Genomic DNA, 135,771 nt, shown 5'->3' with positions numbered 1-135,771 from the left:
CCCCGGCGCCCCCAGAGCCCCCGAAGGTGCTCCCGGTGCCCCCGGCCCAGCCCCGGAGCCCCCCCGGGATTCCCCGGTGCTCCCCGAGCCCCGGTGCCCTGGAGGTCCCGGAGCCCCTCGAGCCCCCAAAGATGCTCCCGGTGCCCCCCGGAGCCCCCCCGGTGCCCCCCGGTACCCCCAGCCCAGCCCTCGATGCCCCCCGAGCCCCCGGCCCAACCCCGGTGCCCCGGAGCCCCGCGGGGCTGGGCCGGGGGCTCGCGGGGGGGGGGGTTGGTTTGGGGGGCGTTGTTTTGGGGGGGTGGGCTCGGGGGAGGTTGGTCCGGGGAGTTGATTTTGGGGGTGGGGTGTTTTTGGGGCGGTTGATCCGGAGGGGTTGTTTTGGGGGGTTGTTTTTGGGGGTTGTTTTGGGGGGTTGTTTTTGGGGGTTGTTTTTGGGGCGGTGGGCTCGGTGGAGGATGGTCCGGGGGGGGGTGTTTTTTGGGGGGTTGTTTTTTGGGGGTTGTTTTGGGGGGGTGGGCTCGGTGGAGGTTGGTGCGGGGGGTTGTTTTTTGGGGGGGTTGTTTTGGGGGTTGTTTTTGGGGGTTGTTTTGGGGCGGTGGGCTCGGTGGAGGTTGGTCCGGGGGGGTTGTTTTTTTGGGGGGTTGTTTTGGGGCGGTGGGCTCGGTGGAGGTTAGTCCGGGGGTTGTTTTTTGGTGGGATTGTTTTTGGGGCGGTGGGCTCGGGGTGGGGTGGGGGTCATGTGCTCGCTGCTCTTTTCAACCCAGCCCCGACCTAAAAATAAAAAGCGTCCCGAAAAGGCGGCGGGGGGGGGCCGGGGGGGTCTCGCCCCCTTTGTGCCCCCTGCCCCGGGCACTGCCCCCCCCCACCCCAGAGCCAGCGCGGGGGTCCCGGGCGAGCCGGGCGCGACCCCTCCCCACGGCGAGCGCTGGCGCCGGGGCCCTCCCGGCGCCTTTGATGCCGAAGTTTTTTACACCCAGAAAATCCCATTGAGGCTCCGGGGGGAGGGGAGGGGGCGCGGTGGGGGAGGGGCGCGGTGGGGGGAGGGGCGCAGCAGATGGGACCGAGCCCCCCCCCCCCCCCCAAATGGGGGGCGGGGTGGGGGGGGGGTCCCGGTTTTGGGATGGGGGGGGGGTGGGGGAGGGACGCGCTCCCCCATCCCGCGGGAGGGACGGGATGGAATTGGAATAAATAAATAAATAAGTGAATAAATAAGTGAATAAATGAATAAATAATTAAATGAGCGAACGAAGCGGCGGCCGGCCCCTCCCCCCGGCCCTCCCCCCTCCCTCCCGCATCACCACGTGGCTTCCTCCCGCAAACATTCCCACATTTCGCTCTCCTTTTCCCAGCTCGGGGTTTATCCAACGCCGCTGTCCCCCCCCCCCCCCCGCCCCCGTCCCCTCCTTCCCCACCGGCCCCGTTCCCCCCAGCCCCGTCCCGGTGTCCGGTGCCGCTCCAGGACCGGCTCGGGGGCCCCGCAGCCACCGGCGCCACCGCCCTGCCCGCCGGGGCCGCCCCCTCCCCTCCTCTCCTTCCTCCTCCTCCTCCTCCTCCTCCTCCTCCTCCTCCAGCGGCCGCCGCCCCCCTCCCCAACGGCACAAAAATCCGCTCGGCAGAAGGGGGGGAAAAGAAAAAAAAAAAAAAAAACAAAAAAAACCCCAAAACCCCTTAAAAAAAAAAAAAAAAACAACAAAAAGGCACCAAAAAAAAAAAAAAAAAAGAGAGGGAAAGAAAAAAAAAAAAAAAAAAAAAAAAAAAAAAAAGCCGGGGCGAAGCTCGGGGGGCGAAGCGGAGCCGCCCCGCGCCGGCAGCGGAGCGCCCCGGAGCCCCCCGGAGCCCCCCGAGCCCCCCGGAGCCCCCCGAGCCCACCATGAACAAGCTGTACATCGGGAACCTGCCCGAGGGCGTCACCGCGGCCGAGCTGGAGAAAGTGTTCGCCGAGCACCAGATCTCCTTCAGCGGGCACTTCCTCGTCAAGTCCGGCTATGCCTTTGTGGACTGCCCCGACGAGCAGTGGGCCATGAAAGCCATCGAAACTTTCTCGGGTGAGGCGCCCGAGCCCTTCCCCGCATCCCCCCCACCCCCAATCACCCCCAAATCACCCCCGAACCCCGGCGCTCCCATCCCCTCCGAGCCCCCTCGGGCTCCTCCCGGCCCCGGAATCGCGAGCCTCGATGGATCCCGACCCGGCCGGTCCCTCCCGGCCCCTCAGTCCCGGCCCCAGAATCAATCCCGAGCCCCGAAATCCCCTCCTGCCCCTCGAAATCCCCTCCTGCCCCCCCGAAATCCCTCCTGCCCCTCGAAATCCCTCCTGCCCCTCGAAATCCCCTCCTGCCCCCCCGAAATCCCCTCCTGCCCCCCCGAAATCCCTCCTGCCCCTCGAAATCCCCTCCTGCCCCCCCGAAATCCCTCCTGCCCCTCGAAATCCCCTCCTGCCCCTCGAAATCCCCTCCTGCCCCCCCGAAATCCCTCCTGCCCCTCGAAACCCCCTCCTGCCCCCCCTAAATCCCGACCCCCGCAATCCCTCCTGCCCCCCGAAATCCCGACCCCCGACATCCCGACCCCTCCATCCCTCCCGATCCCCTCAGATCCCGAAATCTCTCCCGAATCCCGCGCCCCGCAATCCCTCTCCACCCCTAAATCCCGACCCCCCCCCCCCCCAAATCTCTCCGGACCCCCCAAAATCCCTCCTGACCCCCCCTCCAATCCCAGCCCCTCCCCCCTCCAATCCATGGGATCCCCGTTTTTTGTCCCTTCCCCAAAATCCCGGGACGGGGGCACGGAGCGAGCCCGGCGCCTGGCGGGGGTCCCCAAGAGCCGCCCCCCGCCCGGGGCTCGGCCCCCCGGACTTTTCCCGTTCGGGTCCGGGCCGCGCTCCGGGGGCGAGGTCGCCATGCTGGGAAGAGCTCGGGAAGAGGGAAAATTTGGGAGCAAATCGGCGATTTGGGGGCTTTTAAATTTTTTTTTTTTTTTTTTTTTTTTTTTTCCCCGTCCTCTCCATCTCCTTCCGCCCGGGCTCTTCCCCCGTCTGATTCTTTTTCTTCACTATTCCCCCACTCTAGAACAAAAAAAAATAATAATAAATTAAAAATCATGGAGTGACCCAGCAGCGAGGGAACCCCGCTCCGTTTTCCGGGAGAAATCCATTCCTGTGGAATCCCGAAACCGGAGCCTTTCGCTGGGAAAAAAAGGGAGGGAATTTTCTCCAAAGACTTTTCCTGGAGGGCTGAAAGAAAAGGGGGGAAATTCTCCAAATCCACCAAAAATAAAAAACCCCCAAATCTCATCCCTCGAATCCTGCCGGGCTGGAGCGAGGGATGAAATATTCCCAAGGAACAATTCCCGAGGCAGCACTCCCCCCTGGAAGCTCGAATTCCATAAAAATCCCACTTGTGAGGAGCCGAGGGCTGGATTTGGGTGGAATTCGGGAGAATTTGGGATGAATTTCGCGCGGGAATTCCCCTTTATCCCGAGTTTTTCCTCCCAGATTTTCCAACCCGGGTTCTGTTTTTAGGGAAAGTGGAGCTCCATGGGAAGCAGCTGGAGATCGAGCACTCGGTGCCCAAAAAGCAAAGGTAAAGGCGGAGTTTTAATCGAATTTTAATTGGGTTTTAATTGGGTTTTAATCCTTATCATCGGAATTATTCATTAGCGCTGGGAGAGGGGAGATAGGAGGGAAAAAAGGCAAAAAATTCCACCGAAAATTGTGAAAAATGAAGAAGTGTCCGAGATTTTAGGCTGGGATTTGCCCCCAGCGAGCTGAGTTTAATTAATTCATTAAACATTTCATGAATTAATTGATTTTATTTTTCCCGAAGAAAACTCAATCTGCGAGTTTTTCATTAGAATAAAAAGGGGAGAAAAGGTGAAATAAATAATTCCCCACGTGCTGCCCGAGGTGATGGGTGGGTTTGGGCTGGGATTTCCAAACTTGTGGAAGAATTTCCCGGCTCCTTTTGGCGCCTGGGCTGGGAAATGAGGAGAAATCCTTTGTTTTTTTAGGAGAAGGGGGAAAAAAAATTTAAAAAATTAATATTTTTTTTTAAAAAAATCTGATTTTAAAAAGTGAATTTTGCTGCGATCAAAAGAACAAAACGGGCACGCGGCCGCTGAGGGCGGGCAGGGATGAAATCCTGGCTGAATTCCGGGGATTTTTGGGGGGAAAAGCGGCGCTTTTGGGGTTTCCCAGGATCTGCCTCTCCCGCCCAGCCCATCCCTCTCCATCTTCCCTGGCCTTTGTTGTTCCCGGCTGGAGCCGGGAGCGCTCGGGAAAATCCTCCCCGCGCTCCGAATTCCCGGAAAATCCGTCCAATCCCGCCCGCATTTGGGGTTTTTTTCCCAGAATTTCCCCTTTCCCCCCCCCCCCCCCCCCCCCCCGTTTTTTCACCCCCCGAACTCGCGGAATTCCCGGAATTCCCGGAATTCCCGATCCCAAAGATTCCACGTTGGACCCGAATCCATCGCCACGTGACGGAGGCGCCTTTTCCAAAAGGGAAAAAAGAGGGGAGGGAACGACCGCCGGCTCTTCCCGGCCCCAAATTCCCTAAATCCCGGCCACAAATTCCCAAAATTCCAGCCCCAAATCCCGGCCCCAAATTCCCAAAATCCTGGCCCCAAATTCCCCCAAATCCCAGCCCCAAATTCCCAAAATGCCAGTCCCAAATTCCCAGAATTCCAGCTCCAAATCCCGGCCCCAAATTCCCAAAATCCCAGCTCCAAATTCCCAAAATCCCGGCCCCAAATTCCCAGAATCCTGTCCCCAAATGCCCAGAATTCCAGCCCTAAATCCCAGCCCTAAACTCCCCAAAATCCCAGCCCCAAAGTCCCCAAAATCCTGGCCCCAAATTCCCAAAATTCCAGCCCCAAATCCTGACCCCAAATTCCCAAAATCCTGTCCCCAAATTCCCAGAATTCCAGCCCCAAATCTCAGCCCTAAAGTCCCCAAAATCCCGGCCCCAAATTCCCAAAAATCCCGGTCCCAAACGCCCCCAAATCCCCAAATCCCAGCCCCAAAATCCCCAAATTCCTCCTTTTCCCTTCCCTGCCCCGTTCTGGGATCGCCCCCTTCGGCCTCACCTCAAAATTCCCAAAAGATGGGGAGGGGGATGATCCCAGAAAGGGCGATCCCAAATCCAGCCGGGAATTCCCCAGCCCCGTTTTCCCGGCCCCAATTCCCGGATTTAGGGGGATAATTTTAATTTTTATTAATTTTTTTTCCCCCTCCCCAACGATTTTTCTCACTCTGGCTTTGGTGTCCAAGGGAATATTGGGATGGAATTCCATGAAAAGTTAAAAACATCCCATAAAAAAAAACCTGGAAAATCCCATTTTCCCCCTCCCACTTTGGATCATCAATAATCCGGGAAGGGAGGAGCAGATTTCCCCCTTTTTTACCCCCAAAAAATTCCCTAAAAATGAGAATATTCCTTTGGCATCTGGGATTTGAAACGCTGCGGGGGGGGGGAAAAAAAAACTTTAAAATATTTTGGGATTTGTTTTCCTCCTGGGTATCCCTAAAAATGCTTGGATTGGCTGGAAAATCCCATTTTTGGGGTTTTTTTTGGTTTTTTTTGGGGGTTAAAATCCGCGTCCCCCACTCCGGGGCTGCTCTTAAAGGGCCAGCGCCGCTTTTTCCCTTTTTCCCACTTTTCCCTCCTGGAATATTTGTAGGGAATTTTGGGGAATTTTGGGGAAGGATTTGGTGCTTTTGGGGGTGGAAAAAAGCGATTTTGGGGCATTTCCCTTCAACTGGGGAGGGCTGGGAGCCGAAAATGGGAATTTTTGGGGGAAATTTGGGGGGATTTTGGCCGCTCCAATCCCCGGGGAAAAAGAGGGAGACGCTGCCTTAAAAAAGGAATTTTTGATTTTTTTTCTTTTTTTTTTTTTTTTTTTGAATCCTCCTCTCATTTTCCCGGACTGGAATTTCCAGTTTGGAGCAGGAAATGGTTAATGAGGGGAGGAATTTCGGGATCCAAAGTGAAATTCCTCCCCTTTCCCCTCCCCCAAAACCTGAGATTAATTCCTTTTTTTTTTTTTTCTTCTTTTTTGATCCCTTTAAAAATGTGGGAAAACGAGTCAGGAGCCAGCTTGCCCTTCCCAGTTAATTTATTTAAAAAAAAAACAAAAAAAAACCCCAAAATTGGGTTTTTTCTTTAGGTTAAAGTGGAAATAATGATGTAAAAAACCTTAATTTGGGTGGTTTTTAATTCATTAGTGCCTAAAAAATCCCAAGGAATTCCTCAAAAATCCCAAGGAATTCCTAAAAAATCCCGAGGAATTCCTAAAAAATCCCAAGGAATTCTTTCCTCTCCGTTTATTCCCGATTTTTCAAACCTCTCCTGAACAAAACATTCAAAAAATCATTTTTAAAACCCCAAAATGGATTAAAATAGCACCAAAAAAAAAAAAAAAAAAACCAAAAAAAAAAGGGATTTGGGGTGCGAGGCTCCAAGAGGAATAAATTGATTTTTTTGGGATTAATTCCTGGGATCCTCCCAGTTATTTTCATTATTTGGGGAATTATTGCAGCAGAATTCCTTCAAAGCCTTAAATTGTGAAGAGATATTGATAAAAAAAAATGGGATTTTAATCAAGAAAAAAAGAGATTTTGGGTTAATTTGGGGTCGTTTGTTGGGTTTTTGGGAGTTGTTTTTCCTCGGGTTTTGTTGATGGGAAAATTGGGGAGAAAGTCGGAATTTTCAAGCCCAAAATCTCCAAAAAAATTCTCCAGTTTGGAGCCCCCGGGGAAGTTTTAAGGGAAATTATTTTTTTTAAAGGAATAAAAATTCCAAATTCAGGTTCTTGGGTGGGGATTTGGGGGAAGGGGATGGGTTTGGGATGGATTTTAACCCCAAAAAAATGGGAATTAAAATCCCTTTTAATTCCCTGGGGTCGTGCTCAGGGAATTAATTTTAATTATCATTATAAAAATTAATATTTTAAATGATTGCGGTGGCATCAAAGTTCAGTGCAGGGCAGAGAAATGCTGGAAAAAAAAAAAATCCTAAAATTCCCTTGGATTTTCCTTCAAATCTTGGGATTCCCATCAGAAAAAAATCCTCATTTTCCACAGGGAAAATCCTGGAATTAATTGTTCCTAATGAAAACCATTCAATTGCAGATTGAGGTTCCTTTTTTTGTCATTTTTCACCCCAAAATTTGCTTTTTTTCCTCCCTTTTGGGGTTGGATTTGCTGGAAATGGAACCAAAAATGAACCAAAAAAAAAAAAAAAAAAAAATTGGGATTTTTTTTTTCCCATGGAAAATGAAAATCCCGGTGGATTTTGGGGCTAAAATTCTGCTTTTAATCCAAGTTTCAAAAATCTCCATTTTATTAAAAAAATATAACAACAAAAAATTTCAAAAATGGAAATTTTGAGGAGCAAAAAAAGGGAATAAATTAAAAAAAAAAAAAATTAAAATTCTTTTATTCCTTTGAGCTCCCAATTCCCGGCTGCTCCCGGATTTCCACTTCTGGCAACTGAAAAAAATTGGGAATTTTGAGGTTTTTGGGGATTTTTAACCCAAAAAAGTAAAAAAAATCAACGAATTTTCGAGGATTTTATCCCTAAATCCATCCCTGAAGTTGGAAAATCTGGGAATTCCATCAAATTCCGGATCTCAGGGAGAGAAAATTCAATTTGGGAATGGCCAAAAGTGAGGAAAATTCCTTTCTTTCCTTCTTTCTCCCTGGGAAATGTGGGAAAAACCTCCCCAAAAATTTTGGGATTTCAGGGAAAATTGGGAATTTGGAGGGCACGGGGGAGGGATTTGGGAGAGAAAAGGAGAATTTCTGGAATTCCAGCGGGGATTTCCGGGATTGATCCCGGTTTCCCAAGGGGATTTCTGTCGGAATTTGGGTTCAAGCTCAGGCAAACGAATCCAGGGAGGGAATGGGGGGAAATTCCTCCTTTGGAAATCGGGAATTTTGGGGATTTAAATGAAAAATTCCCCAAAAAAAAAGGGAATTTCTGCCCCTTCCAGCCCCAATTCCCGACGGTGCTGAAGTTTCCAGGGATTTTTCCAGGAATTCTGGGGAGAATTCCCGTTGGATGAGGGATCCCTGCTCCTTTTCCAGCTTTTTTTTTGGGGGGGGTTTTCCCTGATTTTTTCCGGGGGTTTTCCGCCTCTTTTCCAGGTTTGCTGGATTTGGGAGCGGGAGGTGCCTCTGATCCAGGTGGGATTTGGGAATTTTCCGCCTTTTTTTTTTTTTAGGGATTCCACTGATTTCAAGGAGTTCTTTTCATGGAGAAAGGGAGAAATTCCCGGGGTCCCATTTCTGCTGGGAACAGGGAATTCCTGGGGTCCTGTCCCATTCCCACAGGGAATTCCTGGTGTTCCATTCCCGTCAGGAATTCTTCATGTCCCATTCCCACAGGGAATTCCTGGTGTCCCATTCCCATGGGGAATTCCTGGTGTTCCATTCTCATTCCCATTGGGAATTCCTGGTGTCCCGTTCCTGTCAGGAATTTTTCGTGTCCTGTTCCCATTGGGAATTCCTGGCGTCCCATTCCCACAGGGAATTCCTGCTGTCCTGTTCCCATCAGGAATTCCTGGTGTCCCATTCCTGTTGGGAAGAGGAAATTCCTGGTGTCCTGTCCCATTCCCACAGGGAATTCCTGGTGTCCCGTTCCTGTCAGGAATTCCTGGTGTCTCATTCCCACAGGGAATTCCTGGTGTTCCATTCTCATTCCCACAGGGAATTCCTGGTGTCCCGTTCCTGTCAGGAATTTTTCGTGTCCTGTTCCCATTGGGAATTCCTGGTGTCCCATTCCCACAGGGAATTCCTGGTGTCCTGTTCCCACAGGGAATTCCTGGGGTCCCATTTCTGCTGGGAACAGGGAATTCCTGGTGTCCTGTCCCATTCCCACAGGGAATTCCTGGTGTCCCGTTCCCATCAGGAATTCCTGGGGTCCCATTCCTGTTGGGAAGAGGAAATTCCTGGTGTCCTGTCCCATTCCCACGGGAAATTCCTGGTGTCCTGTTCCTGTCAGGAATTCCTGGTGTCCCATTTCTGCTGGGAACAGGGAATTCCTGGTGTCTCATTCTCATTCCCACGGGGAATTCCTGCTGTCCCATTCCCTCAGGAATTCTTCATGTCCCATTCCCACAGGGAATTCCTGCTGTCCTGTTCCCATCAGGAATTCCTGGTGTCCCATTCCTGTTGGGAAGAGGAAATTCCTGGTGTCCTGTCCCATTCCCACAGGGAATTCCTGGTGTTCCATTCTCATTCCCATTGGGAATTCCTGGTGTCCTGTTCCCATCAGGAATTCCTGGTGTCCCATTCCCACAGGGAATTCCTGGTGTCCTGTTCCCATCAGGAATTCCTGGTGTCCCATTCCCACAGGGAATTCCTGGTGTCCCATTCCCATCAGGAATTCCTGGTGTCCCATTCCCACAGGGAATTCCTGGTGTCCCATTCCCATCAGGAATTCCTGGTGTCCCATTCCCAAAGAGGCTCCCAGGTTTCCTCCCGCAGTCGGAGCCGGGATCGGAGCGGGATCAAAGCTCCGCGTTCCCATCAGCGCCCGGCCCCGACCTCCTGGAAATCCCAGACTCCAGAATTCCCGGGAATCCCGGGGGATTTGGGATCCACCTGTCCCCACAGGTTCTGAGCATTCCAGAAATCCCAGACTCCAGAATTCCCGGGAATCCTAGGGGATTTGGGATCCACCTGTCCCCGCAGGGAAATTCCGGCTCTTCCCGGCTCCTGCTCCCTCCACGCCGAGGGGATCCGGAGGAATTCCCGATTTTCCTCCTTGCTGCCTCGGGAAATGTTGCTTTTAGTGCTCCAGACTTTGGGAATTCCGGGTTTTTTCTGGATGAGGGGCACGGGGAGGCTCCGATCTCCAGCCCAGCTCCACGCTTTTCCTGGAATTTCGCCAGCTGAGCTCCGGCTCTGCCTCGATTCCCGCAGAATTCCGGAGCCGTGGGATCAGCCCTGGCTGTGCAGGGAGCTCCCTGCGGTTCAAGAATCCTAATTAATCAATCCTAATTAATCAATCCTAATTAATCGATCCTAATTAATTGATCCTAATTAATCGATCCTAATAATTCCCAGCTCGAGGGATCCCAAACTCCTGGAGCCTTCACCTGCCGGGGGTTGGGAAAAGGAGCTGGAATTTGGGATTTCCCCTTTCCTCCAGGGCTGTCCATCCTTATCCCAAACATTCCTTGGAATTCCTGGCTCCCACCCAGCTGGGATCTCCCAAGGGGGGATTTGGGATTTCTATTCCAGAAATATTTCTGTGGGAATTTCTGGGATTTTGTGTTTTCTTTCCCAGGAGCGCATCCAGGGGAATTTTGGGATCCTCCTGTGGCTCCTCTTCCCATAAAAATCTCCCCAAAATCGACCAAAGGAGCCCCAAATCCCCCGAGCAGGAAAATCCCAAGGGACTGGAGGGGATTTGGATGGAATTGTCCCGGCTGTGCAGGGGCTGGAAATCCGGGAATGGAGGGAATTCCCCGGGGCAGGCGGAATGCCAGGAACCGTAAATCTGAGCGAGGTGTGAGTGACAGCTGTCAATCACCCGCATAATGAGGCTCAATTAGCCGGGAATTCCAGGATTTTGGGATCGTTCCCAGAGGGAGGCGCGGGCGGGATCCGCATTTGGGATTTTCCTGCTCCAGCTCAGCCCAGCTGCTCCCAAATGGGCGGAATTCCCCAAAATCCGGAATATTCCTGCTGGGGCCGGCTTTAATCCCGGTTTTATCCAGGGATGGGGTGGAGGGGGAAATCCAGGGATTTGGGGACATTGGGAATTGTTTTGGGATCTGTGCCGGGATGAGGAACCGCTCTGGAAGAAACTTTGCCGTGAAACCTCGGGATTAAACCGGGAGCTGCTGGTTTGGGAAAAGGGAGCCGGGAAGAGCCGGATTCAGGAGCAGCGAGCCCAGCGGGGTCAGGAGGAATTCTGGAATTCTGCTCCCAAAGGGATTCTGGAATTCTGCTCCCAAAGGGAATCTGGAATTCTGCTTTTGGAGGGATTCTGGAATTCTGTTCCCAGAGGAATTCAGGAATTCCACTCCCGAAGGGATTCTGGAATTCTGCTCCCAAAGGGATTCTGGAATTTCACACCCAGAGGAATTCAGGAATTCTGTTCCCAGAGGGATTCTGGAATTCTGCTTTTGGAGGGATTCTGGAATTCTGTTCCCAGAGGGATTCTGGAATTCCACTCCCAGCAGGATTCTGGAACTCTGTTCCCAGAGGGATTCTGGAATTCTACTTTTGGAGGGATTCTGGAATTCCACTCCCAGCAGGATTCTGGAATTCTGCTTTCGGGGGAATTCTGCAATTCTGTTCCTGATGGGATTATGAAATTTCACTCCCAAAGGGATTCTGGAATTCTGTTCCTGGAGGAATTCTGGAATTCTGCTCCCAAAGGGATTCTGGAATTCCGCTTCCTGAAGGATTCTGGAGCTCTGTTCCCGGAGGGATTCTGGAATTCCGCTCCCGGTGCAACTCCAGCCCCACAAGGAACTGGGATCCACCAGGGATTTTAGGGCTCGCTCAGATCCAGGGATGTGCCCCAGCCCAAATTCCGCTTTTCCCATCCTTGCAGGAGCCGGAAAATCCAGATCCGGAACATTCCGCCGCAGCTGCGATGGGAGGTAAGGGCAGGGATCGCGCCGGGATTCCACCCTCGGCATCAGAGCCGGATTTCCCTCCTCCCTGTCGTTAATTGGCTCTTAATTACCCCGGACCATGCCTGGAAATCCCGGGAAAGCGACACCGCCCCAATTCCCGTGAATTCCCGTGAATTTGTGATTCCTCCCTTGCACAGGGAATACAACGGATCCTCGCTTCCCGCTGGGAATTCCCTGCCTCTGCTTCGCCCTCCCACTGGAGCTTCCCGGCCTCAATTGCTCGGGAATTCCTAATGATCCTGAGGGAATTCCTAATGATCCTGAGGGAATTCTTAATTATCCTGAGGGAATTCCTAACGATCCTGAGGGAATTCCTAACGATCCTGAGGGAATTCTTAATTATCCTGAGGGAATTCTTAATTATCCTGAGGGAATTCTTAATGATCCTGAGGGAATTCCTAACGATCCTGAGGAATTCTTAATGATCCTGAGGGAATTCCTAAGGATCCTGAGGGAATTCCTAATGATCCTGAGGGAATTCTTAATTATCCTGAAGGAATTCCTAACGATCCTGAGGGAATTCCTAACGATGCCGATGACCCCGAGGTGTGGATGGGTTTTCCCGGGATTGATTTTCCCCTTTTTCCCAGGTTTTGGACGGGCTGCTGGCCCAGTACGGCACCGTGGAGAGCTGCGAGCAAGGTAGGAGGGGAGGAAACCTGGATTTCGGGAATTTCACCTGGATTTCGGGAATTTCACCCGGATTTCAGGAATTTCTGCCCTGTTTCAGAGGGAGAAGGGAGCAAACCCTGGATTTCTGGAATTTCTGCCCCGTTTCAGCAGGAAGAGGGAATAAAACCCAGATTTTGGGAATTTAATCTGGATTTTGGGGATTCTGCCCCGTTTCAGGGAAAGGAAGGAATAAAACCTGGATTTTGGGGATTTCTGCAGGGAATAAAACCTGGATTTTGGGAATTCCTGCCCCTTTTCAGGCAGGAATAAAAACCTGACCCCTCTCTCTTTTCCTGAATTCCAGATTCCTTTTCCAAAATTCCCAGCTCCTTTTCCCTAATCCCTGCCTCTTTTCCCGAATTCTTGATTCCTTTTCCCAAATTCTTGATTCCTTTTCCCGAATTCCCAGCTCCTTTTCCCAAATTCCCAGCTCCTTTTCCCTAATCCCTGCCTCTTTTCCCAAATTCCCGGCTCCTTTTCCCAAATTCCCAGCTCCTTTTCCCGAATTCCAGGCTCCTTTTCCCAAATTCCCAGCCCCTTTTCCCTAATCCCTGCCTCTTTTCCCGAATTCTTGATTCCTTTTCCCAAATTCCCAGCTCCTTTTCCCTAATCCCTGCCTCTTTTCCCGAATTCTTGATTCCTTTTCCTGAATTCCCAGCTCCTTCTCCCAAATTCTTGATTCCTTTTCCCAAATTCCCAGCTCCTTTTCCCGAATACCCAGCTCCTTTTCCCAAATTCCCGGCTCCTTTTCCCAAATTCCCAGCTCCTTTTCCCGAATTCCCAGCTCCTTTTCCCAAATTCCCGGCTCCTTTTCCCAAATTCCCAGCTCCTTTTCCCTAATCCCTGCCTCTTTTCCCAAATTCTTGATTCCTTTCCCCAAATTCCCGGCTCCTTTTCCCGAATTCCCAGCTCCTTTTCCCAAATTCCCAGCTCCTTTTCCCGAATTCTTGATTCCTTTTCCCAGATTCCCAGCTCCTTTTCCCTAATCCCTGCCTCTTTTCCCGAATTCCCAGCTCCTTTTCCCAAATTCCCAGCTCCTTTTCCCTAATCCCTGCCTCTTTTCCCGAATTCTTGATTCCTTTTCCTGAATTCCCAGCTCCTTCTCCCAAATTCTTGATTCCTTTTCCCAGATTCCCAGCTCCTTTTCCCGAATTCCCAGCTCCTTTTCCCAAATTCCCAGCTCCTTTTCCCAAATTCCCAGCTCCTTTTCCCGAATTCCCAGCTCCTTTTCCCAGATTCCCAGCTCCTTTTCCCTAATCCCTGCCTCTTTTCCCGAATTCCCGCAGTGAACACGGACAGCGAGACCGCCGTGGTGAACGTCACCTACGCCAACCGGGAGCAGACCCGGCAGTGAGTGCCCTGGGAATCCGGGAATTATTCGGGAATTCGGGAATTCCCTCCCTTCCCCACCTGCAGGAGAAAGGATTTCCCATTTCCCCAGATCCCAAGATTCCACCAAAACCAGCAAATCCTTGAGGACACCCCTTAAATCTGATCGATTTTCCTCCGCCTTTGGGCAGAATTCCACATTTTTGGGGTTTTCTCGGCAGCTCAGGGAGTAAAACTCGAACTTTTTGCTGGAGCAAAAGTTGGGATTTCCTGGTGCTTCCATGACTTTGGGAATTCTGCCCCCCGAAAAATGGGGAGAAATGTCCCGGAGCTGTCAGGGGATCATTCCCAGCTTTTCCTCCCAGCAGGACAATCCTCGGCTCTGTCAGTTTTGGGGTTTTTGGGGGTTTTGGGGGTTTTGGGGGTTTTGGGGGAGTTTAGGGAGTTTTCTTTGCTGGAAGGAATCGGTGCCCGATTCCTGGAGCCGGGAATGTCGGCGGGAATGCGGGAAGGGAGCGGAGCCCAAATCCCTGCTCCGGCTGCCAGCCCCATCTATCGACAGCTGCCAGCGCCGGGAGCGCCGCGGGGATTTGGGAACCTGCGGGGATTTGGGAATTAATGGGGATTTGGGAACTCGTGGGGATTTGGGAATTCATGGGGATTTGGGAACCTGCGGGGATTTGGCACCCCGCGGGGATTTGGGAATTCATGGGGATTTGGGAACTTGCAGGGATTTAGGGACCTGCGGGGATTTGGGAATTCATGGAGATTTGGGAACTCGCGGGGATTTGGGAATTCATGGGGATTTGGGAACTCACAGGATTTGGGAACCCATGGAGATTTGGGAGCCTGTGGAGATTTGGGAACCCGCGGGGATTTGGGATCGCCCGCTCCATCCCGCAGGAGGGAGGGGAGAGTTGGGAATCAGTCCCTGTGTGGGAGCTTTGGGACAGGGATTTGGGATCTCACTCCATCCCTCAGAAGGGATTTGGGAATCTTTCCCTACACGGGATTCCTGCTGGGAGAGGGATTTGGGATTCCACTCAAACCCTCAGAAGGGATTTGGGAATCTCTCCCTCTGTGGGAACTTTGAGACAGGGATTTGGGATCTCACTCCATCCCTCAGAAGGATTTGGGAATCTCTCCCTCTGTGGGAACTTTGAGACAGGGATTTGGGATCTCACTCCATCCCTCAGAAGGGATTTGGGAATCTTTCCCTACACGGGATTCCTGCTGAGACAGGGATTTGGGATCTCACTCCATCCCTCAGAAGGGATTTGGGAATCTCTCTCTGTGAGGGGATTTTGGGACAGGGATTTGGGATCTCACTCCATCCCTCAGAAGGGATTTGGGAATCTCTCTCTGTGAGGGGATTTTGGGACAGGGATTTGGGATCTCACTCCATCCCTCAGAAGGGATTTGGGAATCTTTCCCTACACGGGATTCCTGCTGGGAGAGGGATTTGGGATCTCACTCCATCCCTCAGAAGGGATTTTGGAATCTCTCCCTCCCCGGGAACGCCGGGGCAGTTTCCCCATGAAACCCTGCGGGCGATTTCCCCTCCTCGAGCCCGGCCCGGCCCTTTCGGGGCCGCGCGGCTCCCGGGCAGCGCGGCGCGGCCCCGATCCCGGCGTCTCCCCCCAGAGCCATCCTGAAGCTCAACGGGCACCAGCTGGAGAGCCACGCGCTCAAGGTCTCCTACATCCCGGACGAGCAGCCCGAGAACGGGCGCCGGGGCGGCGCCGGGGCGCGCGCCGGGGCCCGGCCGGGATCCCCGCCGCCCGCGGGGGCGCCCCCGAAGCCGCCGCCGCCCCCGGACGTGCCCCTGCGGCTCCTGGTGCCCACCCAGTTCGTGGGGGCCATCATCGGCAAGGAGGGGGCCACCATCCGCAACATCACCAAGCAGACCCAGTCCAAGTGAGCCGCTGCGGGGGGATCCGGGGGGATCCGGGGGGATCCAGGGGGATCCAGAGGTTCTTCAGTTCTCCAAGGCTTTTCCAGGAGTTCTCCAGGGGTTCTCCAGAGGTTCTTCAGGAGTTCTCCAAGGCTTTTCCAGGGGTGATCCAGAGGTTCTTCAGGAGTTCTCCAAGGCTTTTCCAGGGGTTCTCCAGAGGTTGTCCAGAGGTTCTCCAGGGGTTCTACAGAATTCTCCAGGGGTGATCCAGAGGTTGCCCAGGGGTTCCCCAGAAGTTCTCCAGGGGTGATCCAGGGGTTCTCCAGAGGTTCCCCAGGGGTTCTACAGAATTCTCCAGGGGTTCTACAGAATTCTCCAGGCGTTCTCCGGAGGTTGTCCAGGGTTTCTCCACGGGTTCTCCTGGGGTGATCCAGGGGTTCTCCAGAGGTTCTCCAGGGGTTCTCCAGAGGTTCTCCAGAAGTTCTCCAGGGATTCTCCAGAAATGTTTCTTTGGGATTTGAGGTGCTGGACACCCCAATCCAGGATTTCTTTGGGATTTGAGGTGCTGGCCACCCCAATCCAGGATTTCTTTGGGATTTGAGGTGCTGGACACCCCATCCCACCCCGCAGCCAGTGCTGCTCCCTCACCCCCCCTCCCACTGCTTCAAATCCCTTTGGGATTTTGGGGATTTCCGCCAACCCCTGCATGCATGCGGAACACCCCGCCTCGGTTTCCCTCCTCGTGCTGGGATGTGACTTTTGGGGAGGCCGGGAGCTCCGGGGCCTCTCCCAGCGCCCTTCCCGCGGTTTTTAGGATCGACGTGCACCGGAAGGAGAACGCGGGCGCGGCCGAGAAGGCCATCAGCATCCACTCCACGCCCGAGGGCTGCTCGGCCGCCTGCAGGATGATCCTGGACATCATGCACAAGGAGGCCAAGGACACCAAGACGTGAGAACCCCGCAGATCCCACCCCAGATCCTCCCGGCCCTGTGCCCCAGGAATTCCCAGTTTGGCGATTCCAAATCCTGGGGTTTGGGCTTCCCCCGGCCGGCCCTCTGTGCCAGCCCCTCCTTTCCCAGGTTCCACCTTCTGGGTTTTCCCTCCTTTCCCAGTTCCCACAATCCCTCCTTTTGGGTTTTCCCTCCTTTTGGGTTTTCCCTCCTTTTGGGTTTTCCTTCCTTTTGGGTTTTCCTTCCTTTTGGGTTTTCCCTCCTTTTGGGTTTTTCCCTCCTTTTGGGTTTTCCCTCCTTTTGGGTTTTCCCCCCTTTCCCAGGTTCCACTATCCCTCCTTTTGGGTTTTTCTCCCTGTTTCCAGCTGCCATATTTCCTCCTGTGGGGTTTTTCCCTTTTCCCATCTGCCCTAATCCCTCCTGTGGGGTTTTCCTCCCATTCCCATTCCATTCCCATTCCCATTCCCATTCCCATTCCCTTCTCCATTCCCATTCCCCTTCCTGTTCCCGTTCCCGTTCCCATTCCCATTCCCATTCCCATTCCCATTCCCATTCCCATTCCCGTTCCCGTTCCCATTCCCATCCCCATCCCATTTCCATTCCCGTTCCCATTCCCATTCCCATCCTGTTCCCATTCCCGTTCCCATTCCCTTCTCCGCTCCCATTCCCCTTCCTGTTCCCGTTCCCATTCCCGTTCTCATTCCTGTTCCCATTCCCATTCCCATTCCCATTCCCATTCCCGTTCCCATTCCCATCCCCATCCCATTTCCATTCCCGTTCCCATTCCCATTCCCATCCTGCTCTCATTCCCGTTCCCGTTCCCATTCCCATTCCCGTTCCTGTTCCCAGGGCTGACGAGGTGCCCCTGAAGATCCTGGCCCACAACAACTTTGTGGGGCGCCTGATCGGCAAAGAGGGCCGGAACCTCAAGAAGGTGGAGCAGGACACGGAGACCAAGATCACCATTTCCTCGTAAGGACGGGCCCGGAGCTCCTCACGCCGGGGGAGGAGGAGGAGGAGGAGGAGGAGGAGGAGGAGGAGGAGGCAGGAGGAGGCAGGAGGAGGAGGAGGAGGAGGAGGAGGAGGAGGCAGGAGGAGGAGCAGGAGGAGGAGGAGGATGAGGAGGAGGAGGAGGAGGAGGAGGCAGGAGGAGGCAGGAGGAGGAGGAGGAGGAGGAGGAGGAGGAGGAGGAGGAGAAGGAGGAAGAGGAGGCAGGAGGAAGAGGAGGAGGAGGAGGAGGAGGAGGAGGCAGGACGGGGATGGGGGCAGAGGTTTCCGTCCCCAAAGTTCTCCAGGGAATGCTGGGTGTTGGATTTTCTGGGCTCCCCTTTCCCATCCCCTTTGGCACCTTCCCACCACTTTGGGGTGTCCTGGGCATGTCCCCATCCCCTGGGCGTGTCCCCAGGCCATGTCCTTGTCCCTTAGGTGTGTCCCTGGGTGTGTCCCCGTCCCCTGGGCGTGTCCCTGGGCGTGTGCCCATCCCCCTGGCCATGTCCCTGTCACCCAGGTGTGTCCCTGGGTGTGTCCCTGTCCCCCTGGATGTGTCCATGTCCCCCTGGACGTGTCCCCAAACCCCCCCGGATGTGTCCCCATGCCCGGTGTCCCCATGCCCTGATGTCCCCATGAGCAGTGTCCCCATGGCCGGTGTCCCCATGCCCGGTGTCCCCATGGCCGGTGTCCCCATGCCCCAGTGTCCCCATGCCCTGGTGTCTCCATTCCCAATGTCCCCATTCCCGGTGTCCCCACGCCCGGTGTCCCCACTCCCGGTGTCCCCACTCCCGGTGTCCCCATTCCCGGTGTCCCCATTCCCGGTGTCCCCACGCCCGGTGTCCCCATGCTCGGTGTCCCCATTCCCGGTGTCCCCACTCCCGCTGTCCCCAGGCTGCAGGAGCTGACCCTGTACAACCCCGAGCGCACCATCACGGTGAAGGGCTGCCCCGAGAGCTGCTGCCGCGCCGAGCAGGAGATCATGAAGAAAGTGCGCGAGGCCTACGAGAACGACGTGGCCGCCATGAGCGTGAGTGGGGCCGGCCGGCGGGGACCCCATAAACCTGCGCCCGCTCCTCCCCGGCACCATCCCCCCATCCCCGATCCCATTTCTACCCTCACTCCAGTCCCCCCCATCCCCGATCCCATTTCTACCCTCAGGTCAGTCCCCCTTCATCCCTGATCCCATTTCTACCCTCACTTCAATCCCTGACCCCATATTTTGGTTCCCTTTATTCAATCCCAATCCCTGACTCCATATTTTGGTTCCCTGAGTTATAATCCCAAACCCTGACCCCATATTTTGGTTCTCTCAATCCAATCCCAATCCCTGACCCCATACTTTGGTCCCCTCAATTCAATCCCAATCCCTGACCCCATATTTTGGTTCCCTTTGTTCAATCCCAAACCCTGACCCCATATTTTGGTTCCCTGAGTTACAATCCCAAACCCTGACCCCATATTTTGGTTCCTCTGTTCACTCCCAAGCCCTGACCCCACACTTTGGTCCCCCCAGCTGCAGTCCCACCTCATTCCCGGCTTGAACCTGGCCGCTGTCGGGCTCTTCCCGGCCTCCTCCACGGCGGTGCCGCCGCCCCCGAGCGGCGTCTCCGGGGCCGCTCCCTACAGCTCCTTCCTGGTGAGTGAATTCCAGCGGGGACGTTCCCCATGGAACCCCCGGGATGGGCAGTGACCCCAATTCCAGCGGGGACGTTCCCCATGGAACCCCCGGGATGGGCAGTGACCCCAATTCCAGTGGGGACGCTCCCCATGGAACCCCCGGGATGGGCAGTGACCCCAATTCCAGTGGGGACGTTCCCCATGGAACCCCCGGGATGGGCAGTGACCCCAATTCCAGTGGGGACGTTCCCCATGGAATCCTCGGGATGGGCAGTGACCCCAAACAGTGACCCTGTCCCCAAACGGTGACCCTGACCCCAAACAGTGACCCTGACCCCAAACAGTGACCCTGACCCCAAACCGTGACCCTGTACCCAAATGGTGACCCTTACCCCAAATGGTGACCCTGACCCCAAACAGTGACCCTGACCCCAAACCGTGACCCTGTACCCAAATGGTGACCCTTACCCCAAATGGTGACCCTGACCCCAAACAGTGACCCTGACCCCAAACGGTGACAATGACCCAAACGGTGACAATGACCCAAATGGTGGCAGTGACCCCAAACGGTGACCCTGTCCCCAAACGGTGACCCTGACCCCAAACAGTGACCCCGGCCCCAAACGGTGACCCTGTCCCCAAACGGTGACAATGACCCCAAACGGTGACCCTGTCCCCAAACGGTGACAATGACCCCAAATGGTGACCCTGACCCCAAACGGTGACCCCGGCCCCAAACGGTGACCCTGTCCCCAAACGGTGACAATGACCCCAAACGGTGACCCTGTCCCCAAACGGTGACCCTGTCCCCAAACGGTGACAATGACCCCAAACGGTGACCCTGTCCCCAAACGGTGACCCTGTCCCCAAATGGTGACCCCGGCCCCAAACGGTGACCCTGGCCCCAAACGGTGACCCCGGCCCCAAACGGTGACCCTGTCCCCAAACGGTGACCCCGGCCCCGGTCCGTCCCGCAGCCCCCCGAGCAGGAGACCGTGCACGTGTTCATCCCGGCGCAGGCGGTCGGGGCCATCATCGGCAAGAAGGGCCAGCACATCAAGCAGCTCTCGCGCTTCGCCAGCGCCTCCATCAAGGTGGGCATGGCCTCGGTGGCCCTTGGTGTCCCTCAGTGTCCCTCTGGTGGCTCTCTGGTGTCACTCTGGTGTTCCTCGGTGTCCCTTGGTGGCCCTCTGTGTCCCTCAGTGTCCCTCTGGTGTCCCTCGGTGTCCCTCGGTGTCCCTCTGTCCCCAGCTGTCCCATTTTTCCCAGGAAAAGCCCCAGGAAGCCCGGGCAGGGCTGCAGCGCCATGTCCATCCCGTGTCTGTCCTGTGTCCATCCATGTCCATCCCGTGTCTGTCCTGTGTCCATCCATGTCCATTCCGTGTCTGTCCTGTGTCCATCCGTGTCCATCCCGTGTCTGTCCTGTGTCCATCCATGTTTATCCCGTGTCCATCCCGTGTCCATCCTGTGTCCATCCCATGTCCGTCCTGTGTCCATCCATGTTTATCCCGTGTCCATCCCGTGTCCATCCTGTGTCCATCCCATGTCCGTCCCGTGTCCATCCCGTGTCCGTCCCGTGTCCATCCCATGTCCATCCCGTGTCCATCCATGTCCATCCATGTCCATCCGTGTCCATCCCGTGTCTGTCCCGTGTCCATCCCGTGTCCATCCATGTCCATCCATGTCCATCCGTGTCCGTCCCGTGTCCATCCCGTGTCCATCCCGTGTCCATCCGTGTCCGTGCCGTGTCCATCCGTGTCCGTCCCGTGTCCATCCCGTGTCCGTCCCGTGTCCATCCATGTCCATCCATGTCCATCCGTGTCCATCCCATGTCCATCCCGTGTCCATCCATGTCCATCCGTGTCCGTCCCGTGTCCATCCGTGTCCGTCCCATGTCCATCCGTGTCCGTGCCGTGTCCGTGCCGTTGCAGATCGCGCCCCCGGAGACGCCGGACTCCAAGGTGCGCATGGTGGTGATCACCGGCCCGCCCGAGGCGCAGTTCAAGGTTGTCACCGCTGTCACCTCCTTGGGGACGTGGGAGGGCAGGGGGTGACCCCAGCTGAACCCCAATCCACAGCCGGGCAATCCCAGGATCGGCTTTCCCAGGGACCAAACGGGTTTGGAATTCCAAAGAAGCGGGATCTTACGGGATCCCAAATCCAGGGGTGGGGTTTGGGGTGGGATATTCCCAACTCCCTGCTCCCAGGGGGCAAATGGGAATAACAAAGAAGCGGGATTTTATGGGATCCCAAATCCAGGAGTGGAGCTCGGGGTGGGACATTCCCAATTCCATCCCTCTCCAGGCCCAGGGCAGGATTTATGGGAAGCCCCATCCCAAATCCAGGGATGGGGTTTGGGGTGGGACATTCCCGACTCCCTGCTCCCAGGGGCCAAACGGGTTTGGAACTCCAAAGAACCGGGATTTTACAGGATCCCAAATCCCGGGATGGAGCTCAGGGTGGGACATTCCCGACTCCCTGCTCCCAGGGGCCAAACGGGTTTGGAATTCCAAAGAACCGGGATCTTACGGGATCCCAAATCCCGGGATGGAGCTCAGGGTGGGACATTCCCGACTCCCTGCTCCCAGGGGCCAAACGGGTTTGGAATTCCAAAGAAGCGGGATCTTACGGGATCCCAAATCCAGGAGTGGAGCTCGGGGTGGGACATTCCCGACTCCGTCCCTCTCCAGGCGCAGGGCAGGATTTACGGGAAGCTGAAGGAGGAGAACTTCTTCGGGCCCAAGGAGGAGGTGAAGCTGGAGACGCACATCCGCGTGCCGGCCTCGGCCGCCGGCCGCGTCATCGGCAAGGGCGGCAAGACCGTGAGTGGGAACGGGGCCGGGATTGCCGGGATCACGGCCGGGGTTCCCCGCGGGGCTCATCCCGCCGCGTGTCCCGGCAGGTGAACGAGCTGCAGAACCTGACGGCGGCCGAGGTGGTGGTGCCGCGGGAGCAGACGCCGGACGAGAACGAGCAGGTCATCGTCAAGATCATCGGGCACTTCTACGCCAGCCAGGTACGGCCTGGGGCGATCCCGGGTGATCCGGGGTGATCCAGGGTGATCCGGGGTGATCCTGGGTGATCCTACGGTGATCCCGGGGTGATCCGGGGCGATCCGGGGTGATCCATGGTGTGATCCTGGTGCGATCCCAGGTGATCCTGCAGAGATTCTGGGGTGATCCGGGGTGATCCCGGGTGATCCTGCAGAGATTCTGGGGTGATCCGGGGTGATCCTGCGATGATCCGGGGTGATCCATGGTGTGATCCTGGGGCGATCCCAGGTGATCCTGCAGAGATTCTGGGGTGATCCCGGGTGATCCATGGGGTGATCCATGGGGTGATCAATGGCGTGTTCCAGAGGTGATCCTGGGGTGATCCAGGGGTGATCCAGGGGTGATCCATGGGGTGATCCAAGGGTGATCTTGGGGTGATCCCAGTGTGATCCATGGGGTGATCCATGGGGTGATCTTGGGTGATCCACGGGGTGATCCCGGGTGATCCATGGGGTGATCCTGGTGTGATCCAGGGGCAATCCATGGCGTGATCCTGAGGTGATCCCAGGTGATCCCGGGACGATCCTGGGGTGATCCCAGCGTGATCCAGGGTGATCCATGGGGTGATCTTGGGTCATCCCAGGTGATCCAGGGGTGATCCCAGAGTGATCCCGGGGTGATCCTGGCGTGATCCAGGGTGATCCAGGGCTTCCCCAGGGGTTCTCCAAGGCTTTTCCGGGGGTTCCCCAGGGATTGCTCACACCGCACATTTTTGGTCGTTATCCCACGAATCCCACCCGTTACTCCCAGAAAAACCCACGGGAGAGCCTCGGGGCAGGAGCGGGATTTGGGAGCGGGATTTGGGAGCGGGATTTGGAGTGGGATTTGGAATGAAGGGGGTTTGACAGGGGAGCTGGGCGGGGCGGGAGCAGCCTGGGGGCGATTACGGCGTTCCACGAATCCCCGGCTGTCATTCCCAGATGGCCCAGCGCAAGATCCGCGACATCCTGGCGCAGGTGAAGCAGCAGCACCAGAAGGGCCAGGGCGGCCAGAGCCAATCCCGGAGGAAATAGGGAACGCCCGGAGCCCAAATCCCGGGAGAACGAGGACACGGCACGGCCAGGCCGGGCTCCGAGGGCCTGGGAGTCAGCAACCGCAGGGAGACAGGGATCGGGAATCCGCAGGGATCGGGAATCCGCAGGGATCGGGAATGTGCAGGGATCGGGAATGGACAGGGATCGGGAATGTGCAGGGATTGGGAATGGACAGGGATCGGGAATGGACAGGGATCGGGAATCCGCAGGGATCAGGAATGTGCAGGGATTGGGAATCTGCAGGGATCGGGAATGTGCAGGGATTGGGAATCCGCAGGGATTGGGAATGGACAGGGATCGGGAATGTGCAGGGATTGGGAATGTGCAGGGATCAGGAATCAGCAGGGATCGGGAATGGACAGGGATCGGGAATCCGCAGGGATCAGGAATGTGCAGGGATTGGGAATCTGCAGGGATCGGGAATTCGCAGGGGTCGGGAATGGAGAGGGATCAGGAATCTGCAGAGATTTGGAATCTGCAGGGATCGGGAATGTGCAGGGATTGGGAATCCGCAGGGATCGGGAATGTGCAGGGATCAGGAATCCACAGGGATCAGGAATCCACAGGGACTGGGAATCTGCAGGGATTGGGAATGGAGAGGGATCAGGAATCCGCAGGGATCGGGAATCCGCAGGGACTGGGAATCACTTCCCCAGGGATTGGGATTTCAACCCCCAGCAGGATTGGGAATTCCATTGGGAATGGGACACGAGACATTTCCCCTCATTTTTTCCCCTCATTTTTCCCAATTTCCCCTCTTTTTTTTTCCCGTGAAAATTCCCGCTGCGGCGGTGCCGACCTTTCCTCGGGATGAGGAAAATTTATCCTGGGAACAGCAATAAAACCACCCAAAAATGACCAGGAAAAACGGGGGGAAAAGGGCAAAAAATCCCCGTTTTTTTGGTAAGAAGCCACGGAATTCCTCATCTCCATCATCAGAATCTGGGAATTCCATGCAGGAGGGATTGGGGGGAAATGGAAAGAGCAGGAAAATCCCCCGGGAATTCTGAATCCACTTAAATCTGAGGCTCCTCATTCCCAAACCCCTCCAGCGGGGAAAAAAAAATCCCAAAAAATTTGAGATCGGGGCTAAAAATTTTGGGTTTTTTTTCTGATTTAAGGAAGAAAAAAAAAAAATCCCCAAATTCCGCATTTCTGCGGGAAAATCCCAGTTCCCAAGAGAGCAAAAAGCGGATTTCGGGAACGTCAGCGGGCGTTGATTCCTGGCATTCCGGGTTGGAAGGATTTGGGATTTTGGGAATATTTTGGGAAGGGCCCGAAGCGGCCGCTTCCCGCCAAGGGCTGCGCCCCAAAACCGGGGATTTTCCAGGGTTTTCCCCCAAAATGGGAAGGGGAGGACGGGAAAGGAAAATTGGGATGGAATTGGAGGAAAAGCTGGGAATGACCCCCAAGGGAACGAGGGGAAAAAAGGGGAAATTTGGGGAGAAAAAAGGGAAATTTGGGGGAAAAAAGGGAAATTTGGGGAGAAAAAAGGGAAATTTGGGGAAAAAAAAGGGAAATTTGGGGAAAAAAAAGGGAAATTTGGGGAAAAAAAGGGAAATTTGGGGAAAAAAAAGGGAAATTTGGGGAGAAAAAAGGGAAATTTGGGGAAAAAAAAGGGAAATTTGGGGAGAAAAAAGGGAAATTTGGGGGAAAAAAAGGGAAATTTGGGGGAAAAAAAGGGAAATTTGGGATGAGTTTGGAGGGAAAGGAATGGTGGAAGGAAAGCTGGGATGTGAAAAGTGGGAATTTGGGACAAAATGTGAAAAATGGGGAAAAAAAAAGGGAAACTGGGATGAATTCTGAGGAAGAGGGAGGGATGGGAGGTTAAAAAGTGGGAATTTGGGAGAGAAAAAGTGAAATTGGGATGAGCTTGGGAGGAAAATCGGGATGAGATTGAAATTTGGGAATTCGGGACGGAGGCGGCGCTTTTGCCGTGGATTGAACGGAGCCCAACCTTTCCCAGCCGGGAATTTTGGGGGAAAATCCTCCCCAAAAAAACGGATTTAGGGGGAAAAAATGGGATTTAGGGAAGGGAAGGCGGCAGCGGGAATTCCCTGGAATTCCGCCAATCCAGGGCAACAAAAAAAACCCCGGGAATGACAAAAAAAATCACCAAAAAAATCAGAAAAAAAGCTCAAAAAAAGCTCAAAAAATCACAAAAAAAAGCACAAAAAAACCACAAAAAAAGCTCCAAAAAAATCACAAAAAAGCTCAAAAAAAGCTCAAAAAAATCACAAAAAAATCACAAAAAAAGCTCAAAAAATCACAAAAAAATCTCAAAAAAATCTCAAAAAAATCACAAAAAAGCTCAAAAAAGCTCAAAAAAATCACAAAAAAATCACAAAAAAAGCTCAAAAAAAGCTCAAAAAAATCACAAAAAAATCACAAAAAAAAGCTCAAAAAAAGCTCAAAAAATCACAAAAAAATCACAAAAAAAAGCTCAAAAAAAGCACAAAAAAATCACAAAAAATCACAAAAAAATCACAAAAAAAGCTCAAAAAAAGCTCAAAAAAGCTACCTCAGGTGTGATTACCTCAGCTATGGAATATTCTGATTTTTTTGGGTTGTTTTCACTTTATTTTGGGTTTATTTTTTTTATTTTCCGGGGTTTTTCGCTGATATTTTCTATAAGAGGTGCTAAAGGGGGAGATTTTTATTTTTTTAATGAAAAAAAAGAGAGAGAAGGAAAAAAAAAAAGAGAATTTTTTGGGAATTTTTTGGTTTTTTAAACGGAGAACGTCGGGAAATTCTGGACCAAGTGGAAAAGATGGCAGCAGCTTCCTTTTTTCTTTTTTTTTTGATATTTTTATGGAATTTTTTAATTTTTTTGGTGCCCTTTCCCAGAGGAATTTCAGCTCTCAGGCATCGTCGCTCTCCCAAAAAAAAAAAAATCCGGGAAAATTCCAAATTTGATTTTCCCAGCGGGAAAAACTTGAATTTTTTTTTTTTCTTTTTTAAAAAAAATATTCGATTTTTAAATTTTTTTTTTATTAAAAATATATTTTTTTTTAAATTTTTTTTCTTTCTTAAAAAAATATTTGATTTTTAAAATTTTTTTTATTAAAAATATAATTTTTAAAAATTTTTTTTCCTTTTTTTTTTTTTCTTTTTTTAAATATTTGATTTTTAAAATTTTTTTAATTAAAAATATAATTTTTTTCCTTTTTTTTTCTTTTTTTAATAAATATTTGATTTTTAATTTTTTTTATTAAAAATATAAATTTTTTTTGAATTTCTTTTCCTTCTTTTTTTTCTTTTTTTAAAAAAATATTTGATTTTTAAAATTTTTTTTTATTAAAAATATAATTTTTTAAAATTTTTTTTCCTTCTTTTTTTTTTTCTTTTTTTAAAAAATATTTGATCTTTAAATTTTTTTTATTAAAAATATAAATTTTTTTTGAATTTTTTTTCCTTCTTTTTTTTTTCTTTTTTAAAAATATTTTATTTTTAATTTTTTTTATTAAAAATATAATTTTTAAAATTTTTTTTCCTTCTTTTTTTTTAAAAAATATTTGATTTTTTAAAATTTTTTTTTTATTAAAAATATAAATTTTTAAAATTTTTTTTTCCTTCTTTTTTTTTTTTTTTTAATGTTTGATTTTAAATTTTTTTTTCTTATTAAAAATCTAATTTTTTTTAATTTTTTTTTTTTTTTCCGGAGTAAAAACCAAACCCGACCCCGGCGCTGGCTGAAAGGATTTTCCCAATTTTGAATTTTTTGGGAATTTTTCCACTCCTGGGCAGCGTTTTCTATGCAAAGTGGGGTAAAAAAAGGTTTTTTTTGTGCTCTCAGAAGCCATAAAGAGATTTTTTTTTCTATATTTTAGAAAATTCCTAAAAATCCCAGAATCCCAAGGCGAATTCCAGGGGTTGGTGTCCATCCATCTTCTCCACTATGGTGCTGTGAAATTTAAAATAAAAAATAAATAATAATAATAATAATAAAAAAAAACACCAAAAAAAAAAAAAAACTAAAAAAAAATTATTTTAAAAGAGATTTTTTTTTTTTTTGCCTCCGTTTTATCGAGGAGGGGAAAAAAAAAATTTAATTAAAGGAAGAAATGAATTCAGGAAAATGAATTAAAAATGTTAAAAAAAAAAAAAAGGAAAAAAATGCTTTGTTAAAAAAAGGGAAAATAATTTTTAAATAGGAAAATTAATTTTTAAAAGGAAAAAAAAAATCTAGAAAAAAAGGAAAAAAAGTAATTAAAAAAATAAAAATTTATTGAAAAAAAAAGGAAAAAATAATTTTTTAAAAAAGTGGGGGGAAAAAAAAGCTTAAAAATAATTTTTAAAAAAAGGGGGGAAAAAGCTTAAAAATATTAAAAATAATTTTTAAAAAAAGGGGGAAAAAAGCTTAAAAATATTAAAAATAATTTTTTAAAAAGGGGGGAAAATCTTAAAAAATATTAAAAATAATTTTTAAAAAAAGGGGGGAAAAAAGCTTAAAAATATTAAAAATAATTTTTTAAAAATGGGAGAAAAATCTTAAAAATATTAAAAATAATTTTTAAAAAAGGGGGAAAAAATCTTAAAAAATATTAAAAATAATTTTAAAGAATTCAGAGGAGGGAGAGTCATTAATGAGTGAATTCCTTCGTTAAGTGGGAGCCGATTTTTATTCCCTGCAAACGCACAGGGAGGGGGGAGGAGAATTCCTGCCCCGGAACCGTCGCAGCTGATCGCTCCTGGTGCAATCCCTTTTTTTGGGGTGAAATCCCAATTTTTCCTGGTAAAATCCCATTTGTTCTTGGTAAAATCCCATTTGTTCTTGATGAAATCCCAATTTTTCCCGGTAAAATCCCATTTTTTTCTTGATGAAATCCCATCTTTTTGAGATGAAATCCCAATTTTTCTTGGTAAAATCCCATTTGTTCTTGGTAAAATCCCATTTGTTCTTGATGAAATCCCTTTTTTTGGGGGATGAAATCCCATTTTTTCTTGATGAAATCCCATCTTTTTGAGATGAAATCCCAATTTTTCCTGGTAAAATCCCATTTGTTCTTGATGAAATCCCTTTTTTGGGGGGATGAAATCCCAATTTTTCTTGGCAAAATCCCATTTTTTCTTGATGAAATCCCATATTTTTGGGGTGAAATCCCAATTTTTCCTAGTGAAATCCCATTTGTTCTTGATGAAATCCCATCTTTTTGAGATGAAATCCCAATTTTTCCTGGTAAAATCCCTTTTTTTTCTTGCCAAAATCCACTTTTTTTTTTTCTGGTTAAAATCCCGATTTTTCTCGGTAAAATCCTTTTTTTTTTTTTCCCTTTTTTTTTTTTTTTTTTTGGCCCTGCAGGAAAATCCAATTTTTGGATGAAACGTTGGGCAAAAACAAAAATCCCCAAATATCCCAAACGAGCCAATGTCGGTGCTGTTTCCCCATCCCGAACATTTGGGATTGGGGAATGTGGGATCCTCGGGGGGGGGGGAGCGCTGAACTTTTATTCCCAAAAAATTTTGGGGTGAAAGGAGCCGGATTTGGGCTCGGCAGCTCCCGGCCCTCGGGGGCGTTTTCCTGCTTTTCCTTGGAATTTTTTCCCTTGGAAAAAGATTTTGGAATACTTGAAACTCCCGTTCCCGGCCAATCCCGACCTCGGGGATCCCAAACTTTTCCCGCCCCATTCCAAGGCAGCGCTAAAAACCGGGAACAGCCGTTCCCAAATCCCATCTCTGGGATCTCTGGGAAGATCTCGACCTAAAATCCCAAAAAATTCAGGGAATCTTTTCCCGCCCTTTTCCCATTCCCGGCTCCCGTCGGCGCTGTCGGAATTCCGAGGGGGAATTCCCAGAGGGGGATTTAATTTATATCCGAGAGATGCGTGGGAAGGAAGAGACCTTGGAGCATCTCCCGCTCTTCTCTGGAAAAAGCTGGAAAATTGGGAAAAGCAGGAAAATGGGAATGAGGCTGGAATGGAAAAAAAACAGAGAAATTCCCAAAAAACAGCTGGAAAAGGGGAATGAGACTGGAATGGAAAAAAAACAGAGAAATTCCCAAAAAACAGCTGGAAAAGGGAATGAGATGGATCCAAACTGGAATGGAAATAAGAGGGAAAATTCCCCAAAAACAACAGGAAAATGGGAATCAGAAGGATCCGGACTGGAATGGAAATAAGAGGGAAAATTCCCAAAAAACAGCTGGAAAAGGGAATGAGATGGATCCAGACTGGAATGGAAAACGGGAAAAATTCCCAAAAAACAGCTGGAAAATGGGAATCAGATGGATCCAGATTGGAATGGAAAAAATCAGGAGAAATTCCCAAAAAACAGCTGGAAAAGGGGAATGAGATGGATCCGGATTGGAATGGAAAAAAGGAGGGAAAATTCCCCAAGAACGGGAATGAGACTGATCCAGACTGGAATGGAAATAAGAGGGAAAATTCCCCAAAAATAGCAGAAAAATGGGAATGAGATGGATCCGGACTGGAATGGAAAACGGGAAAAATTCCCAAAAACAGCAGGAAAATGGGAATGAGATGAACCCAGAGTGAAATGGAAAAAAACAGGAGAAATTCCCAAAAAACAGCAGGAAATGGGAATGAGATGGATCTGGACTGGAATGGAAAAAAAGAGGGAAAATTCCCCAAGAACGGGAATGAGACTGATCCAGACTGGAATGGAAATAAGAGGGAAAATTCCCCAAAAACAACAGGAAAATGGGAATGAGACTGATCCGGCTTTGAATGGAAAAACCAGGAGAAATTCCCAAAACCAGCAGGAAAATGGGAATGAGACGGATCCGGTTTGGAATTCAGGGAAAAGCGAAATTCGGGGACGAGCGGCGCCGGCAGCTCCGGGGGCTTTTCATTCCGGCTGGAATAATTTGGGATTGTTTTATCCCATGGGATTTTTTTCCCCTTTCCAGGAAAGTGGGATCCTGGAATTGCCTCGTCCATGGAATTCGGAAGGGTTGGGAAGAAGGCAAAGGAATTTTGGGATGGAAAAGGAATTTGGGGGCGCTGGGAGGAGCAAAACTCTTCCGCCGTGCCGGGAATGGCCGGATTCCCAGGGCTGGGATCAGCAGGAAGGAATTCCCACCTTGGAACCGCTGGAAAAATCGCCGGGATGAGCCTTGGGAAAACTCGGATTTAACGGGATCGGCGCCTCCTTCCGCCGGAAAAACGGGAAAAAAGGGATCCCCAATCCCAAATCCCAGCGGATTTTTCTTCTCGTCCGACTTTCTGGAATTGCCTGGATGGGGATGAAGGGCACGGGATGGATTCTTGGGATCCCACCGGAGGGAAAATCCCGAAGAAATATCGGAACAGGAATTCCCTTCCCGCTGGATTTTCCGTTTCCTGGGAATTCCCGGGGATTTGGGGTCGGGTTTTTTTTTTTAGGGCTGAAAAAAAGGAAAAGTTCTAAAAAAAAAAGGAGGAAAAGGGAAAGCAGGGAACGCTCAGCGGTGCCAGGAAAAAAAAAAAAAGGGATTTTTTTTGAATTCCCAGCTCCAAGTTTTTGGGGATTTTGGGGTTTTCAGATTCCGAGGAAATCGCTCCGGGATGGGATTTACTCCAAGACTTTTCCTTAATTTAATTCCTTCGGTTTTCCCTCCCTGTCCTTGCCGCTCCACCCGACATTTTTTGGGATACTGTGGGAATCTCCCCAGAAAATTATGGAATTTTTTTTTTTTTTCCTTTATTTTGGATTTATTTCCTTGCCTCATTCCCAATTCCTTTTTTTTTTTCCTCCTGTCACCATTTGTTTCGTCCGGATGGAATCTCCTGGATCCCGGGAAATCCCTTCGCTCCCGGGAGGACACGGCTGGATCCCGACAGCCCTGGGAGCCTTTTCCCGGGATTCTGGCCAGGATTTGGCTCTGGATTCGCTCCGGGAACGGCGGCGCCGGAGCTCGGTCGGATTTTTCCACGCGGATCAACCTCGGAATGGTTCGGAAAAGCCAATCCAGGCTGGAATTCCCTTGGGAATTCCCAGAGGGAGGAGAGCCCCCATTCCCTAACCCAGCTTTTCTCCCAGCTTTATTTGGATTTTTCCCACATTTTTCCGGAACCTTCCGGAGAATTTTCCATCCTGGATTTTTTTCCTGGTTTTTTTTTTTTTTTTCTTGGTGGGGGGAAGCGCTTCCAGCTGGGATCACACACCTGGAACTACCTCAGAGCCGCAGGGATCTTCCCGCTGGAGGCGGAATTTTGGGATCGCTCCGAGGAGGAGGAGGAGCCGTGGGGAAGGCTCTGGAACATTCCAGGAGGGCGGCGGGGTGGGAGAATTCCTGAGAATCCCCTGGAGAAGTCTCCAGAAGCTGCTCGATCCCGGCTTTTCATCCACAGGCCGGAATTCCCGGGGTTTTTTTTTTGGTGGGAGAAGAATTCCCAGGAGCTCTTGGATGTTCCGCCAAAATCACGGAATGAGATGGGAAAAAAAATCACGGGATGAGCCGGGCTGGGACGTTCTGCCGGATTTTGGGAATGCTCTGATGGACCCCAGGGGGTCTGGGAAGTTCTCCCGGACCGTGAGGATTTTGGGATGCGCCGGCAGAACGTGTGGAGGATTTCTGGGATGGTTTCCTGGATCCCGGCTTTGGGATGGCTTTGGATCCCGGGAGCGGGATGAATTCCTGGATCCTGGGAATGGGATGAATTCCTGGATCCCGGGAATGGGATGAATTCCTGGATCCCTGGAGCGGGATGAATTTTTGGGATCCCAGCATTGGGATGTTTTCTGGGATCCTGGGAATGGGATGAATTTTTGGGATCCCAGCATTGGGATGTTTTTTGGGATCCTGGGAATGGGATGAATTTTTGGGATCCCAGCATTGGGATGTTTTTGGGGATCCTGGGAATGGGATGAATTTTTGGGGGAGGGAATTTTCAGGGCGGGAAGAGCTGATCCCAAGCAGGGAACGCCTCCTCTCCCACAGCTGATCCCGGGAAATCCACGGGATCGACCGGAACCAGGGCGGGAATTCATCCTCAGGAATCCGCGATCGGCCCCGAATTCCATCGGCTCCTCGGACGCGCATCCGGCTTCACTTGGGATGGAGAATTCCACGGAATTCCTGGAGGAAATCCAACCTTGACCTGCACCAGAGGCGCCTCTCGGGGTGAATTAAATCCCGGGAAATCCGCGGGATCGACCGGAACCAGGGCGGGAATTCATCCTCAGGGATCCGCGATCGGCTCCTCGGACGCGCATCCGGCCTCACTCAGGATCCAGAATTCCTTGGAATTCCAGGAGGAAACTCGGCCTTAACCCAGGACCCCACTGCTCCAGATCTGGGATCCGTGAAATCCCGGGAAACGGGAGGGGAGCGGGAGATGATTCCAAGAGTCTGGAACGCGCAGCAGCGCCCACGGAGCCGGGAATGATCTCAGGAGTGATCCGGGAATGATCCCGGGAGTGATCCCGGAATGATCCCGGGAACGATCCTGGAATGATCCGGGAATGATCCAGGAATGATCTCAGGAACGATCCGGGAATGATCCCGGGAGTGATCCTGGAATGATCCCGGGAACGATCCCGGAATGATCCGGGAATGATCCAGGAATGATCTCAGGAACAATCCTGGAATGATCCCGGGAATGATCCGAAAATAATCCAGGAATGATCTCAGGAACGATCCTGGAATGATCCTGGGAGCGATCCTGGAATGATCCTGGGAACAACCCCAGGAATGATCCTGGGAATGATCCCAGGAATGATCCAAGAATAATCCGGGAATGATCCCTGGAATGATCCCAGGAACAATCCTGGAATGATCCCGGGAATGATCCGAAAATAATCTGGGAATGATCCCAGGAACGATCCTGGAATGATCCCAGGAATGATCCCAGGAATGATCCCAGGAACGATCCTGGGAATGATCCCAGGAATGATCCTGGAATGATCCCAGGAATGATCCCAGGAATGATTCCTGGAATGATCCCAGGAACGATCCTGGAATGATCCCAGGAATGATCCCAGGAATGATTCCTGGAATGATCCCAGGAACGATCCTGGAATGATCCTGGAATGATCCCAGGAATGATCCCAGGAATGATTCCTGGAATGATCCCAGGAATGATCCCAGGAATGATTCCTGGAATGATCCCAGGAATGATCCTGGAATGATCCTGGAATGATCCCAGGAGTGATCCCGGGAACGATCCTGGGAATGATCCCAGGAGTGATCCCGGGAACGATCCTGGAATGATCCCAGGAATGATCCTGGGAATGATCCCAGGAATGATCCCTGGAATGATCCCGGGAATGATCCCAGGAATGATCCTGGGAACAACCCCGGGAATGATCCCTGGAACGATCCTGGAATGATCCCAGGAATGATCCCAGGAATGATCCTGGAATGATCCCTGGAATGATCCCAGGAATGATCCCAGGAATGATCCTGGGAATGATCCCAGGAATGATCCTGGGAACAACCCTGGGAATGATCCCTGGACCGATCCCGGGACCGACCGCAGGAATCCTCGAATCCTCACCCAGGGCCCATCCCGATTTTTTATCTACCTCTTAGCCATAGGTGACTCTAGGTAGGGGCGACTCCCCGGGCGTAGTTTTAGGGAGGAAAAAGGAAAATTAAATTTAAAAAAAAAAAAACAAAAAAAAAAGTTTTTAAAATAGTTTTAAAAAAAAAAGTTTTAAAAAAAGTAAAAAAAAAAAAAATTAAAAAAAAAAAAAAGAATAAAAATTTACACTTTTTCCAAAGAAAACGTTCTTTAAAAAAAAAAAAAAAAGATTAAAAAAAATAGGATTTAAACAAAAAAAAAAAGGATTTATGGGATTGCTTTCCCTCGAGGAAAGTGGTTTTTGAGTCCTTGGAAGCTCCAGACCTCAGCAGTCCCAGATTGGGGCTGCAACTGATTTTATTTTTATTTTTATTTTTGTCTTTATTTTTATTTTTAATACTCGATTTCTTTTATTATTTTTATTTTTATTTTTATTTTTATTTTTCCTTGGATTTTTCCTCCTTCCCGCTCACCCCTCCGGCCTCCCCGCAGGGCTGGGGGAATCGAGTCAATAATTTGGGGTTTTTTTTCTATTTTCCCAATGGTTTGGGTTTGGTTTTTTTGGGTTTTTTTGGGTGCTGTGGAGCTGAATTTTGGGAGCATCCAAAGGTGCCGCTTTTCCCAGGAAATTTCAGTCTTTAGGTAAAAATTGTGATTTCTGGAATGTTGTTTTGCCTTTTTTTGAGTTATTTTCACCTTTTTTTTTGCCCCTCTTACCTCTCCTGATCCACGTCCTTCCTTTTCCCGGGATTTGGGATGGGTGTGGGCTCCATTCCTTTTCCAGGGAGGAGGGTTTTCCTTATTTTTTTAAATTTTTTTTGGCCACAAATCGTTTTATTTCCACTGTTTCGCTGCAAAAAAAAAATAAAAGAGCAAAAACAGAGAAAGAAGCAAAAAAAAAAAAATTTTCCAAGTGTTTGTGTGGATTTGTGGGATCAGGGAGGGAAAAAAAAAAGGGGAAATTGAGGAATTAGGAAAGAGGGATGGGAAAAATAAAAATATTTAAAATTAAAAGGGAGAAAATAGAGGGGAAATAGGAAAATAAATGGGAAAAATGGGAAAGTTAAAGGGGAAATGGGGAGGAAGAAATAAAGGGAAGAGAGGAAAAAACGGGAGGCAGAAAAATAAGGGGAGAAATTTAAAAAAAAAAAAGAAATTGAGGGGGAAATAAAGGGAAAAAAATAGAGGGGAAAGAGAAATAATGGAGGTAATAAAGGGGAAAGGGAATAAAAAGGGGAAATTTGGGAATAGAGGGGAAAATGGAAGAGAAATAAAGGAAATAGAGGGAAAAAACTTTGGAAAATGGGAAATAGAGGGGGAAAAAAAAGGGGAAGGCAAGAAGAGAAGGGGATAAATAGGAAAAGAAATAAGAACTAGAGGAGAAAAAGGAATAAAAAAGAGGAAAATGGAGGGAAATTATGGGGAAAACAGGGAGTGCAGAGGAAAAAATAAATGGGGAAAAGTTAAAGGAGAAATAGAAAATTAAATGAAGGGAAATGGAGCGGGGGAGAGGGAAAAAAAGGGAAAAGAGATAAATAAAATAGGGAAAGAAAGGGAAATAGAGTGGGATAATAAATAAATAAAATAGGGAAAGAAAGGGAAATAGAGTGGGATAATAAATAAATAAAATAGGGAAAGAAGGGGAAATAGAGTGGGATAATAAATAAATAAAATAGGGAAAGAGAGGGAAATAGAGTGGGATAAATAAAATAGGGAAAGAAGGGGAAATAGAGTGGGATAAATAAATAAATAAAATAGGGAAAGAAGGGGAAATAGAGTGGGATAATAAATAAATAAAATAGGGAAAGAAAGGGAAATAGAGTGGGATAAATAAAATAGGGAAAGAAAGGGAAATAGAGTGGGATAATAAATAAATAAAATAGGGAAAGAAGGGGAAATAGAGTGGGATAAATAAAATAGGGAAAGAAAGAGAAATAGAGTGGGATAAATACATAAATAAAATAGGGAAAAGGAGAAATAAAAGGGGAATAAAGGAAGGGGGAAGAGAGGAAAAAAGAGATGAATAAATGGGAAACGGAGTGGGAAATGAATAAAGCGGGAAATAATGAAAAACAGAGAAAGAAAAGGGGAGAAATAAGGGGAAAACCCCAGAGGAATAAAGGCAGAAATATGTTAAAAAATCCCAAAAATTCCTAAAAAAAAAATCCAAAAATAAAGGTGGAAATGAGCGTGGCGCCAACGGCGGAGCTCGGGGCTGGCCGGGGCGGTGGAAGGGCGCCGCTCGCGGGGTCTCAGGAGGTTTTGAGGGCCGGGAATGTCCCGAATTCCCGGGATTCCCGAATTCCCGGCGCTCCCGGGGCCGGCGGGGAGCGCGGGCGCGTTCCCGCGGGCACAGGGATAGGGAGGGCGCGCGGCGCCTCCCGCTACACCCAGCGGTCCCATGGTGTAATGGTTAGCACTCTGGACTTTGAATCCAGCGATCCGAGTTCAAATCTCGGTGGGACCTCGCGTTTCTTTTTGCCCGCCGCCGCCGCGGGGCCGAGGAGGGGAGAGGGAAGGAGCGGAGGACGGTGAGAGGCCGCGGGGGCCGCACCGGGAGCGCCGGGCCCGCACCGGAGCCCGCCGAGCTCCATTTTGTGAGGGGCCGGCCGCGCTTGGCGGCGCAGGCGCGGGAGAAAGGCGGCTGATGGAAGCCGGAGGGCACTCTCCCGTGTTCCGCCGCTGATTGGCTGAGCAGGATGTCACTCCGGTAAGCCCGTGTTTCTATTGGCTGGCCGCGCGCTTCGCCCCGCCTTCCACCGGCGAGGCCCGGAGCCCTCCGGGGAGAATCGCCGTCTCCGTTTTCCATCGCTGATTGGCTGATCGGTCTGTCACTCTCACAAGCTATTATTTTTACTGGCTGAGAGCGCTCTTTGCTCCGCCTCCTTCTTCCGCTATCCGTGTCCCCCAGAGGGGTTTCGCGCTCTCCGTTCCCCATCGCTGATTGGCTACATCTACTGTCACTCTCGCAACATCGCATTTCTATTGGCCGAGACCTTGCTTTGTACCGCCTCCCACTTCAGCGAGCCCCCAGGAGCGGGTTCGCGCCCTCCGTTCTCCACCTCTGATTGGCTGAGCGGACGTCACTCAGGCAATCCCGCGTTGCTATTGGTTGGGAGCGCACTTTGGCCCGCCTCCCCCCTCAGCAGCCCGGAGCCCTCATGGCGGGTTCGAGCCCTCACGACGCTGCCCTGAGGGCCGGCATTGTCCCGAATCCCCTCAGAGACGGCTTAGCCGGCTCTGACGCACGTTCCCAGCCGTTTAACGTCGATTAACGGGTCAATCCCCTCCGGCCGCGGCCCGGTTATCCCCCCGGATTAGGGGCAGCTCAGGCCCTGGTGGGTCTGATCACCTCAAGGCCATGACAAAAATATACGACTTTTAATTTTTTTTTTTTTAAACCTAAATAGCCTGAAATTGTCTTGGAGCAGTGGCCAGGAGAAGGAGCAGCACCTTTGGGTGCGCCCCTAATTAATTACGGAGCATCTCACATTGGGCTCCATCACCCCCCAAAAAAATAGGATTTTACACTCTCCAAAAAAAAAAACCACAACAGATCCAGCCCCACTAAGGTTATAAAGACAAAAAACCAAAGGTGGAGGATTAAAAGAATAATGTTAGTCACAAGCTGGATCTTGGGACCGTGATGTCTGCAGCTGTAGCGAATAAAATCCACCTCGGGGAGGGAATAAAACCCACAAATTCTGTTTTTTGGAGGGCATTTTTTTCCTGCAAGAAACAGAGGCCGTGGCGGTGCTGGCGGGTTTATTGAGCATCTGCGAGAAAGAACAAAACCACCTCGATTTTGGGGGATTTTGGGGGATTTTTGAGGGATTTTGGGGGCCCGGGAGCGCAGGGAGGGGGTTCTGGCAGCGCTGGGGACTCCGTGCACGAGGAAAATCCATTTTTTTTCTGTTTTTAGGGTGTCGGGAGCGCCTTTGCCCCATGGTGAGGCTGAGCAGGGATCCAGAGGCAGAAAAACACCGCTCCAAGGTGGGATCCAGAGGGATTTCCTTGGGATTTAACCGGGCTGGGAGGAGAGCAGGAGTGGGACTCCAAAATCTCTTTTGGGGTCGATGGTCTTGGGGCAGTTCTGGGAGAGTTTTTCCCACCAAGATTAAATGGAGGAAAAAAAAAAAAAAAATCCTGGGAAGGGATTATTTTTTTGGAAAAAAAAAAAAGCAAAACGGCTGCGGACAGCAAACCTACCCCCACGGAATTCGGGAGCTGGCTGTGCCTCGGGGTTTTCTCTGTCAAGCAGGGGATTAAGTTTATCCCCCCAAAAAAATTTAAAAAAAAAACAAAAAAAAATCCTGTTTGCAGCAGCCCTGCGGTGCTGGGGGATGGCTCCAGGTGACACCACGGCCGATTTTCCAGGGGTTTTCCAGGGGGGGAAGGAGCTGAGGCGGTGCTGGTGGCACCTCCCTCCTTCCCAGCCCATCCCAGCCGGAATCCCGGGGGTGGGCAGCGGCTCTTTGGGATCTTTGGGATAGAGGACAAAGCTGGCATCCCCCTGCTGAAAATGCAGAAGTTCTGCTTTTTTTGGGTTTTTTGTTTTTTTGTTTTTTTTTTTTTTTGCTCGTGGGAAACCAAAGCTCAGCTGCAGCGCCCCAGCAGGGTGGGGCTTTGAGGGTTTTTAATTCTTTTTTTTTTCTTTTTTTTTTTTAATGGTTCGTTTTTCCTTCTTTTTTTCTCCTTTTGCTGCGCTAGGGTTCCGGGCTGCCCGGGGCCGAGGTCAGACTGGAGGGGAAGCGGGACAGGGCCGGGGTGGCCTCGGGGCTCAGCTGATGGTGCAGCCCCCCTTCTCCTTGAAGGGGTTCTTGTCCTCGGGCACGCCCTTGAGCAGCGGGTCCTCGCCCGCCATGGACTCGATGTACTCCTTGATCTCCTTGCCCGTCTTGGACACCTGCCCGGGGGAGACGCTGCCAGTGCGGGGGGATCGGCCCGGGGATCTGCCCCGGGATCGGCCCTGGGATCGGCCCCGGGATCTGCCCCGGGATCGGCCCCGGGATCGGCCCTGGGATCGGCCCCAGGGATCTGCCCTGGGATCAGCCCCGGGATAGGCCCTGGGATCGGCCCCGGGATCGGCCCTGGGATCTGCCCCGGGATCGGCCCCGGGATCGGCCCTGGGATCGGCCCCAGGGATCTGCCCTGGGATCAGCCCCGGGATAGGCCCTGGGATCGGCCCCGGGATCGGCCCTGGGATCTGCCCCGGGATCGGCCCCGGGATCGGCCCTGGGATCTGCCCCGGGATAGGCCCTGGGATCAGCCCTGGGATCGGCCCTGGGATCTGCCCCGGGATCGGCCCCGGGGATCGGCCCGGGGATCTGCCCCGGGATCTGCCCCAGGATCAGCCCCGGGATCAGCCCTGGGATCAGCCCCGGGATCTGCCCCGGGATCAGCCCCGGGATCTGCCCTGGGATCGGCCCTGGGATCGGCCCCGGGATCTGCCCTGGGATCGGCCCCGGGATCTGCCCCGGGATCGGCCCTGGGATCTGCCCCGGGATCGGCCCTGGGATCTGCCCCGGGATCGGCCCCGGGATCGGCCCCGGGATCTGCCCCAGGATCGGCCCCGGGATCAGCCCCGGGATCTGCCCTGGGATCGGCCCTGGGATCGGCCCCGGGATCAGCCCCGGGATCGGCCCCAGGGATCTGCCCTGGGATCTGCCCCGGGATCAGCCCCGGGATCGGCCCCGGGATCAGCCCCGGGATCGGCCCCGGGATCTGCCCTGGGATCGGCCCCGGGATCTGCCCCAGGATCGGCCCCGGGATCTGCCCCGGGATCAGCCCCAGGATCTGCCCCGGGGATTGGCCCTGGGATCGGCCCGGGGATCGGCCCCGGGATCTGCCCTGGGATCGGCCCCGGGGATCGGCCCCAGGGATCTGCCTGGGGATCGGCCCTGGGATCTGCCCCGGGATCCACCTGGGATCGGCCCTGGGATTGGCCCCAGGATCCACCCCGGGATCGGCCCCGGGCCGCGATGGGCGAGCGGGGCACCAGCACGGGGTGGGGCGTGCCAGAACCGCCCCTGGGGTGTCCCAAATAATCCCTGGGCTGTCCTAAAACCACCCCTGGGGCATCCCAAAACCACCCCTGGTGGGTTCCAGAGCATCCCAAGGCATCCCTGGGGCATCCCAAAAACAGAGCATCCCAAATCCCCCCCCCCCGGGGCATCCCAAATAATCCCTGGGGTGTCCCAGAGCATCCCAAATAATCCCTGGCGTGTCCCAGGGCATCCCAAATAATCCCTGGCATGTCCTAGAGCATCCTAGAGCTTTAGGGGCACTGTGGGTGCTCCTGCCTGGCTTTGGGGGTGGATTTCAGGGCCTGGGGTCCCTTTCCTTCCCCCCAGTGGATTTCAGGGCCTGGGGTCCTTTTCTTTCCCCCCAGTGGATTTCAGGGCCTGGGGTTCTTTTCCTTCCCCCCAGTGGATTTCAGGGCCTGGGGTTCTTTTCCTTCCCTCCTTTTCCCTCCCTCCCTGCCGCGGGTGCAGCGAGGCACTCACCATCTGCCTCTCGTTCTTCACCTCCTTCTTCAGCTGGTCCAGCTCCATCTTCAGCAGCTCCTTCTCGGTCATGTCCTGAGCCATTGTGCCCTGGAACTGATTTTTGGGATTATTGCTGGGGCCCTGTAGGATTGTAACCCCCCCCCTCAGCGTCCCTGACCACTGCCCAGGAACATCTTCCCAGCTTTCCCGAGGAATTAAACACATCTCAGCTTCCATTTCCCCCAGCTGTTCACAGCACGGCTCCTCCTTCGCCCTGAGCTGCGTTATTTGCACTCCCCTGCACGTTTTTGGGACCGTGGAGGTTGAGGAATCCCATCTCTTTTTCCCAAAAAAAAAAAACCCTCATGGCACGCAGGCATCCCTGGGGACGCCGCCGGCCCCGGGAGCTCCCAAAAACCGAGGGGAAAGCAACTGCAGGTGCCTAAATCCCCCTGGAGGCAGCAGAGGAACTCACCTGGGGGGCCGGGGGCCTCCCCTGTGCGCGCTGGGGCCGCTCAGAGCCCCATGGAGGGGAGAGGAGAGGCTGCTCCGGCGGCTCTGCGCTCCCGGCGCCGGCGGCAGATGTCTTGGCTCCTAAGCTGATAATGGACTCAGGAGCCTAAGCCGGTCAGGTGTTGGGAATTAGCCCCAAAGCCCGGCCTAATCGGGCCGGGGAGGGGCCGGGCCACGAGGGTGCCTGGGGTCCGGCCCGGACAGACCGGGAGCCCCCCGGGCCCTGCCCCGCGCGGCCGAGCCTGCAGCGTGTCCGGATCCTGTCCGGAGCGGTGGGAGTGACCCCGGGAGTGACCGCTGGGAGTAACCCCGGGAGTGACCCCAGGAGTGACCCCGGGAATGATCGCTGGGAGTGACCCCCGGGAGTGACCCCCAGGAGTGACCCCGGGAGTGACCCCGGGAGTGACCCCAGGAATGATCGCTGGGAGTGACCCCCGGGAGTGACCCCCAGGAGTGACCCCGGGAGTGACCCCGGGAGTGACCCCAGGAATGATCGCTGGGAGTGACCCCCGGGAGTGACCCCCAGGAGTGACCCCGGGAGTGATTGCTGAGAGTGACCCCTGGGAGTGACCCCCAGGAGTGACCCCGGGAGTGATTGCTGAGAGTGACCCCACGAGTGACCCCTGGGAGTGACCCCGGGAGTGACCGCTGGGAGTGACCCCACGAGTGACCCCTGGGAGTGAGCCCGGGAGTGACCCCTGGGAGTGACCGCTGGGAGTGACCCTGGGAGTGACCCCTGGGACTGACCCCTGGGACTGACCCCCCGGGAATGACCCCGGACTGACCCCCCCCGGGAATGACCCCAGGACTGACCCCGGGACTGACCCCGGGGGTCACGGCTGCTTCCCCCGGTTTGGGAGGGTTTGGGCCCAGGGGGGTCCGGGGGCAGCTCCGTGCCGGTGCCGGGGCTGCGAGGAGCCGGACCGCAGGAAATCCATCATTTCCCTCGGGATGGGCTCAGGAAGGGCCCGGCCCCAGGGCTGGGGACAGAGCCCGGGAGGCCCCAAGGAAGCACCTGCGGGTGGAGGAGGAGCGGAGGAGAGGCTGCAGGGGCTTTCCAAGCACCGGGGAAGTGGGAATTTCCTGCGGGGATGTGAAACGTCGCCAGCGAGCGGGGCCGGGCACCTCGGGGGTCGCCGGGCACGTCCCGCTGTGCCCGGCGCGCTGCCAGCTCCGGGAGAGGCTGCACGGGGCTGCTCCGGGAGGGGCGCCTGGCACCGGCGGCATCCCGGCATCCAAGAACATTCCCTTCCCTCTGCCTTCACCGGGCGGGCGAGGCGCGCAGCCAAGGGCAGCGAGAGTTCCGAGGATTCCTGGACGTGCCCGAGCCTGGCCCCGGGAGGGCGGCGCTGGCTCGTGGGTGGTGGGCACAGGTGGCAGGGACGGGGGTCAGGATGATGTTGGGGTCGGGATCCTTCTGGGGTCGGGATCCTTTTGGAGTCGGGATCTTTCTGGGGTCGGGATCCTTCTGGGGTCGGGATCTTTCTGGGGTCGGGATCCTTTTGGAGTCAGGATCCTCTCGGGGTCACTCCCCGAGCTGCAGCCCCGCTTCCCCGTGACTCACATCCTTCCCCGCTGCCATCCCCCGGCCCGGGGCTGCTGTCCCCACGGCCGGGGCCCCGTGGCTTCCTCCCCGCCGGCCCCCCACTTGTCCCCGGCAGGGCGGGGTGTCCCTCTGGGGGGGACGGGGACACCGCGGCGCCCGCGGGCCCTGCGTCAGCACCGGCAGCGGCTTCAAAACGCGGCAGCGGGGAGGAAGTGGGAGCGGAGCCCGGCGCGATGTCGGAGCTGGAGCGGCTGCGGCAGAGCGACATCCCCGCGGGCCGGCAGCGGCTGCGGGAGCAGCACGGCAACCTGCTGCGGGTGGCCGAGTACTGCCACAGCAACTACCTGCAGGTCAGCGCCGGGCCGGGCCGGGCCGGGGGCGATGCCAGCCCCGCGGGGTGGCTGCTGGAGTCGTGCCCCGGGAGGCCGAGCATCCCCGCTGGCTCCCGGCCCGGCTGCCCCTGCCGCTCCGTGCTGCGTTTTGCCCCTGCCTTGGGTTCTCCGCTGCTCCCCAGCAGCTCTCGCGGCGGTTTGGGGTGGAGGGAGGTTTTTCCAGGGGGTCGGTGCCGCTGGAGAAGCCTTGGGAGAGGGCTGGGGCCAGCAGCGTGTCACAGGGGCTGGGAGGTGGCACCTGGCAGGGCCTGCACACGCAGGGCGAGCGCGAAGCTCTGCTGGTGCATCCCTTCTCCTCCTCCTCCTCCTCCTCCCTGCCTGGCTCACTGAGGGCCGGGGGCAGGAGCTTAGCAGATGAGGGCAGAAGGGAAATGCCCGCTCTGGCCCTCCCTGCCGGGCAGGGGTGCCCGTGCCCCCACCAGGGCCGCGGCCACCGCCGGCCCCGAGGCGGCTCCGAAGGGCCCGGAGCCAGCGGGGCAGAACCGAAGGGAAATGAGCTGAGCTATTCCGAGAGCTGAGAGCCCCAGCTCGGCTGGGAGCCCCAGCTCGGCTGCTGCCACCACCAGCTGTCCCACACGTGGCTCCTCTGGCTGTCCCCAGGGGTGGCCGGAGGCTGAGCCGGGCACTCCGTGACCTCCGGACCTGCCGGGACATCATTCCCGGCAGGAATCCCGGGGAATCATTCCCGGCAGGAATCCCTGGATCCTCCCGCCCGCCCGCCGGCGCGGCGAAGACGGGGGAACTCTGAGGCATTTGGAAAGCAGAAGGAAACACCTCCGGTGGCGGTGGCAGGCGGGGGAGGGCTCGTCCCACGGCTGGCTCTGTCCCCTGCAGGCCGGCGACAAGAGGAAGGCGCTGGAGGAGACGATGGCTCTGAGCACGCAGTCCCTGGCCAGTGTCACCTACCAGGTCAGCAGCCTGGCCACCGCCTTCCTGCGCCTGCTGGACCTGCAGGCGGCCCAGCTGCGCCAGGTGGAGGCTGACATCACCTGCGTGGCACAGGTGGGACCGTCCTGGGGGGTGGCCTTGGGCTTTGGGCGGCCCCGAGGGGCTGGAGACCCTCCCTGGTGACCCTCGCAGTGCAGAGCCACCTCCGGGCTGGGCAGGAATTGGTCTCGGGGGTGTTTTCCCGTCACAACTGCAAATCCCAAAGTGCCCCCGAATCTCCGAGCGGGAGCTCAGAGCGTTGGCCTGGCCACCACACCGTCCCCGTGCCGGAGCCTGGCCTCGTCCTCGCGGAGCTTGGGGACACTGCTGCAGGGCCCGTGGCCACCCGGCCTCTTCCTGGCACCTGGGAGCCACCTGGAGCCTGTCCAGCCGCGGGAGGGGACAGGACCCTGTGGCCTCGGGGGGGGGGTGGCTGAGCCCCTCACGTCCCCCTCCCAGGGCCACGTCCCCCACTCCCTGCTTTGGGACGGATCCGCTGCGGTGACATCGGGGCCGTGGTGGGGCACGGCAGGAGCTGCCCCGTAGCAACCCTGATCCCCCATCCCCTCCCTCCCGGGCAGGGATGCGGGGCTGGCAGGGACGGTGGCCCCCGGGGGAGGGGGGAGAGCCAGGGACGGGACTTTGGGGACAGTGTCACCTCGGCAGAGCGTGGACGTGCACAAGGAGAAGGTGGCGCGCCGCGAGATCGGCGCGCTGACCGTCACCAAGAGGTTCCTGAGCTACCAGAAGATCGTGGCCCCCCCGAGCCCCCCCGTGCTGGAGCCCTATTACAGGAAACCCCTCAGCTTCAGCGTGCTGGACGACATCGGCCACGGGGTCAAGGTCAGCACCAGGGGTCCCACGGGGGGGCTTGGGTGGCGCTTCTCAGTCCCCAGTGTCCCCAGTGTCCCCAGCGCTGCCCCGAGGCGTGCACGGGTGGCTCAGACCCCTCCTCCATGGAGCACTGGGGTCTGTCCGTGCCCACTCAGCTCTGGGGGTCTGGCGCCCCACAGAGCTCCGGAAAACCCCACAGGACGGGTTTGGATGCCTCAGAGCCCCATGGAGCCTTTCCCTGCTCTGAAAAGTTGCCTGCAAAAGGGTTTTGGAGGCCTCACAGCCCCACAGATCCTTCCCCACTGCAGAAAACCCCCACAGGAGGGCCTTGAAGCCTTGCAATTCCTCTGAACCTTTCCCACCCCAGAAGGCACCCACGGGATGTGTTTTTGGAGCCCCAAATGCAGAAATCCCCCATGGGAGGGTTCAGAGGCCTCTCAGCCCCACAGAACCTCCCCCAGTCCGGAAAACCTCCACGGGAGGGGTTCAGAGGCCTCCCAGCCCCAGCAGGGCTGGGGAAGCGGCGCCGGGGTGGCCGCGGTTCCCACGGCGCCGCTGCCTCGTGGCCGCCCCCGCAGCCCCGGCGGCCCCGGCTCCTTCCGCTCGCCCCCTCGAGCCCCAGGGGCTGCTTCCCTTGGGGGGGGAATGTCACAGCCCTGGGGTGCCCGGAGGTCACGGGGCTGGGACGTCACCTGCACGTGTCCCCGTGTCCGTGTGTCCCATGTCCCCGTGTCCGTGTGTCCCCATATCCCCGTGTCCGTGTGTCCCCATGTCCCTGTGTTTGTGTGTCCCCATGTCCCCGTGTCCGTGTGTCCCCATATCCCCGTGTCCGTGTGTCCCATATCCCTGTGTTTGTGTGTCCCCATGTCCCCGTGTCCGTGTGTCCCCATGTCCCTGTGTTTGTGTGTCCCCATGTCCCTGTGTTTGTGTGTCCCATGTCCCTGTGTCCGTGTGTCCCCATGTCCCCGTGTCCGTGTGTCCCCATGTCCCCGTGTCCGTGTGTCCCATGTCCCCATGTCCGTGTGTCCCCATGTCCCTGTGTCCGTGTGTCCCCATGACCCTGTGTTCGTGTGTCCCATGTCCCTGTGTCCGTGTGTCCCGTGTCCCCGTGTCCGTGTGTCCCCATGTCCCCGTGTCCGTGTGTCCCATGTCCCCGTGTCCGTGTGTCCCCATGTCCCTGTGTTTGTGTGTCCCATGTCCCTGTGTCCGTGTGTCCCGTGTCCCCGTGCCGCAGGACACCAGCACGCAGCTGTCCCGCACCGGCACCCTGGCTCGGAAAAGCACCAAATCCTCCTCGGCACAGGCTGCGGGAACGCTGGGGTGAGACGGGCCGGGGCGTGCCCGGTGGCCCTGCTGTGTCACCGAGGGGTGGTGGCACGTGATGTGGGCTCTGTCAGGGGCCCATCCCATCCTGTCCCACTGATCCCAACCAATCTCATCCCATCCCATTGATCCCATTGATCTAATTGATCCCATCCCATGGATCCCATGGATCCCATCCCATCCTATCCCATCCTATTGATCCCAGCCTATCCCATCCCATCCCGTCCCATCCAGCCCCATTGATCCCATTCCCACTGATCCCAACCCATCCCAACCCACTGATCCCACTGATCTCATTGATCCCATCCCAACCCATGGATCCCATGGATCCCATGGATCCCGTCCCATTGATCCCATTAATCCCATCCCATCCAATCCCATTGATCCTGTTGATCCCATGCCATTCCATTGATCCCATCCCATCGATCCCATCCTGTCCGATTGATCCCATCGATCCCATCCTGTCCCATCGATCCCATCGATCCCACTGATCCCATTGGTCCCATTGATCCCACTGATCCCATTGATCCCATCAATCCCATTGATCCCATTGATCCCATTGATCCCATCAATCCCATTGATCCCATTGATCCCATCCCATTGATCCCATCGATCCCATCGATCCCATCGCGTCCCATTGATCCCATCCCATTGATCCCATTGATCCCATCAATCCCATTGATCCCATCCCACTGATCCCATTGATCCCATCGATCCCATCTCATCCCATCGATCCCACTGATCCCATCCCACTGATCCCACCCCACGCCATCCCGTCGATCCCGTCCCATCCGGCAGGAGGAGCAGCCGTGTCCCCGAGCCGGTGCAGCCGCCCGTGGTTCCCGCGGGGAAGCTCCCGAGCAGCTCCTGCAGCTCCTCCCCGCTGCCCCCAAGGTACCGGCGCAGCTCCCGCGCCTCGGCCTTCGGGGGCAAACCCGGGGGTTTGGGGGATTCGCTGCCCCGGCAGGGCTCGTGTCCCGAGCAACGGGCTCCTTTAGGGACCGGGAATGGTGGGGGGGAAACGGGGGGGGAGAAACGGTGGGGGAGAAATCATGGGGAATAAATGGTGGGGGAGAAACGGTGGGGAATAAACGGTGGGAGAGAAATGGTGGGGAAGGAATGGTGGGAGAGAAATGGTGGGGAATAAACGGTGGGGGAGAAACGGTGGGGAATAAATGGTGGGAAATGGTGGGGGATAAATGGAGAGGGAGAAATGGTGGGGGAGAAACGGTGGAAAATGGTGGGGAATAAATGGTGGGGAATAAATGGTGGGGAATAAACGGTGGGGAATAAACGGTGGGGAATAAATGGTGGGAAATGGTGAGGGATAAATGGAGGGGAAGAAATGGTGGGAGAGAAATGGTGAAAATGGTGGGGAATAAATGGTGGGGAATAAACGGTGGGAGAGAAATGGTGGAAAATGGTGGGGGATAAATGGAGGGGAAGAAATGGTGGGGAATAAACGGTGGGGGATAAATGGTGGGGAATAAATGGTGGGAAATAAATGGTGGGAAAGGGTGGGAAATAAATGGTGGGAAATGGTTGGAAATGGTGGGAAAGGGTGGGAAATAAATGGCGGGAAATAAATGGTGGGAAATAAATTGTGGGAAATAAATGGTGGGAAATGGGGCACGGGGTGGGCAAGGGTTCGCACAGCTGCAGAGTCTCGTGCCACACGGTGCCACCTTGTCCTGGCACGGGACAGTGTCTGCGCTCAGGGTGGGGACGGAGCCAGCCCCCGCTGCGACACTGCTGCTCCTCCCCCCCAGCTCCAGCGGGGCCCCGGCAGCTCCTGGGGACGGGATTCCTGCCCCGCCACCTCTGCCAGCGCCACCCCTGCTGGCACCGTCCCCTCCGGGGCCACCCCCGCCTGCCGCTGCCATCCCACCTCCGCCACCCCTCCCTGGGGACCTGCTGCCACCCCCGGACCTGCCGCCCCCAGGTGAGCGCTCAGTGCCCCGGGGGGGTGACAGGGACACGGGGGGGGGGGGCAGCGTGTGACCCGTCCCCGTCCGTTCTGGGGGGAGGCGAGCCCCTTCATGCCTCCCCCCTTCCGGGGCTTCCGCAGCCCCCGATGACCTCAAGCCGCTGCCGCCGCCCTCGGCTGTGCCCGACTTTGGGGACCTGGAGCTGCCACCGCCACCAGCCGCAGAGGACCCCCCGTGGGCCCCGGAGAGCTACCTGGAGAAAGGTACAGAGGGTCCCAAACCCCCTGGGGAGAGGTATAGGGGGTCCCAAACCCCCTGGGGAGAGGTATAGGGGGTCCCAAACCCCCTCACAGCGGGTCCCAAACCCCATGGGGAGAGGCACAGGGTACCCCAAGCCGCTCACAGAGGGTCCCAAACCCCCTGGGGAGAGGCACAGGGGGTCCCAAACTCCCTCACAGTGGGTCCCAAACCCCCTGGACAAAGGCACAGGGCTCCCAAACGCCCTGGACAGAGACACAGGGCTCCCAAACCCCCTCACCGCGGGTCCCAAACCCCATGGGGAGAGGCAAGAGGGTCCCAAACCCCCTGGACAGAGGCACAGGGCTCCGAAACCCGCTCACAGAGGGTCCCAAACCCCCTGGGGAGAGGCACAGGGTACCCAAACCCCCTGGACAGAGGCACAGGGTACCCAAACTCCCTCACCGCGGGTCCCAAACCCCCTGGACAGAAGCACAGGGCTTCGAAACCCGCTCACAGAGGGTCCCAAACCCCCTGGACAGAGGCACAGGGCTCCCAAAACCCCCTCACGGCGGGTCCCAAACCCCCTGGCTGCCCCGGCCCAGCCCCTGCCCGCCACGCCCGGCGGTGCCGCGGCGGCTCCACGCGCGTGTCGCCGTCCCGCAGTGGTGGCCCTGTTCCCGTACGCGCGGCAGAGGGACACGGAGCTGTCGCTGGAGCCGGGCGCGCTGCTCTTCGTCACCCGGCGCCGCCCGGACGGCTGGTGCGAGGGCGTGCGGGGCCAGCAGCGCGGGCTCTTCCCCGGCGCGTACGTGCAGCCCCTGTGAGCCCCGCCTCGCCTTTCCTCGGGATTTCGGCTTCGGCACGGCCGGGAATGCCCGGGGATGGCACTGCTGGCACTGCTGGCACTGCTGGCGCAGCTTCCAGAATGTTCCCCCTCTTGCCCCGGGCCTCCTCGGGAGGGTTTGGGGCTGGGACACGGAGCTGGGAATGTGGCGGGGCGGGAGCTGATCCTGGGGGACAGCCCTGGATGACAGCCCTGGATCCCATTCCTGGATCCCATTCCTGGATCCCAGCCCTGGATCCCATTCCTGGATCCCAGCCCTGGATCCCAGCCCTGGATCCCAGCCCTGGATCCCAGCTCTCGATCCCATTCCTGGATCCTATTCCTGGATCCCATTCCTGGATCCCAGCTCTCGATCCCAGCCCTGGATCCCAGCTCTCAATCCCATTCCTGGATCCCAGTTCTTGATCCCATTCCTGGATCCCAGCTCTGGATCCCAGCCCTGGATCCCAGCCCAGAACAGGACCCTGGGCACGGAGCAGACCCTGCTGTCCCCGTGGGCTCCAGGGATGCCCCAGCCCCAAAACCCCACCCCAAGGTGTCCCCTGCTCGTCCCCATCTTGTCCCCTGCTCGTCCCCTGCCCCCCCCGCCGCTCCAGCGCCGTCCCCCGCGGCCGCAGCGGCCCCAGGAGCAGAAGCCGCGCTCGGAGCCGCTCCCCAGCCAGGCCCATGCCCTGCGCTCTGCTCCCTGCAATACAGGAGCTCCGTCTTGACAGATTTTGTATCTTTAATTCCATGGCTTTGAGTTCCACACAGTCGAACAGGAGGAGGAGGGACGAGGGCGAGGGGGTGCGGCAGAGGAGGAACAACTCAGGGCTGCTTTGGTTATTTCCTGCCGGGGTTCGGGGTTCCGGGGCTTTGGGGGGGGTCAGGGCCACCCTTAAGGCTGTGGATAAACCCAGGAGAAACCCAGGATAAATCCAGGAGGAGCCAACCCCAGAGAGCAGCGGGTCCTGGAGGTGGCCCCTGCAGAGTGCAATTAGAAGGGGTAATTAATACTGCGGCGGGGAGGGGGACACGGCCGGGGGGGGGGGGGTTTGGCCTCTGGGGACCCGGTGCCAGAAATGTCCCCGGGGGGGGGATTGTGGCACCTCGCGGGTGCCCAGGTCAGGGGGAATTGACCTTCCCTGGGGAAAGAGGGGCCCCGCACGATCCAGGAAACGGCTCGGGCAGGGAGGGGACGCGGGGACACCGCGGGGACACCGCGGGGACACCGCGGGAGAGGAGCGGGGCTGGGAGGGGCGAGGCCGGGCCCTGCTCCCACGGGGGATGCGGCTCCTGTGCCCGGCGGGACGGGGCCGGAGAGGCTCTGCCCCCTTCCCAAAGCTCTCCTGGTGCTCCCGGCACGGTTTATCCCGAGAATGAACCCCCAGGGACAGCGAGCCCCAGAGCAAGTGGGGTGAGGGGGGGCCAGGGAGCAGGGATTTCCCAGCCGGAATTCCCGGTGGGATCAGGAGCCCAGGGAGCAGGGATTTCCCAGCTGGAATTCCCGGTGGGACCGGGAGCCCAGGGAGCAGGGATTTCCCAGCCAGAATTCCCGGTGGGATCAGGAGCCCAGGGAGCAGGGATTTCCCAGCCGGAATTCCCGGTGGGATCGGGAGCCCAGGGAGCAGGGATTTCCCAGCTGGAATTCCCGGTGGGATCGGGAGTCCGGGGCCAGGCAGGCCAGGGGGAGGACGGCAGGAGCAGGGACGTGCCCAGCCCACGGGGAGCCGGCTGCTGGATTTTTAGGAATTCTCTTTTCGAGCTCAAAAGGGAAAGGAAGCAACAACTGCACCAAAAATCCCCGTCAGGGCGCAGGGGCCGGCCGTGGCCGTGGCTCCGTGGCCGGGCAGGGCCAGGGGCCCGCAGAAAGTGCTTCACTGGCCAGGAACGGATCTGGGCAAGGCAGGAGAACACGCCGGGAGCGGGGCCGAGCCAGCGGAGCCCAGCTGGGGCCGCCAGCCCGGCGCCGCGTCCCTCAGCATTTCCTGCGGAGCAGCTCCTGCAGGTACCGCGCCACCTCCGCCGCCGACTCCCACGGCACCACGGCGGCCTGGAAAGCCCCGGGCTGCTTCTCCTGGCTCTCCTGGATCAGCCTGTGCATGGGGTAGCCCTTCCTGGGGAAAGCCACGTCCGCCGCCGTCAGAGTCCCGGCCGGGCAGAAGTCGTTGGCGCCGTCCCCCACGTAGAGGACGCGCTGGAACTCCACGTCCTCGCGCGCGCGCTCCGCCAGGTACTCGCCCAGAACCTTCCTCTTGCACATGTTGGCCGGGCACTCGAGGCACTTGTGGCTGTGGTAGGGCCCCAGCGTGAGGACGCCGCGGCGGTCGAAGCTGGCCGGGTTGCTGAAGATCTTGCGGAAGAGCGAGCGCACGCCGGCCGCCCGCAGCTTGGCCTCGATGCCGAAGGTGTTGGCGTCGGAGATGAGCACCAGCTCGAAGAGCTCCTGGTGCTTGGAGAGGAACTGGAAGAGCTCGGCCATGCCGGGCGACAGCGGGATGTTCTCGTAGGTGGCCCTGAGGTCGGCGGGGCGCACGCCCTGCTCGCCCAGGAAGGCCAGCACGCGCTGCATGTGCTCGTTGTAGGAGCCGCCGCGCGGGCTCTGCCGCAGCGCCTCGGGCAGCGCCCGGCCCCGCACCACCGAGTCGTCGCTGTTCTCGTCCACGATGGTCTCGTCGAAGTCGAACACCAGCAGGAACCGGGGCGGCCGCGCGCCGGCCATGCCCGCGCCCTGCGGGGGACGGACGGACAGACAGACCCGCTGTCACTGGGGTGTGGGATGGACAGACAGACCCCGCTGTCATTGGGGTGCGGGACAGACAGACAGACCCTGCTGTCATTGGGGTGCGGGACAGACAGACAGACCCTGCTGTCATTGGGGTGCGGGACAGACAGACAGACCCCGCTGTCATTGGGGTGTGGGATGGACAGACAGACCCCGCTGTCATTGGGGTGCGGGACAGACAGACAGACCCTGCTGTCATTGGGGTGTGGGATGGACAGACAGACCCCGCTGTCATTGGGGTGCGGGACAGACAGACAGACCCTGCTGTCATTGGGGTGTGGGACAGACAGACAGACCCGCTGTCATTGGGGTGCGGGACAGACAGACAGACCCCGCTGTCATTGGGGTGTGGGACAGACAGACAGACCCGCTGTCATTGGGGTGTGGGACAGACAGACAGACCCGCTGTCATTGGGGTGTGGGACAGACAGACAGACCCGCTGTCATTGGGGTGTGGGACAGACAGACAGACCCGCTGTCATTGGGGTGTGGGACAGACAGACAGACCCCGCTGTCATTGGGGTGCGGGACAGACAGACAGACCCTGCTGTCACTGGGATGTGGGACAGACAGACAGACAGACCCCGGTGTCATTGGGGTGTGGGACAGACAGACAGACCCGCTGTCATTGGGGTGTGGGACAAACAGACAGACCCGCTGTCATTGGGGTGTGGGACAGACAGACAGACCCGCTGTCACTGGGGTGTGGGATGGACAGACAGACCCTGCTGTCATTGGGGTGCGGGACAGACAGACAGACCCTGCTGTCATTGGGGTGCGGGACAGACAGACAGACCCTGCTGTCATTGGGGTGTGGGACGGACAGACAGACCCTGCTGTCACTGGGGTGCGGGACAGACAGACAGACCCCGCTGTCATTGGGGTGTGGGACGGACAGACAGACCCTGCTGTCATTGGGGTGCAGGACAGACAGACAGACCCGCTGTCACTGGGGTGCGGGACAGACAGACAGACCCTGCTGTCATTGGGGTGCAGGACAGACAGACAGACCCCGCTGTCACTGGGGTGTGGGACGGACAGACAGACCCTGCTGTCATTGGGACAGACCCCGCTGTCACTGGTGTGCAGGACAGACAGACAGACCCCGCTGTCACTGGGCTGTGGGACAGACAGACAGACCCGCTGTCACTGGGCTGTGGTGGCACCAGCCGTTCCCAGTCCGTGCCAGGGAGGACAAACCCCGCTGGCACCGGGACCTGGTGGCCACCGGGCCGGCCCCACCCGGGGCTGCCGAGCCCAGCCGGGCCGGAAGGGGTTAATCCCCGCGGCCGGGCCCGGCCTAAACCCTCATCCTGCCCGTAAAGGGATCGCCCTGCCGGGCTAATCCGGGCCGCAGGTCACTGTGCCACCCCCGGGAGCGGGGCCAGCGGGGACAGCGGGGACAGCGGGGCCAGCGGGGACAGCGGGGCCAGCGGGGCCAGCGGGGACAGTGGGGACAGCGGGGACAGCGGGGACAGTGGGGACAGTGGGGACAGCGGGGACAGCGGGGACAGTGGAGACAGCGGGGACAGCGGGGACAGTGGGGCCAGCGGGGACAGTGGGGACAGTGGGGCCAGCGGGGACAGTGGGGACAGCGGGGACAGTGGGGACAGTGGGGACAGCGGGGACAGCGGGGACAGCGGGGACAGTGGGGACAGTGGGGACAGCGGGGACAGCGGGGCCAGCGGGGACAGTGGGGCCAGCGGGGCCAGCGGGGCCAGCGGGGACAGCGGGGACAGCGAGGACAGCGGGGCCAGCGCGTCCATGGGATCAGGGAATTTCCGGCCTTGGGAAAGAGCTCCGGGATCAGCGAGGCCGACCTTGGACCCGGCACACCTGGGCTGGGACAGGGGGGACAACTGGGACGGGGGGGGGACAGCCCAGCCTTGTCCTCCTGTGCCACCTCTGGGACAGGGGGCACAGCCCGGGGGGTCAGGCGGGATTTTAGGGGCGAGTTCCTCCCCCGGAGGGCAGAACAGGCACCGGCACGGCTCCCCAGGGAATGGCCCCATTCCCGAGGCCCCAGGGTGGGATTTTGGGGTGTCCTGCGGGGCCGGGAGCTGGGCTGGGTGATCCTGGGGGGGATCCCTCCCAGCTCAGGACATTCCCTGAACCCAAAATCGGCCCGGCCTGGCACCCCCCGCTCCCCTCAGCCCTTCCCGGCCGCTCCGGGGTGGAATTCTGCACTTTGGGGAGCCGAGGTCCCCTGGGGCCGGGCGGGGACAGTGGCACTGACCTTAAAGAGGCATGGCAGCCCCACGGCCTGGCAGCACCTCCTCATGCTGGCACCATCCCCGGGCCGAGGGCTGCAAGGCACAGAAAAGAGGGAATTCCGTGAATCCCGGGGCTTTTCCCTGGATATTCCCGAGCCCCGGAGCTTCTGTTCCACGGTGGGGGAAATGAAGGAGAGCAGAGCCCGTGTAAAGCCTCGGATCCCTCCTCATTCCCCGTCAGGGCAGCGAGGGAACAGCAAAAGAATTAAAAACAAAAAACAAAAAAAAAAAGGGAAGAGTGAAAAACCCTGGGAAGAGCAAAAAAAAAAAAAAAAAAAAACGGGAACAGCAACAACAACAAAAAACCGGGAACAACAACAAAAAAAAAAAAAAAAAAAAAAAAACAAAAAACACGGGAACAGCAAAAATAAAAAAATGGGAATAGCAAAAACCTGGGAACAGAAAAAAATGGGAATAGCAAAAAACCCCGGGAGCAGCGGCCCTGCTCCAAACCCCCTCGATTTTCTTCCAGCATAATTAATTTGGGGTTTTCCTTTGGATGGAGACATTCCCCTGGGATGAGACCAAGGCGGGATTCTGCCGACCTCTGGTGGTCCATGGCGAGGAGAAACCTCCCCAAAAATCACTGAGCCGGCTGGAAATTCGGGAATTCCCGCTGGGAATTGGAGCCGGGGCCGGGAGGATCCCGGGGATTTGGCGGCACAAAGGAGGGTTCTGCGGCTGAAGGTGATTTGTGGGGGATTTGGCTGGACCGGAGCCCGGCTCCCGACTATTTTGGGCACGAACACGACCCATGACTCGGCTGGAATAAAAAACCCGCGGCTGCGGCGGCACCTGGCGCAGGGAAACGGAGCCCGGGTTGGAAATGTTGGAAAAAATCCCTTTTTTGTGAGGCCTGGAACCGCACGCTGGGTGTTTCTCTGCTAAAAAAAGCCCATCAGAACTTGAGGGTTTATTTACAGACAGAATCCGGAGCCAAACAACGCCGCAGTCAGGCTGGGAGCGGCTTCCAAAGCGGGAGAGACGGAAAAAATTAGGGATTAAACAGGAAAGAGGAGCTGGAATTTTGGTGGCTCCTTGGTCACTGCCAGAAGCGAGGAAATAATTTGGGATGAAGCCCCGGGGAGAGTCTGTGGTGCTGGGAGGCAGGGAAAGAGCCCTGGGGACACTGGGGACACCGGGCCGGGAGCTGTGGGGGCAGCGTGGGCACCGGCAGTGAAACTGCCCCAAAAAAACTCCTCTGGGGCCGAGGGTTTGGGGGTTGTGGGGTGGGAAAAGTTCCAGGGGCAGAGCTCGAGGTTTTGGGGCAGGTGAGGTCGGACAGAGCCCCTGGGGAGCCTCCCACGGAGCCGGGGAGATTTGTCCTGGGCATCAAAACCCGGCCCGAGCTGGGCCAGAGCCCCCCGGGCCCCTTTGGGCTCATCCCGAGCTCCGGGAGCCGCCCGGGACCAGCCCGGGTTTCAGCACCGATCCCGCACCGATCCCGGCTCTCCCGCTGCTCCAAACCCCTGGAAAACTCCAGCCGAGCCTCCCGGTCCCGGCGTCCCCGCCGCGGGCAGGGCAGAGCCCAGCGGGACGGATCCCATGGGATTTCCGGGGAAAACGCCGATCCAGGGAGCAGCGGGACAATCCCGGCCACGTCTCCCCGCAGGAGCTGGGAGCATCCCCGAGATGCGGCTGCAGGAGCTACTCACCCAAAAAACGGCCCCAAACCCATCCCAAAACTGTCCCAAACCCGCCCCAAAAACGGCCCCAAACCGTCCCAAAACTGTCCCAAACCCGCCCCAAAAACGGCCCCAAACCGTCCCAAAACTGTCCCAAACCCGCCCCAAAAACGGCCCCAAACCTGTCCTAAAACCGGCCCCAAACCCGCCCCAAAAACGGCCCCAAACCCGCCCCAAAACTGTCCCAAACCCATCCCAAAACTGTCCCAAACTTGCCCCCAAACCGGCCCCAAACCTGTCCTAAAAACGGCCCCAAACCTATCCCAAAAACGGCCCCAAACCCACCCCAAAACCGGCCCCAAACCCGCCCCAAAAACGGCCCCAAACCCATCCCAAAACTGTCCCAAACCCACGATGAATGGGATCAAAATAGGCCCCAAAACCGGAGGCAGCGTTATTTGGGGATTGAGTCCCAGGCCGGTTATTTCGGGATTGAAATCCTCTGAGGGCTGTGGGGGCTCCTGGCATCCCACAAAACCCCACACCCTTGGGATATGGAAAAGGAAATGCCACCCCAATAAACCAGAGCTCAGCCAGCCCGGGCTCTGCAATTCCCAGCTCCACCCCTGATCCCGCTCCCACGGGAGGGGAAAAAACAATTTAGGAAATCTGCCGGAGCTCAATGAATCCACGGACACAGCCAGCCGGCCCCTGCGGGGCAGCGGGAGGGGAAATCCCGGCCGGAGCGGATCCCGAATTTTGGTCTGGGATGGGGCAGAGAGAAGGGAAATCCCGGCCGGAGCGGATCCCGAATTTTGGTCCGGGATGGGGCAGAGAGAAGGGAAATCCCGGCCGGAGCGGATCCCGAATTTTGGTCTGGGATGGGGCAGAGAGAAGGGAAATCCCGGCCGGAGCGGATCCCGAATTTTGGTCCGGGATGGAGCAGCCGGGAGAGCATTCCCGTAAATAAAAGGGGCTCCCTCGGGAAGCGAAGCAGCCGCATTTCCCCCCCAGAAAAGCGCAGCCGGAGGGACGGAAAAAAACCGGGATCATTGCTCCGGAACAAAGGTTTCAACTCGCCGAGTTTGGGCTGAGGTCGGAAAACGCCTGGGAAATGCTGGGAATCCCTTCCCGGCGCCGTTCGCGGCCCGGATTTCGGGGTTTTGGGGATCTCCGTCCCCAGAGCCGAGGGAGGAAGGGCCGGAGCCGCCCGCGCCCTCCTGGTCCCCGCGGCTTCCCCGAAATCGGCCCCGCCGCGCTCGGTCCCGCCCCGGCACCGGAGAGGAGCGGCCGCGGGGAGCCGGGACCGGGATCCGCTCCCGGAGCCGGGAAGTGCCGGGATACCGGGAGGATTCCCGGGGCAGCGGCGCCCTGGCCCCGGCGCTCTCTGAGCGTGCCCGGTTCGGAGGTTTTTAACCCCAAAGCCGATTTTGGTGCGTTCAATATTCGGGATTTTAACGAACTCAAACCCAGCTCCGGGGCAGAATTCCCGGGAAACCGAGCGGGGAGAACCCCGCTGCCCCAAAAACCGCGAGGGGAGAACCGGGACCGGGGCACGATCCCGCCGCCGCTGGAATCAAACCCGACCCGCTGCGAACCCCGGCTCCCGAAAGAGGAGAAAACGCGGGAATTAACGGGAATCCCCGGAAAGGAGCGCTCGGAGCGGGTCCCGCCAGCCCCGGGGTCCCCTCGTCCCTTCCCGGGCTCCGCTGTCCCCGTGAATTCCCGGCACGGGCACGGGCACGGGCAGAGCCTTCCAGGTCACCTCGGGTGACGGGGCTGCTCCGGCTTTTCCCGGTGTTTGTTTTTCCTGCCGGGAATCCGCGGCGTTACCGCAGCCCCGGGTTCGGCCCCGGAGCGCGGCGGTTCGGGGGATCCAGCCCCGGATCCCGGAGCCCGCCGCGGCCGTGGCCTCTCGCCCGGTGCCACCGGGCCCGGCAGCGGCTGCGGCTGCGGCTCCGGTACCGGCACGGCCCCTCCCCGAGCTCCGCGGCTCCCCCCGGTACCGGCGGGGCTGAATCGCGGCCGCTCCGTGCCCGGGTGACACCTCCTGGTACCGGAAGCAGCCGCAGCGGTACCGGCAGGGTCCAACCGGGTGGGGACCGCCCCGGTACCGGCACTATCCGCCCCAGTCCCGGCAGGGTCCAACCGAATCAGGACCCACCCTGTACCGGCAGCAGCCGCCCCGGTACCGGCAGGGTCCAACCGTATCGGCACCCCCGGTACCGGCACCATCCGCTCGGCTCCCGGCAGGATCGCGCCGGGTGGAGACCCCCGGTACCGGCACCATCCGATCCCGGCAGGGTCCAGCTAGGGAGAAACCCGCCGGTACCGGCAGCAGCCGTGGCGGATCCGGCATCTCCCGGTACCGCCGCGGTGCCGCCTCTCGTCTCCTTACCGGGTCGGAACCTGCCGGGAGCGCCCGGTCCGCCCCGGTGCCGGAGTGCGCGGGGGCGGCGCGGGGGCAGCCCGGGCTCGGGGCCGCTCCGGGGCCGCTCCGGGGCCGCTCCGGGGCCGCTCCGGGGCCGGTTCGGGGCCGGTGCCGCCGCTGCCGCGAGCGCGGCCCCTTTAAAGCGACGCCACCGGGGCCGCGCGGAGCCGCCGCAGTGCGCCGACGTCATCGCCCGCGCAGCCAATGGCGGCGCAGCTTCCCCGCCGCGGAGGGGCGGGGCCAGCCCGGGCCGCGCCCCCTTTCGGAGGGGCGGGGGGAGCGCCCCGCGCGGGTCCCGCCGCCGCCCCCGCCCCGCTGCCAAAAGTTGCCAAATCGGGAAAAACCAACAAAAACCCGGGTTCCCCCGCCCCCCGGGACCCGCTCCGCTGCTGTGTAACCGGAGCCGTTTGGGGGGGAGAGTTCTGCCCCCGAAGCCAAGCGCGGCGCCGAGGCTCTGAGTGAGAAAAACGCCCGAATTGTCCCCAAAATAACGGCGGGGACGGGCGGGCGGGGGGCGGGGGGGGGGTCCGGCCCCGCCGCGCTCCGTGCCCGGCCCGGCCCCGGCCGCAGCGGGCGGGGCGCGGGGCCCCCGCGCTAATTTTGGGAGCCGGGACCGGCAATTGCAGGGTGGCGGTGCCAGGGCAGCGCCCGCCGGCCCCGCGCCCCGCCCGGGCTCCGCCGCTATCGCGGGGGCCGCAGGAGCCGCCGAGATAAAAATACCCGGGCAGCGCCCTCGGAGCCACCGGGCCGGGCTGGGCAACGCGGCGGGGAGAGCCAAATCCCGGCAGAGCTCGGTTTTTTTTTTTTTTTGTTTTTTTTTTTGTTTTTTTTTTTTTTTTGTCGGTTTTTAATTAAAAGCGTCCAGGAGTGGAAAGGCGCGGCCCGGATTCCAAAGGTCGGGAAAAGCCGCGGGGATCGCTCCCGCCCGGGCTGGAGGCTGGCGGTGCCACGTTGTCCCCGTGCCGGAGGCAGAGCCCCGAAACTCGGGATTTTGCTCGTTTTGGTAAAATTCTGTCGCAGGGCAGAGCTCGGAGCGGTCCTGGGACCTTCCCTGGCTCCCCCGGCCCTGCCCCACTCCTGGGGAATGCCAGGGAATTCTGTCAGGGAATCCTTTCAGGCTGACATTTCCGGGAATTCTTTCAGGGATTTCTTTTATCCCCCCCTCAGCCTGGGACTCTCCGGCTCCGGGATTCGCTCCCGCTTTCCCCCGGGACATTTCCCCGCCCTGGAGCCGCTCCAGCCCCGAGAATCCAAAGGGGGAATTCCTCACGGGCTCCTGCCCCTTCCCGCCGGGATCCAGCGGGGCCAAGACCACCCCGGGATCATCCCGGACCCATCCCGGATCCATCCCGGACCCATCCCGGACCCATCCCGGATCCATCCCGGGATCATCCCAGGCTCATCCCGGGCTCCTCCCGGACCCATCCCGGGATCATCCCAGGCTCATCCCGGGCTCATCCCGGACCCATCCCGGGATAACCCGGACCCATCCCGGGATCATCCCAGGCTCATCCCGGATCCATCCCGGGATCATCCGAGGCTCATCCCAGGCTCATCCCGGATCTGTCCCGGGATCATCCCGGACCATCCCAGCCCCGGGAGTTTGGCAGGGGCGCTCGCGGTGATTTTCCACTGCGGAGAGCCGCGGGGAGCAGGCGAGGACAGAGCCGGGGCGGGCGCTGCTGGCAGCTCCTGAGCAGCCACGGGAGCCTTTTCCCAATCCCTGGACCCGCCTGGATTCCCGCAGGGGCCGGGCCAGCTCCTGAGCAGCCACGGGAGCCTTTTCCCAATCCCTGGACCCGCCTGGATTCCCGCAGGGGCCGGGCCAGCCCCGCTGGCTCCGGGTTTGTCCCGGATTTTGGGATTGCGGCAGCCCCGGCGCTGTCCCCGCGAAGGTCGGGAATCCTGGGGATCCGTGGGATCAGAGCTCCCGGAGCCCTGCGGGTTCTTGGGGGGCTCTGAGGGAAATGAGGCTTCCCGAGGGAATTCCTGCGGCTCAGGAAACTTCCAGCTGCAGCCACTCCCCTCCTGCCGCCACCAAAATGACTCCAAAATCCAGGATTTCCATTAGAGCAACGCATTCCCGGCGGCTGGATAAAATTCCGTGATCAATAGGAGGGGAAAAACCTCCGGGAAAAAAAAAAAAAAAAGGCAGAAAATTCCGTTTATCCCGTGGGATGAACTTCCCGCTCCTGCAGGTGCCCCCGCGGGGACACGGGCAGCGCCCGGGGCTGGAGCCGGGACCTTCCCGAATTCCCCAAATTCCCCCTGCAGAGCTGGGGTTCAGTCGGGGCCCGCCGGGAATCAGAGTTTTCCATGGAATCGTGGAACGCTTGGGGTGGGAAGGACCTCAGAGCCCACCCAGGGACAATTCCCACCGTCCCAGGGTGGTCCAGCCTGGCCTGGGACATTCCAGGGATGGGGCAGCCACGGATTCCCTGGGAATTGCATCCCAAAATCCCCCCCATCCCCGCCCTCCGGCCGTGGGAAGCCATTCCCTGCGCCCGGCCCCTTTCCCTGCTCCATCCCCGTTTATTTTCTGCCCCACCAAACCCCTGGGAATCGGGGAAATGATGGATTTTATCCCTCGGGAAGAGCTCAGAGCCATCCCCACATTCCCGGTTTTACTGCTCCGGCCGGGAATGCGCCTCCTCCCCACGGAAAAGGCTCTGCCTGGGCAGAAACCCGGGAATTCTCCTTCTCCTGCCGCTGCTCCAACACCTGGAGCACATCTGGATGCGGCAGGAGAAGGAAATGCGGGATCTGCCCCCGAGGGAGCTCTGCCCGCGGGAATTCCCGGGAAAAGCCGGCTTGGGAACCAAAACCGGGGGGGGAAAAAGAAATCCCTGCCTGGGAGGGAATTCCCTGGAATGTCCTGGAGCACCCCGGGATCGGGGAGGGGACCCCGGCTGGGATTTAAGGTCCCTTCCCACCCAAACATCCCGGGACTCCCTGGGGAGGAATTCTTTATTTAGGAATTCTTTAGGAATCCTTTAGGAACATCGGGAATGTTCCCGAATCCAGGGAATGCTCCAGGAGCGATCCCGGCAGCTCCACCGCCCTCTCCTGGCTCAGCCTCCCCAAAATGTGGCTCGGGTTAAATCCCAAACCCTCGGGAAGGAATTCCCGGGAAAAGGGCAGAGCTCTGGGGGAGCCGATCCTGGCTTCCACCGAGGAATAAAATGGGAAAAAGCAGCGAAATAAAATGGGAAAAAGCAGCGAAATAAAATGGGAAAAAGCAGCGAAATAAAATGGGAAAAGGCAAAATAAATGAGGGGGAAAAAAAGAGCAGAATAAATGGGGACAATAAGGCAAGGGAAAGTGGGAAAATAAAGCAAAATAAAATAGGGAAAAAGCAAAATAAAACGGGGGGAAAGCAGCAAAATAAATTAGGAAAAGAAAGCAAAATCAAATGGGAAAATAAAGCAGAAGTGGCAGGTGCAGAAAGGAGGGAGCACCCGGAGCCATCCCTTGGAGTTTCCCATCCCTGTGGAACTCTGTGGGTGCAGCAAAAATTGGAAATCGAAGGATTAAGAAACCACAACAAATCCCAGCCTTGGATTCCCTGCGTTTTAAACCAAATCTCCCCATTTTCCCTTTTTTTTTTTTTTGCTTTGGAAAGGATCCCACCCCGCCCTCCCAGCATCTCACATCACGGCCAGACCGGGAACAGGGGTTGGAATTTTTAATCTTCTTCCACAGAAAGGAAGTTCATAAATTCTCAGAATGATCCGATACAGAGCGGAGCTGAAGAGCAGGAAAAAAAAAAAAACAAAAACGTCCCAGACTCTGGAATTCTTGGAAGAGCCGCTTGGAATGCTGGAGAATTTACTGAGGAGGAAAAACGGCTTTGTAGAACCCGGAACACAAATCACAGATTGTTTGTTTTGGGGTTTTTCGGCGTTTAAAAATCGGATTATCCCAGATCATCCTGAGCAGGAAATTGTGGCACCACTGGAGGCTGCAGGAGGGGGGGGGGGGATGCAGGGAATTCCAGGGAATTGCAACGGTTGGGAATTCAGGATTGGAATTTTTTTCCTGCCGGAGGGGAAGAGGGGGATTTAAATACTCTGGAGGAAATGGTTGGAAAATGACATTTCTTTCATCAGGAGGGGCTTTCAGCTCAGCCAAAAACGAGGGGTTCGGGCCCAAAACGGCCCCGAAGTTTCCAACGTTACGGAAACCCCAACTCCAGGATTAGGAAAACATCCAGGGAGGAGCAAATCCCAGAGGTTTTCCCAAGCCGGCGCTGTCCTGGGGGAGAATTCCGCCTTTTCTGGCTAAAAGTGAATCCCAAAGGCCAGGAGCAGGGCAGAACTCGCCCCGTGGGGATCTCCGGGCGCGGAGTTCGGTGGGATTGGGGCGGGAAAAGGAGCTCAAAGAGGAGGAATTCCCGGGAATTCCCAGGAATTTGGGATTTGCTGGGCACTGCTCTGGCAGCAGGAGCGAATTCCTGGATCCAGGGGGGATCCAGTGGGAGAAAACCCAACGTGAGGGGCTCCAAGGGAGCCCCGTGGGATCCCAGCCCTTGGAATGGGGCAATTCCCACGGGAATGGCTCCGGCTCCCTGTCCCGGACCTGGATTTGCCCAAAATCCCCGGCTCTGGCCCTCAAAACCATCCCAGATTCCTGGGATGGAGCTGCCCTGGAACATCCAGGGCTGTGGCACAGCTTGATCCCAAAATTTCCCAAAAAACAGGCAGGAGCTCCCGGGAATTCCGGGAATTCCCAATCCCTGATCCTCCCCCAGGAATTCCCAGTCCCTGATCCCACTGCATTCCCCTCTCCAGGAATTCCAGGAATTCCCTGATCCCACTGCATTCCCCTCTCCAGGAATTCCCTGATCCCACTGCATTCCCCTCTCCAGGAATTCCAGAATTCCCTAAATCCGGACAGCAGCACTGGATTCATCCCTAAATCCCTGCCTCACTCGGGAGACGTCGCTTCCCCCCGCTGGCAGATCCCGCTTTTTCCTGCACTTCCCATTCCCAAATTTCCCGAGTTTGCAGGACAGAATCTCCCTCCCAATAAAATTCCTGTCCGTTCATTCCTGGATCCACATCCAGCAGGAATATCTGACCCCAACAGCTGAGGAGAAACCGGGAAAAGGGAAATAAAGTTTAAAAAAACACCCAAAAAATAAATTAAATCCAGAAATCGCCGCCGGTTTCGGGGTGACTTTTCCAGAGACCTCTGGGTTTTTTTTTTTTCCTCTCTTCTCCGAAGCACCTTGGAGTCGTGGGGTTGGGGAATTTGGGAAAAGCATCTTTGAGGAATCACATTGGGGCTGATTATAAAAATTTCTCTATTGTACAACAGAGGTGCAGCTACACTGAAAAAATTACACCGTTTATGGAAATACAATTATTATTATTATTATTATCATCATCAAGTTTTTTTTTTTTTTTTTTTTTGGCTTTTTTTTGTTTTAGAAACAGACTCTACTAAATAGGATCTATACAAAAAACCTCTAAAATAATTTCTGTAGTAAAATAAAGAAGTGTGTTAGGAGAGCTACACAAAAACAACAGGGAGGGGGGGTTTGTTGGTTTTTTTTTTTTTGCCTTTTTTTGGGTTTTTTTTTTTTTTTTTTTTTTGCCTTTCTGGGTGAATGCTCCGAGCTCGGGGTGCTGAAAGGAATCATTACGTACACAGTGATCATTAATGCTCTGTATTAATTAACTCACAGCCTTTCCCATTAGTACAAAGAGCCCGGGCCCGCCTCCTCTTTGAGGAGAGGGCCAGGATATAAAAGCCAAGCAAACCTCGTCAGCTGATATGAAATTAGAAAATTCCACCAGGCTCGGGAGCCGGGGTTTAGAAAAGTCACCGGGGAAACACAAATTTGGGGCATTTCAGTCCTGGGGGCTCCTCGTGAGTGACCCGGGGGCTTCGGGCACAGCTCGGCCCAGGAGCGGCGCGGATCCCAGAGCCAGAGTGGATCCCAGATCCCAAAGCTGGATGCCAGGTCTGGATTCTGGATCCCAAAGCTGGGTCCCAGATCCCAGACCCAGATCGGAACCCAGATCCCAGACCCAGATCGGAACCCAGAGCCGGATCCTGGATCCCAGACCCAGATTGGATCCCAGATCCCAGACCCAGATTGGATCCCAGATCCCAGAGCCAGATTGGATCCCAGATCCCAGAGCCAGATTGGATCCCAGATCCCAAAGCTGGGTCCTGGATCCCAAAGCTGGATCATGGATCCAAGACCCAGATTGGATCCCAAAGCTGGATCCCAGAGCCAGATCAGATCCCAGACCCAGATCAGATCTGAAAGCTGGGTCCCGGATCCCAAAGCTGGATCCCAGATCCAAGACCCAGATCGGATCCCAAAGCTGGATCCCAGATCCCAAAGCTGGGTCCCAGATCCCAAGCACAGTGTGGGCTGGCAGGAGGGCAGATCTCAGGTCCCATCCTGGATCCTGGATCCCAGACCCAGCTCCCAGCCTGGATCCCACCCCAGCCCCTGTCCGTGTGCCCGTGCCCGAGGTGGTTCTGGGGCTCGATCCCCAGATCCCAAACCCTGACCCCAAGCACGAAGTGGGGCGGCAGGAGAGCAGATCCCGGATCCCAAACCCGGATCCCAGGTGCCCGGTCCCAGCCGTGCCGGGCTGGCCTCGTCCAGGTGCCACGGGAAGCGCCCGCTGCGCTCCGGGGCCTCGATGCCATCCCAGACCCCAAACCCGGGGATCCCAGAGCCGACCCCGTGCCAGCCCCCGAGCGCCGCGGGGAGCCGTGCCCACAGCGGCTCAATCCCCCGCGGCAGATCCCGTGCCAGATTCCAGACCCCAAACCCGGGTCCCGGGCGCACAGCTGCCAGCCCGCGGGGAGCCGCGCCAATCCCATCCCAGAGCCCGTCCCAGACCCCATCCCGGCCCCCAAACCTGGATCCCCGCCGGGGTCAGTGCGGCTGTGCCGGGCTGCCCTTGTCCAGGTGCCGCAGGAAGCCGCCGCCGCCGTCGGCGCCGTGCCCGTGGCCGTGCCCGCGGTGGTTCAGGGGCTCGCTCTTGAACAGGGCGGGCGGCGGCGGCAGGTGCGGCACGGGGGGCACGGGCAGGTGCTGGGCGTGGTGCCCGTGGGGGTGGTGCCCGTGGGGCGGCAGGGCCAGGGCGCCGTAGGGGTGCGGGACGGGGCGCGGGGGCGCGGCCGGGCCCAGCCCCAGCGCGGCGCCCGCGGCCGGAGGGGCCGGGCAGGGCCCGGGCAGCAGCGCGGGGCCGGCGGGGCCGGGGCCGGGGCTGGTGCCGGGGCTGGTGACGCGGAAACATTTCTCCTTGTGCGCCTTGAGCATGTTGGAGAAGCGGAAGCGCTGCCCGCACACGTCGCACGGGTACGGCTTCTCGCCCGTGTGCGTGCGCCGGTGCCGCTTCATGTTGGGCCGGCTGGTGAAGCTCTTGCCGCAGATCTCGCAGATGAAGGGCTTCTCTCCTGGGAGGCACACAGAGAGCGGGTCAGAGCCCCCGGAGAACCCCCTGAGATCCTGGGAGAACCCCTGGGAAAATCACCTGAGCCCCTGGGAGAGCCCCTGGGAAAAGCACCTCATCCATGGAGAACCCCTGGAGAACCCCCTGAGATCCTGGGAGAACCCCTGGGAAAAGCACCTCATCCATGGAGAGCCCCCGGGAAAATCACCTGAGCCCTGGGAGAACCCCCTGAGATCCTGGGAGAACCCCTGGGAAAATCACCTCATCCATGGAGAGCCCCTGGGAAAAGCACCTGAGCCCTGGGAGAACCCCTGGGAAAAGCACCTCATCCATGGAGAGCCCCCGGGAAAATCACCTGAGCCCCTGGAGAACCCTCTGAGATCCTGGGAGAACCCCTGGGAAAAGCACCTGAGCCCCTGGAGAACCCTCTGAGATCCATGGAGAACCCCTGGGAAAAGCACCTGAGCCCCTGGAGAACCCTCTGAGATCCTGGGAGAACCCCTGGGAAAAGCACCTGAGCCCTGGGAGAACCTCTGGAAAAGTCGCCTCATCCATGGAGAATCCCAGGAAAAATCCCCTGACCACTGCCTTTGGGGATCAACGGGGGTTTAGGAAATCCTGGCTCCCCTCAGGATTTGGGGTAGAAGGCTCTGGAATCCTGGCTCCCCTCAGGATTTGGGGTAAAAGGCTCTGGAATCCTGGCTCCCCTCAGGATTTGGGGTAGAAGGCTCTGGAATCCTGGCTCCCCTCAGGATTTGTGGTAGAAGGCTCTGGAATCCGGGCTCCCCTCAGGATTTGGGGTAGAAGGCTCTGGAATCCGGGCTCCCCTCAGGATTTGGGGTAGAAGGCTCTGGAATCCGGGCTCCCCTCAGGATTTGGGGTAGAAGGCTCTGGAATCCGGGCTCCCCTCAGGATTTGGGGTAGAAGGCTCTGGAATCCGGGCTCCCCTCAGGATTTGGGGTAGAAGGCTCCGGCCAGGGGCTCCTCCACACCAAAACACCCAGGCAATAATTCCCATTTCCCCCCCCAGGGAATCACGCCAGAACAGAAAGGGATCCAAGGCAAGGAACGCAGCTCTCCCAGCCGCTTTTCCAGCTGGAGATCACCCCCAGCCCCAGATCCCGAGGGAATCCCATGGGAATGTCCCTGCAGGGGCTTTTCCCAGCCCTCACCAGTGTGGGTTTTCATGTGCTCGTCGAAGTACTGCTTCATGTTGAAGTCCTTGCCGCACCACTGGCACATGAACTGCTTGTGCCCGATGTGGATGCTCATGTGGGAGCGCAGCTGGTACTTGTACTGGAACCTCTCGTCGCAGTTCTGCCGGGAAAAAACGGGAATTTCGGGGGTTTGGGAAGCTGGGAATGAGCCCTGGAAGGGCTGGGAGGGAGATGGGGGTGGGCAGCAACGCCTCAGGAAAAAGAAGGGATGGGGATGATTTGTTGAGGGATGGAATAAAGGTTTGGGTCGGGAGGGTGGGAGGGCTGGAATTGTGGGGGGAAAGTGTGGAATTGTGTGGGGAACAGCTGGAATTGAGTGGGAACAGCTGGAATTGAGTGGGAACAGCTGGAATTGAGTGGGAACAGCTGGAATTGTGTGGGGAACAGCTGGAATTGTGTGGGGAAAAGTGGAATTGAGTGGGGAAAAGTGGAATTGTGTGGGAACAGCTGGAATTGTGAGGGAACAACTGGAATTGAGTGGGGAAAAGTGGAATTGTGTGGGGAACAGCTGGAATTGTGAGGGAACAGCTGGAATTGTGTGGGGAAAAGTGGAATTGAGTGGGAACAGCTGGAATTGAGTGGGAACAGCTGGAATTGTGTGGGGAACAGCTGGAATTGAGTGGGGAAAAGTGGAATTGAGTGGGGAAAAGTGGAATTGAGTGGGGAAAAGTGGAATTGTGTGGGGAATAGCTGGAATTGTGTGGGAACAGCTGGATTGTGTGGGGAACAGCTGGAATTGTGTAGGGAACAGCTGGAATTGTGAGGGAACAGCTGGAATTGTGTGGGGAAAGCCGGAATTGAGTGGGGAAAGCCTGGCAGGGACGGGGTTATTCCAGGAAAAAAGGGTTTCTGTGGGTGTCCCGGGCTCTCTCCACTAGAGGACTCTGCCTCCCTCCAAACCAGCTCCAAACCAGCTCCAAACAAACCAGCTCCAAACCAGCTCCAAACAAACCAGCTCCAAACCAGCTCCAAACAAACCAGCTCCAAACCAGCTCCAAACCAGCTCCCCACGGATTTAACCCCGAGATCCCTCCAGAGACCCCTGAGGAGGGACCCCACACAGGGAATTCCCAAACTCGGATGGAACCGGCCCCATCCAAGGCCATTCCCACTTCCCAGGAGCCTTCCATGGATTTACCCCATGGATTTATCACAGGGATTTAACCCATGGACTTATCCCATGGATTTACTACAGGGATTTAACCCCATGGATCTATCCCACGGATTTACCCCTTGGATTTACTACAGGGATTTAACCCCATGGATCTATCCCACGGATTTACCCCATGGATTTATCACATGGACTTACCCTATGGATTTAACCCCATGGATTTAACCCCATGGATTTACCCCATGGGTTTAACCCCACGGATTTACCCCACAGATTTACCCCACGGATTTACCCCACAGATTTATCCCATGGATTTACCCCACGGATTTATCCCATGGATTTACCCCACGGATTTATCCCATGGATTTACCCCACGGATTTAACCCCATGGATTTAACCCCATGGATTTAATCCCATGGATTTTCCCCACGGATTTACCCCATGGATTTACTCCATGGACTTACCCTATGGATTTACCCCATGGATTTAACCCCGTGGATTTACCCCATGGATTTACCCCATGGATTTACCCCGTGGATTTACCCCATGGATTTACCCCATGGGTTTAACCCCACGGATTTACCCCACGGATTTACCCCACGGATTTACCCCACGGATTTACCCCATGGATTTACCCCATGGGTTTAACCCCACAGATTTACCCCACAGATTTACCCCACAGACTTACCCCACAGATTTACCCCATGGATTTTACCCCACGGATTTACCCCACGGATTTACCCCATGGATTTATCACATGGACTTACCCCATGGGTTTAACCCCACGGATTTACCCCCTCCAGAATCCCCCGCGGAGGCGCCCCGCACAGAGAATTCCCAGCCTCCGGCCCATCCAAGGCCGCTCCCGCTTTTCCCCGGGCGGCTCCCGGGGCTCTCACCTCGCAGCGGAAGGGCTTCTCCCCCGAGTGCTGCAGCGAGTGCACCTTGAGCGACATGCTGCGCTTGAAGGACTTGCCGCAGGTCTCGCAGGTGAAGGGCATGTCCTTGGTGTGGGCTGCAGGGAGGGAGAGCGGGGAAATCCAGGGAAAGCCGGCACCGAGAAACCTTCCCGAGGCTCCCGCGCCCCACAGATTCCAGCTCCCCACGGTGCTCCAGTTCCTCCCGTCATTTTAATTCCCCCCACTACTTCAATTCCCCAATAATTTCAATTTCCCCAATTTCAATTCCCCAATAATTTCAATTTCCCCAATTTCAATTCCCCAATTATTTCAATTTGCCCCAATGATTTCAATTTCCCCAATTTCAATTCCCCAGTAATTTCAATTTCCCCAATTTCAATTCCCCAATAATTTCAATTCCCCCAATTTCAATTCCCCAATAATTTCAATTTCCCCAATTATTTCAATTTCCCCCGATGATTTCAATTCCCCAATAATTTCAATTTCCCCAATTATTTCAATTTCCCCCGATGATTTCAATCCCCCCGGTAATTTCAATTTCCCCAATTTCAATTCCCCAATAATTTCAATTTGCCCCAATGATTTCAATTTCCCCAATTTCAATTCCCCAGTAATTTCAATTTCCCCAATTTCAATTCCCCAATTATTTCAATTTGCCCTGATGATTTCAATTCCCCAATAATTTCAATTTCCCCCAATTTCAATTCCCCAATAATTTCAATTTCCCCTGACAATTTCAATTCCCCAACAATTTTAATTTCCCCTAATAATTTCAATTTCCCCTGACAATTTCAATTCCCCAATTATTTTAATTTCCCCCGAGTAATTTTAATTTCCCCTGAAGATTTCAATCCCCCTGGTAATTTTATTTTCCCTGGCAATTTTAATTCCCCTGATAATTTTAATTTCCCCCAGGACTGTACCCCCGTCCTGGGATTTCCCCAGGCCAGCCACTCACCAACCATGTGTTTGCGCACGTGGGCCATGGTGTAGAACTTCTTCTCGCAGATCTCGCAGGAGAATTTCTTCTCGGCGTAGCCGTGCACGATCTTGATGTGCTCGTGGAGGGACCAGAGCTTCTTGAAGGATTTGTTGCAGGACACGCACTGGGGGGACACAGAGGGGAGCCGGCTCAGGGGGGCCCGGCCTCGGGGGGAAACTGAGGCTTGGCACGGAGAAAAAAGGCCCCAAAGGGTGAAAAAATGCCCGAGAATGTGGATTGGGGGATTTACCCCTGGGAGGAGGCAGTGAGGATGGATTTGGGGATTTACACCTGGGAGGAGGCAGTGAGAATGGATTTGGGGATTTACACCTGGGAGGAGGCAGTGAGAATGTGGATTTGGGGATTTACACCTGAGTGGAGGCAGTGAGGATGGATTTGGGGATTTACACCTGGGAGGAGGCAGTGAGGATGGATTTGGGGATTTACACCTGGGAGGAGGCAGTGAGGATGGATTTGGGGATTTACACCTGGGAGGAGGCAGTGAGAATGGATTTTGGGATTACACTTGGGAGGAGGCAGTGAGGATGGATTTTGGGATTACACTTGGGAGGAGGCAGTGAGGATGGATTTGGGGATTTACACCTGGGAGGAGGCAGTGAGAATGGATTTGGGGATTTACACCTGGGAGGAGGCAGTGAGAATGGATTTTGGGATTACACTTGGGAGGAGGCAGTGAGGATGGATTTGGGGATTTACACCTGGGAGGAGGCAGTGAGAATGGATTTGGGATTTACACCTGGGAGGAGGCAGTGAGAATGGATTTGGGGATTACACCTGGGAGGAGGGGAGGGAGTGAGAATGTGGATTTGGGGATTACACCTGAGTGGAGGCAGTGAGAATGGATTTGGGGATTACACCTGAGGGGAAGCAGTGAGAATGTGGATTTGCGGATTATGCCTGGGAGGAAGCAGAATGGATTTTGGCATTACACCTGAGTGGAGGCAGTGAGAATGGATTTTGGGATTACACCTGAGGGGAGGCAGTGAGAATGAGGATTTGGGGATTATGCCTGGGAGGAGGCAGTGAGAATGGATTTGGGGATTACACCTGAGGGGAGGGGGGGCAGTGCTGGTGTTCCGGTGCCTCCCGATCCCCAAAATCCAACAGCGTGGGAGGGGCACAGGGACAGCTCCACAGGGCTTGGGGGAGTCCAACCCTGGAGAGGGAAAATCCAAACCCTGGGGAGGAAAGGACCCAAACCCTTGGAGAGGGAAAATCCAAACATTTTCAGTGAGAAGGATCCAAACCCTTGGAGAGAAAAGGATCCAAACTCTTGTCATGGAAAAATCCAAACCCTTGGAGTGGGAAAATCCAAACATTTTCAGTCAGAAGAATCCAAACCCTTGGAGTGGGAAAATCCAAACCCTTGGAGAGGGAAGGATCCAAACCCTTGGAATGGAAAAATCCCAACCGTTGGAGTGGGAAAATCCAAACATTTTCAGTGAGAAAGATCCAAACCCTTGGAGCAGAAAGAATCCAGACCCTTGCAATGGGAAGAATCCAAACTCTTGGAGTGGGAAAATCCAAACCCTTGGAGAGGGAAGATCCAAACCCGTGGTGCAGAAAAAAATCCAAACCCTTGGAGTAGAAAGAATCCAAACTCTGGAGAGGGAAGAATCCAAACCCTTGGAGCAGAAAGAATCCAAACATTTTCAGTGAGAAGGATCCAAACCCTTGGAGTGGGAAAATCCAAACTCCCGGAGAGGGAAGAACCCAACGGAGCTGGAGGAGGCCGACACCATTAAATTCCCAAAATCCCATCCAGCCCTTCCCAAATCCAGGTGTGGCCAGTCCAGGCTCTCCCATCCCTCTGGATCTCCGTGGAAAGCAGCTCCCATCCCGCCGGACACTCCGGGATCAGCTCCTCCTGCCGTGCTCTCCGCGTTCATTAAAGGTCCAAAGCGGCACTGGAGGGTGACAATTCCTTCCCAAAACTCCTCTGGAATGTCCAGGAAATCGGGCCTCCCACCCAGGATTTCAGGCAGCTCTTCCTTTTCCCAGCAGCTCTTCCCAAGAACTTCATTAAAAATTCCGTGTCCGGTGTGGAAATTCCAGCTGGAGATCCCGGAGCGTGAGGAAAGCAAATCACCTTCACCCCGGAGGGCACGGGGAGGAACGGTGCCTCGCTCTGGGGTTGTTTTGGGATTTTGGGGTTTTTTTGGGAGAGCTCCACTTCCACCAATTCCCACCCTTCCCCCAGCAGTCAGAAGGGCCGGGTGCTGATTGATGAATTAATTAATCCGTCCCGCTCGTTTGGAGCGTTCCCACGGGGCTGGGATCCCGGCAGGGTTTGGGAATTCTGCCCCCACGGCACCTGCTGGGATTCCCCTCCCGGGAGGGCAAAAAAATTCCTAGGGAGCAAAGAAATTCCACGGAGCCATCCCCAAATCCTTGGATTTACAGAGACAGGAGCCCTCGGAGGGGCCAAGCAGAATTCAGGATGAAAACACCAACGCAGAGGGAGGAACCACACAGAGCTCAGGGGAACCGGGTGAAGGTGCTGACCGCGACGGACGGAAAAAGCAGAAATTACCTGGAAAAACAGATTTATTCCATCCCCGGGATGGAAAACTGGGAGGAGCCAGCCTTGGTTCTCCTTCCAATCCGATATTAAACCAGTTTTGTTCCAGGACAAAGCTCCCCCTTGACACATTTAACCCCGAATTAAGGGAAATTTTTAATTTTCCCTCAATCCTGTTGGCAACTGGAATAAAACCACAGCAACAGGCAGCTGGAAAACACATCCCAAAGGTCAGGACAGAAAAGAATTGCTGGAATTAGTCTTGGATATTGAGGACCTGAAGGTGACTCAGTGCTGCTGGCACGTTTCTGGACCAGATTCCTCTGGATTTAAATCATAATTTCTATAATTTCTCCTTCTCTTATCACTTTTGGATGCATGTGTAGATGGATACAGGATATTTCACCGTTTTATGTGTTCAAAATATTCAGGAATTCCTGCTTTAATTCCTTTATGTTTTAATTCCTGCTTATATTTTATGCTGTGAATGAACCCCCTGCCTGCCAGGGCATCTCTTAAATTCCCATTTAAATCCTCCCTGCTGCACTGGACTTTTAAAATATTTCTTTCAAAAGCTGCAAAAAATGAAATTTATATTAATAAATCCTTCCTTGAGCCGAAACTTAAGGAAAAAAAAAAAAAAAAAACCAGCCCAGGGTTACGAAGAGCTGGGAAAAGAGCTTGGAAAAGAGAAATTGCAATAAATATTCCACATCTCCCACGCAGTGGGAGCCGAGGATCAACCCAGTTCAGCATTGAAAGCAAACAAACAATGAAAAATATTCAATTCTTGTGCTCAAACTCTCGCACAAAAAACCCTCCTTGCCCTACAAATTCCAGCTGCCCAAAAATCCAACCGGAGCCGCTGCTGCTGGCAGGATTTCAGGAGGAGGTGGGTGAAAATAAGGCCAAAAAAGCAGATTTGGGGTGCCAGAGAAAGCAGCAGTTCCCTGGCACAAACCCCAGAGGGACCAGAGACTCTGGAGCTCTTCCCACAGCTCCCAAAACCTCCCAGCAGAGCTGTTCCTTCTGTTGCTGGGGGAAATCAGAGCTGCTGGGGAGAAAAAAAAAACCCTGAGATTTTTGTGTTTTTGGGGAGATTTGCTGGGGTTTCCTGCCGGGGAAGGGGCAGGCTCGGGGTGCAGGTGCTGAATTCCAACCCTTCGGAAGCACTCTGGGAATTGCCGAGGTCTCAGAGGGGTTTAAACCCCGTTTTAACCCCAGCTCAGATCCTGACTCCAACTGCTGCCTCTCTGGGATCTCACAATTTCCCATGCCAGGGAATTCCTGGAATTCTGTTTCCCCTGGAAACCTCACCTGGCCACCGTGGGGCAGCATTTCCAGCCACGGAAACCCCTGGGATTCTCAACTCAGCGAGAGCCGCGGGTGCTCGGCAGGAGGAGGAGGATTTACCACACAACTTCAGATTTTTGGGACCAGTTACTCCAGATTCTGACCCACCTCAAGGAGCTTTGTGTTCCCAACTCACGATTTACTCCTGGAGTAACTGCTCAGAGCAGCTGAGCACTTTTTTCCCTGCCATCCCCTCCTTTTGGGAGACCCCAAAATGTGGGACAAGGCAGAGCCCGGGCCCGGCTCAGCACCTGGGGCCGTGCAAAAAGAGATTTTTTTTTTTTTTTTTCCCCCTGTGAAGCGTCCACCAGGCGGATCCAGGGCACGCCAGGAGGTGTGGGGACCTGGCCAGCAGGCGAGCAGACCTACCTGGATGTTTTTTTCACAGTCAGTTTGCTGGTGGAGGGACAGCTCACTCTCTAGCACAAATTTCTTCCCACATTTGTCGCAGATCTGCATCCGCCTGTGGGTGACGTTCATGTGCTTCTCCAGGTACCAGCGTGTGTTAAACACCCTGGGGCACTTCTCACAGGTCAGAGTCTCCTTCTCTTCACACTTTGATTTCTGCACAGGTGCCTTGGGCTCCTTTGCAGCTTTCTTCTTACGCTTGGGGGGCTCCGCGCTCTTCCTGCGCCCCCGCGTCGCTCGGGGCGCCGGGGAGGCGGCGGCGGCCGCGGCGGAGGCGGCTCTCCTGCTTCTCCTCTGGCCAACACTAACCTTCTCCACTCTTTTCTCCTTTTTCTTCTGCCTCTCATTCTCCTCATAATCATTACTGTCTTCCGTGGCCTCTTCCCCACTGTCACCCTCCTCTTCCTCACTGCTGCTCTTAAGGACAGCAGTCTCTTTGGACTGGGAGGGGACACCCTTCTCCCCTTTGGACACATTTAAGGTTTGGTTGTTAAGGTTTACCTCCACTATAATCTGCTCCCTTTTGTAAGTCACTTCATCTTCCTCCTCTTCCTCCTCCTCAGAGTCGTCAGAGTTTTCCCTGTCTTCTTTCACAGCCCGGACCTCTCCTACCGCTCTGCTCTCCCTGAAAAACGGCTGCTCCTCCCTCTCGTGGAGGTGGCCCTTGCTCCCTTTGCTGTCCACCAGCACCGAGAAGGGGCTCCCTGACTCCCTCTTGTACACCTTGGTGGACAGGTCGAGCTCCTGGCTGGGGTAGAAGGCGGGCGGCCCCTCCTGCGCCATGCCGGCCCCGGGGGGCTCCCCCTTGGCTGCGTGGCTCATCTGGGGGGGCTCATGGGGCGCCCTCCGTCCCGCGGGGCTGCGGCTCGCGGGGGCTGCTCCGGCCCGGCGCCTCTTCCATCGGAGCCCGGCGGGGTCGGGGGTCCTGGCTGGGCTGGGGGTCGGGATCACGGCAGGGGCAGGGCGGGGAGGGATCTTCGGCAGCAAGCGGAGCCCTCGAGCATCTTATCTGCAAGAGACAGCGGGAGAGCGGCGTCAGTGGGGAACGGGGGAGGCTCTGCGGGCATGGGGACGGCCCCGGGGAGCCTCCCAGGAGGAGCTGAGGGTGGCAAAGGGAGGGACAAACAGCGGGGACCAGGAGAATCCCCAGCAGCAGGCTCCCAGGGAATGGAAATCCAGCAAGGAATACTCTCCATCAACCGTTCCTCCTGGATTTTTGGGAGCACTGACGGCCCCACAAACAGCAAAATCCAGCAAGGAATACTCTCCATCCACCACAGATAACCACAACTGCTCCTCCTGGATTTTTGGGAGCACTGACGGCTCCACAAACATCAGGGACCAGGAGAATCCCCAGCAGCAGGCTCCCAGGGAATGGAAATCCAGCAAGGAATACTCTCCATCCACCAGAGATAACCACAATGGTTCCTCCTGGATTTTTGGCAGCACTGACAGCTCCACAAACAGCAAAATCCAGCAAGGAATACTCTCCATCCTCCACAGATAACCACAACTGCTCCTCCTGGATTTTTGGGAGCAGTGACAGCCCCACAAACAGCAAAAGCCAGCAAGGAATACTCTCCATCCACCACAGATAACCACAATGGTTCCTCCTGGATTTTTGGGAGCACTGACGGCTCCACAAACAGCAGGGACCAGGAGAATCCCCAGCAGCAGGCTCCCAGGGAATGGAAATCCAGCAAGGAATACTCTCCATCAACCGCTCCTCCTGGATTTTTGGCAGCACTGACAGCCCCACAGACAGACTGGCAGGAGATTCCCAAGGGAATGGAAATCCAGCAAGGAATGCTCTCCATCCACCAGAGATAACCACAACCGCTCCTCCTGTTTTTTGGGAGCACTGCTGGCCCCACAAACAGCAGGGACCAGGGCTGGCAGCAGATTCCCAAGGAGGGGAAATCCAGGCAAGGGATGTTCTCCACCCACCAGAGATAAGCACAGCTGTTCCTCCTGGGTTTCTGGGAGCACTGACGGCCCCCAAACCCTGCTCTGCCCCCACAACCACGGGGCACACCCACCCCAAAACACCCCGGATCCCCCCCAGCCCACCCTCACATTCTCCAGAGCCACATTCCAACAACGGAGCCAAGCCCTGAGGAATTTCAGTGGAGCCGTTCCACCAGCCCGGGAACACCCCGGAGATCCTGGATTTTGAGGGATTTGAGGAATTCTTCCTTTGTCTCTCCCTCCCTTCCCCCAGCTCCTTAATCCCCACGGCACAATTTCGGTTTGCCCATCCACGTTTCCCCCGCGGTTTTCCAAGCTGGAATTTGCCCGGGACTTTGCTGCCACTTCCTCCTGCAGGAAGCGCCACGTGGTCCCTCATGGACACAAAGCAATCAATTCCCCACATTTCTCTTTTTTTTTTCTTTTTTTCCTTTTTTTTTTTTTCTTTTTTCTTCCCACCGGGATAATTCCAGTTTGGGAGCTCGGGATGGCAACAGCGAGCCCAAGGTTTTGGGCTGGGCTGATCCCATCAGGAACAGCCTGGGAATTCCTGAGCTAAACCTGGAGCTAAAGCTGGGATCAGAGGAGGAGAATTAAGGATAGAGACGTCCCAGGATGGGATGGAAGGGACAGCAAATCCCACCCAGGGACACCTTCCATGATCCCAGAGCGCTCCAGCCTGGCCTGGGACACTTCCAGGGATGGAGCAGCCACAGCTTCCCCGGGAATTCCATCCCAGCTGGGAATTCCTGCCCAAAATCCACCCAGTCCTCCTCTCTTCCAGAGATTCCTGTATCATCATTTCTGTCCCACCAGAATTTCCCTGCCTTGGGAGTGAATTTTAACTGGTCAGGAGATGAAGCAACCAGTGCCTGAATAAGTAATATTAATTATTATTAATAATAAAGGGAATCTGTGTGAAGTGGCACACTGGGGAAAGAAAGGAAAAAAAACCAACCAGTTTGATGATGAACTTCATTAAAACACTCGAGCGCTTCTCCGGGGTTTCCAAATTATTCCAGATTAATTTCCTGGAGGTGCCTGGCAGCGGCTGCAGCCTCAGCACCACAGCAGGGCCCATTCCCACTGCTCCATCCTCAAATCCCACATTCCCAGCCCCAAAGAAATCCCCGGAGATGGGCTGTTAATGCTGGACTGCGGGCACAGCTCATGTTCAGATGGAAAAAATTATAAAATCAACTGGTTTTGGCCAGATGGAATTCCCAATCCTACTCCCAGGAAGCCGTGGGAAGTATAAATCCCAGTTTAGTTTGGATTATTCGGGAGCTCAGGAAATTCCCAGTTCCATGTAGAAAATACCTGATTATTCCCTCATAATATTAAGCATCTCTAGGAAGCTGCAGAAGGAAATCGGGAATTCCGCTGCAGAGCCAGAAAAGCACAAAACTTGCCAGGAAAAGGAAATTTTTTTTTTTTTCCCCCCCATTTACCAAACGGCAAAAAATTCCTGCCAGTATTTCACCTCTGCTCACTAAAGGGATATTGTGTGTAAAAACCCCCTTTTTATCAAGAGGTACCACCTCAAATCAAGCCCACAGTGGGGTTTATTCTGAATTATCAAAGCTGTTTGCTCTGAAAACCACTTCACTCTGCAGCATCAGCGGCCGCTGTGGCTTTGAACCTTTCACTGCCACCCTCGAGGGACCCACAACTTTCAAAACCATTATTAAAATAAAAAGCAAAGCCCTCCTTGGCCATTTAGTACAAACAGCAGCTCTGAAATACTGCCTTAAAAACGCTCTTAAAACACATTTCCCCCCTCTTTTAATTTTCTAATCCCAAAGCAGCGTTTGGGTGTTTTTAATCCCAACACACCCAAGCTTTTTTTTTTTTTGTTGTTTTAAAGGTGAATTTAATTTTGTCAAGGCAGATTTTTCCACAGAACAAATTCCAGTCACGCTGCCAAATGAGAGATGCAGGCCGTGATTAAGATGTAAAAAGGAAACAAGAGTTTCAAAGCGATTTTTGATGCTTATCAAGCCCCAAACCTGGGGAATATCTGCAGCACGACGGAGCAATCAAAGGTTTGCAAAGACTCCGACATGAAAAGCTCGAACTCTGAAGAAAAAAAAGCACAATTTGCAGACAAAAGAGTGGGTGGAGGAAGCTGGTGAGTGTGTGGGAGCAACTTCACACCGAGCTTCTGAAGAAAAACCGCATTTTTTGGTGTTACCGGCACTAAAAATAGAGAGATTCGGGCTCGGCCGGGGAGGCCTCGGCCCAGCCTGGGCTGGGCTCGGGGGAGTGGGAAGGAAAAAGTGAGGAAAAACTGAGGGAAAAGTGGGAGAAAAGCGAGAAAAAACAGGATTTCAGGAGAAGGTGAGGATGTGAGGGAAACAGGGTTTGAGGAAAACTGAGGAAAAACTGAGGGTGTGAGGGAAAAATTGAGGGAAAACTGAGGGTGTGAGGGAAAAAAAGTGGGGAAGTGACGGAGGGTGTGAGGGGAAACTGAGGGGGTCAGAAACAGCTGAGGAAAAACTGAGGGAAAAATTGAGGAAAAACTGAGGGTGTGAGGGAAAATTGAGGAAAATTTGAGGGTGTGAGGGAAAAATTGAGGGAAAACTGAGGGTGTGAGGGAAAAATTGAGGGAAAACTGAGGGTGTGAGGGGAAAATTGAGGAAAAACTGAAGGTGTGAGGGAAAATTGAGGAAAAACGGAGGGTGTGAGGGAAAAATTGAGGAAAAACTGAGGGTGTGAGGGAAATTTAAAGAAAAATTGAGGGTGTGAGGGGAAAATTGAGGAAAAACTGAGGGTGTGAGGGGAAAATTGAGGAAAAACTGAGGGTGTGAGGGAAAACTGAGGAAAAACTGAGGGTGTGAGGGGAAAATTGAGGAAAAACTGACTGAAGATGTGAGGAAAATTAAAGATTTCAGGAAAAGTTGAGGGTGTGAGGAAAAAGTGGGGAAAAACTGAAAGGATGAGAGGGAAAATTGAGGATTTGGGGAAAAGCTGAGGACTTGAGGAAAAAGCTGAGGATGTGAGGGGAAAAGTGAGGATTTCAGGGAAAGCCATTCCCAAACAGTGGGAAAACACATCTGAAGGGAATTATTTCAATTATTTCTCTCAGCTTTCTTGTGCATCCTGGCTGCTTTAGGTGCAAAAAAAAAAAAAGAAAAAAAAAAAAAAAAGCAAACCGCAATCTGTTTTTAAGAGGGGAAATTTTACGTCCCAGAGCCTCACTCCGGTGCTTTTTTTGCATTTCCATGGGAAGTGCTGGAGCTGCCTGAGCCCATGGAAATGCAAAATAAATGCAAAATAAATGTAAAATAAAGCGCTGAGCGCTGCTAACAACCCTATTCCCATTCCCAAAGCTCGGGACCCACCTGAGCAGCTCAGCAGAGCCTCAAATCATCAGGAAAATGATCCTGGAAAGGAATCAGGGAAGAGAAATCCCATTTACTGGGAATGGTGCAGGAGGGTATTTGGGAGCAGCATTCCCAATTTCCCAATTCCTGCGGAAAACAGGGAAATCAGAACCCTCCTGCAGCCCCGGATTCCCTTGGAACAGCTTTTCCTCCAATTCCAGAGAGCCCGGGCAGGGACACAAAGCCCTGGGGAAGAGGGGATAAATCCCATAAATTCTGCAATTCCAGAATTTACACAATTCTGTGTCAATCCCACCTCGCCTGACCCTTTTTTTTTTTTTTTTCCCCAGCTTTTTTTCTTGAGCGTTCCTAAAAGAACCAAGGGTAGGTGCAGGAGAGCCTGGGCAGGGACACAAAACCTTGGGGAAAAATCCTGGAATTCCAGCCCCCACCTCATCCCGCTGCTTTTTGGCCATTCCCAAAATAACCCGGGCTGGGTATTTTGCTGACTCAGCAGGCAGCACTTTTATTTATTTTTTTTTTTTTCCCCCCCTTCCCCTCTGTTTAGAGCTGGGAATTTCCCTCCACGCATTCCAAAGGCTCCTGGAAAATCAGATTCCCAAATCCCAGAAAAAAATACCTATGAAATCCTGCCACTAAAAGTGAGAAACCCTCGGGCTTTTTCCATTTTTCCAGAGGAACCATCAATCTGGCTGCATCCAGATTTTTGGGAGACACAAAGCTTTTCCAACCAGATTTTTTTTCCAAGCATTATCTCCATGAGAAATCCATTCCAGAGGTTTCCATCTGGGAATTCAGCATTAAAATCCCTCGGATTTTGCAATAAACCAGGGGTGGTTTATTGAATCTAAAGGAGTTTGAGATCAGCCACAAACTCAACGCTTTTCTTGAAGTAGAAAAAAAAAAAATCTTAAAATGACTTTGAGCTCTTTACCCTCAAATCACAACTCCAGGCCCTTCTCACCACCTGAAATAACTAAAAATTAAAAGGCTGTGGCTGAATTAGGAAATTCCAGGTATTCCAATCTATTCCTGCATCTTTTAATGCAAAAAAAAAAAAAAAAATTAAAACACCCCCAGATGGTTCACATTTCCCATTTGTCATTTTTTTATCATTATTTGATCATTCTTAGACAAAAAAAAAAAAAAGCTTTTCATGACCACATTAAAAGGTCTTTTGACCCTTTAAATTTGTAAAATTGTCCAAATATGTGCCAAAATTCCTTTTTTCCTTTAAAACCTCCTCTTTTCATCTCTCTCTGCTGATGTATCTTCAAGAAAACTAAAGCTACACTAGGATTTTATTCAGATTTTATTTCAATTATGGCACTTCCCATTGAGCACCACTGACCCCGAGGTCCAGGAGCGGTGGAAGCCCCAAAAAGGAAATTTGTCATCAAGATCTCTTGCCCAAAATTAGCATTTTTCCCCCCAAAGAGGCCCCGGAGGTGTCTCTGTGTCCTTGGATATGCAGAGGTGTAAATGAAGTGTGAATATCCTGCCTCAAACCACCTTGGAATTCCTACCTGGACATTTCCCCGGCAGGAAAAATCCCATTTCCAGGGGGAAAAAAATCCCATTTCTGAGGGGGAGAAATCCCCATTTCCAGAGGGAAAAAATCTTATTTCCAAGGGGAAAAAAAATCCCATTTCCAAGGAAAAAAATCCCATTTCTGAGGGGGAGAAATCCCCATTTCCAGGGGAGTGAAATCTTATTTCCAAGGGGAAAAAAAATCCCATTTCCAGGGGGGAGAAATCCCCATTTCCAGAGAGAAAAAATCTTATTTCCAAGGGGAAAAATATCCCATTTCCAAGGAAAAAAATCCCCATTTCCAGAGGGAAAAAATCCCATTTCCAAGGGGAAAAAAATCCCATTTCCAGGGGGGTGGAAATCCCATTTCCAGGGAAAAAAAAAAAAAAAATCCCATTTCCAGGGGGAAAAAATTTTATTTCCAAGGGGAAAAAAATCCCATTTCAAAGGGAAAAAAAATCCCATTTGCAGAGGAGGAAAATCCCATTTCCAAAGAGAGCAGGCCCAGCAGAAGGTGCTGGAAAAGCTGCTGGGAATTCCTGGGAAAATCCCAGTGTGAAACCTCCCGAGGGAAGGGTGTCAGGAAGGGCAGGAGCTGGAGCTGCTGCTGGCACCTGCCAGGGTTTCACTCCCTGGTTTTTATTTATTTAATTTTTTTTTTTTTTTCCTCACCAGGGAGAAGCAGCCCACAAAATCCCAGGCCCAAAAACAGCTGGAAAACGAAAGGAATTTGGGAAAAAAAATCAGGTTTTGATTAAAATGCTTTTTGAGGCAGCAAAGCTGTGACAGATCCCACCCAAAACACCCCTTGGGGTCCAGATTTTGAAATTTTGCCCCAGTGCAGGAGCTGCTGGAAAGGATTTTAAGGCCTTGTGTTTACAGTTGGGAATGAAGCACTGGGATCCAGGGAAAAACGGGTTAAAAAATCCATTTTTTTGGTGGAAAATTCAACCACGTTCCCCTGAGGGAGCTCAGGACAGAGCAGGGAGATCTCACCCGGATCTGCTTTAATATTTAAAGGGTGAAACTTCAGGAGAATAAAATGAACTTTGCAGAAAAATCCACATTTTCCCCCTCATTATTGTGGGGGGGGGGAAACCTCCAGATACTCGCTGAATAAAATTCTGAAAGGACAAACAGCACAGATTCAGCAAAATGTAAAGGAATGCTGTTTTGAAAAGTAAAATTACCTTTAAAAATTGACTTTTTCTCCCTTTTAGGAGGCCTGGATGTCACAGGGAGAGAGCAGAGCAGGCTGAGAGTGTGTGCTGGAGGAACTGAACCAAGAGAAGGAAAATATTCTATTTTATATGTCATACATCGTACAATATATGACATATTATAAAGAATATAATACATAATGTATATTACATTATGTCTGTATTAAATTGAATATTAATATACAATGTGCAACATATACTATTACATATAATACCATATATTATCTATTATAAAAGACAATAATATTTATTATTATATTAAATATTATTGTATATTAAATATTTTATATATTAAATATTATTATATATTAAATATTATTCTATTATTAAATATTATAAAATATTTTAATATAATAATTATTCACAGAATATCAGAGAAATCTCCCTCTCCTCAGCTGCCTCCTTTCAGTTCTGCCTCTTTTCTTCTTTTTTTTTTTTTTTGTGGAACCAGGAATAAATTTAATTTTTTTTTAATTATTTTTTTTTTGGCCAGGCCCCTGAGAGCTGCAGAGAGAAATAGGTCAGTGAGGAGAGGAGTTTTGTAAGCACCTGAAATCCACCTGTGCCATCTCAGGTGTGCTCTGGGCACGTCCCTGCTCCTCCTGTTTACAGCAAAAATCCATCTCACAACTCTGGGAATCCTTCCCAAGGCCTTCCCACGGGGCATCTCCTGCTCTGAGCCCAAAAGGAGTCTCTGGATAGATAAAAACTTCACATTTTTAGGTGAAGTTGCAGCTCTTGGGGTAAAATCCCCACATTCTGTGATTCTGGCAGAGAGGAGGAAAGCACAGCACCCCGATATCTTCAATTTTTGGATGATTTATCCCTATTTCCTCCCTCCCCACAGCAAGATTTCCTCTGAAACCATCAGTTAAAGGCTCCCTGTAGCATGATGAGATAATAAAGGCAATTAAACCCTTCAGAACTCACAATCATCTCCAACAGCAAAGCCTCTTCTGATCAGATCAATATTCCAAAGGTGTTTTAACAAATAATCCCAGGGGTGGCCCCAAATCCCATTCCTGCAGCTCGGAGCTCCCCCTCCAGCAGAAAACAAAAATCCCAAAGCCAGCCCTAGACCCCCTGGCAGCCGGGGAAACGCAGCTGCTTACTGGAGAAACCAAAAAGCCTTCACCAATTTGCACTTTTCTTTCACACAGCCTCTGGAAAAGCTCCCGGGATCCCTGGCCCTGCTGTACCCAAATTTTGGGATCCGCACCCGGAATTCCAGCGCATGGGGCTCTGCATCCCTCCAGGCTGCGGGAGATGGGTTAAACCCCACAAAAGCAGCAGGGCAGTGCACACAGGTGGGGAGGCAGAGGGTGCAAAACCAGGCTGAGAACGCCGAGGTAAATTATCAGGTGTGATAAACACGGGGGAAATGATCAGATAGCAGAGACACAAAGCCCTTTGAAAAATCACACTTGGCAACCCCACAGCCCTTTCGAAACCATTAAAAAAAAAAAAAAAATCAATTTTTTAGCACGGATCAGGCGGCGAGGGAGAGAAAGAGAACAGAACTTCCAGCTGGGAAGAGCCCAGGTGCTTCCCAAAGCTCATCCCCTGCCCACAGCGCTGCCGGTGCCAGCCCCGGGAGGATGAAAACCTCCCGTTCCTCACATCCCTCCTGCACCTCCGGGGCTTCTGCCTTCAGTCCTTCCCACCAAACTCGCCCGCTGATTAAAGGTCTCGATGCCATTCCGGTAAACCCGAGGAGATGCCGCTGCCCCGGCTCTTCCCCGCACCGCGACACCCAAAGCCGCGCGGAAGGCGCTCAAAAATCACGCCCGAAATCCCAACCCCGGGGCGCACGCACCGCAACGCGAGCCGGGAGAGCGGGGAAGGCGATAAAACACCTGAAGGAAAAGGCTGAGAGTGAGAGGGAAAAAAAAAAACCGGATTCACACGCAGAGCCCGGTACCGGGCACCGCTGCCAAGCGCGGCCCCGGGACCCGCGGGTGACACCGGCCGGGACACGCTCCAAATCCCAAGCCCAATCCCGCAGGAATGCTGTCTTCCACCCGCTGCGCTGCGGGAACTCACCTTCCCTCCGCTCCCCTCCCCCAGGCAGGTGACACGGCCCCGTGCCCGCGGGGAGGGGGCACAGAGCCCCCCGAGCCCCGGGCAGAGCCCCCCGACCCCCGGGCAGAGCCCCCCGAGCTGCGACAGAGCCCGGGCAGAGCCTCCAAGCCCCGGGGGAACCCCCCCGATCCCGGGCAGAGCCCCCGGAGCCCCGGGCAGAGCCCCCCGAGCTGGGCAAAGCCCCCAGCCCCAGGGGAGCGCCCCCGATCCCGGGCAGAGCCCCCCGGCCCCATCCCTGCCCGCCCGCCCCCTCCTCCTCCCGCTGCCGCGGGGCTCCCCCGGTGCCCCCGCTCCCCTCGGGGCCGTGAGGCGCCCGCGCCCCGCTCCCCCCGCCGCCCACCGCCGGGCCGGGCCTAGCGCTGCTCGGCTGCGCCGCCAGGCCCGGGGGGAAGGAAGGGGGAAGGGGCTCGGCGGCCGCGCGGGCGGCCCCGCACTCACCCAGGCCGGTGCCCTCGGGGCCGCCCCCGCCGCCGTCCATGCCGGGCGGCGCGGGGAGGGGGGCGCGGGCGGGCGCGGCGGCGGAGGGCGGAGGGCAGGGCGGCCGGGGCCCTCCCTCCGTGCCTTCCCTCCGGCCCCTCCGCTCGGCCCCCGCGCTCCACTGGCCGCCGCCGCTGCCTCGGCCCGGGGCCGCCGCCGTTCAGGCCCAGGCGCTGCTGCTGCTGCTGCTGCTGCTGCTGCCGCCGCCGCGGGCGGGCGGACGCGGCTCCCGCTGCCCCTCGGCCGCCGCCGCCGCCGCCGCAGCGCTACGTGGCCGCCGCCGCAGCCGCCGCCGGTCCTCGCGGGGGCGCGCGCGCGCGGGGTTCGGTGAGGCGGGTGGGGGGGCGGTGGGGAAGGACGTCGGGGGCGCGCCCCGTGCCCGGAGCGGGAGCGCGCACGCGGTTGGGTGAGGGGGGGGGGGGCGCGGAGGGAAGGGCAGGCGGGGGAGCGCGCCCGCGCGGCGGGAGCGCGCGCGGGCCGAGGCCGCGGTTGCAGGGAGGGGAGTGGGGGGGGGGGGGGGACTCGGTGAGTGTGTGAGTGCGCGTGTGCGGGAGCGCGCCCGCGCGCGGAGGCGGGGAGGGAGCAGACCGTGCTGTGGAGGGGGAAAAAAAAATAAAAAAATAATTAAAAAAAAAAAAAAACAAACAAAAAAAACCACCCCGGTAGGACAGGCCGAGGGCAGCGGGGACGGCAGGTGCGCGGGAGCGCGCGCGGCTGGCGGGCTGGGGGGGGTGACACGCACAGAGTGGGGGTGGGGGGGGCGGCGCGGGAGCGCGCACGGGTAGAAGCGGGGCACGCGGGCGGGGGAGGGAGGGAGGCGGCGCCGCGCGCATGCGCGGCCGGGGGCCGTTCCCGCGCGCCCGCCCCTTTCCCGCCGCTGCTTCACCTGAGGCGGCGGCGCGCAGGTGAGGCCGGGGGGGGGGGGATGCGCATGCGCGGGGACAGCCAGCGGGCTCGTTACCCCCGCGCCGCTAATTAGCGACCGTGCCCTAATTAGCGCCGGCGGGTGATGGCGGGGTGCGGGGGTGAGGCTGTTGCGCGAGGGGGCTGATGGAGCGGGGCGGCGCCTCGGCTCCCCCTCAGCCCGTCGCTCCGCGCGGGTAATTAGCGAGCCCGCCGTAATTAGCGCAGCCAGGTGAGGCGGGCCGGCCGTGGCCGAGCCCTCACGGAGCCCTCAGGGCTGGCGGGGATGGCTCCCCCCGTCGGAGCTGCCCCTCGGGCCCGGGCCAGGCCCTGAGGCGCTGCGCAGGAACCGGAGCCAAACCCGCTCGCTCAACCCTTCCCCTGCCCTTAAAACACTAATAACCGCTTAACTCCAGCCTGCGGTTTGGCGATTGCAGCCTGGCGAGCGCGGGCGGTGCGGCAAGCAGCAGCACCTGTGGCAGGTAGCTGCGGCTCCCGGGGGGCGCGGGGCTGCCCCTCGCCTTCCGCGGGTGCCAGCCGCCCCGGGAAGCTGCCGAGCCCCGGCCGCGGCCCCAGGACCGCTGCTGGGGCTGTGCAGGAGGGGGACGGCGCTGCTGCGGTTTGGGTTTGGCAGCCGTGGAGGAATTGGTGAGAGCAGCAGGAGCCGAGAGGGGGAAAGGCACCAAGGGCACCCCTGGGCAGCGCTGCTCTTTCCCCGAGGATTTCAGGGCTGCTCTCAGCTTTGTGTTCCTCTCCTGAATCCTTCAGTCCGCGATCTCCACCTGTGCTTTGCTTCCTCACCTGCAAATTCCCCCCCGCGGCGTTTGAGATTCTGCCAAAATATCTCAAGGGCACCCTTGGGCAGTGCTGCTCCTTCCCCGAGGACTTCAGGGCTGCTCTCAGCTTTGTGTTCCTCTCCTGAATCCTTCAGTCCACGATCTCCACCTGTGCTTTGCTTCCTCACCTGGGGCAGCAGGGATGCCCCACGGTGTTTGAGATTCTGCCAAAATATCTCAAGGGCACCCCTGGGCAGCACTGCTCCTTCCCCGAGGACTTCAGGGCTGCTCTCACTCAGCTTTGTGTTCCTCTCCTGAATCCTTCAGTCCATGATCTCCACCTGTGCTTTGCTTCCTCACCTGCACTCCCCGCGGCGGAGGGCACTGGGTTTGAGATTCTGCCAAAAACGTCTCGGGCGCCCCCGGAGTCGCAAATGCCAAATTCCAGAGGGGTTTGACTTGCTCTGGGATTGCTGAGCACAAACCCCAGACCTGAGCTGCCCGCGCTCGCAGGGGCGAAGCTCAGGACGGAGTTAGAAGGGCAGGGCGGGCTGGGGAAGCCCCGGGCCGGGATCAGAACAATGCTCCCCGTGTTCCTCCGTGTTCCTCCTGCCCCAGAGCTGCTCCTGGAGCAGGAGGGGACGCGCTGACCCAGCCCCGGGGCAGCTGGTGCTGCCTGAAAGGCTCAGCTCGGGGTGCCTGGGCACGGCTCCGGCTCAGCCCGGCGCCCCCGGGCAGTGCAGCTCCCGGGCGACCCTCGGGGACAGCGTGTCGGGCCGGGAGCTGCTGCTGCTGCTGCGGGGCTCTGCGTGGGTGTGGTAGTGTTCTGGTTTGAAAGCAAGCCCAGTGAGAGACTCCAAGTCAGAAATACAGTTTATTGGGGAAAGGGAAAACAAAAGACAAAAATACACGCAATGATAGAAAAGGAAGACCACTGGCAAAGTCAGGATACAACCTGACACCCCTTTGGCCAGCGTGCTGGTAGCAGTCCAAATTGGACTGGCAGATGTGGTTGCTGTGTCTTCTTGGAGACCTGTGGAAAGGCTGCCTTTCTGTCTAGAAACCCCTGGATTTATCCAGGTGGGAATGCCTAGCTTCTCCCCCTGCGCGGAGCATCTCACAGTGGGCTGATGTTATTTTGAGTCGCAAGGTGTGTTCTCAATCACCTGTTAAACAGAGCTGGCTCCTGGAGCGTGTTATCTCTGACATTGATGGGCTTATTAACAGGAGATAAGGAAAACTGCCCAGATGCAGCTGCTCCTCGGATGGTGATAGGAAACACCTTGGTGCTCAGTGTTGGACAGGTAGATAAAGACAAGCAAACAAAAAATTTCAAGGTGTAACAGCAAGCGAGACCCTTCCCCCCCTCATCCTGCGATACGTAATCAATCACCCCAAAAACACAAAAACATGTAGCCCCTCCTAACACCAGTAGTCCTCCACTCCCTACTAACCCTAGCCAAACCCACCGCCCCCCTTTTTAACATAATAAACCCCCTTAACTATTTAACCACAGAGAATAAAGTAATGAACGCCATTTTAACCATCCACCACACTTGTGTCTGTGCATATCAGTAGCCCGAGTAACCCGGGCGAGGCCGGGTTACCGTGCTGTTCTTAAAGCCAAGTCGCCTGCCTTCTCAGCAGAAGGCAACAGGTGAGGATGTGCTGGAATTCCCTGCCTTGGAGAGGGAGGGAAAAAGAGTTTTGGGGATTTTTTTTTGTTGTTGTTGTTGTCGTTCCTTGGAAGGTGAATAAAATTTCTCCTTCCCCAGTAAAGAAGAGCCCTCGGTGCTGCTCAAGGATCCTGGGAAGGGAAACTGAGGCACAGGCGGTGCTGGCACCTCCAGCTCTGCAGCCCAGCCGGGCTCCAGGTTTGTCCTGCAGATCTGCTGCTCAGGACGCCCTGGAGCAGCGGGAGAGGAAGCAGAAGGGGAACAAAGGGATTTTCCTGCTGGATTCTGCCACAGGAAGCCCTGGGAGCCGCCACGGAGCTTTGAGGCCGTGTGGCTGCAGAGGAGAAGCTCCAGCAGAGGAAATTCCTGTTCCCTTTCCCAGTCCAAAGGCACAATTAAAGATTAATTGCCTCCAACCGGCAGAGCTCACAGCCAGCAGCATCTCCTGGTGCTGGGACTGGGGAGCGCTGCCAGCTCCGTGTGGGGCTGCTCCTTCTCTTGGGGCAGCCTCTGCACGAGAAACACAGAAAAATTAAAAAATTAAATTCCAAAAACTCCAAAACATTAAATTCCCCTTTGGTTAGCCCTAGCTTTGTGCCTTTTTTTTTTTTTTTTTGCCTTTTTAAGTTAAGCACTCTACAGATTCCTCACGGGGAAGTTCTGAAGTTCGTGCTGGGGCAATCATTAAATAAAAACGTCGCCACAGCAGGTGCTGGACGTTTCTGTGCCTGTGGAAAAGGACAGCTCTGCTCACATCAGCGTCACAGGAGTGCAGGATGGGTCCTTGGCTGCTGGGGAACAAACTGGTTTAACTGGAGTCCTTTGGCTGCCCATCTCCCAGCCTGACCCGGGACATGATTCCCGCTCTTTCCCACGTTATTCCTGCTCTTTCCCACGTTATTCCTGCTCTTTCCCACGTTATTCCCGCTCTTTCCCACGTTATTCCCGCTCTTTCCCACATGATTCCTGCTCTTTCCCACGTTATTCCTGCTCTTTCCCACGTTATTCCTGCTCCCCTTCCCCTCTGTTTTTTCCCAGGACATTTTCTGCTGGATCCCCTCGGGTATAAACAGCACAAAGGAAACTCTTCCCCATCCCCTGCTCTCCCCGAGCTGCCAGCTGGCTCCAGGGCAGGAATTATCCCGGGTTTGGGCCCTGCCCCACCTGGGGGATGATTCCAGCTGGCTCCAGGGCAGGAATTATCCCGGGTTTGGGCCCTGCCCCACCTGGGGGATGATTCCAGCTGGCTCCAGGGCAGGAATTATCCCGGGTTTGGGCCCTGCCCCACCTGGGGGATGATTCCAGCTGGCTCCAGGGCAGGAATTATCCCGGGTTTGGGCCCTGCCCCACCTGGGGCAGCTCCTGGCCCGTTCCAGGGCCCAGCAGACCCTGGCTGCCCCAGGTGCTGCCCCAGGTGCTGCCCAGGTGCTGCCCCAGGTGCTGCCCCAGGTGCTGCCCAGGTGCTGCCCAGGTGCTGCCCAGGTGCTGCCCCAGGTGCTCCCGGCCGTGTCCCCTCACCCCGGGCGGGCTGTCTGTCGCTGAGCAGGGCTCAGGGGAGGCTGAGCATGGAGATAAATCGGCAGTTTCAGTTTCCCGTTTGTTTTTGGGGAACAAAAAGCCCGGCCCGGCTGCTGCAGAGCTCCCGGCCACCAGCAAGGAAGGAAAAAGGGAGGGAAAAGTCTCCCAGGAAGCCAAAACCAGTCTGTGCTGCCATTAACCACCAAAACCACAGCGCTGCAGATGAACGGCTGCCGAGCCCTTCCCTCCAGCGCGGATTAATCAGGACCCGAAGGCTCAGAGCTCTTTTCTAACACCCTGAAGCCATTGCCCGGCGTTCCCGGGGCTGCTGAGGGAACCTGGGGCAGGTGGGGAAGGAACAGAGCTCGGGGGGTCCTGAGGGACTCAGGTGAACCTCGGGCAGGTGGGGAAGGAGCAGAGCTCGGGGGGTCCTGAGGGAACCTGGGGCAGGTGGGGAAGGAACAGAACTCGGGGGGTCCTGGGGTTCCTGAGGGACTCAGGTGAACCTCGGGCAGGTGGGGAAGGAGCAGAGCTCAGGGGTCCCTGAGGGACTCAGGTGAACCTTGGAGGTTCCTGAGGGTACCTCGTGTAGGTGAGGAAGGAAAAGAGCTTGGGGGGTCCTGAGGGACTCAGGTGAAGCTCAGGCAGGTGGGGAAGGAGCAGAGCTCAGGTGGTCCTGGGGTTCCTGAGGGACTCAGGTGAACCTTGGCGGTTCCTGAGGGAACCTGGGGCAGGTGGGGAAGGAGCAGAGCTCGGGGGGTCCTGAGGGACTCAGGTAAACCTTGGACAGGTAGGGAAGAAGCAGAGCTCGGGGGGTCCTGGGGTTCCTGAGGGACTCAGGTGAACCTTGGAGGTTTCTGAGGGAACCTCGGGTAGGTGAGGAAGGAAAAGAGCTTGGGGGGTCCTGAGGGACTCAGGTGAAGCTCAGGGTTCCTGAGGGAACCTGGGGCAGGTGGGGAAGGAGCAGAGCTCGGGGGGTCCTGGGGTTCCTGAGGATCTCAGGTGAACCTCGGGGGTTCCTGAGGGAACCTGGGGCAGGTGGGGAAGGAGCAGAGCTCAGAGGGTCCTGAGGGACTCAGGTGAAGCTCAGGGGTTCCTGAGGGAACCTGGGGCAGGTGGGGAAGGAGCAGAGCTCAGGGGCTGCAGGGCTGGGAGCAGGCTCAGGGCAAACCAGGATTTGCAGCTTTTGGGGCACTGGAGCAGTGAAAACCCCCGGGGGATGATTCTGGGAGCTGCAAGGGGCAGCAGGGACTCCTGCAGCAGGGACTCCTGCAGCAGCTCGGGCAGCTCCTGCGCTTCTCCTTTCCCCACCTGGACGCTCTGTTTGTCCCTGTGCACCTCCTGGCCTGGGCAGGGTGACCTCGGGGCTCGGGGACACCGCTGGGCACCGCGGGCCGCCCCGGGCAGAGTCGCTGCTGCCACCCGGTGGGAACCAGCCCGGCCTTCCTCCTCCTCCTCCTCCTGCTCTGATGTCCTGCATGGGGAAAAGGGCGGGGAGGAAAAAATGGGGGAAAAAGGGGGGAAAAAGGGGAGGGGGAAAGGGAAAAAAAGGGGGGAAAAGGGGGGAAAAAAGGGGGGGAAAGGGGGGAAAAAAGGGGGGAAAAAGGGGGGAAAGGAACCCCTGGAAACGGGCACCTCTGGAAAAGATGAGAAAAGGGAGGAAAAAGGGAACCCCTGGAAAAGGGCACCTCCTCCCATGGCTGCTGTGACGGTGAGCAGCAAAGCTGCCCCTCCATCTCTCCCTGCAGAACCATTTTGGTGCTAAACAGGACAGTTTGTTGGAGAATCATTGAATATTGGGGTTGGAAGGGACCTCTGGAAGTGCTGGAGTCCTGGGCAGGGTGGCTGGGAAAGCCCCAACAGCGAGACACCCCTACGTGGTTACAGCAACTCAGGCTCACGCACCAGGCTCTGTCGGGATCGATCCCTCTTTGCCAAGACTTTTCCCAGCCCAGCCCTCACTCCTCCTGAGACAGCAGCACGAAAACAAAGCAAGGAGCCACGGTGCCAGCCTTGGGGCTGTGACATTTATTGAAGGCTGGTTACACAATCTCGCCCTGCTCACAACTGCCCTGGGGAAAAACAGCAGGGATGGCACAGGGGATTTCTGCCCCTGAAGCAGCGAGGGGCTGGCACAGGAGCCACGGGGCAGGACAGGGAGGGCTCAGGGGAAGGAGAGGAGAGCCCCAGTCCCAGAAGGGTTTCCTGCACAGAGCCAGAGGAAATCTCTGCTCCTCTCACCCTCACAGAGCCCCTGCCCTGAGCTGAGATGTCCCCAGGCTCTCAGGTGACACCTGGAGAGGTCTGGCGTGGCCGAGGGCCCTGAGGTGTCCCCAGGCTCTCAGGTGACACCTGCAAGGTCTGGCATGGCTGAGGGCCCTGAGCTGAGATGTCCCCAAGCTCTCAGGTGACACCTGGAGAGGTCTGGCGTGGCTGAGGGCCTTGAGCTGAGGTGTCCCTGCCCTGAGCTGAGGTGTCCCCAGGCTCTCAGGTGACACCTGCAAGGTCTGGCATGGCTGAGGGCCCTGAGCTGAGATGTCCCCAAGCTCTCAGGTGACACCTGGAAGGTCTGGCATGGCTGAGGACCCTGAGCTGAGATGTCCCAGTGCAGGGCTGCAGGTGGGGACAGCCCCAGCCGGCCTGAAGGCTCTGAGGCAGCTCTGAGCCCTGATGGACACAGCGCCCATGGCCAGGGACTCACCCGGGCTCCATCCCAGGAAAACCCTGCTCCTGCTGCTCCAACTGCGCGGAGAGGGGCAATTCCCAAACCTCGCTTTCTGAATTCCCAAATTTTCCTGAACTCCCAAATTCAGCGTCGCTGAAGGCCGCACAGGGGAGGAACCGCAGGCCCGGTGTCGCGAGCGCTCGCTTTTATTTGATTACCCATCCGCAAAAAAACAAAAAGAAAAAAATAAATCCCTCCAAATTTCCAAATTTCCGCTTCCTCCGCGAGGAAATTACAATGATTTTTTTTTTGTTGTTTTGGTTTTTTTTGGTGTTTCTGTGGCAGGGCTGGCTGGCTCACTGGGGCAGCTGCAGCAGCACGGACTGTCCCGAGGGCAGGTAGGTGATGTTGCGGGAGCGCGAGAGCTGGTACGCGATGTCCTCGGCCGCCTCCAGCTTGCGCAGCTCGATCAGCCCGTCGCCCGCCGTGGCCAGCGAGTTGGCAATCAGCTCCGCCGCCTTGGAGTCGCCCTCCGCGGAGATCACGGCCGCCTTCTTCTGCTGCTCGGCCTGCGGGAGAGCGGGGGAGACGGGAGTGGACAGACGGACGGACGGACGGAGCCGCGCCGCCCCGCGGGGCGTCCCCCAGCCAGGGCCAGGTGAAAGGGTTTTGGTTTAGGGTGGTGCTCTTTAAACTGGGCTGCTGAACTGTGGGATAAAAAAATAACCCGTTTGCCTACTGTGGGAAAAGGGAAAAAAAAAAGGCAATTTGGAGCTGAATTTTGGTGGGTTTCGGCCTGTCCGTCCCACCCGGAGACCCCCAGTGTTTGGCAGCTCCCTGGGGATGCTCCCAAAGCCAGAGGTGTGCAGTCAGCTGAAAGGGGAGCTGGCACAAGAGATGAAAGCCCCACTCTGCTGCTGGAGACCCCCGGAGATGATCCAGAGTGGATCCAAGCAGGGAAGGGCCAGGAGCAGACAGTGATGGGCACGGCTGCAATCAGCGCTGTGGGGCGGAAGGAGGAGCCTTCTCCAGCCGGGTTCACGTTGGATATTGGGGAAAACATTTCTGATCGGTGCTCCAGGAAGGCTGGCACAGGATATCCAAGGAAAAAACCCTTGGAGAGGGAAGGAGAGAGCAGAGCAATCCCAAACCCCCCGGAAGGAGCAGGTACCTTCTCCACGATGAACCTGGCCCGCTCTGCCTCCTGCTGCGCCACCTGCTTCATCTCCACCGCCTCCGTGAACTCCTTGCCGAAGGTCAGGTGGGTCTGGGGGCACAAAGCAAACCAGGTCACAGCGGGGACAGCTGCCAGCAGCTCTGCTGCCGCGGTGACACCGCCATGGGACAGACAGAAACCGGGATGGCTGAAAGAAACCCCACACCCGAGCGCAGGGCAAAGCTCCAGACACAAAGTGTCCAAACTCCCCTTGGGCAGAAACAAAGTCACCTTCTGCAGAGGCTTCCTGCCCGGCCCTGTGCTGCCAGCAGGATAAATTTTATTTCTACAGGGAGCCGGGAGGGCAGAGCTCCTTCCTTGGGTATCTTAGCAGAGGAACCAGCGGGAATTTTCTGCTGTCCCAGGGGGAATTTTCTGCTGTCCCAGGGGGAATTTTCCCTCCTGGTGCTTCCAGGGGTGCCTGTGGAGCTGCAGCCCCATCCCAAAGCACCTGCAGCCCAATCCACCCCCCTCAGCAGCTCCCGTGGGGCTACAAAACCCCGGCACAGGCAGGGCTGAGGCCACCAAGGGCTGCCCAAGGTCACGGGGGGCAGCAGCAGAGCCGTGACCACGCTGCCCTCCCAAACACGGACACGCGTGTCCGAGCGTCCGGCCGGCCCCGGGGGGACAGGCGGGGCTCACCAAGGACACGTCGTCCAGGATGAGGCCGAAGGTGGCCGCTCGCTCGGTGAGGTCCTCGCTGACCTGCCTGGACACCAGCTCCCGCTGCGTGATCAGCTCGCCGGCGTCAAAGCGGGCCTGCAGCGCGGGGAACGGGAGGGAAAGGGAGGGATAAAAAACAACCCGTTTGCCTACTGTGGGAAAAGGGGAAAAAAACGGCAATTTGGAGCTGAATTTTGGTGGGTTTCGGCCTGTCCGTCCCACCCGGAGACCCCCAGTGTTTGGCAGCTCCCTGGGGATGCTCCCAAAGCCAGAGGTGTGCAGTCAGCTGAAAGGGGAGCTGGCACAAGAGATGAAAGCCCCACTCTGCTGCTGGAGACCCCCGGAGATGATCCAGAGTGGATCCAAGCAGGGAAGGGCCAGGAGCAGACAGGGACAGGCACCCCTGGGAACAGGATGGAACGGGAGGGAAACTGCTGGGAATGGGATGGAATAGGACAGACATCACTAGGAACAGGAACAGGCACCCCTGGTAACAGGATGGAATGGGAGGGACACTGCTGGGAATGGGATGGAATGGGAGAGAACGGGAGGGACAGTCTGGGAACAGGATGGAATGGGAGGGAATGGGATGGACAATGCTGGGAATGGGATGGAACGGGAGGGACAATGGTGGGAATGGGATGGAATAAGACAGACATCACTAGGAACAGGACAGGCACCCCTGAGAACAGGATGGAACGGCATGGACACCACTGGGAACGGGATGGAATGGGATAGGCACTGCTGGGAACGGGATGGAACAGGACAGAATGGGATGGACACTGCTGGGAGTGGGATGGACATCCCTGGGAACGGGATGGAATGGGATGGACGCTGCTGGGAGCAGGATGGAATGGTATGGACACTGCTGGGAATGGCATGGAATGGGATGGACACCCCTGGGAATGGGATGGAATGGGATGGACGCTGCTGGGAATGGCATGGAATGGGATGGAATGGGATGGAATGGGATGGACACCACTGGGAACAGGCAGGGACCAGGCCCAGCCCCAGGCTGCACCAGCCAGGACAGCAGCAGGAATGTCCCCACAGAAAGGGGCTCCCAGGGAGGTTTGCAGTCCCCACCCCCGGAACCGACCGAGGCCAGGCCGGATGGGGCTGGGGAGCCCGCGGCAGGGCTGGAGCTGCACGAGCTTCCAGGCACCTCCCCACCCAAAGCAGGCTGGAATTCCGCGATCCCAGGGCGCGCTCACCACCACGGACTTGAGGATCTCGGTGGTGATGGAGGGCAGCACGCGCTCATCGTAGTCCTCGCCGATGCTGGTGAAGATGCGCGGCAGCTGCGCCGTCACGGGCCGGAACAGGATCCGCAGCGTGATGTTCACGTTCTGCAGGTCTGGGGAGCAGCACCCGCCTCAGGGAGCTGCCCCGAGCTCCCCGGGCTGCTGCAGGAGCAGGGACCAGCTGCCCAGTGAAACGCCCGGCTCCGCTTTGCCAGGAAAAATGAGTTGGTTTCGCTGCCCTGCTCCCCTCTGGGGTCCCGCTCTGCGCTGCTGTAGGGGGAGAATTCCATCCCCAGCCGTGTCACCTGGCCCAGGTGAGCTCCCTCCCATCCCCACCGGTGTCACTTGCCCCAGGTGAGCTCCAGAGGCCCCTCCCATCCCCAGCTGCTCAGGATTCAGTGGTTCACGGCCCCAGAGGAAGAGCTCTTCAGTTAAAGACATCAAACCCTTCCCGTGTCACACTGGCATCCCCAGAGGCCCCTCCCAGCCCCAAATATTTGGGACCGAAGGAAGAGATCCCCAAGCTGCTCTTCAGCAAAGACACCAAACCACTCCTGGCTGCCCCAGGAGCAGCTGGGGCTGGACCCAGCCGAGGCAGGGTCACCTGCACCAGGTGGCACAAGTGGGCTTGGGGCCTGTGGGCCCACAGAGGGACACTGCAGCCCATTCCTGGTCACTCCAGGCCCTTCCTGGTCACTCCAGGCCACTCCTGGTCACCCCAGGCCCCTCCTGGTCACTCCAGGCCCTTCCTGGTCACTCCAGGCCACTCCTGGTCACCCCAGGCCCTTCCTGGTCACTCCAGGCCCTTCCTGGTCACCCCAGGCCACTCCTGGTCACTCAAAGCCCTTCCTGGTCACTCCAGGCCACTCCTGGTCACCCCAGTCCCTTCCTGGTCACCCCAGGCCCTTCCTGGTCACTCCAGGCTGTTCCTGGTCACCCCAGGCCCTTCCTGGTCACTCCAGGCCCTTCCTGGTCACTCCAGGCCCTTCCTGGTCACTCCAGGCCACTCCTGGTCACCCCAGGCCCTTCCTGGTCACTCCAGGCCCTTCCTGGTCACCCCAGGCCACTCCTGGTCACCCCAGGCCACTCCTGGTCACCCCAGGCCCTTCCTGGTCACCCCAGGCCACTCCTGGTCACCCCAGGCCCTTCCTGGTCACCTGTCCCCGTGCTCGGTCACCCTTACCTCACGCTGGGGCAGACCTCGCTCAGTTCCTGGCCTTTAGGACCACAACTCCAGGTGCAGGAGGACAAACCCGAGCCCCCCGGCCGCCCCCAGACCCACCTTTGCTGCCGGTGATGACGGGGACGTTGCGGGGCCGCGAGCGGCAGTCGAAGATGATGGGCTTCTGCACCCAGGGGATGAGGAAGTGCGTCCCCTCGCCCACCACCACGTCCTGCACGCCTCGGAAGCGGTCGAAGATCACGGCTCTGTGCCCCGCGTCCACTGCCGAGGGGAAGAGCCGCCTTAATTGGAGCCTTAATTGGAGCCTTAATTAGCAGCGCGGCGGGCAATGGACGGCGCCGTTCACCCAGCGAGCCCAGAGGAGCTGCGGGTGGAGCCCCAGGGCCCACCGGCGTGCTCCTCACGGAGCAGCTCCGTGCCTTTCCGAGGAAGGTGCCCGTGGCACTGCAAGGCCTCAGCCCGTTTTAATTTGGGCGATAAAATCGCCGAGATTCGGACAGAAACGCAAAGCCAAGCGGCCGGCGGCGCCCAGCCCGCCCCACTCACCGTTGTAAAGAGCGGAGTTCACAACTCCCCCCGCCACGGCCAAGCCCAGGCCGAGCTTCCCGATGCTCTCGAACACCTTCGCCGCCATCTCAGCGCTCCAGCCGCAGCCCCCGCTCCAGAGCCCGCCTGCAAATCCCCGCCGCGCACACCGCACACCGCTCACCGGGAGCGGCCGGCGGCAGCTGCGAGCCCTGCCCGGAGCCCCCCGAGCGCCCCGGGCAGCATCGCCCTGCCCCACAAACACCCCGGCCCCGGGGGTCCCCCCCCAGCCCCGGGGGTCTCCCTCCCGTCACCCTCCCCCCGGGGCTCGGCCCCGCTCTCCCCGTGCCCCCCACCCAGGCCTCCCTCACGGCCAGCCCCCGCCCCGGGCCTCCCCCTGCCCGCTCGCCCCCCAGCACCGCAGGGGCCAAGGCCTCGCTGTCCCCACGCTGCCCGCCCGCCTCAGGGCTCGGCCCGCTCCCCCCGGTTGCCCGGACCCACCGCCGCTCCCGCCGCGCCGCTGACCTCCACATGAATCCGCGGCCGCCCCCCCCTCCCCAGCGCGCCTGTGCGCCGCGCCAAGACGCGCGCTCCTCATTGGCCCGCGCCCCCCGTGGCTCTCTGGGATATGTAGTCCTCGGCTGCCGTGCCCGCTGCCGGCCGGCCTATAGGTTCCGGCGTACCCCGCGGCGGCCCGCTGGCTGAGCAAGGCCGCGCGCTATTGGCTGGGGCGGCGCGCTGCGCGCTAGGCCTCTTGGGAGATGTAGTCCTGGCGGGGGGAGGCACGCGGGGGGCTTGCGGGGACAAGGGACATGCGGGGGACACGGGCGGGGGCAGCACTGCCCGCTCCCAGAACAGCTGGGAAGGGACCTCCGAAGGTCACCCAGGCAGGGTCACCTGCCCAGGCAGGGTCACCTGGAGCAGGTGACACGGCGAGGTTGGAGTGTCCCCAAGCCCTTCCTGGTCACCTGTCCCGGCCACCCTCCAGGGACAGCGCTCTCCCTCCTGCTGTCCTGAGGCGGGACTTGTGGTTCATCTCTGGCCATTGCTCCTCGTCCTGGCACCGCCGAGCAGAGTCTGACACCTCCTGGAGGTATTTCCATGCTTTGGTGGGATCCCTTTCCCAAAATGAGGGATTTCCACGGATATCTGAGATATTTCCATGCATTGGTGGGAATCCCTCCAGTCACAGATTCCCGTGGATATCTGAGGTATTCCCGTGGATATTTGAGCTATTTCCATGGATATCTGAGGTTATTTTCATGCATTGACGGGATCCCCTCTCCAGTGACAGACTTCTATGGATATTTCACATATTTCCATAGAAATGTGGGATATTCCCGCTCTCAGCCTTCCCTCCTCCAGTCTAACCAGGCCCAGCCCCCTCTCTCTCCTCACCCGGGGTGCTCCAGACCCCAAATCATTTCTGCGGCCTCCCTCGGGCCCTTCCCAGCAGCTCCCTGTCTTTCCTGAGCCGTGGACGCCGGGATTTAATGTCCCTCCCTTGTCCCTGGAGCCGCAGTTCCCCTGCGGACCGCGGGGACGTTCCCGGTCCGTGTCCCCTCCTGTCCCCGCCTGTCCCCGGAGCCGCTAGAGGGAAGCAGCGCTCTCCCTTTGGCTCCGGGAATCCCGAAAAACGGGGAAAAAAGAGGAAAAAAAAAACCCCACCGCACCCCCGCGCCCGCGGCGGGTTCCGCTCCCCGCTGACCCCGCTGGATCCGACAGGGTAAATCCCATTAAATCTGGGATTTATGGGTCGGGATTTGCAGCATCCTCGCTCGTGCCGGGTTCATGTTGCTCATTCCCGTTCCCATTCCCAATGCCATTCCTTTTCCCACTCCCGTTCCCGTTCCCATGTGGGAGGAGCTCTCCCCATTCCCATTCCCCATTCCCCATTCCCAATTCCTGTTCCCATTCCTATTCCTGTTCCCATTCCTATTCCTGTTCCCATGTGGGATGAGCTCTCCCCGTTCCCATCCCCATTCCCATTCCATTCCCATTCCCGTTCCCATTCCCATTCCCGTTCCCATTCCTGTTCCCATTCCCGTTCCCATTCCCATCCCCATTCCCATCCCCATTCCCATTCCCGTTTCCATTCCCGTTCCCGTTTCCATTCCCATTCCCGTTCCCATTCCCATCCCCATTCCCATCCCCATTCCCATCCCCATTCCCATTCCCGTTCGCATTCCCGTTCCCGTTCCCGTTCCCATTCCCGTTCCCACGCGGGATGAGCTCTCCCCGTTCCCACAGACAGGGACGAAGCCTCGTGCCCGTGGCCGCTGCTGGTCCCGGGCCGGTTTTTGGGATGGGAGCAGCGGGATCGGCAGCGGGAGCAGAAAGGGCCCCTTGTGGGGTCCCTTTGTGGGGTCCCTTTGTGGGGACCCCGGTCACGGGGGTCACGGTGACACGGGCTGGCCTCACCGGGGGGACCCCCGAGTGTCCCCCGCACCCCCCGAGCTGTCCCGGCCCCGCGGGGTGGGGATGTGGGGTCCGGGATGGTGTCAGGGGCTGAGGCACCCCGGGAAGGGCTGGGGGAGCCACGGAGGGCCCCAAAACTGAGCTGGGAGCCCGTTCTTGGGACTGCACCCCAAAACTGAGCTGGGAGCGCGTTCTTGGGGTTGCACCCCAAAACTGAGCTGGGAGCGCGTTCTTGGGACTGCACCCCAAAATTGAGCTGGGAGCGCGTTCTTGGGAAATGGCTGTGGGATTGCACCCCAAAATTGAGTTGGAACCCCGTTATTGGAGTTGGCTGTGGGATTGCGCCCCAAAATTGAGTTGGAACCCCGTTATTGGAGTTGGCTGTGGGATTGCGCCCCAAAATTGAGCTGGGAGCGCATTCTTGGGGGATAGCTGTGGGATTGCACCCCAAAATTGAGCTGACACACCAGTGGCACTGATGGCTGTGGAACTGCACCCCAAAACAGCGCCGGAACCCCGTTATTGGGTGGTGGCAGCAGAACCGCGCCCCAAAGCAGCGCTGGGCCCCTCCCCGGGCCCTCCCCGGGGCCGCGGTCCCGTTTTGGGGGACATTTCCTGGCGGGCGGCGCGGGCGGCTCAAGAAGGGCTCATTGTCCCCCCCCGGGCTGGGAACAAAGCGCCTCCTCTTCTCCACCCCCCGCTCCCGAAACTCCGCGGCACGAGAGGCGCCCGCCGAGCCCCGGGGCCGGGGGGGACCCGCGGGCATTCCGGGCCGCGGCCACGCCCGGGGGGGGTGGCGGGATTTGGGGTTTTCCACCCCAAATCCGGTGTGGGGCTGGCGCTGATCCCACTCCCACCCAGCCCGTCCTTAGGGGGGGTCCCAGCCCTTCCCGGGAGTCCCAGCCCTTCCCGGGAGTCCCAGCCCTTCCCGGGGGTCCCGACCCATCTTGGGGGTCCCAGCCCAGCCCTTTCCGGGGGTCCCAGCCTTTCCCGGGGGTCCCAGCCCAGCTCGGGGTTCCCAGCCCTTCCCGGGGGTCCCAGCCCTTCCGGGGGTCCTGACCCATCTTGGGGGTCCCAGCCCAGCCCTTCCCGGGGGTCCCAGCCCCTCCCGGGGGTCCAGCCCAGCCCTTCCCGGGGGTCTCAGCCCTTCCCGGGGGTCCCAGCCCTTCCCGGGGGTCCCAGCCCAGCCCGGGGGTCCCAGCCCTTCCCGGGGGTCTCAGCCCTTCCCGGGGGTCCCAGCCCTTCCCGGGGGTCCCAGCCCAGCCCGGGGGTCCCAGCCCAGCTCAGGGTTCCCGGTCCTTGTCGAGGGTCCCAGCCCTTCCCGGGGGTCCCAGCCCAGCCCGGGGGGTCCCGGCCCAGCCCCACACCCGGCACAAACCCGAATTAGGCTCAATAAGCGTTTAAATTAAATTAGTGAAACTGCATTAAAGCCCTGCGAGGACGCGGCTCGGAGTGGAAACGGCCTTAATGTGATTTCGGCCGAGTTCCCTGCCGCGATTTGCAAGTCAGAGAAATCGAATTAGGGCTGTTTGCATTCTGAACTCTGTCCACACGGCCCCGCAGTGCAGCTTAATTAATCTGCTTTAAAACCCAGCCTGCCTTCCGCTCAGACAGCTTCACCCGGCTCGCCCCGGGGAAGCCAAAAAATCCCCCCCGGGCGGGCACCGGGAGCCCCGGGCAGCCCAGATTTGGGGGTGGGGGGGGGATCGCGGAGGGTTTGGGGAGCAGCGGGATTGTCCCCGATGCCACCAGGGAGTGACCCGGGGCTGCAGCGCCGAGCGGAGCCCCCCCCGTGCCGCGGTGGGAACGGAACCGTCCCGTTCTGCCGGCCCGGGGTCCCCGCGGCCCGGTGGGCGCCAGGGCCGGGGCTTCTCGCTTCTCCCCGCTGGCTACCGGCCCTTAGCCGAGTTTTCCTCCGCCAGCCGGCACCGGCCGCGTTATCCGGCAAGGCTCCGGGAAGGCTCCGGGAAGGCTCCGCGGGCTGGGAATTGTCAGCTCCAAGGAAATCGGGGCAGGGCCAGGGAAAAGCGCAGCCCCCCCCAACCCTCACCCCAAACCCCGCAGCCCCTCCGGTTCCCACCTTTCCCCATCCTCCTCTTCCTCGGGCTCGCAGCGGATTTGCGGAGCGAAGGGGTCTGGGCACCAAAAGGCGATCCCAGGGGCTTGGGGACATTCCCGGAGCGCGGGGACAGCGCAGGAGGCGCCCGTGCCACCCTCCCCGCTGCCGCTGTCCCCGCGCAGGTAAAACGGCGTCCCCAGAAAGGGCTGCAATTAAAAGGGAGTTAATGACTTAATGAATCCTAACCCGATCCCCTGCATTAGCGCCTGAACCTCTGACCCTCCCCGGCCGCGCAGCTTTTCATTTTCTTCCGAACTGGGCTCGGGTTTAACGCCCTGGAGGGGGGAGAAAGCGGGGGCTGGGGGGCAGGGGCTGGAAAACCCGGCCTGGAAGGGGGGACCCCCAAAATCCTTCAAAATTCCCAAAAATTTCCCCATTCCTGCCCTCTCCAGGACAAGTCCTGCATTCCTGGGACAGATTCTGCCCTCCTCGGGGCAAATCCTGCCCTCCCCGGGTAAACCCTGCCCTCCTCGGGATAAATCCTGCTCTCCCCGGGACAAATCCTGCCCTCCCCGGGTAAATCCTGCCCTGTGCCGGACAAAGGCACTTCAGTGTGGCCTCCCCAGCTGCCCGTGGGGCCGGAGCCGCTTCCGCCGCCGGGGGGGCTCCGAGGGCCCCGGTGCCGCCGGTCCCGGCCGGGCTGAGCATCCCGGTGCGGCCGTTTCCAGGGATACTGCCCGGGGGTCAGCGAGAGGTCTGGGATGTTCCAGTCCCGCCGTAGCGCCCTTAATTGCTCATTTATTCCGTGCAATTAGTCCCAGGTGCTTGCGCACGGCCCGGTGACCCCGGCGGGTCCCTCCTCAGCCTCGGGATCCATCGGGCCCTGGCGAGGGGCGAGTGCGCGCTCAGCGCTGAGCCACGGTCACAGCGCGCCCCGGGACCTGTCCTGTCCCTGTCCCTGTCCCTGTCCTGTCCATGTCCCTGTCCCTGTGTCTGTCCCTGTCCCTGTCCTGTCCATGTCCCTGTCCCTGTCTCTGTCCCTGTCCCTGTCCTGTCCCTGTCCCTGTTCCTGTCCCTGTCCTGTCCCTGTCCCTGTCCCTGTCCCTGTCCCTGTCCCTGTCCTGTCCCTGTCCCTGTTCCTGTCCCTGTCCTGTCCCTGTCCCTGTCCCTGTCCTGTCCCTGTCCCTGTCCCTGTTCCTGTCCTGTCCCTGTCCCTGTTCCTGTCCCTGTCCTGTCCCTGTCCCTGTCCCTGTCCTGTCCCTGTCCCTGTCCCTGTCCCTGTCCCAATCCCTGTCCCTGTCCCAATCCCTGTCCCAGTCTCTGTCCCTGTCCCTGTTCCTGTCCCTGCTCATTCCCATGTGGGAGGGATGGGATGTGATGGGATGGAATAATGGAATGGGATCCATGGGATGGGATGGGATAATGGGATGGGATCCATGGGATGGGATGCACGGAATGGAATGGAATGGAATGGAATGGAATGGAATGGAATGGAATGGAATGGGATGGGATGGAATTGAATGGGATGGAATGGAATGGAATGGAATGGAATGGGATGGAATGGAATGGAATGGAATGGAATGGAATGGAATGGAATGGAATGGGATGGAATGGAATGGAATGGAATGGGATGGAATGGAATGGAATGGAATGGAATGGGATGAGATGGAATGGGATGGGATGGAATGGAATGGAATGGGATGGAATGGAATGGAATGGAATGGAATGGAATGGGATGGGATGGAATTGAATGGGATGGAATGGGATGAAATGGAATGGGATGGGATGGAATTGAATGGGATGGAATGGAATGGAATGGAATGGAATGGAATGGGATGGAATGGAATGGAATGGAATGGGATGAGATGGAATGGGATGGGATGGAATGGGATGGAATGGGATGGAATGGGATGGAATGGGATGGGATGGAATGGAATGGAATGGGATGGAATGGGATGGAATTGAATGGGATGGAATGGGATGGGGGACGCTGTAGCCCCCCCCCCAGGATGCGCAGCCCTTTGGGGCACAGAATCCGCCCGGAGCATCCCCAGGCCCTCAGGAATCCCTGGAAACGCCTCCCCCCCGTTTTCCTGGGTCTCGCAGGGGCAGCAGCGGCCGCCGGGGGGAACAATCCGGCGCTTTGTGGAGCGGGAGCCAGCCCGGGGTCACGGAGCCCCCGCCGCCTCCTGTGCCTCGGGCAGAGCCCCGGGGGGACGGGGGGGACGGCGCGGGGCCCCTCGGCTGGGAATGAGGGCAGGGAGGGACCGGGGGGCACAGATATCGGGGGGGTGACAGATATCGGGGGGTGACAGAGATATCGGGGGGTGACAGATATCGGGGGGTGACAGATATCGGGGGGTGACAGATATTGGGGGGTGACAGATATCGGGGGGTGACAGATAACGGGGGGTCACAGATATCGGGGGGTGACAGATAACGGGGGGTGACAGATATCGGGGGGTGACAGATATCGGGGGGTGACAGATAACGGGGGGTCACAGATATCGGGGGGTGACAGATAACGGGGGGTGACAGATATCGGGGGGTGACAGATATCGGGGGGTGACAGATATCGGGATCACAGATATGGGGGGGTCACAGTATGGGGGGGTCACAGATATGGGGGTGACAGATAACGGGGGGTGACAGACACTGGGGCATCACAGATATCGGGGTCACAGACATTGGGGGGTCAGAGATATCGGGGGGTGACAGACACTGGGGGGGTCACAGACACTGGGGGGGTCACAGACACTGGGGGATCACAGATATGGGGGTCACAGATATGGGGGTCACAGATATGGGGGTCACAGATATGGGGGTCACAGATAGCGGGGGGGGTCACAGACATCGGGGGTCACCCCTGGGGTGCTCCCATCCCCTGCTTTCCCCCCCCGCCCCCAGCAGCCCGGCCGGGTGGCCCTCGGGGGGGGTTCGGTGGCCCAAGGAGGATTCGCCAGCCCCAGGCCTGTCTGAGCCCCCCCAGCGCTTCCATTTCTCGGCTCTCACGTCTGCCAGGCCGGGGCCGTTCCGTGCCAAATGCGCCCGCAGCGCTCCCCAGGCGTCACTTCCCGCATGGCTCCGAACCAGCGCTGCCATTCCCTGGCATCGCAGCGGCCCAGACGGGACCTGTGCGCCGCCTGCCCCGGTTCCGGGGCGCGTTAATTGCCCGCGATTGATCCCCCCAAATTCCCCGCTGACTCCCATTAGGGCGGGCTGGCGGCTCCTGGGGAAGGGGCGGGACGGATCCAGCCGCGCTCGGAGCACGGGGAATCGAGGTGGGAAGAGGCGAAAAAGCCGCTTTTGGAGGCCGGGCTGCAGGAAGGGATCCCCCGGGGCAAAGTTTGTGTCACCCAAAAGCTGCCCTTGGCTGCGGGAAAACCCTTGGGAAAGCCAGCGGTCACTCTGAGGAGATGGAGCCCCGCACCTGAGCTGTCCCTGGGGAAAAGCAGCTCCCGGCACTTTTTTTTTGTTGTTTTTTTTTGGAAGGAGCTGCGGACGGCGCGGGGCATTCCCAGCCCCTTTGAAGCGGCTCCCGGGGTCAGCACTGGACGAGGCTTTTGCCCGGGAGGCAAAAATCCTTTCTGAGCCCTGGGAAAAGCCGGTTCAGGGACGCGGGGGAGCCCCCGGGCTGCCCCCCGAGCCCTCGGGCGGGGACGGCGCTGCCGCTGCACCGGGAATTGTCGGACCTGGCAGGTCCCGCTCCCTCCCCGCCGACTGCAAGGAGCCCGGAGCAGCTGGGTTCATAATGACGATTGATAAACGATTGATAAATGATTGATAAACGATTGATAAAATCAGCTCCGGCTCCTGCCCAGGGCAGGGCTGCCGCTCGCAGAGCACAGACCCAGCGCCCAAAACCTCCCCAGGGAGGGAGACCGTCCCCGGAGGAGCCCATCCAGCTCCTTCCCGGCCCCCTCCCCTCATCCCCGGCTGCTGAGGAGGATCCAACCCCCCCCAGGAGCGCCCCTGGGTGGGTCGGGATGCGCCCCGGGGAGCTCGGCACGGATCAAAGCCCCCAGCAGCTGGAATCGGGGAAATTCCAGCCCTGATTTCCAGGAAGGCTCCGGGTTTCTCCCCAGCAGGAGAGCAGCGATGGATGGCAGCAAAGAGAAGGTGGATGAGGCCGTGCGGGAAGGAGCACGCTCCGAAATTGGGTCAGCCGGCCAAGGCAGGGCCGGGCCGGCCGAGCCGCCCCGCAGCATCCCCGGCCCCGGGAGAGGGAGCCGCGGTCCCGGCGCGGCTGCGGAGCGGGTTGCAGATGGGCAGGGAAGGGAGACAGCCAGCGCTGCCGCTCGGGGCCATAAATTACCCTCCAGGTTTCCTAATGGGACCCTGATTTATCTCCTGCCTCTGTCTGGACTAATTGAGTTCATTCCGCTCGGTGATTCATGCCATGGAAATGGGTTCCAGGGAAAATGGGACCTCAAGCGGCTTCAGCAAATCCCCGGCGTTATCGGCCTGGGAGCCGTAATGCTTTTAGAACCGGCGCATGGCGAGGGCAGCAGCCCCCGGCCCATCCGTCACTGCCAGGGCGCGGCTCGGGTTTCACCGGGGCTGCCGCGTCCGGCCCGGCCCCGGCCGGGGCTGCCGGGAGGGCCCGGAGGGCGAAAGCGCGGCGGGAGCGACCCCCTGACCCCCCTGGGCTGGGGTGACCCCCGGAAGGGACCCCGGGTCTGTCCCGGAACATCCCGGGGAGGGGAGGGACAGGGGGAGGGAAAAGGCCCAGGAAAGCACAGGAGGGGAAACGGGGCTTGGATGGATGGATGGATCCATGGATAGAGGGATGGATGATGGATGGATGGATGGATGGATGGATGGATGATGGATGGATGGATGGATGGATGGATGGATGATGGATGGATGGATGGATGGATGGATGGTGGATGATGGATGGATGGATGGATCCATGGATCCATGGATGGATGGATGGATGGATGGATGGATGGATGGATGGATAGAGGGATGGATGATGGATGGATGGAGGGATGGATGGATGGGAGATGGATGGATGGATCCATGATGGATCCATGGATCCATGGATGGATGGATGATGGATGATGGATGGATGGATGGATGGATGGATGATGGATGGATGGATGGTGGATGATGGATGGATGGATGGATGATGGATGGATGGATGGATGGATGGATGGATGGATGGATGAATGGATGGATGATGGATGGATGGATGGATGGATGGATGATGGATGGATGGATGGATGGATGGATGGATGGGAGATGGATGGATGGATCCATGATGGATCCATGGATCCATGGATGGATGATGGATGATGGATAGATGGATCCATGACGGATCCATGGATGGATGGGTTGGTGCATTCCCCACGGGTGGGAGCAGGGATGAGCATCCCACACCTCAGCCAAAATCCTGCCCCAGGGTAGTGGGGCCCAGCCTGGCCCTGCCCAGCCCAGCCCAGATGGGAGAGGATCCCATGGGATTGGGAGAGGATCCCATGGGACTGACAGAGAATTCCATGGGGCCCAGCACGGGACCTCTCCAGGACCCCAGACCTCTGTGCACACCCTGAAGGGTCGCAGGGATCCATCTTCCCATAAATCCAGCCCTGGGATCCCTCTCTAAATCCCCCCAGGCAGCCCTGAGTGCCTCCAGGAGCTTCTCCCTGCTCCAGGCCCTCTCTCCCCGCTGGACCCGCTGCTCCCCTCGGCCGCTCTCCCTGTCACTGTCACGTCCTGGCCCTCATTAAATCCCTCCTACAAGCCAGGATAAAATTGCTTTTACCCAATTTCCTCCTGGCTGTTTGCTGGCTCGGAGAATTCCAGCGGGGCCGAGACAGCGCTGCCCATCCCAATCCGATTATCCCGGCCCGATCGATGCCTGACCTTTGGCAAACTCTCACCTGACTCCCACAGCGCCCGCCGTCCCCTCCCTCGGCTCTTCCCCGCGCCAATTCCCACCAAAGCTGCCCCGTCCCTCTGGGAAGGCGTTAATTAAAATGAAACAAATCGCGGGGTAATTGAGGTGGTGCAAGCGGTGGGGCCGGGAGGGCTGCGGGGGAGGGAGCTGCGGGAGCGGCCGCACGGATCCCCCTGGATGTGCAGGGACACGGGGCTGGGTCCGGGCACGCTCCCGGCTCCGCTCCCGCAGGTGCTCGCGGCTCATTTGCATAAGCAATGAAGGCAGCAATTAAGTTCCCTCATCATCTCGGCGGGCTGGGAAAAGAGCTCCCCCCTCCTGCGTCAGTCACTGCTGGGAAGAGGCTCTGGAGAGGCGAAATTCCCACCCGGAGGTGAAATTCCCACCCCCACTTCCACAGGGGAAACTGAGGCACGGCTGAGCGGGCAGCTGGAATTGCCGGCACAGCCACGGAGAATATCCCGGCCTGGAGTGGGCTGGGAGGAGCCCAAAAATCCACTGGATCTCCTCCGGGCTGCACAGTGGGATTAGAGGGTCGTTTTATGGCCCTTCCAGCGGGAATATTCAATCCTATTCTATTCTATTCTATTCTATTCTATTCTATTCTATTCATCTCTATTCTATTCTATTCATCTCTATGCTATTTACCTCTATTTTATTTCTAATTCATGTCTATTTTATTTCTATTTTTTTCCTAATTTATTTCTAATTTTTTTCTTTTTTTTTTTCCTAATTTATTTCTATTTTATTTTCTGTTTCATCTTTATTTCATTTCCATTCCATTCTATTCTTCCCTTCTGCCTTTATCTCATTCTACTCCAGCCGAGCACCGAGCCAATTAAAATAAATCCCCACCCCCAAAAACGAAAAACAAACGCGGCGAAAAGCGCAGCCCTGAGCCAAGGAAGATAAAAAAATCTCCTCTCGGCCGGCTCATCCCCACTGACACTCGTTTCCTCCCGGCAGCGGAATTCCTGATCCATCAGCAACAACCCCGGGATCGGTCGTTTCCCAAAGCCGGCGCGGGGAGAAGGAGCCGCGGGGGGATCGATGGATCATCGATAACGCCGCTGCTGGGCGTGGCCCCGGCCCTCATCCCTGCCCGTCCCCCATTCCCGGGATTTTCTCCCCGGGATTTTTGGAGCTGCCCGGGCCCTGGTTTCTCTCCGGGGTTTGTTTTTCCCAGCCCGGCTCGGCTTTCCCGGAGATTCCTCCAGGCCGGCCTTATAAGGGCCCGAGGATTCATCCCGAACCCCCCCCTGCTGCCGGCAGGGTGATGGATGGCGCTGGAAAACACGGGAAGAAAGGGAAAAAGGGAAGGGGGGAGGCCGGGAGCTGCCCGAGCGGGGGAGGGAGGGAGGGAGGGACTGCAGGCCTGGAAACCAGGGAGAGAAACCCAAAGCAGAGCGGGACACCCCGAGGGGAATGGGAGCCGCGTTCGGGGGAGTTTGGGGAGCCCTGGATCGCTCCTGCCCTGGGGCTTTTGGGGTGCTTGGAGCCCTGGGGTCACATCCCCCATCCCTGTAGGGGATATAGGATTATATTCCTATAATGTAGGAATATATTCCTATAATGCAGGAATAACAGCCCCATTTCCATGGGGGAATAACAGACCCCATCCCTACAGGAATAACAGCCCCATTTCCATGGGGGAATAACTGACCCCATCCCTACAGGAATAACAGCCCCATTTCCATGGAATAACTGGGCCCATTTCCAAGGGAATAACTGACCCCATCCCTATGGGAATAACAGCCCCATTTCCATGGAATAACTGGGCCCCATTTCCATGGGAATAACTGACTCCATCCCTGTAGGAATAACAGCCCCATTTCCATGGAATAACTGGGCCCCATTTCCATGGGGGAATAACTGACCCCATCCCTACAGGAGTAACTGGGCCCCAATTCCATGGCATAACTGGGCCCCATTCCCATGGGAATAACTGACCCCATCCCTACAGGAATAACAGCCCCATTTCCAAGGGAATAACTATAAGGGCCCCATCCCTATAGGAATAACAGCCCAAATTCCATGGGAATAACTGGAACCCATCCCTATGGGAATAACAGCCCCATTTCCATGGGAATAACTGACTCCATCCCTGTAGGAATAACAGCCCCATTTCCATGGGAATAACTAACTCCATCCCTGTAGGAATAACAGCCCCAGTTCCATGGGAATAACTGACTCCATCCCTGTAGGAATAACAGCCCCATTTCCATGGAATAACTGGGCCCCATTTCCATGGGGGAATAACTGACCCCATCTCCAAGGGAATAACTGACCCCATCCCTGTAGGAATAACAGCCCCATTTCCATGGAATAACCGAGCCCCATCCCTATAGGAATAACTGGGCCCCATTTCCATGGCATAACTGACCCCATTCCCATGGGAATAAATTCCGAGGTGTGTTATTAATCCATCCTCATTTCTATCTCGCCCCCACCGCGGGATCGGCTTTGTCGGGAAGGGAATTTCACCCCGGTTTGGAGTAAAAGCTGTAAAAACTTCTCAGGCCCCGAGTGTTTAACCCGGGCTCGTTCTGGGGGCTCTTTCGGAGCCCCCCGGGGTGGAGGGAGAGGGGAAACATCCCCTGGATCCCCGCTGGGAAATCTGGAGGAGCCCGAAGGGAGATGTCAGGGGGTGAAAACGCTGCGGGGCCGGGAGGGACTGCACGCGATGTTTCACCCAGCTCTAATTGGCCTTTCGCTAATTAGTCCTGCCCCTTTCCGGCACTCCCTCCAGCAGGGAAACCTCTCCATGCGTGACCCCCTCAGCCCGAGGGGAGCTCGGGAGCCGCCAGGAAAACCCGTGGAAGGTTTTTATTGTGGTTAAAAGCGGGGCCGAGCCCTCCCTGAGCTGCTCTCACAGCACAGACCCGGCCCTGGCACCGCCCGGCCGTGCCCTGCTGGCACCGGCAGCATCACCGGGAGCCGATTTTGGGTCCCCCCGATGGCCACGAGGCTTTTTGGGACAGTGACCAGCCCCACCCCAGAGCCAGTGGCAGGTGGGTGAATTTTTGGGCGACCTTAGGGGTTGCAACGCTCCGAGAGTTCCATTCCCCCCCTCAAAAAAAAAAAAAACCAAAAACCCAGAACCTTTGGGTTTAATTCCGGGAGGTGACACCAGACCTTCAAGAGGTTCTTTGTCACCTCACGGAGCCGGGAAAGGGCCACAGCTGTTTTGGGGACGGGAAAAAGGAGGCGAGTGTGAGTCAGTGAAGAATTCCGCGCGTCCTTTCTCCAAAGGAGCCGCTGGGGTGGGAGCGGGAATTTTCCCCTCAGCCCGGCGCGGATGGAGCCCGGCTGGGCGGGACGGGCTCTTCCAGGGCCGCGGTTTTTCCCGGGATGGTTCCCAGGCTGGCACCGGGACACGGTGGTGGCAGGGACGGGGCTCGGGGACCGCGGGCCACGAGCTCGGTGTCGCCAGCACGGGGGGGAGGAGGAGGAGGAGGAGGAGGAGGGGGAGGAGGGATTTATCCAAGGGCCCGAGGAAAACATCTGGATTTGCCACTTGCTGCGGTAAATTAATTGCGGGATCCCGCGGCTGCTCCCTGCTGTGCCAGCCCTGCCTCGCGTCTGCTCCCGGCAATGTCCCCAGGGCTGGTGTCCCTTTGTCCCCTGCAGCCGGAGGAAGCCGGGTCACCCCATCCCGTCCCGCTGGGGCTGCGGCGTCATCGGTGATCCCGTGAAAAAACCCTTAAAACGCTGGGATTATGGCTGGCATCCCAATCTTGGGTGGGCACCCCCACCCCTGGGTGGGCATCTCAACCCCCGGGTGGGCATCTCAACCCCCGGGTGGGCATCCCAGCCCCCGGGTGGGCATCCCAGCCCCCGGGCACCTCCCGGCCCGTTCCCACCTGGCCCCAGCGTGGCTTTTTTGGCTGCGAACGCTTCTCCATGTGGCTCGCAGATGTTCCGCCCGTGACGAGAACAAACGGCAGCTTTGGCTCGGCTTTAATCCCACGGAAAAGCTGCGAGAGAGGGAATTCCGTGAAGCCCTTGCCGGGCTGAGCCAGCGGGAGCAGCCGGCCCCGAGCACCTCGGAGGCTCCAGAATTGGCTTTTCCAGAGGAAATCCAGCGGAGCGGCGCTTTCCCGCCGTGACCCGCGGGATTTTGGGGATCCGGTGGCTGCAGGGCTGGGAACTGCTGGATTTTGGGAGCCCCAAGAGCACCTGCAAGAGCCCGGAGCGGGGAGGAAACACCTGGAGCTGGACGCGCGCGAGGCCAAACCCGCTGTGCCGTGGCCACCGTGGCCACAGGAGCCACGCCGGGGCAGTGACGGCGAGTCGGGGCCGCTCCCGGTGGCACCAGTGACCCCGTGCCATTGTTGGTGCCCGGGGCTGACGCAGCGCTGCGGGACGGGCAAGGAGCCCTGGCATTTCCAGCTGCCGGCGCTGTGGGATCGGGGAGGGCAGGAGGCCAGGCAGAGTCACCCTGGAGCGCCAGGACAAAGGAGGGTGGCACGCGGGGACCTTTCAGGGACCACGGGGCGCCCAGATGGGATTTCTTTGCTGTGGAGGGCAGAAATACAAAGATTTAATTCAGCCCCCGCCGCGTGTCCCCCTCTGGGCGCCTCTGGGTGTCACCCGCAGGGCTGGGACGGGCCTGGGGTGCCCAGGGTGTCCCATCCCCAGCCCGGGGGTGTTGTCCCTTGTCCCCTGCAGCCGGGGCAAGTCTGGTCACCCCATCCCACCCCACGGGGCTGCGATGGCGTCGGTGACGCCACCCCGGGGACGGCGCCGCTGGGGACACGGCGGGCGCGGGGACAGACAGACGGACGCGGGAGAGGAGGGGATGCAGAGGGGGCTGAAGGACGGACAGACGGCACAGGAGGAAAAAGCGATGGATGGGCTGAAGAGCTCCGGCTGGGCTCGGAGCGAGCGCACCCCAAAAGCGCTTCGTGGGCGGGCGGCGGGGCCCGGGGGGGGCCCGGGGGGGGCCCGGGCTTTGTGTGGCGGCGGCGGAGGGTGCGGGCTCGGCCGCTCCGTGATGCTCCGGGGGCGGGGAGGAGGAGGAGGAGGAGGAGGGGGAGGAGGGGGAGGGACTTGCAGCCCTTTTCTGGCCGCCGCCGCGGCGGAGAGCGGCAGAGCGAGGGCAGCCCGGCCGCGCTCCGGCTTTCGGGGGTGTCACCGGCCCCGCTCCCCCCGCGCCATGGCCGGGCTCCTGCCGCTGCTGCTGCTCCTGCTGCCGGCGGTGAGTGCGGGGAGCAGCGCCCGGGGGAGCCCCGAGAGCCCCGGCGGGGAGGGGATGCAGCGTCCCGGGGGCACCGGGAGCGTCCCCGGAGGCACCGGGGGATGGAGAGTTCCCCGAGGCACCGGGCGGGGGTGGGATGGAGGGGCCCGGAGGCTTCACCCGGGCGTGTTCGGAGGGTCCCGGGGGCCCCGGGATGGGAGCCCCGCAGGTGAGGGGCAGGGGACAGCACAGGCAGGAGTGGGGTCCCCGCCGTGCGGGGCTGGAGGGTCCCGGGGGCACCGGAGAGCCCCGGGAGGGGGGGGGGGGGCGGGCAGAGCTCTTTGGGGTGCGGAGGGAGGGGGCGTGGGGAGCTGGGTGGGGATGGGGGTCCCGCAGCCCCTCCGGTGCCGCTGCCCCGAGCTCTGCCGCTGCAAAGAGTGACGGAGCCCCAGCCCGGGGGGAGCGGGGGCAGAACCCCCCCAGCGCCTTCATCACCTGCCCCCCACGCACCCCCCGCAACCTCTCCCAGACTTTCCCGGCTCCCAGCTGCCCCGGAGCCTTTTCCTCCCGGCTGAGCCCTCGCCGTGTGCCCCAGACAAAAAACTTCAGGGCACGGGCAGGGGGGGGCCAGCAGACAGGGGAGTGCCCGGAGTGGGGCCGGGGGGGTCCAAGCCCGCAGCTGGGGAAGGAACGGGGCATTTTTGGGGGCAGGATTTGCCGGGGGTCCCAGGGGGGCCGTCAGGCAGCCGGACACCCCTCGGGCAGGATATTAAAGGCGGAGTTCAGCCGCTCCGTGCAGGGGCTGAGGAGCGGAGCGGGGCTGGCACCGCCGTGCCGGGGGGGGGGGGGGGTCCTTCCCCCCACACCCCCCACGGGATCGGGATGGCCAAACTGCCCCGGGATCGCTGGCACAGCGGGCGGGGGGCAGGAGGGCCCGGAGCTGTGCCAGCCAGATGGATCCCAACCATTCCCCCCAGGGCATCGCCCTCTCGCCCCTCCCCGGCTGCGATTTGGGGCTGTGATGTCCCCAAATCGCCACTTCCCTGCTCCGGGGTCACCTCGGGGGGCTGGTTCTGCCCTCCGGGACTGCACCTGCGGGGCTGGGAGTGTCCCCGGGGGGGACAACAGGGACCCCGGCTGCGCCCCCCCAGCTGTGCCCACACCCCGGCACCCCCTCAGCCCCCCGCACCCCGGCCCGCCCCGCTCGCTGCTCGGTACCTGCGCTGCTCGGCCCGGGAGCGGCAGAGCCCCCCAGGACCGGCCGGAGCCGCAGCGCTCGGACGCGGCTTCCCGAGCTGCCCAAACTTCGGGAATCGCTGGGAGCCGGGATTTGGCCTCTCCCAGACGCGGTGCTCGGCCAAGAGAGGCAGAGCGCGCCCGCCGGGCTCGGATCTCGCAGCCGGGCTCGGATCTCGCAGCCGGGCTCGTCTCCAGCTGGAGCATCCCCTGCCTGGTGCCGGGAGCTCCGCGGTGCCAGGGCTCCGAAATCCCGCTCGGAGCGGCTCTGTCCTCACCCAGCAGCGCCTGCTCGGGCTCCAACCCGCCCCGGCACGGCTCCAAAAAGCAATTAAGAGCTTCCAGAGGTGTCGCCTGCGCCCTCCGCCCGCGGCCGGGCCGGGCCAGCTGTCAGGATGCTTTATGGCGTTAATACCCGCGGCTTTGTCACCGGGAGCCGCGCTAACAACGCGCGCATTTCCGCGGCCTAACGCGGACCAGGTGCCCCTTCCCAGCCTCGGGGGGGGCTCGGCGCCCCCAGCCCCGAAGGGAAAGCCCCGGAGCGAGGGGGGCCCGCGGCACCTGGAGCGGGGAATTGCATTTTGCGCAGCGTTCGGGGAGCGTGGGCGGGGGAGCCGGCGGGGGGTGGCAGCGGCCCCGCGGCGAGGGGACAGGTGGCCCGAGAGCGGATCCGGGTGGCCCGGCCAGGCCCGTCCCACGCGGGGCCGCTCGCAGCTGCCCGCGGCGTGGGGGAGCTGGAACGGAAGATCTGGGATCGTGGGGGGGAAGATCTGGGATCTCTGGGTGCTCTGGGATTGGGGGATGCTCTGGGATCTCTGGAAGCTTTGGGATTGAGGGAAGCTCTGGGATCAGGGGAAGCTCTGGGATCTCTGGAAGCTCTGGGATCTCTGGAAGCTCTGGGATCTCTGGAAGCTTTGGGATTGAGGGAAGCTCTGGGATCAGGGGAAGCTCTGGGATCTCTGGAAGCTCTGGGATCATGGGAAGCTCTGGGATCGTGGGAAGCTCTAGGATCTCTGGAAGCTCTAGGATCTCTGGAAGCTCTGGGATCATGGGAAGCTCTGGGATCATGATGCTCTGGGATCTCTGGAAGCTCTGGGATCACGGGATGCTCTGGATGCCCCCGTGGCCAGCCTGTCACTAGCCACAGCCAGGCACGCCCGGCCGCCCCCAGCCCCATTCCCGGCCTCTGGAAGTGCTTCCCGGGGAGAGGCCGGACCCTGCCCGAGTGGAGCAGCGGGATGAGCTGTGGCCAGCTTGGCCCCAAAACCCCAAATGTGCCCCCACGAGGGGCGCGTGGCCTCGCCCCAAACCCCCTCCCAGGGGACATCTGGGGGTGCTGGGAGGATTCCCGATATTCCAACCCCTCCTGCCCACCTGGAGCGGGAAAAGGGTCTGGGAAACGGTTCTGGGAAAAGGTTCTGGGAAAAGGATCTGGAAAAAGGGCTTGGGAAAAAGGGTCTGGAAAAAGGGCTTGGGAAAAAGGGTCTGGAAAAAGGGCTTGGGAAAATGTTCTGGAAAAAGGGCTTGGGCAAAAGGGTCTGGAAAAAGGGCCTGGGAAAATGTTCTGGGAAAAGGGTCTGGAAAAAGAGCCTGGGAAAAAGGGCCTGGAAAAAAGGCTTGGAAAAAGGGTCTGGAAAAAGGATCTGGGAAAAGGGTCTGGAAAAAGGGTCTGGAAAAAGAGCCTGGGAAAAAGGTCTGGAAAAAGGGTCTGGAAAAAGGGTCTGGAAAAAGAGCCTGGGAAAAAGGTCTGGAAAAAGGGTCTGGAAAAAGGGGCTGCCAGGGCGGGCTGGCGGAGCCGCGGCGGGGAGGGGGAGCGGCCGCCTCGCAGCGCAGGGTAATTGGAGCACTTTGTCATTCAGCTGCCTGGAATTGGCGCTCCATTGTCTCGGCCCCGCCGGATGCGGCGTGCGGAGCTCCGAGCGCCGCACCGAGCGCGGGGACGCGGCCAAGGCGCTGACGAGGCCGCCAGATGCTCCCCCGAGCCTCTCCCCCCCACCCCCCCCCCCCCGCCCCTTCCCCAAAATCAGCCGTGGGTGGGTGGCAAAGGGACGGAGCGGCCCCGGGGCTGCGAGCAGAGGGAGCAGGGGGAGGGCTGGGACCTGCGGGACGCGGCTCCCGCACCCCCCGTCTGGCCAGGAGGGGTTTTGGGGAGCAGCTCGCCCCTCCCCGGGCTGCAGAGGGCCCCTGGGGGTGGCCCGTGGGATGTTCGTGGCTTTCGGGGGTGGTGACAGGTTGTACCAGCGGGGACAGCACGCAGGGAGGTCACCGAAGCTCCTGCTGCCCCCCTCAGTTCCTCATTTCCGTCTCATTTCTGGTGCCCGGGGGTTTCGGGGGGCAGAGGTGCCACCCAGGCTCTCCAGACCCTCCACCGAGGCAGGAATTTCTCCTCTCCTCTCCCATTCCTCAGGCTGGGAAGGGCTGAGCCCCCCGGGACGGCGCAGCGCCCTCAGGGGAGGCGGCTGAGGGAGGGACAAGGACAAACTGAGGCCACAGCACCCCAAAACACCCCTGGGGCTCCCTCCAGCCGCAGAACTCGGCAGGGCCTTCCCCTGAGGAGTGAATTTTGCCTGGAAAAGCGCTTTTCCCTCCCAAACCCGCCTGTAGCACGAGTGGGGTGTCCCCAGAGCAGGCCCTGCGCTGGCTGTCACATCCCCCGGGGTGACAGGAGTGACCCCCGGGCTCTGCTCTCCCGCCAGGGCCCCGCCGGCGCCTCCAAGGACGATTGTTTCTCCAAGCTGTTCACGGCCAGCGGGGAGTGCTGCCGGGTCTGCAACGTGGGCGAGGGCGTGGTGCAGCCCTGCGGGGTCAACCAGACCGTCTGCGAGCCCTGCCTGGACAGTGAGTACCCCCAGCCGCCGGGACAGGCCGCGGGCTCTCCCCGAGCATCCCTCGTTCCCTCCTGGAAGCGTCGCGGCATTCCCGCGTCACCCCTCTGCTGAGCCAGGTGGGGCTCGGGCCGGGTTCCGGGGAAAGGATTGGTTAAAACGGGAGATTCTTCCCCCAGAATGGGAGTTTGGGGCACGGGGAGGGGCTCAGCCCCACAGCGGGGTCTGGGCAGCGCTCACAAGCCCGGGGTGGGGTTTGGGATGGTGCCGTGCACGGGAGGATCCTGGGGATTGGGATATTCCCGGGTTCCCTGCTCTGGCACCAGCCCCCGCCCTGGGGATCATTCCCAGCCCTGTCCCCGCTCTCCTTCTCACCTGCTGGCCCAACATTTATCCCCAAAAAAACCCCCAGCCCACCCCGGCTGACCTCAGATCCACCCCCAGCCTCGTCTCCCGTTTATTTTATTTATTTTTATTTCCAACCCCGCAAAGGCCACAAAAATCGCAGCAAAACTGAGGAGGGAGAGGCAAACCCCGGCAGGGAGGGAGGGAGGGGCAGGCGCCGGGAGCGCCCTGCCCTCGGCAGGCAGCGCCGGGAGCCCTCCGGGGCTGGAGGACGGGGATCTGCTGGGGATCTGCTGGGGATCTGCCAGGGATCTGCCGGGGATCTGCCAGGGATCTGCTGGGGATCTGCCAGGGATCTGCCAGGGATCTGCTGGGGATCTGCTGGGGATCTGCTGGGGATCTGCCAGGGATCTGCTGGGGATCCGCCAGGGATCTGCTGGGGATCTGCCAGGGATCTGCCGGTTATCTGCTGGGGATCTGCTGGTTATCTGCTGGTTATCTGCTGGGGATCTGCCGGGGATCTGCTGGGGGTCTGCTGGGGATCTGCCAGGGATCTGCCGGTTATCTGCTGGTTATCTGCTGGGGATCTGCTGGGGATCTGCTGCTTATCTGCTGGGGATCTGCCGGGGATCTGCTGGGGATCTGCCAGTTATCTGCCGGTTATCTGCCGGTTATCTGCTGGGGATCTGCCAGGGATCTGCTGGTTATCTGGTGGTTATCTGCCGGTTATCTGCTGGGGATCTGCCGGGGATCTGCAGGGGATCTGCCAGGGATCTGCCGGGGATCTGCCGGGGATCTGCCAGGGATCTGCCGGGAACAGCGGTGCCAGCCCGGCCCGGGCGGCCCCAGGGAGGCGATGGGAGAGGGGGAAGGGCCGGCGCGGGGCTGGGAGGGAGCGGACAGGAGGCAGAGGAGGCTGGAGGAGCCGAGCAGGGACAGAGCAGAGCCAGGGCAGGGCTAAAAATACCTCAGAGTCCTGAGAAATCGATGGACGGCGCTGCCTCCCTGCGCCCGGCCGGGAAACGGGGCTGGATCCCTCCTGGCTGAGGGCATGGATCCCAGTGAGGGATGGATCCCAGCGAGGGATGGATCCCAGCGAGGGATGGATCCCAGTGAGGGATGGATCTCACCAAGGGATGGATCCCAGTGAGGAATGGATCCCAGTGAGGGACAGACCCCAGTGAGGGATGGATCCCAGTGAGGGATGGATCCCAGTGAGGGACGGATCCCAGTGAGGGATGGATCCCAGTGAGGGACAGATCCCAGTGAGGGATGGATCCCAGTGAGGGATGGATCCCAGTGAGGGATGGATCCCACCAAGGGAAAAACCTCCTTTCCACCCTCAGCTCTTCCCTGAGAGGGATTTTGGGGTGTGGAGGGAAGGAAACCTGCAAACACCGCAGCCGTCCCTTGCTGGGATGGGGACAGGACCCCTGCGGCCCTGGATCCCCCCCGGACCCCCCCGGATCTCCCCGGATCTCCCCAGATCCTGCTGCCGCGGGCCGGGCAGGTGGAGGCAGCCCCGTTCCTGGCACAGCCTGCGCCCCAGGAATGCGGGCACGGCCCAGGGCCGAGGGTCCCCACCTGCACCCCGGGCTGCCTCCTCCGAGCACTCCCTTGGACGCGTTCCCGACCCGCGGGGGAAATCGTTCCGGAAAAAATCTGCTGCAACCAAAGCCCGGCCCCCGCCAAAGCCCGGGGGGGCTGCCAGAAACCACCCCAAAAGGGGGGGGAGTTGCTCTAATTCCCCCTTTTCCCCCCCATTCCAGCCCTCCCCGGTGCCCGGGTGCTGCCTCATGATTTATTTATCCCTCGCAGCCTCCGGGGGAGGGAGGGATGGGGTCGAGGGGCCCGTTTGAATCTGGGCTGTAATTGCTCAGCTCAGATACCTTCGGCTGCCACTGCAAATGTGCCCACTCAGCCGAAAGCCTTTCCTGGCCACTTCCCCGCTCTAATGGCGCCCATCAATAATTCAGGATAATGCGAGGGATGAGCCCAGGTTAATGGGAGCCGCGTGTGCCGCCCCGGGGCTGCTCCGGCGCTGCTCGCCCGGCCGGGCACGGGGCAGGGGCTGCTCGGCCACCGCGGGGCTGGCGGCGGCGGGGACAGCGTGCCCAGGGCAGCCGTGGCTGGCCCGTCCCCGGGAGTGTCCGAGGACGGGCTTGGGAGCAGCCTGGGATAGCGGGAGGTGTCCCTGTGCAGGGACTGGGTGGGGTTTAAGGTCCCTCCTGACCCAAACTATTCCAGGATTTTGGGATTACGCATCCCCTGCAGATGCAGCGAAAGCCTCAGGGGAGGCTCAGGACACGCAGGGTGAGGGAAGGTGCTGGGGATAGGAAAGATCCGCTGCCGAGGCTGGGATGGGACCGCCGGTTCCCGGGGGTTTGGGGCGCCCCATCCCCCTCTGGAGCAGCCCGAAATTCCTGTCCCAAACCGCTCGGTGTCCCCAGGGAAGCTGCTGGGAGCAGGAATCCATTCCCAGCACCATCCCTGGGGCTGACCGGGGGTCGGCACGAGGCCCAGCAGCGCAGGGATCGCGGCCGGGCTCCCCGGCCCCTTCTCCATCCCTGCGGCTGGAATTTCCCCGGGACGGGGCCGGGGCTCCGGTGGGATCGCCGGGAGCGGCCGGCGCGGGGGCAGCAGCAGCTGCGTCCTCCAGGACGGGCTCCGCTCCCTCTTCCGGGGCTAAAAATATCCCCGAACTCCTCCGGGAGCGGGCACAGCGAGGCGCGGGGATTGATTTCCCCGGCAGGATGAAACCGGAGCGCGGGAGCCGCGGGGTCAGGCAGAGTCAGCGGTTCGGCGATGTCACCGCATCGCTCCGCCAGCCGGGGACACGCGGCCGGGCAGGGGGCGCGGGGGACCCCCGGGAGGATGCGGAGGAGAAAGTGACGGGATGTGAGGAGCGGGGATGCCCGGAGGGACCGTCGGGAGGTCGGAAATGGGAATAAAATCAGGAATTAGCGGCGGGACGTGAGCAGAGAGCGCGGGGATGGGCAGCGCAGCCAGGCTGGACCCCCGCGGAGCTGGGAATTGAGGCGGGAATGGGATGAGGAGGCGGGAATGGGGATGATGTTAATGGGAAAGGCAGCCTGGAAGGATGCTCCAAAGTGGGAATTGCTGCGGGAATGGGGAAGGTGTGAATGGGCTGAAGAGCCTGGAAGGTGCTCGGAGCTGGGAATTGTGGTGGGAATGGTTCAGGTGTCAATGGGAAAGGGAACCTGGAAGGATGCTCCAAAGTGGGAATTGCTGGGGAATGGGGAAGGTGTGAATGGGCCTGGGAGATGCCGGAGCTGGGAATTGCTGGGGGATGGGGAAAGCGTTAATGGGAGCAGGGACCTTTGGTGGATGCTCAGAGCCGGGAATCCAGGCGGGAATGGGGAGCAGAGCCTGGAAGGGGCTCAGAGCTGGGAATTGTGGTGGGAATGGTGTAGGTGTCAATGGGAAAGGGAACCTGGAAGGATGCTTCAAAGTGGGAGTTGCTGGGGAATGGGGAAGGTGTGAATGGGAATCTGAGCCTGAAAGGATGCTCCAAAGTGGGAATTGCTGGGGAATGGGGAAGGTGCGAATGGGCCTGGGAGATGTGGAGCTGGGAATTTCTGTGGGAATGCAGAAAGTGTTAACAGGTCTGGGGGGGGCCGCAGAGGGGGAACCCCTCTCCCCCTGACCCCAGAGGGAAACGCTGGGATGGGAAGCGGGGATTTGATCCCAACCAGCACCTCCCGGCCCCCGCAGGTGTCACCTTCTCGGACACGGCGAGCGCCACGGAGCCGTGCAAGCCGTGCACGCAGTGCGAGGGGCTGCAGAGCATGTCGGCGCCCTGCGTCGAGACCGACGACGCCGTGTGCCGCTGCGCCTACGGCTACTTCCAGGACGCGGCCAGCGGGAGCTGCCGCGAGTGCCGCGTCTGCGAGGTGGGCTTCGGCCTCATGTTCCCCTGCAAGGACTCGCAGGACACGGTGTGCGAGGAGTGTCCCGAGGGCACCTTCTCCAGCGAGGCCAACTTCGTGGACCCCTGCCTGCCCTGCACCACGTGCGAGGAGAACGAGGTGCTGGTGCGGGAGTGCACGCCCGTGGCGGATGCGGAGTGCCGGGGTAAGGGCCGAGCGCGGTGTCGCTGTGTCATTGTCGCGGCTCTGCCGCCGCCGCAGGGACACTCCCGGTGGGGCTGCCGAGGCGCGGCTCGGCCTGGCTTTGGGCAGCGGCGCTGGGGTCTGGCGGTGCTGGGCGAGAGAAAGGAGCTGGGGCTTCCCGCCTGTCCCCGTCGGTGTCCCAAGCGCAGCTCCAGCCCCGCGGGGAAGGGTGAAGGGGGGAAACGGGGCAGAGCAAAAGTCAGAGCTGCGCCGAGCTCCTGGAGGAAGCGGGGCTGCTCCAGAGGGGCTGCTCCAGAGGGGCTTCTCCAGAGGGGCTGCTCCATCCAGAGCTGCTCCAGAGGGGCTGCTCCAGAGGGGCTGATTCAGAGGGGCTGCTCCATCCAGAGCTGCTCCAGAGGGGCTGCTCCAGAGGGGCTGATTCAGAGGGGCTGCTCCATCCAGAGCTGCTCCAGCGGGGCTGATCCAGAGGGGCTGCTCCAGAGGGGCTGATTCAGAGGGGCTGCTTCATCCAGGGCTGATCCAGAGGGGCTGCTCCATCCAGAGCTGCTCCATCCAGAGCTGCTCCAGCGGGGCTGATCCAGCGTGGCTGCTCCATCCAGGGCTGCTCCATCCAGGGCTGCTCCATCCAGAGCTGCTCCAGAGGGGCTTCTCCAGAGGGGCTGCTCCAGAAGGGCTGATCCAGCGTGGCTGCTCCATCCAGGGCTGTTCCAGAGGGGCTGCTCCATCCAGGGCTGCTCCGCCGGGGCTCCTCGGCAGGGCCAGCGGCGATCCTCGGGCAGGAGCGGCGTCACTGCCTGCCCCGAGCGCGGCGGGGAGAAAAGCGCTTTGTGCCGGCCGCCGCCGGGCCGGGCAGCGGGGCAGCTCCCGCGGAAGGGTCGAGTAAATGGAGCCACAAGTCAAGGACACAGGGCCGGCTTTGTCCGCGGCGGGCTCGGGAGCGGCTCCCAAAGGGCAGCGGGGGCCGGGACACGGCAGGGCAGGATGCCACCAACCCCCACCAACCCCCCCTGCCACAGCGCTGCGGCCTCGGGGCCGGCGGGGCCGAATTCCAGCCTGGCACAATCCCAGCCCAGCGCTGATCCCAGTTTGGTACCATCCCAGCCCGGCGCTGATCCCAGTTTGGTACAACCCCAGCCCAGCGCTGATCCCAGTTTGGTACAACCCCAGCCCGGCGCTGATCCCAGTTTGGTACCATCCCAGCCCGGCGCTGATCCCAGGGGGCTGGCAGAGGGGTGGCAGGGCGAGGTCCCAGCTCCTGCCGTGATTCCCGACTCATTCTCACTCCGGGATGGGCTGGGGGATGTGGCCGGCCCTGGCACCGGGGAGAGGCCCGGAGAGGGCACAGGGAATTCGGGATGGGATGGGATGGGATGGGATGGGATGGGATGGGATGGGATGGAATGGGGCACCCACGCGTTTCCCTGGGGCAAGACCAGACGGATCCGGTGCTCCTGGGACACGCCCGGGTGTGGCAGGAGCGGGGTCACTCCCGGACGGAGCCGGCAGGGGCCGGGAAAGGGGCAAATCCAGGCCCTGGCGCCGCAGGGGCGGCTCCGTGCGGGGTGTGGGGCACCTGGGCTGCCTCAGCCCGCTCCTGGCGTGGATTTGGGGCGGAGGGGGAGCAGCTGGGGCAGCTCCGCTGGATTTGGGGGCCGGCAGCAGGAGCTGTGCCCCAAGGGAGCTGTGCTGGGACAGTGCTGACAAAGCCACGGCCACCTCCAGCCACCCCCGGGGCAGGGGACAGCTGTGGCTTGTCCTGGAGACAAGCCAGGCCAAGCCTGGGGACAAGGGGATGTGGCAGGGCTGTCACCTCCGCCATCCCCACAGCCTCGGGAGGAGATCCCTGCGGAAATGCCCGTCCTGATCCCGATTTCCCTTCCCCTCCACCCTGGCAGGACTCCACCCTCGCTGGACAACGCACGCCCCGGCCCTGGGGACCTCTGAGAGCCCCGAGCCGGCCACCAGGGAGCCGCTGAGCACCGAGGGGGTGGCCAGCACCGCGGCGGACACGGCCACCACCGTCATGGGCAGCTCGCAGCCCGTGGTGACCCACGGCACCAGTGACAACCTCATCCCCGTCTACTGCTCCATCCTGGCCGCCGTGGTGGTGGGGCTGGTGGCCTACATCGCCTTCAAGAGGTACCGGGCCACGGCCAGGGACGGGGATTTGGGGAGGGGGGAACAGTGGGACCCCCGCTCCAGATGTCCCACAGCCACAGCTGCCACCACCGAGGGCACCAGGCTGGGCGGATTTCCAAAATTGTGTCAGGGGTGAGGTGGCTGAGGGGTGAGGGGTGGCAGCAGGGTGGGGGACCCACTGCGCCCCTGTCCCTGTCCCTGTCCTTGTCCCTGTCCTTGTCCCCTGTCCTGTCCCTGTTCCTATCCCTGTTCCTGTCCCTGTCCTTGTCCCCTGTCCTGTCCTGTCCTTGTCCCTGTCCTTGTCCCCTGTCCTGTCCCTGTTCCTGTGCCTGTTCCTGTCCCTGTCCTTGTCCCAGTCCTTGTCCTTGTCCTTGTCCCCTGTTCCTGTCCTTCTCCTTGTCCCTGTCCTTGTTCCTATCCTTGTCCCTGTCCCTGTCCCTGTCCCTGTCCCTGTCCTGGCACCAAGACAGAAACCAGAAACTGGGCCAAACCCCAGGGGAGGTGACAAACCCCAGGGGAGGTGACAAACCCCCGGCAGCCCCTGGGGACGTCACCTGCGTGTCCCTGTGGCCGCAGGTGGAACAGCTGCAAGCAGAACAAGCAAGGGGCCAACAACCGCCCGGTGAACCAGACGCCGTCCCCCGAGGGGGAGAAGCTGCACAGCGACAGCGGCATCTCCGTGGACAGCCAGAGCCTGCACGACCAGCAGCCCCCCGGGCAGGGCACCCAGGGGCCAGGTGGGACCCGCTGGCACAGCCGGGGTGGGCAGGGGCCGGGCAGGGACACGCGGGACGGGTGGGGACATCCCAGGGATGGGGGGGGGGACAATCTGGGGTGGGCAGGGACATCTGGGATGGACAGGGAGGATGGACAGGGACACCAGGGATGGGCAGGGACAATTTGGGATGGGCAGGGAAACCCTGGGGATGGAGAGGAGGGATGGGCAGGAACACCTGGGATGGGTAGGGACAATTTGGGATAGACAGGGACACCCAGGGATGGACAGGGACACCCAGGGAATGGACAGGGACACCCAGGGATGGACAGGGAGGATGGACAGGGACACCTGGGATGGGCAGGGACAATTTGGGATGGACAGGGACACCCCAGGCTGGATAGGGAGGATGGACAGGGACACCTGGGATGGGCAGGGACACCCAGGGATGGACAGGAACACCCTGGGGATGCACAGGAAGGAAAGACAGGGACACCCAGGGATGCACAGGAACACCAGGGATGGACAGGAACACCCAGGGATGGACAGGAACACCGGGAATGGACAGGAACACCAGGGATGGACAGGAACACCAGGGATGGACAGGAACACCAGGGATGGACAGGAACACCGGGAATGGACAGGAAGGACGGACAGGCACACCCGGGAAGGGCAGGGGGACGGGCACGCCCCCCGGGATGGGTTTCAGGCCGTTTTCCCCCCTCGCAGCGCCCAAGGCGGACGGGAGCCTGTACTCGGCGCTGCCGGCCAGCAAGCAGGAGGAGGTGGAGAAGCTGCTGGGCAGCTCGGCCGAGGACACGTGGCGGCAGCTGGCCGGCGAGCTGGGCTACAAGGAGGACCTGATCGACTCCTTCACGCGCGAGGAGTCGCCGGCCCGCGCCCTCCTGGCGCACTGGGCGTGCCGCGAGTCGGCCACGCTGGACGCGCTGCTGGCCGCCCTGCGCAGGGTCCAGCGCGGCGACATCGCCGACAGCCTGGCCAGCGAGTCCACGGCCACCTCCCCCGTCTGAAGGGCGGCCCGGGGGGGCTCCCCCCGCCCCCTCTGCGCTCCGGCGGGGAGGCAGCGGGGTCGCTCCCGGTGCCGGTACCGCCCCCTCCCCGCGCCGACCCCGCCCGGCAGCCCCTGACGGTGTCGTGGTGGGGGGGGGGGCTCAGCCCCACCCCGATCCCAAATCCCGGCTGCGGCCGGAGCGTTCCCAGCCCCGGGAGGCTGCGGGATGGACGGACAGACGGACAGATGGACACGGCGGTGACCACCGTGCTCTCAGCCCTCTTCTCTCCCCCGTCCCAGCCCCTTCTCCCTGGGGCTCCTCTTCCTCCTGCCCCGCCCCGTTCCCCTCCGGCGCCTCCAAATCCGGCTGCTTTCCCCCAAAAGCGGGGGAAGGGCGGGGCTGGAGCGCCCCGGAGCCGCTGGTCCGGGATTTGGGGGCTCTGAGGGGCTGGGGGAGGGGGCCCGGCTTCCTACACTGTGAATTTTGGGGTGCGGCCTCCCCGCAGCTCCGCGGGGCTTTGGGGGGAGCAGCCGGGACCGGCCCGGACACCGAGGAGCGGATTTTGGGGTGCCACGACCCCCCCGTGGGGGCTGCAGGGGACACCGAGGGGACACAGAGGGGACACCGAGCGTCCCACGGGGACACTGAGGGTGGAGAGCGCTGACCGAGCGCCTGCCCCGGTGCGGGGACACGCCCGGGCTCCGCTCCTCCCTCCCGCCCTGTCCCCGCTGTCCCCGAGCTGCAGGGACCGGCCCGAGGCCACCCTGCCACCGTTGCACTGTCCCCGCTGTCCCCACCCTGCTTGAAAGGGCTCCCGCTGTGCCAGCACTGTGAAGGGCGGCTCGGAAATGTCCCCGCGGGTCCCCCGTGGGTGACCCTGCCACCTCCCCGGGGAGGGGACATCGCTCAAGGCCATCTGGGGGGGTTCGGCCTCCGCTGGGCGAGCTGGGGTGTGGCCCGGACTGGGGAGTGTCCCCTGGGCTGTCACCAAGCTCCTGGCAATGTCCCCTGAGCTGTCACCAGTCTGGGGAGTGTCCCCTGAGCTGCCACCAGGCTCCCAGCGATGTCCCCTAAGTGGCCACCAACCTGGGGAATGTCCCCTGAGTGGCCACCAGGCCAGGGAGTGTCCCCTGGGCTGTCACCAAGCTCCCGGCGATGTTCTCTGAGCTGTCACCGGGCTCCTGGGGAGTGTCCCCTGAGCAGCTCTGGGCTGGGGATGTCCCCTGGGCTGTCACCAAGCTCCTGGGGATGTCCCCTGAGCTGTCACCGTGTCCCCTGGGCTGTCACCGTGCTCCCGGCGATGTCCCCAGAGCTGTCACCAGGCTGCCAAGTGATGTCCCCAGCGCTCTGCCCGGAGCAGCCCGAGGTGGCCGCGCTGCCAGGTGAGCCGGGCGAGGCCCCGGAATTTCATCCCGAAATTCCTCCCCGAAGGCAGAGCGGGATTTTCCCGGCCCTCCCGGAGGAGAGACTTGTAAATAGGAACTGTGCTCCGTGTGCCCCGCCTTGGGGACAGCCCTGTCCCCTCCCCACTTCCAGGTGGGAATTCCCATCCCAGCCCTTCGGTCCCGCCTCATTTCTGGCCTTAAAGACTCCCCAAAATCCCGCGGCAGGGCTGGGATGCTCCCGGGACAGGGACCGGAGCTGCCCCCGTGGGATTCCAGATCCCCCAAATGTTCTGGAAGTTTCCCTCCCTGCTGCGCTCCGGTGATGGAGAAGCTCGGGATGGGGTTTGGGGATTCCAGCCGAGAGGAAGAGCCACGCCCGGCTGGGAGTGCTGCAGATCCCAAACTGCTCCCAACACCCAAATCCAGGGAAATTTGCCCCAGATTTACAGCCCCACTCACAGCAGGGGCTGGAAACTCCCAGCTCCTGCCAGGCCGAGCCACACGATGGGGTGGATTTGGGGTGGATTTGGGATGGATTTGGGGTGGATTTGGGAGGGATTTGGGGTGGATTTTGGATTATTTTGGCATGACTTCGGGATGGATTTGGGATGAATTTTGGATGGATTTTGGATTAATTTGGCATGACTTCGGGATGGATTCGGCATGAATTGGGGATGAATTTGGCATGAATTTGGGATGGATTCGGGATGAATTTGGCATGAATTTGGGATGGATTCGGGATGAATTTTGGATGGATTTTGGATTAATTTGGCATGACTTCGGGATGGATTTGGCATGAATTGGGGATGGATTTGGCATGAATTTGGGATGGATTCGGGATGAATTTTGGATGGATTTGGGATGAATTCCATCGCTGGCCACCTTCAGGTGGTTCCCACTGCTCTGGGTTTTTTGGAAAAGCGACTCCAGCACAAACTGAGGGTGCCTGGGAGGAGGTGCCCGGATCCAAACCGAATTTCCTGGGCGAGCCAGCCCGGCCCAGCCGCTCCCGCTGGGAATTCTTTTCCTCAGGACAGCTCTGCCTCACTCTCAGGTTTTCATTGCCATGGGAAAGGGATTTCAGCACCCGCAATCCCAAAAAATCAGATTTTCAGGGCCGAGGGAACGGGGACAAACTCAGCATCCAAAGAGGAGCCGGGGGCTGCCTCAAACATGGAAATAAAATTCCAAAAAAACCACCAAAAAAAACCCCAAAAAACCCAAAACCCCAAACCCAGGAGGGAAACCCAAGCCAAAGTCAGAGCTCGTTTCGTGTTGTACCAACCCCGTGTGTTCCTCCACCCCCCACTCTGTAATTCCAGGGCCGATTTCGTAGGAAGTAGAAGGATTTTGGGGGGGTTTTGGGGGGGTTTGGGGGCAGCATGAGCCGGGGGGGATGCACGGGGGAGGCCCGGGGGGTGGAATTTGTCCGTGTGTATCCTTGGGATGCCAATAAAGAGCATCGTTGTCGTTGTCCCGCTCGCTTCTTCCTGCTCTCCCAAAAAAAAACTGGGAATCCAGCGTGGGGAAAAGCTCTCGACGCCTTCCTGATGGGATTTTCCCCCTTCCCATTCCAATTCCCGTTCCCATTTCCATTCCCATCCCCGTTCCCATTTCCATTCCTGTTCCCGTTCCCATTTCCCATTCTGATCCCAAATCCCTGAATTCCCAGAGCAGGAAAAGCAGGAAACAAGGAGGGCTTCGTGTGTGGGATCAGGGACAACAGCCAGATTTATGGGGAGAGAGGAAAAAAAAGGGAAAATTCGGAATAAGGTCTGGAAGGGAGCCTGATGGGCTGTGGGAAATCCCTGGAAATGCTCCTTCCCCCTTTTTATGGGAGTCTGGGGAGGGCCAGAGCTGCTTAATCCCACATCTGCTGCCAGGGGGGCGACAGGGACAGATCCCTGCTGGATCCACCGGGAAAAATCCCAAACCCCTCCCCAGCCCCAGGCCCTGGGAAAACGCAGCAATCGCTGGGAAAAAAAAAAAAAAAAAAACAAAAACAAAAACAACCAAAAAAACCGGGGGGAAATTTCCAAATTTAACTCCACGGAGGCGCTTTTCACTCACCCCCCACCTCGGGGGGAGCCGGGGGCTTCCCTTGGAGCGGGACGGAGCTGGGAAAGGAAATCTGGGAAAGGAAAACCGGGAAGGGAAAGTTGAACTTCCCGGAGAGCAGCGGCTCCCGGCCCAGCTGCAGCTGAAATCCCAAATCTCCCCGGAATTTCCTCCCGTCCCCCGCGGCTGCCTCCGGGATCTGCCCCCAAAACCTTCCAGGTTTCCCCGCAGGTTTCTCCCAGCTGCTCACCCCGGATTTTGGGGCGCAGCGCCCGCGGGGAGAGGGAGTTTGGAGACGTTCCCGATCCCAGCGGGATCCCCGGGAGGGATTGGCCCCCCTCCCCCGATCCCCCCGATCCCCCCGGGCAAAATCTGCCTCCCAGATGGAGCCGCATTCCCAAATAATGGGAAGCAGTTGGAGCAAAGGGCGCTGGTTCATCCCCCCAGGCCGAGCTGGAGCCAAGGATTTTCCAAAATATCCCGCGGGAGGCGCATCCCGGGCACGCGGGACCCCCTTTAACCCTTCCAGGACCCTCGGGAGAGCCGGGAATGGCCCCCCGGCCCCCCCAGGCCGAGCGCTGCCCCCGCTGGAAAGGGATTTGATTCCAATTTCCTCCTTGAATCCCCCCCCGGCGCGGGGGTCCCGACCCTGGCACCGCCTCCCGCTCCCATTCCCGATCCCGGCCCCTTCCCAGTCCCGGCTGGGAGCGACCGGGCCCGGCCCAGGTCTGGGGGGATTTGGGATGCAGAGGGATTTGGGGTCCAGAGGGATTTGGGGTCCAGAGGGATTTAGGATGCAGAGGGATTTGCAGTCCAGAGGCATTTGGGGTCTGGAGGGATTTGGGATTCGGAGGGATTTGGGATCCGGAGGGATTTTGGGTCCAGAGGGATTTGGGATCTGGAAGGATTTGGTATCCAAAGGCATTTGGGATCTGGAGGGATTTGGAATACAGAGGGATTTGGGATCCAGAGGGATCTGGGATCCAGAGGGATTTGGGTTCTGGAAGGATTTGGGATCCAGAGGGATCTGGGATCCAGAGGGATCTGGAGGGATCTGGGATCCAGAGGGATTCACCCTGCTTTGCTTCCCCAAGCCGCCCTTTGGGGTGTGAGGGGTGCAACTCCAGGGAATTCCTTTGGGATGTCCCGGCTGCGCCCCCGGGGGAGCCCGGGGCCGGTAAATCCCGGTGAGCTCCTCTGCTGAGCCCTTCCCTTCCTGCAGCCCCCTGGAAAAGGCGGATTTTCCCAGGAAAAATTCCCTCCTCCGGCTTCCCCCACACCTCCCACGCTCAGGGAGAGCCGCTTGAGCTCGGGAAGCACCTGGCAGGGCCGGGATGGAGGGAGGGATTTGGGAATTCCGGGACTGGGACCCCTTTTCCTTTGGGAAGGGGCCGCACCCCCCAGTTCCCTGGAATGGGATCCCTGGAATGGGATCCCCAGGGATCTGCAGAGGGACGGCGCCACCCTGGCTGGGTTTGTGTGGGAATCAGAGCTCAGGACGGGATTTTGTGGGAATTCCGAGCCTGGAAGGAGCTGGGAGGGCTTTTCCTGCCCCGGCGGGATTTGTGCCGGAAGGAAGGAAAAATCCCGGAGCTTTTCGGCAGGAAAAATATCCCAGCTGAGGATGAGGGAAAAGCTGCTGGGTTTTAGCGCTCCATAAATCCCCCCCAGCCCGGGATCATCCCGGGAAATCATCACCTCCTCCCAAACAAAGCCCAGCACCGGCACGAGGGGAAACCTTATCCCGATTTCCCTCCCCGCTTCCCCCCCGGCGGGAGGTTTGGGGGAATATTCCCAGAATTGGAGTTTCCAGCAGCTGACACTTCCCTGCTTTCTGTCAGCTGCGGAGTCTCGGATTCCCAGGGAAAGGAAGAGACAAAGGAATTACGGCTCCCTAAAAACGGCCCTGCCCCGAGGAGATCTGGGGTGAAATGGAAACCCGGCATCCTGTTTGCCAAAAAAATCCGGGAGAGGGGGAGAGGCGGGAGCCGGAGCAGCTCCCGAGCCTCCCTGGGCTCGGATCCCGGCTTTCCTGGGGAGAGGAGAGGGAAAACCGGGAGCAGGGAGGGGAAGCGGGGATGAAGGGGCTGGGAGCAGGGAAAGCTCGTGCTTTGGGGTGCTCCCCTTTCCCCCATTCCCTGGGGATCCCGTCCTGGCCCCATTCCCGGCTCAGCTTCCCGGGAATGTCCCCGGAGCCCCTGGAACGGAGCCTGTCCCAGCTCCCCTGGAGGGAATTTTCCCCTTTCCCCGCTCCCCGGGGCGATAATTGGCTCTGGATTGATTGGAGCCGTTTCCTGGAAATGCCTCGGGGATAAATTCTCCGGGATCGATGGATGCCCGGGAATTCTGCTGCCCTCAGCAGGACCTGGAGCAGCCCCGTCATGAATCCCTAATTCCTGCCAATTAACCCTGCCCGACTTTCTGGGCCGGTCACGGGGATTAATCCCGGATTTGGGGTGCCAGTGGGATTCGGGGTTCCCCCTTCCACCCCGAACCCTTCCATGATCCCGCCGTAACCCGGAGGAGACTCCGGCGGCTCCGGCGGCTCCTGGGGAAGGTTCCAGAGCCTCTGCTCCGTCCATCTGCCCTTCCCTGCTGGGCTGGGGCGGATATCGCCTTCCCCGCAGGCAGAATTCCCAGCCCGGGGGCGGGAATGGATGGGAAAGGCAGCTGGACACAGCCCCGGCCGCGCTGGAGGTCCTGGAAGGAGCCCGAGGAGGAGGAGGAGGAGGAGGAGGAGGAGCAGATCCCTCTGCCAGGACATGGAGATCCCAGCCAGCCCTGGAATCTGGGAAAGAGTTCAGCTCCATCCCAGCTCCATCCCAGTTCATCCCAGTTCATCCCAGTTCATCCCAATTCATCCCAGCTCCATCCCAATTCATCCCAGTTCATCCCAATTCATGCCAGCTCCATCCCAGCTCCATCCCAGTTCATCCCAATTCATCTCAGTTCATCCCAGTTCATCCCAGTTCATCCCAGTTCATCCCAATTCATCCCAGTTCATCCCAGTTCATGCCAGCTCCATCCCAGTTCATCCCAATTCATCCCAGTTCATCCCAGCTCATCCCAATTCATCCCAGTTCATCCCAGTTCATGCCAGCTCCATCCCAGCTCCATCCCAGCTCCATCCCAGTTCATCCCAGTTCATCCCAGTTCATCCCAGTTCATGCCAGTTCCATTCCAGCTCCATCCCTGTTCATCTCAATTCATGCCAGCTCCTTCCCAGTTCATCCCAGTTCCTCCCAGTTCATCCCAGCTCATCCCAGTTCATGCCAGCTCCATCCCAGTTCATCCCAGTTCATCCCAGTTCATCCCAGTTCATCCCAGCTCATCCCAGTTCATCCCAGCTCCATCCCAATTCATCTCAGTTCATCCCAGTTCATCCCAATTCATCCCAGTTCATCCCAGTTCATCCCAGCTCCGTCCCAGTTCATCCCAGTTCATCCCAGCTCCATCCCAGCTCATCCCAGCTCCACCCAGGAGCATCCCTGGGATGAGGCTCTGCAGCCCCGCAGGTCCCAAAAACACCCCAAAAAAAAATCCTAAAACATCCCAGAACATCCCAAAACATCTCAGAACGTCCCAAAAACATCCCAGAACATCCCAAAAACATCCTAAAACATCCCAGAACATCTTAAAACATCCCAGAATGACCCAAAAACATCCTAAAACATCCCAGAACATCCCAAAAATATCTTAAAACATCTCAAAAACATTCCATAAATATCTTAAAACATCCCAAAAACATCCTAAAACATCCCAAAACCGTCCCAGAAATATCCCGGGCCGAGCCAGGGCTCCCAAATGTTATCCCAGCCTTAATTAACGGAGACATCCCGGCTTTAATTACCGGAGCTCGGCCTCTCCTCCCCTCCTGGCCCTTCCCGGAACCGCAGCCAAGGCTCGGAGCCGGGATAAACACTCGGCTCCCGAGGGATCTTCCCCGTTTCTTTTTGTGGGATTTTTCTGCTCCCTCGGCCCCGCAGATTCCGCCTTGGGCACCGATTCCATTCCCTCCGAGTCCAACCCCGGGCTGGGATCCTACAAATCTCCCTGATGATCCCAGGATGATTCCCTGCCTGATTTCCCAGCCCTGGCTTTGCTCGTCCTTCCCAGTCCCGACGTCCCAGGTCCCGCTCCCCGCCTGCTCCCGGATCCGAAGGGGTTCGGAGCAGCCACGGGCATTTGGCCACCTGGAGTGTTATCCCTGGAGACCAAAATCCCAAATCCCCCTGGAGACCAAAATCCCAAATCCCCCTGGAGGGACCCAAATCCCAATTCCCCCTGGAAGGACCCAAATTGCCCCTGGAAACCCAAATTCCCCCTGGAGGGACCCAAATCCCCCCTGGAAACCCAAATCCCCCCTGGAAGGACCCAAATCCCCACTGGAAGGACCCAAATCCCCTGGAAGGACCCAAATCCCCCTGGAAGGATCCAAATCCCCCTGGAAGGACCCAAATCCCCCTGGAAGGACCCAAGTCCCCACTGGAAGGACCCAAATCCCCCTGAAACGACCCAAATCCCCCTGGAAGGACCCAAATCCCCCCTGGAAACCCAAATCCCCCTGGAGGGACCCAAATCCCCCTGGAAGGATCCAAATCCCCCTGGAAGGATCCAAATCCCCCTGGAAGGACCCAAATCCCTCTGGAAGGACCCAAATCCCCCTGGACCCCCTTCCCGCAGCTGGAGCGGGCTGGAAACCCCGGATCCAGCTGGGAATGTCTGAGATGAGCCCCGGGACCCTCCCGGCTGTGCCGAGGCCCCGGTCCAGCCCCACCTGGGGACACCTGGGGACACCTGGGGACACCTGGGGACACTTCTGGGGGGCTTGTGGTGGCCACGATCCTGAGCCAGGAGGGGATCCCGGCCTGCAGCTCCTGCTGGAAAAACATCAGGAATTCACTGGTGGAAACATCGGGAATCGGCTGGTGAAACATTGGGAATTTACTGGTGAAACATCAGGAATTCTCTGGTGAAACATCGGGAATTCTCTGGTGAGACATCAGGAATTCGCTGGTGAGGACATCGGGAATTCTCTGGTGAGGACATCGGGAATTCTCTGGTGAAACATTGGGAATTCTCTGGTGAGACATCAGGAATTCTCTGGTGAGGACATCGGGAATTCTCTGGTGAGGACATCGGGAATTCTCTGGTGAAACATTGGGAATTCTCTGGTGAGAACATGGGGAATTCTCTGGTGAAACATCGGGAATTCTCTGGTGAGAACATCGGGAATTCTCTGGTGAAAACATCAGGAATTCTCTGGTGAAACATCGGGAATTCTCTGGTGAGAACATCGGGAATTCTCTGGTAAAAGGTTGGGAATTCTCTGGTGAAATATCGGGAATTGGCTGGTGAGAACATTGGGAATTCTCTGGTGAAAACATCAGGAATTCTCTGGTGAAATATCGGGAATTGGCTGGTGAGAACATGGGAATTGGCTGGTGAAACATCGGGAATTCACTGGTGAAACATCGGGAATTCTCTGTTGAGAACATGGGGAATTGGCTGGTGAAACATCGGGAATTCTCTGGTGAGAACATCGGGAATTCTCTGGTGAGAACATGGGGAATTGGCTGGTGAAACATCGGGAATTCTCTGGTGAAACATCGGGAATTCTCTGGTGAAACATCGGGAATTCTCTGGTGAGAACATGGGGAATTGGCTGGTGAAACATCGGGAATTCTCTGGTGAAACATCGGGAATTGGCTCTGCCTCCCGGCGGGAAGCTCCGGCCGGAGCAGAGCAGAGGATAAAACCCCGATTGTGGGGCCAGCGCCCTGAGTCACATCCCGGCCCTGAAAGGTCCCTTTGTCCCCGAGCCGGCCCCGGCGCCGGGAGCGGCCCCGTCCGAGCCTCGGGAATGCCGAGATCCCTGGGAAGGAGCCCTGGAGCAGCCGGGGGGGCTCGGCCGCGCCCTCCGCGGATCCCAAATCCCCCTGGAGCCGCTCCGCTGCTCCCAGACCTGCGCTGATACCCAGATTGTGGGGTGCCCACCCAGATTTTGGGGCTCCATCCCAGATTTTTTGGGTTCCTGCCCAGATTTTGGGGTTCCATCCCAGATTTTGGGGTTCTATCCCAGTTTTTGGGGTTCCGTCCCAGATTTTGGGATTCCGTCCCAGATTTTTGGGTGCCTGCCCAGATTTTGGGGTGCCCACCCAGATTTTGGGGATCCAGCCCAGATTTCGGAGATCCAGCCCAGATTTTGGGGTTCCATCCCAGATTTTGGGGATCCAGCCCAGATTCTGGGGTTCCATCCCAGATTTTGGGGTGCCCGCCCCCCCATTCCCGCCCTGCATTTGGGATCCGATCCCTCCAAAGGAACCTGCCCCTGTCCCAACCCCAGCCTGGGATCCAGCCAAGCGGTTTCGGGATGAATTCCTGCAGCTATTCCCACTTTCCCGGGGTGGGGTTTGGGATATTTTTCCCTCCTTTTCCCTCCCAGCCGGCTCCGGCATCAGCTGTGCCCGGGCTCGGGTTTCACCCTTCGCACATTCCCGGCTTTGGAGCCGCCGTTCCCAGCGCGGGGAGCTCGGGAAGCTCGGCCTGAGCGGGAGCACGCGGATCCAGCCCGGGAATGCCAGCGGGATCCCGGGAATCAGGGCCGGGAGCGGCGGGAGAGGGGCGGGAAGGGCTCCGGGGGCTCCCGGAAAAACGGGGAAAAGGGACAGAGGGAAAGGGATGAGGGACGAGAAGAGGGGATGGGAAGAGTTATCCCTGCTGCAACAGGGGGGAATCCAGTGAAATTCCCGCTGAAATGGGGAGAATCCAGTGAAATTCCCACTGAAAAGGGAGGAGGGCGGGGAATCCAGTGAAAATCCCACTGGAACGGCCGCAAATCCTGGGAATTTCAGGGCTCCTGGCTCCCGGCCCTTTCCCACCCTGCAAATCCCGGGATTTGGGGCCAGGCTGTGCCAGCGGAGCTGCGTGCAGCTGGGGCCAGAGCCCGGGAATGGGGAAATTCCCCGCTGGAATTGGGGAGATTCCTGCTGGAATTGGGATATTCCCACTGGAATGGGGAGATTCCCTCAGGAATTGGGGAGATTCCTGCTGGAACTGGGAGATTCCCGCTGGAATGGAGAGATTCCTGGTGGAATTCAGCTCCAGTGGCACCAATTCCCTCAGCCCTCGCCCCCCCCCCGGGAATGGGGAAAACGAGGAAAACTTCCCCAAAATCCATAAAATCCCCGGGGGGAGGATGGACATCTCCAGAGCGATGACGTCACCAGCCTGGAAAAGTTGGGGTGACGTCAATCCATCCCGGGATTAATTGCAATTAATTACCCGGGTTAATCACGGCCGAGTCGGCGCTGCGACACCGATCCCGCTTTTTACCTGGAAAAAACCATCCCTGGCTTCATCCCAGCACACCTCGGGAGGAGGAAGCTCCATTTTCCAGCCAGGAAAATTCCATTTTTTTTCCATGGAATTGTGGCTTTTCCCTGCCCTGCTGGGGGCTCCTGGCAGCCCCCCTGTCCCCCCAGAGGGTCCCCGGTATTTTGATGTTTTTCCCAAAGAAAATTCCCAAGATTTTCCCTGAATTCCCAGCTCAGGGAGCTGCCAGGCCTCGGACAGATGTTTTCCATAAATAACCAAACAAGGAGCGCACCAGGAACAGGGAAAGCAAATCCAATTAGGCTGGAGAAATTCCCTGGAAAGGGGCTGCGCTTTAA

The 135,771-nt window shown here is 58.0% G+C and overlaps 7 protein-coding genes, 1 long non-coding RNA gene and 1 other non-coding gene across 14 annotated transcripts; 5 read left to right on the top strand and 4 right to left on the bottom strand.

The window, feature by feature from the left end:
* The first annotated feature begins 1,870 nt into the window (after positions 1-1,870).
* Positions 1,871-23,165, top strand: IGF2BP1 (insulin like growth factor 2 mRNA binding protein 1). Of its 2 annotated transcripts, XM_053999791.1 has the most exons (15): positions 1,871-2,045; positions 3,515-3,575; positions 11,562-11,610; positions 12,237-12,288; positions 13,605-13,668; positions 15,292-15,564; positions 16,356-16,490; positions 17,342-17,464; positions 18,374-18,509; positions 18,996-19,118; positions 20,077-20,193; positions 21,031-21,105; positions 21,790-21,921; positions 22,002-22,115; positions 23,073-23,165. In XM_053999791.1, exons 1-15 carry the CDS (start codon positions 1,871-1,873, stop codon positions 23,163-23,165), a joined length of 1,722 nt encoding a protein of 573 aa, XP_053855766.1. The 2 variants fall into 2 exon arrangements, with proteins under 2 accessions (XP_053855766.1, XP_053855767.1); XM_053999792.1 differs by lacking the exons at positions 15,292-15,564; positions 16,356-16,490.
* Positions 23,166-36,047: 12,882 nt separating this feature from the next.
* TRNAQ-UUG (transfer RNA glutamine (anticodon UUG)) lies at positions 36,048-36,119 on the top strand. The gene has a single exon. It is a non-coding gene; the product is annotated as a tRNA-Gln (tRNA).
* Positions 36,120-36,807: 688 nt separating this feature from the next.
* On the top strand, positions 36,808-49,399 carry ABI3 (ABI family member 3). 4 transcript variants are annotated; one of them, XM_053999796.1, is made up of 9 exons: positions 36,808-36,990; positions 37,575-37,645; positions 43,426-43,593; positions 44,185-44,361; positions 45,587-45,672; positions 46,474-46,569; positions 47,445-47,617; positions 47,744-47,866; positions 48,507-49,399. In XM_053999796.1, exons 2-9 carry the CDS (start codon positions 37,598-37,600, stop codon positions 48,665-48,667), a joined length of 1,032 nt encoding a protein of 343 aa, XP_053855771.1. In that variant the 5' UTR covers positions 36,808-36,990; positions 37,575-37,597; the 3' UTR covers positions 48,668-49,399. The 4 variants fall into 4 exon arrangements, with proteins under 4 accessions (XP_053855771.1, XP_053855773.1, XP_053855774.1 ...); XM_053999798.1 differs by having other exon boundaries at positions 36,808-37,111; XM_053999799.1 differs by lacking the exons at positions 36,808-36,990; positions 37,575-37,645 and adding an exon at positions 42,323-42,549 and having other exon boundaries at positions 43,426-43,500.
* GNGT2 (G protein subunit gamma transducin 2) lies at positions 38,421-40,688 on the bottom strand. Its single transcript, XM_053999817.1, has 3 exons — positions 40,616-40,688; positions 40,159-40,254; positions 38,421-38,558 (listed from the first exon to the last, which is right to left on the bottom strand). The coding sequence occupies exons 2-3, from the start codon at positions 40,240-40,242 to the stop codon at positions 38,433-38,435; spliced, it is 210 nt and encodes a 69-aa protein (XP_053855792.1). The 5' UTR covers positions 40,243-40,254; positions 40,616-40,688; the 3' UTR covers positions 38,421-38,432.
* On the bottom strand, positions 49,394-57,867 carry PHOSPHO1 (phosphoethanolamine/phosphocholine phosphatase 1). The gene is made up of 3 exons (XM_053999811.1): positions 57,748-57,867; positions 53,688-53,757; positions 49,394-51,397 (listed from the first exon to the last, which is right to left on the bottom strand). Exons 2-3 carry the CDS (start codon positions 53,730-53,732, stop codon positions 50,645-50,647), a joined length of 798 nt encoding a protein of 265 aa, XP_053855786.1. The 5' UTR covers positions 53,733-53,757; positions 57,748-57,867; the 3' UTR covers positions 49,394-50,644.
* Positions 57,868-61,448: 3,581 nt separating this feature from the next.
* On the bottom strand, positions 61,449-84,550 carry ZNF652 (zinc finger protein 652). Its single transcript, XM_053999790.1, has 6 exons — positions 84,323-84,550; positions 73,699-74,746; positions 69,411-69,558; positions 68,432-68,547; positions 66,377-66,521; positions 61,449-65,208 (listed from the first exon to the last, which is right to left on the bottom strand). Exons 2-6 carry the CDS (start codon positions 74,557-74,559, stop codon positions 64,685-64,687), a joined length of 1,794 nt encoding a protein of 597 aa, XP_053855765.1. The 5' UTR covers positions 74,560-74,746; positions 84,323-84,550; the 3' UTR covers positions 61,449-64,684.
* Positions 77,929-81,325, top strand: LOC128819562 (uncharacterized). Its single transcript, XR_008440725.1, has 3 exons — positions 77,929-78,045; positions 79,382-79,415; positions 81,258-81,325. It is a non-coding gene; the product is annotated as an uncharacterized LOC128819562 (long non-coding RNA).
* A 7,539-nt stretch (positions 84,551-92,089) lies between the features above and the next one.
* On the bottom strand, positions 92,090-97,273 carry PHB1 (prohibitin 1). Of its 2 annotated transcripts, none has more exons than XM_053999808.1 (7): positions 97,256-97,273; positions 96,752-96,877; positions 96,305-96,466; positions 94,993-95,135; positions 93,758-93,874; positions 93,071-93,166; positions 92,090-92,468 (listed from the first exon to the last, which is right to left on the bottom strand). In XM_053999808.1, exons 2-7 carry the CDS (start codon positions 96,837-96,839, stop codon positions 92,256-92,258), a joined length of 819 nt encoding a protein of 272 aa, XP_053855783.1. In that variant the 5' UTR covers positions 96,840-96,877; positions 97,256-97,273; the 3' UTR covers positions 92,090-92,255. The 2 variants fall into 2 exon arrangements, with proteins under 2 accessions (XP_053855783.1, XP_053855782.1); XM_053999807.1 differs by having other exon boundaries at positions 97,232-97,270.
* A 14,967-nt stretch (positions 97,274-112,240) lies between these two features.
* NGFR (nerve growth factor receptor) lies at positions 112,241-124,794 on the top strand. Its single transcript, XM_053999793.1, has 6 exons — positions 112,241-112,309; positions 116,221-116,362; positions 120,430-120,789; positions 122,684-122,927; positions 123,504-123,664; positions 124,372-124,794. Exons 1-6 carry the CDS (start codon positions 112,268-112,270, stop codon positions 124,671-124,673), a joined length of 1,251 nt encoding a protein of 416 aa, XP_053855768.1. The 5' UTR covers positions 112,241-112,267; the 3' UTR covers positions 124,674-124,794.
* The last annotated feature ends 10,977 nt before the right edge of the window (positions 124,795-135,771 follow it).

Source organism: Vidua macroura, chromosome 27, assembly GCF_024509145.1.
Source record: "Vidua macroura isolate BioBank_ID:100142 chromosome 27, ASM2450914v1, whole genome shotgun sequence".
NCBI lineage: Eukaryota > Metazoa > Chordata > Aves > Passeriformes > Viduidae > Vidua > Vidua macroura.
Note: the sequence above shows the minus strand (reverse complement) of the source record. Positions and strands in the feature narration are given on the sequence as shown.

What these genes read in the sequence shown, in the direction of transcription:
- PHB1 (XM_053999808.1), bottom strand. Translation starts at nt 96,839, where the DNA reads ATGGCGGCGAAGGTGTTCGAGAGCATCGGGAAGCTCGGCCTGGGCTTG. An exon ending in AGATCCTCAAGTCCGTGGTG is followed by an intron (nt 93,875 to 94,992) that starts GTGAGCGCGCCC and finishes CCCGCGCTGCAG; the next exon opens with GCCCGCTTTGACGCCGGCGA. An exon ending in CCAGGTTCATCGTGGAGAAG is followed by an intron (nt 92,469 to 93,070) that starts GTACCTGCTCCT and finishes GCTCTCCCGCAG; the next exon opens with GCCGAGCAGCAGAAGAAGGC.
- IGF2BP1 (XM_053999791.1), top strand. Translation starts at nt 1,871, where the DNA reads ATGAACAAGCTGTACATCGGGAACCTGCCCGAGGGCGTCACCGCGGCC. An exon ending in CGCCGCAGCTGCGATGGGAG is followed by an intron (nt 11,611 to 12,236) that starts GTAAGGGCAGGG and finishes CCTTTTTCCCAG; the next exon opens with GTTTTGGACGGGCTGCTGGC. An exon ending in GGCACTTCTACGCCAGCCAG is followed by an intron (nt 22,116 to 23,072) that starts GTACGGCCTGGG and finishes TGTCATTCCCAG; the next exon opens with ATGGCCCAGCGCAAGATCCG.
- ZNF652 (XM_053999790.1), bottom strand. Translation starts at nt 74,559, where the DNA reads ATGAGCCACGCAGCCAAGGGGGAGCCCCCCGGGGCCGGCATGGCGCAG. An exon ending in CGTGCGCAAACACATGGTTG is followed by an intron (nt 68,548 to 69,410) that starts GTGAGTGGCTGG and finishes CCCTCCCTGCAG; the next exon opens with CCCACACCAAGGACATGCCC. An exon ending in AGAAGCCCTTCCGCTGCGAG is followed by an intron (nt 66,522 to 68,431) that starts GTGAGAGCCCCG and finishes TTTTCCCGGCAG; the next exon opens with AACTGCGACGAGAGGTTCCA.
- PHOSPHO1 (XM_053999811.1), bottom strand. Translation starts at nt 53,732, where the DNA reads ATGAGGAGGTGCTGCCAGGCCGTGGGGCTGCCATGCCTCTTTAAG. An exon ending in GGCTGCCATGCCTCTTTAAG is followed by an intron (nt 51,398 to 53,687) that starts GTCAGTGCCACT and finishes CGTCCCCCGCAG; the next exon opens with GGCGCGGGCATGGCCGGCGC.
- ABI3 (XM_053999795.1), top strand. Translation starts at nt 42,433, where the DNA reads ATGTCGGAGCTGGAGCGGCTGCGGCAGAGCGACATCCCCGCGGGCCGG. An exon ending in ACATCACCTGCGTGGCACAG is followed by an intron (nt 43,594 to 44,184) that starts GTGGGACCGTCC and finishes TCACCTCGGCAG; the next exon opens with AGCGTGGACGTGCACAAGGA. An exon ending in CCCGGACCTGCCGCCCCCAG is followed by an intron (nt 47,618 to 47,743) that starts GTGAGCGCTCAG and finishes GGGCTTCCGCAG; the next exon opens with CCCCCGATGACCTCAAGCCG.
- NGFR (XM_053999793.1), top strand. Translation starts at nt 112,268, where the DNA reads ATGGCCGGGCTCCTGCCGCTGCTGCTGCTCCTGCTGCCGGCG. An exon ending in CTGCGAGCCCTGCCTGGACA is followed by an intron (nt 116,363 to 120,429) that starts GTGAGTACCCCC and finishes CGGCCCCCGCAG; the next exon opens with GTGTCACCTTCTCGGACACG. An exon ending in GCCTACATCGCCTTCAAGAG is followed by an intron (nt 122,928 to 123,503) that starts GTACCGGGCCAC and finishes CTGTGGCCGCAG; the next exon opens with GTGGAACAGCTGCAAGCAGA.
- GNGT2 (XM_053999817.1), bottom strand. Translation starts at nt 40,242, where the DNA reads ATGGCTCAGGACATGACCGAGAAGGAGCTGCTGAAGATGGAGCTGGAC. An exon ending in TGAAGAACGAGAGGCAGATG is followed by an intron (nt 38,559 to 40,158) that starts GTGAGTGCCTCG and finishes TCCCCCGGGCAG; the next exon opens with GTGTCCAAGACGGGCAAGGA.